This window comes from Taudactylus pleione, unplaced genomic scaffold (genome assembly GCF_031769625.1).
Source record: "Taudactylus pleione unplaced genomic scaffold, aTauple2 ptg000156l, whole genome shotgun sequence".
NCBI lineage: Eukaryota > Metazoa > Chordata > Amphibia > Anura > Myobatrachidae > Taudactylus > Taudactylus pleione.
The window spans coordinates 18,867,826-19,012,004 of record NW_028284558.1 but is presented as its reverse complement, the minus strand read 5'-3'; positions in this window follow the sequence as shown (position 1 = coordinate 19,012,004).

Here is a 144,179-nt window from a genome sequence, read left to right as displayed (position 1 = left end):
TAGCAAGTTCCTGAATATACCTAAAATTTTATGTACCCCGAGCATTCCTAGTGGGATCCAATGCGACTAAAACTTGAAAGCCAGTTGTCTCACTGATTAACTGTGTGGCTTTATGCACGTCACCAGGTATCATATTTCTTTTGCCTCTGTGTTCATATTGTGTGTGAAGATATGGTGACGGTGTGATTTTATGTATACCAAGCATTTCAACATGTGTGAGGGTCATAACTTCTGGGACTACTCTTCCCAGGTAACACAAACCTTCGGAAGTCGGGGAGAGCCATTTATACGCTTTTCTTCCACATATGAAATATACATTATCAGGAAGAACATAAGGAATGGTATGCATCATTATCATTAAGCACATTTCCCTTGCAAACAATCCTATTTCTGGGTCTTCTATTTGGTACATGCAAGTTTCTGGCTGTATTATTTTAGCACAATAACCATTTGGCACCTTACCAATAATTTCTTTGATGGAACTCAATGTATACCTATACCTAAAATGTTTCCCACCAGATTTAATTAAGCGTAACAGATCATGGTTTATGGACATTATCAGCTCTTTGTGCGAAGATCATCGTCTGATTATTCCCCGTCACTTCCCAACTCCCGGGTTTACTGGGGTTGGTTATGTTTAAACACAAAAGTGATCTATCTACTTGGAATTGATAGAGTGTGAAATGAGGTGGTTTGGATGAGAGAAATTTTCCATCCAATGTTTTCCCTTTTTGTAATTCTAAAATTTCCATGATATTCAGTGGAGATGGCACCAACCCTTCATTATGCTGTCCCTGTGGCACATGTGAACACACCCAGCAATCAGTTTGATTTAACACTTTGCCTACCATGCTATGATAATCCTCTAAAGGATACCCACCCCAGTATGGGTTATATTTAGGTTGGCAGCGTTGGATACAGTTCTCATCAACTTATGACCCACATAGCTCACAAATACAGGAATCTTCAGACGATAAACCTCCGTCCTTGAGTATCTAGAATGACAGCTATCTTAACAATAACAGTACTAAGATTGGTCAGATACTCACCTGATTGGCATTGCACCCCTCCTGACTCCACTCCATCAGCATAGCCATCAGCTCCCATTTCCTCGATTGGTCTTCCATCACAGAAACTGCATATTCCCGGACCGACCAAGATGGTGGACACTCTAAAAGAGAATATGCAAATGAACACAGCAGGCCTTTCCATTGTCACAACAAAACCTGCAAGTTTCTTTTAGTTCAGGTATCTCACTACAACCTTTTCAATCCTCCCGGAACAAGCTTGCGAGCGACAGGTCCACACTATCAGCCTTGTCTCTGACTTGTTTCTCCATCGGTTGGTTGATCTTATTGCAGTGAGTGGAATGGACCCAGGTATCTCTCTCGGCCACCTTCAAAGATGTAGTACTTGTCAGCAGTACCTGGTACGGACCTTCCCACCGATCAGTCAAACAACCTGAACACAAGAAATTTCTGATCATTACATATTCTCCTGGTTCAACATCATGACAGTTAGTTTCAGGCATATCATTAGACAACAATTTCAGTTTCTGCTGCAGTTGCTTTATCTGCTTACTCATTGATATAAGATACTTTACAGTTACCTCGTTGTTACCCTTCAGGTCTTCCTGTGGACTTATGATCAAATGAGGTTGTCTACCGAACAATATTTCAAATGGGGACAGATTCAGAGGAGGTCTAGGAGTGGTCCTTATGCTATGTAGGACCAAAGGTAACGTTTCTGGCCACCCTAGTCCAGTCTCTGCCATGATTTTACTTAACTTATTTTTAATAGTCCCGTTAATCCTCTCTACCTTGGCACTGGCTTGCGGTCGGTAGGGGGTATGAAGTAGGCTATTAATACCCATCAGCTTACACATATTTTGAAAAACATCACCTGTGAAATTAGTACCCCTATCACTCTCGATGATTTTAGGGATACCGTACCTGCATACAAATTCCTTAACTATTTTCTTGGCAGTAAACGCAGCAGTATTAGTGGCCGCTGGGTAGGCTTCAACCCAGTTAGAAAATACGTCTGTGCACACTAATACATACTTAAGGTTCCTGCAGGGTGGTAATTGCATGAAATCAATTTGTATCACCTGAAAAGGTCCATCAGTCGGAGGAATGTGGGATGGTTCGGTAGGGATCGCTTTCCCTATGTTCTTCCTCAAGCAGGTCAGACAGGACATTGTTATCTTTTCAGCTTGTGAAGAAAAACCTGGTGTTTACCCAGATGAGTCAAACCGTGTGCTGCCTCAGCCAGGCTGGGGTAATATGCCTTGGGGGCTACTGGCTTACCTTGTCCGTCCCTCCAGAGCCCGGAAGACTCTTGCCCACATCCCTTGGACTTCTAAATGGATTTTTCCTGAATTGAACACAAATTTTGCATCTCAATTAATTTCAGCATATCAATTGTTTGGAAAGACATAATTTTTTCAGTTGGAGAAAACATTTTTAACCCTGCTGCCCAATTGCAGCTTCATTGGCTCTGTTGTTGCCCAGTGACACCGGGTCATCCTCACATGTATGGGCTTTACATTTAATTACTGCCACCGCTTTGGGCAGTTGGATTGCTTCTAAAAGATGTTTTATGTGTCGGGAATGTGCAACTGGTGTGCCTGCTGCTGTCATAAAATTTCTCAGATGCCATAGAGCCCCAAAATCGTGCACCACCCCGAACGCATACCTTGAGTCAGTGTAAATGTTAGCAGATTTGCCTGCTGCCAGTTCACATGCTCTAGTTAGTGCTACTAACTCTGCCACCTGGGCTGAGTGAGGAGGACCAAGAGGCTTAGCTTCTATGATGTCTGTGTCATTTACAACAGCATAACCTGTACATAATTCACCTGTGTCTGTTTGTCTATGACAACTCCCATCCGTATAAAAGGTCACATCCACATTCTCTAAAGGTGTGTCATGTATGTCAGGTCTAGCAGTAAAGGTCTGATTCAGATATGTCATACAATCGTGCATATCATTATGTCTGCTGAAATCACCTCCCGCCAGCAACTCCTCTCCTTTCACCCTTTGTACATCATGTTGTACATATGGTAAATACGTTGCTGGATTCAGCATGCTGCAACGTTTAACAGTAATGTTTGAGGGTGCGATTAGAGCTAGCTCCCATTTGGTAAACCTAGCTGAAGAGACGTGACTAGTTTGAGCTGAGTTCAACAGAGCAGATACAGCATGGGGAGTGTAGACAATCATATCATGAACAAATACTACGTCCTCACTTTTACTCACCAATAGAGCGGTAGCTGCTACACTTCTCAAACAGGTGGGGAGTGATCTTGCCACAGTGTCCAATTGGGCACTGTAGTATGCTACGGGCCTACTGGCATCACCATGTTTTTGTGTAAGGACACCTGCAGCACAACCATTCGGCTTCCGTACAATACAAATCAAAAGGTTTTTCATAATCAGGTATTCCCAATGCAGGAGCTATTGTCAGACTATCCTTAAGATTAAGGAAAGCCTGCTCTGAATCCTCTGTGTGTATGACACGATCGGGCTTTGAGGAAGAGACTAAGGGCTTAATTCAGAGGCGGCCGTACGGTCTACGACCGCACGGCCGCCTCGATGTTTGGCTAGTGTGCATGCGCACGAGGGAGCCGGCTTCCTTGTGCGCATGCGTGAGACCCGCTACAACCGACAGCGCCGGTCGTAGCGGGTCTCTTTCCAAAGGGGGCGAGCTGTCGATGTTGATTGACAGCTCGCCCCGTTTGGAAGGCGGGTCTGGGGGGGTGGCAGCCCAAATGGAGGCATTCCCATGGGAATGCATACCATTTGGGGGAGGCCCCACTGACATCACTAGTGATGTCAGTGGAGAGCTTCCAGCTCTGTCAGAGCCAGAAGCTCTCCGGGGCTTACAACAAGTGAGACCCTACCCTAGGGTCTCGTCGTAAGCCCCGATGGTTCCGATGGTCTCTGACCATCACAACCATCACCCGAGTGGTTGTTAGAGCTGTGGGTGTAAACCTACAGCCTAATGACTGAAACAGAGGCGGGCGGTCAGGATGCAAGCGGCCGCCCAGTTTCTGAGCGACCGCTTGCATCCTCCGACCACCTCTGAATGAGGCCCTAATTCCTGTAAAGATAAGGCCAAAATAGAAAAACCTGGGATCCACATTCTACAGTATCCACACATTCCCAAGAAGGTCCAAATTTGCTGTTGATTCTGTGGCAGTGTCATGTTTTGTATGGCCTGGATTCTATCTGTTGTAATATGTCGTAAACCCTGGGTTAGGCAGTGTCCCAAATATTTTACTCTGGATTGGCATGGCTGTAGTTTGTCCTTAGCCACCTTGTGTCCTGTATGAGAGAGATGAAGTAACAAAAGTTTAGTATCATTTAAACATGACATAAACGAGTCAGAACATAGCAATAAATTGTCTAATATTGAATTAGAACAGATCCATTGGCAGGTTGGAAAGATTGTAAACAGTCATGCAATGCCTGGGAGAAGATACTGGGGCTGTCTATGAAACCTTGGGGTAACCGTGTCCATGTGTATTGTAAACCTCTGTATGTAAATGCGAATAGATACTGACAGTCAGGGTGGAGAGGCACAGAGAAGAAAGCAGAACAGAGGTCAATGACAGTGAAATGGGTTGCGTTTGGTGGGATCTGCATCCGAATGACAGCTGGATTTGGCACTACAGGGAATTGGCTCTCTACCACCTTATTAACATCTCTAAGGTCTTGTACCAGCCTATAACCCCTCCCACCACTCTTTTTCACTGGAAAAATGGGACTGTTGGCTATACTAGCTGTACGAACTAAAATTCCCTGTTGCAATAATCGCTCAATTATTGGAAAAACCCCTAATTCTACCTCCTCTTTTAGTGGGTACTGGGGAATTTTTGGAGCTTGCCTACCACTTTTTAAATTTACCATTACAGGGCTTATGTTTGCCATTAATCCAGTGTCCTGTCCATCTTTAGTCCAAAGGGAATCTGGAATATGGGACAACATTTCATCTACCTGGGATGGATTTTCATTTAAACTTGTAAAGTGATACATTATCCTTTTGGGAGTGTCCAACATATCCCGCACCTCGTGTGCAACTCTCTCTGGGATATCTAAAAATACACCATCAGGGGTGCAGTATATAACACATCCCATCTTACATAACAAGTCTCTTCCCAGCAAGTTAGTAGGAGCCGCAGCAGCCAGGAGGAAAGAATGCCTGGTATGCAACGACCCAATAGTAACGTCTGTGGACTTTGTTAAAGGATAATGTTCCACTTTACCTGTTACACCCATTGTTGGTACTGTCTCGTTGGTCACCTGTAAATTAATGGGAGATTTTATCACTGACCTGGTTGCCCCTGTGTCTACAAGAAAAGGATATTCAGTACCAGCTGCTACATCAACCATCATGACCGGTTCGTCCCTAGTACTTCCCGTTAACCTGACTATCTGTAGACTACAGGTATGACCTGACCCCTAGCGTTGGCTACCTTTCTCCAATAAAGAATTTACGGCCACAATTGGAGCTGGTGCCTGTTGGACATTTGCTGGTCTCTGTGCATATCCCTTATGGGGATATCCAGGTCTTCCCTGACTTGGGGTTCCTACTCTTCTTACTGTACAGTTTCTACTTAAGTGTCCTCTTTGTTTACAGATAAAACATGTTCGTGTATCGGGTGAAGACGTGCTGTTGTGAGGTTTGAGCAGAGGATAAAGGTGGTGGATATGGTAAGGATAGGGAGGGTAAGGGTATTGTAGGGGATAAGAAGTTTGTGAGTAGTATGGGACCTGTGGTTGTGTCGGGTTAGTGGGATAGAGTTGTGTTTGTTGATGCGTGGGGTTAGTGAGGGCACATACTTGTTCAGATGTAAGTGTGTGTGCAAGTGCAAGTGTGTCGGTTTGCTGTGATGTTACCGTCATTCCCTCCAGAGCTTGGATACTGACAGCCATGAGTTTTTCACTCTGGGCTTCTCTCTTCTTTGAGATGTTTTTATCATGTTCGATGGCGGTTTCTATGAGGGTATCTATTGTGAGTCCCCGCCAGCCAGGCTGTGAGATCTGAACCCGGGTTTTTAAACTCTCTTTCAATTCGTCCACGAGTACCGTGACTATCATTCCCCTGTGGTGAGTGCTATCTTTAATATCCTCTATCCCAGTGTACTGGGTGATAGCCTGCAGTGGCCGGTCGCAATAATCTTCTGCAGATTCACTCTCCTTTTGCTTAATGGTGAAAATTTTGTTCCAGTTAACTACTACTGGGATATATATACCAAATTGAGTTACAATGCGGGAAATGTTACCTTGGTTTACTTGGTTGGTTAAGGGAACGTCACCATCCAATACACAATCCGTGATAAATTTTGTCACGTCAGTATTCGTGGTAGACAGGCCCTTAACACCACACGCCAATCTTTATTAGTGGGCTCATGTGAACTACCCAAATTTCTCAAAAATCTTTGACATTTGGCTAGTTCCTTTTTGGGATCAGGGAATCATTTATGATGGAATTTAGTTCTGCTCTTGTCCAAGGACAATGCATTACTACTTCCCCTGTGGGCACTATACCGTTCGCATCTGCATTTCCATTTGAAACGGTTATTGTCCGAATGGGATGCAGACCAGTAGCGCTGCTACCTTTGACCTGGTTACCTGGTTGGGGGTTCAGTCTGCTGCTGCTACGTATGGTATGAACAACTTCCTCTATGGGTGCAGAGGGTGTTAACACTTCCCTTGCTGTTACCGATGGAGATGGCGGCACCACTCGTGATTGTGGTGAGGCAGTATCTATCATCTGCACAGCATGGGAAATGGCAGACATTACAATAGGCTCATCATCCACATAAACATTTTCTTTATGGTTGCTTAAGAGAGGGTACAAATTGCTTGTTACATTTTTATGAGAATTTTTGGTAACTGTACTTGCACCTCCATCCACATAAGGTGTGGGAGGTGAGTGTGAACTGCTGACAATACTCCCCACAACGCTACCTTGCCGCACTACCTTGCCATTTTGCGGCTCGCCCGTATTGCAATTTAGCGTCACGGATGTATTCTCTGGCAATGTGCTTGTGATGCTAGTTTGCGTCGTTTGCACATTTTTAAGCCACGCATCCCCTTCATGCTGCCACAGTTTTAAACATTCATAATATTTAACCTTTTTCTCTCGGGAGCGCATCAGACTGATGTGATCCCGGACATTATCTAATAAATTTTTATCAAAACTACCAATTCTTGGAAACGGTCTAACACTCTTCATCGTCATTTTAAACCATACATCACAATACCTTATCGCATAAGTACCGTACTTAGTATGCATAATACGATGAGCCGATCCGATCGGCGCCTCCATTAGCAGCACATCATTGTCTAACATCTCTTCTGTTTGCGCAGCTCACATTCTGAGACAAAATCCTACGCTTTTCAATGAAGATTTAAACTGGTGAAAGACAATCAAGATACTTTCACTTACCTGTGGACAATTTAAGTCGGCGGCGCCCACACACCTGGATAAGATTTGAAAAAGGCAACTTCCACACCCGGATAAGATTTAGTAAGGCAACTTCCACACCTATGGAAGTTTGTATGTCGGCCACTTCCATGCACCTCTCTACAACAAAGACAACATATACACCTGCTACTGTGTATAGAACGGTAAAGCTGCTTACCGAGCGACTAGCACTTAGCCCTTAAAGGTCATACGGTACCTTTAACTGTAGGGAACAAGTTACCCCTACCAACAAACACTCACTGTTACACACTTTTTTTTCCTGCGCAGAAAAATACACGTTAACCCAGATATTGATAATAATTGAAAAATTTAATCCTCAACGGCTTTATCTAAAACACGTGGCAGCACAACCGGAAGTATGTATACGCTATTGTGCGACCAGTCGCATACACAATAATGTGACTACCACACAACCGTATGACAACCTTTAGCTGCGTACACAAAAGTGCATCTTTGCTGTGCGCAAACCTGTGACTCAGCAGCGTACTCAGTACTGCGGCACCTCTTTAAATGTTAGGTTCTATGAACAGAGGAACACAAATGTTTTCCTCCCTTGTCCCTGGATTCTAGTCAGCTTCCTTGATTCACACGGAGATGGATAGCGATCTTTCAGCACAAAGCGGTTGCAGGTAAACCCTGCATGTGGCCACTCCACCCTTTGCTGAAATATTGATATACGTATGTACCATGTGAGCAGGTAAGTGACTTCACTATGAGCCCCCAACTAATGATACTGGATCAGAACCTCTATACACTCCTTCCTATACCTTCTAATATCTTGCCTATACCTTCTAATATCCTGCCTATACCTTCTAAAGATGACGCTAATTTGTGTACGCAGTCATACAGTAAATAAAGACTTAAGACCTGGAATCTGTGGTTCCAAAGCACAAGTATTATTCAAGTAAAAGTACAGTCAGTTACACGCTATTGATCCAGACACAATTCGGTGCAAAGGAATTATACAGACCCAAGTACAGTATACATATGCAGTGCTTCTGGACCAGATGTTAGGCATCAGCAAGAAACCCCTCATCTATCAGCATTCAGCACGAAGACTAAAGACCCACTGTTTGAGCACACATATTTATACCCCCCCAGAATAGACCGGACAATAGAGAAGTTTGTTGCTGATGCCATTGGTTCCCAGGAAGGAAGCATCTGTTACAGAGAATTTAATAGGCTGGTTCAAATAGACTCACCCAGCCTCTAACAACTGGGGGTCTCTGCCCTCCCGCCACATGCAACATCCTAACAGTTATTTATATCATATACATTTTGTTGCTTGAAGTCTCTGTGGTCCATAACTCGAGAATGCATGATGCAATCTCCCCACCAATATCACCGGAATACTGTGGAAAGAGTACGCATCAGTACAAAACCAAACATGGCTTACTTAGCATGTATAAAACCTTAGTTACCAAACAATCTTTATTTCATAGCATTTATACTAAATGAACAACTTAAATCTTATACCTTAAAGCTTATGAAACCTTGTATGTGAATATGTAATGTGTGAGTATGCGGGGTTTGATATAAAGACTCTAGTTAACTTGGTGCGGGTGCGTGCGCATTTAGCTACTAAACGGTGTTTTCATATTGGAATTTATGCATTCACTAATATGCGACTAGTTAACAGCTCAATTTTGCGTATTACTGTGTATATGAGAAATTCTGAAAGATGCAATCGCATGGTGCTAATAGTAATATCGCCATATGTACTTAAATGTGAGTTTATCTTAAATGGCGCTTGGGCGGCCATTCGCAAAATGGCGTCTTGTGATCTCATTTCCAAGATGGCGTCTTGCGGCCAGTCCAAGATGGCGTCGCCATGATTCAATTTTAAACTGATATTGTCTCAGCCAATTTTCCAGCTTCTACAGGGGATTACTACTGGGGGCACTGTATAGGGGGGACTACTACTGGGGGCAATGCTTTGGGGGAATACTAGTGGGGGCACTATATAAAGGACACTGCATAGGGGGATTACTACTGGGGGCACTGTATAGTGGGGACTACTACAGGGGGCAGAGCATGGAGGGACTACTACTGGGGGCACTGTATAGGGGTGGACTACTACTGTGGGCAATGCATTGGGGGAACTACTGCTGGGGGCACTGTATAGGGGGGCCACTACTGGTGGCATTATATAAGGGGCACTGCATTGGGAAGACCAATACTGGGTGCACTACTACAGGGGGCACTGCATAAGGAGCACTGTATGGGGGGGACCATTACAGTGGGCATTGCAAGAGGGGCATTAAGGTGAATAGAAAGAAAAACAGCAGTGTTAACAGCAGTGTGGGCCTGGGCAAAGCAATGCACAGGGGCCCCTACCCATCAATTCACGGGAAAAAAATGTAAATGGTCATTAAAATTAAACCCTCCTGCATGCCCATCAGACCTCCCACACATGCAGAGAGACTCTGACTGGTCTGAAGCCAGCAGATGAAGTGAAACTGGAACTGAGGTGAGTACTCATCACCAGGGGGGAGGTTAGATCAGAATACAGTGCACCAGTGGACGGCTTATAAAAATATCACAAATTTACCAACTGGACGTGGCCGCCGGGGGGGCGGGTTGGCGGGCCCCTACAAGCTTCAGGTCCTTGGGCAACTGCCCAACAAGCCTAATGAAAGAGATGGTCCTGGGGTCTGGTACTGAGAAAATAGGCAGGGCCCCCTCTGGGGTATAGGGCAGACTTGGGTGGAGCTGTGGATAGTGTGTGTGGAGCTCCTTCGGGAGTGGTGCATCAATTGGTGCATAAACAAGGGATACTAGACATGGTGGAGGGGGGTTACAGTTCAGGGAAGGATGAACATTACTGGGGGGGCACTGGACAGGGAAGGCTAGACAAGTGGGGGCACTGAACTGGCAAGAGTGTACTGGGGTGGCAAAGGGCAGGGAAGGCCGGCTCGACTAGGGGAGAGGCAGGGCAGAGAAGGCAGGCATGCAGGACATGGGGGGGATGCAGGGAAGACTGGCTGGACTGGGGCAGGAAAGACAGGCTGGCTGGCTGGACTAGGAGGGGGGGAGTGCAGAGAAGGCTGGCTGAATTGAGGGAGAGGCAGACTGGCTAAACTAGAGGGCTGGCTGGACTGGGTTGTGGTGGGCAGGAAGGAAGGCTGGCTGGACTGGGAAGAGGAGGGGGCTTAGGGAAGACTGGCTAGACTGGGGGAGGGGCAGGGAAGGCAGGCTGGCTGGACTGGGTATGGGGGGCAGACAGGGATGGCTGGCTGGAATGGGGGGTGCAGGGAAGGCTGGCTGGACTGGGGGCACAGTGCAGGGAAGGTTGGCTAGGCTGGGGAGGCAGATAGGGCAGGCTGGCTGGAATAGGGGGGCACAGCGAAGGCTGTCTGGACTGGGGGCACATTGCAGAGAAGGCTGGCTAGACTGCTAGACTGGGGGGCTGGCTAGACTGGGGGGACAGTGCAGGGAAGGCTGGCTAGACTGGGGGGGCAGTGCTGGGAAGGCTGGCTAGACTGGGGGTGACAGTTCAAGGAAGGCAGGGTGGCTGGACTGGTAGGTGGGCAGGCTGGCTGGACTGGGGGGCAGTGCAGGGAAGGATGGCTAGACTGGGGGACAGTGCAGGGAAAGTAGGATGGCTGGCTGGACTGGAGGGTCAGTGCAGGTAAGGCTGGCTGAAATCGGGGGGGGGGCACAAGGTAGGATCAACATACCTGCTCTTTGCACTGGGCGGCAGGCAGGGAGAGAGAGAGCAACAGCGCTGCGGCATGTGAACTATGGAGCTGGCCGTAAGCCAATCATAACTCGCAGAACGGCAGCCAATCAGAGCTGCCATTCCTGATTGGCTGCCGTTCTGCAAGCTGTAATTGGAGCAGGCTGCGAGCCAATCACAGCTCGTGGAATGGCAGCCAATCAGTAGCGGCTGCTCTGATTGGTTGCCGTACAGCGAGCTATGATTGGCTCATGGCCAGCTCCATAGTTCACATGCCACAGTGCTGCTGATCTTCCGTCTTGCTTGAGCTTGCCGCTGCCACACTGGCCCCCTCTCTCTCCTGGCAGTCCCTCCCTGATGGTGGCCCTGTCCCTTATAGTAGTACTCCTGATAATAGGGTGAAGTAATACAGACACTAAAACGTTGAAGCAAGCTAAGTCACTGTGAATGCTTATTATTAAGGGATCCATGAGTGCCGCACCCCCACATATGTTTTATTTATATATACAGTATATATATATATATATATTGCTGTATATTATTTCACAAAATATGTCCCGTCTCCTTAATGCATGGGATGCCTGAGTACACGCCTCAACGGCTCCCACTACGAGGCAAATGAGACAGACACTACCCAACTGCCAGAGAGGAGGAGGACCCTGCAGCATGAACGGGGAAAGTATGGGATGGGGAAGGGGGGCAGAGGGTGGAATGGGGTGCAGGGAGAGAAACTGAGGACTCAGGGGCACCAATACTTATACTTATTGCATTTATATAGATGTGCATATACAGTATATATATATATATATATATATATATATAGACACATAAACAAAACACCCCACACATAATTTATGCCACACATATAAATTGTATACAGGCACACACATATTTATTTATATATATATAGATATATAGCAGCGGCACTCACAGGAACTTCACGACAAATGAGACAGACAGGTCAGTGATATTCCGACGTTTCAATCTCTTTAATGAGATTTTCCTCATTAAAGAGATTGAAACGTCGGAATATCACTGACCTGTCTGTCTAATTTGTCGTGAAGTTCCTGTGAGTGCCGCTGCTATATATCTATTTTTCGGGCAGAGTGTTCTTCCCGGGGAGAGGGCACCGAGGCAAGTAACTGTTTATCATACTATTTGTGGGAGTGCCGGACGTTGAGAACATTTTTATATATATATATATATATATATATGTATATATATATATATATATACACACGAATATCAGCCCAGCACTCGGTATATCAGAAAATTAATCATACTCGGGTGTCTCCTGAATGCACGGTTGATGCAGGAAATAACCAGCAGCACTCTGAGATTTGAGAAAATGCAAACGTTTCAGTTCCTGAAAGAACTTTTATCAAGATCATCTTGATAAAGGGCCTGATTCAGAGCCGCTCGTAAGCGGCCGCCCGTTCGCTCCGAGCGATGTTTGCCCAACTGCGCATGCATACGGATCATTATACGCATGTGCGAACCAGTCAGTGCGGTCGAAATTCATGTGCTCACAAAATAGCGAATGCCTGATAATTTGAGTGACAGAAAGAGGCGTATGTGGGTGGTAACGGGGGAAGGTGCTTGAAAACGGGGAGTGGAGATCCGATCGCAGGCGTGCTTAAAGGTCAAAACGGGCATTTTATGGGTGTGCATAATTAAAACAGCAGCGTCATTGACCACGCCACTGGGTTATTTTATAGCCAGAACTGCTCGCAAAATTGTGGTAGCAAAAACCAACCACAAGAATAGCGAGCAGCTCATACCCTGGTCGATGTACTCGATTAATCTAATAAATAGCGGACATGACGTAGGATGCTTGCAATGAGACCCTAAGGTTGGGACTCGGCAACCGCAAGCCCCAGGGAGCTTCCTGCTCTGATCGAGCAGGAAGCTCCCCACTGTGACATCACTGCTGATGTCAGTGCGGTCGCCCACAAAACGGCAGGTGTTCCGCGAGGAATACCTCCGTCTCTGTAGCCACCCCCCGCCGCGCCTACAAAACGGGGCGAGCTGTCGATCAAAATCGACAGCCGCCCCTTTTGTAGTGAGCTCCAGAGCGAGAGAATTTCTCTCTCGCTCCGGGGCTTGCGCACGTGCAGTGTGGCTGCTGCGCGTGCCCAGGGCCTTAACATCGACCAGGTTGTGAGCGCTCAGCAAATATAGGAACAGAAGGACTTGTTTGTTGGAGTTAAAGATAAATATGATTTTGAAACATTACACTTTGATAACTCAAAACAATTTATATAACTGGATAACATACTAATACAATTATCTGGGACTGTAGGAAAATATTCTCTCTTTTAAAAGCAATGGAAAAGAAAGTTCAATTGATCTTTATTATCTATAGAAACAATTTGTTTCAGTCAAGATATTCTTACATATGTACAAACAGGAATACCGGAACTAACCGCTATATAAGTTGGATATTATCTGAAAATAAAGAAAATAATACGATTAAAGGTACAACATAGAGGCAATTAATTTGTATATGTTCACTTAATCTTATGAGTATTTTTAATATTTTGCTTAGGGTATTTGACTCTTAAAGCAATATATGTATTTTTAATATTACCAATAATAGTTATATTTTAAGTAATTTTGGTCCAGCTGCACTGCCAGTTAGACTACTTTCTTTTCTTCCTTTTTCTGCTGATAGTGCTATCATACATGAGAGAAAGAGTTTTAAAAGTAGGTGGCAAATATTAAAGAGGTAGTCAGATGAATTCCATTATTAATTAAATACTTATTTTAAATAAAGCCAAGTACAATAGATATTACAGTGACTACCATACAATCCACAGAGCATCCAAGCAGTGATGTGCGGTCAGGTGAGGTAGTTGAGGCAGAGCCTTTCCTGTCATACTTAGGAATACTCCAGAGTTTTAACTAAATATTGTAAGAAAAATGTAAAGAAAATATAATATATATCTTCTTTGTATTATTCTAATAATTTTTATAGTCAGAACTCTGGAGTAAAAAGTGTATGGCAGGTGAGGCACTGCCTCCCCTGTCTACCTTTTCCGCACATCCCTAATGAAAACACACCAAATTTCCAGCACTATATACTGCTGCACCTTTGTATAATGCCCAAATGAACCTCAGGTTCATATACTGTATGTATCTGTAAATCTGGCTCTGATACTAGCCAGTGCCTCCCTAGCCATTAACCTCACTGCACCCATGTTATCACCATACAGTACAAAGAGCATCCCAGTTACCACCATACAGTGCAGAAAGCATTTCAGTGGCTGCCATAAATTACATTTAGGGGCATATACAATTGGGCGCAAGGTTTAGCGAGTTAAAATCCTTGCACCCAATTCCGGAATACCGCGGGTATGCGTGCTCCCGCTACCTGTGGTATTCAATTTAAAAAATAGTGGTCACGAGGTTTTCAGCTCTGAAAACCCCGCGCTGCATAAAATATAAAAAAAACATAAAAACACCTACCTGTCAGGGGGTCTCCACGGCTCCCAGTGGCTTCCCCTCTCTCTTCTTACTGGAGAGGGGGCTGCTGGGAGTCCCGGGGGCTGATGGGAAGGAGCAAGGGCTGCTGGAAGATATAGTTCTCCCAGCACCCATTCAGGGGGGCCACAAACACCGCACCGGGGGTCACACACACACACTCATGCACACACACACACTCATACACACTTACATACACCACACACACTGACATACTTACCCTGCTACAGAAGAGGCGGCTCCCCTACGCTGGATGCAGAAGAAGATGGAGAAGACAGCACTTCGGAAGGTGAGTAATTATGGACTAATTAAGCTAATTCTATACTTCCAATTGTTTAATTAGTTTTCAGGGGGGGGTGCAGCGGTGGTGTCAGAGCAAGTCCCGGTGATTTTTCCTAAACTCATAGATTTTAGGAAAAATCACGCTTGCTCAGGAGGTGCGTGAAAAAAACCTCCCGGTGCATGTTTTTTAAAAAAAACATGCACCTAATAGATTAGCAAAAAACCCGGACCTGCAGGAAAAACCTTGCAGGTGCGGGTTTTTTGCTATTCTCGCACACAATGGAGTATACCCCATAGTATCCTGAAAACCACCATACAGTGCACAGAGCATTCCAGTAACTACCATATAGTACACAGAACATCCCAGAGACTAATGTACAATACAGAGCGCATCACAGGGATTGTCATACAGTACAGAGAGCATCCCAGAGAAGGCCATACAATACACAGACCATCCCAGTGGGTGCCATAAGAGTATTTTTTTGAATGCCACTCAATATTATCCCCTCATGATTACATAACACCATTAATTTAGTCTCTCAGAATTATATTAACACAATTTAACATAATTAACCACATAACTATCTCATAGCTATTACAAATAAAACCCCACATCATCAATTATGTTCATATTAATTAGTCCATTAATTTCTCTCTCAGTAACCTCATTTAAAACATTAATAACTTCATTCTTATAGTTAAACTTAATTATCCTAATTAACCCCTTATTATAAACATTACTTTTATCAACTATACCATTCCCCCTTCCAGACTCACTGACCTTTTTGATCCAGTCTTCCTGTGTGTGTTGCTCCAAAACTTCAGACCTAGGGTAGAAACGATCAGAATTGAGAGTTTTTTTATAAAATAAATTTGGGAATTTACCAAGCTCCCATGTTTGCCTGGATCATGTTTCCTGATGGTGTATGTGATCATTCCTAACCCATGTTTAATCCTCGTGTATCCTGCCTATGTTTCCTTCCCATACAAGCTCCCTGCACATATCACTGAAATACGTACAGGCTGCTTGTGTGTGTTTTATGTAATAGAGGGTTGAAATTTTTTTACGTGCACCCCCCTCCTCCAAAGCATAACCATCTCTGGGCTCCTGACCCAGTCCTGGTTCTAAAAATATGGTGGAAAAATGTGTAGGGTTCCCCTAAATTTTAGGTTCCAGCACTGGGCTCCCAGAGCCAGTCCTGGTTTTAAAAATAGGGCAAAAATGGTGTGGGGTTCCCCTTATTTTTAAAACCAGCACCGGACTGAAATCTAGCTGGGGTGTAATGCCACAGCCAGCGAACACTTTTACTGGGTCTCCTCCAAAGCATTAACACTCCAAGCTAGTCAGCACAAACCAGGGATCTCAGGGGAGGTGGGGAGACCCCCAATAAAGGGCCACCCCCTCTCCTGAGCACCCCAGACTTATGCTGAAGCCTGGGGCTCTTCCCAGCACCACTTGCTTGTTTGATAAATAGAATTATATAATTGTTTTCTACAGTGGAACTACAGGTGCCAGCGTGCCTTTGGCACTTGTGGAACTACAAGTGCCAGCAGGCAGCCAGCACCCGTACCCCCACTGCAAAAAAATGATAAAAAAAGACAGTACACACACACCGTAGAAATTAAAAGTTTATTACATACCTAAGACACTCACACATACTTACCTTCTGCCAGGTGTTCCCATCCCCTTCTCCAGTAGGATTCCAATGATTATTCCAAGTGGATGGCAGTGGCCAGAGAGCAGTGCCACACTCATAGGCATGCGCAGAAGCCTCCACAGGGGGTGCTTCTTCAGCATTTCCCCTTTGCTGGTTCAAAGTCTAGCCCTTGTCCCTCCCACTGGGACATAGACTACTAGTCCAGGTAAGTAGTGGATATCCTGGAGGGAGGGGGATGGGGTATAACATGACCCGGCGGATGGGGAAGTGCCGAAGTGTGTTAGCTTCTGCACTCTCCTATGGTCATATGGGTTAAATTTATACCCAGGCCCCTTTTACTGTGAAAGGAAAGAAAAATCACTCAGATGAGGTGACCGGGGCAGTTATCATTCTGCCCCCCTTGTGGCTGGCCACACCTCTTCAGCTTTGTGCCACTGCACTTCATAGGCCCCTACCATTGAATTCCCCCTGTGGGCCCTACATGCCCCAGTCTGACATTGACTATGGCCTTTAACGACAGCTGTCAGAATGCAGTGAAAGAGACCAGAGATGTCACTAGGGGTGAGGAAGACCTGACATGTTCAGCTCCTGATACTATTATGTGGGTGTAAGACTCGATTGGGGGGAGCACATAGTTCTCATTTAGAATATATTACCCATTTTTTACTTTTAATTGAGTATTAAAATGCAGGGATGTGCATTGAGGTTAATGGCTGGGGAGGCACTGGCTAGTATCAGAGTGATGTTGTGCTGTGTACACATCATGTAGTGTGTACCCAGATTTATACAGATGGTGTTAGTCCCCGTATAGTGATGAGTTGCCAGCTACTGGTGTCTGCAGGGAAACCCCCCATCCTGTTACACAGTGATTTACAAGCTTCCAGACAGTGTCCTGTTGTCCACAACAGACCCTCCTAACCTTTTTCTACTTTGTGTATTTCCTCTGTCTGCATATTCCATTTTTCTTCCCTCACCAGTGCTGATGATCTCCTATGGTTAGGTTTCTGATGCCTGAGTACTTCCTGGACTGGTCGCCTGATAATCAGAGGTGTCCATCAGAGCGCAAGGCCCCTCACAGTGAGGCATGCCTCCATTAGCTCTGTTTTCCTGGGCTTCATTGGCTGCATCATTGCCCAGTCCCCAGTTAAAGACAGTGTCTAAGCTATTAGAAGTGAGGCTGAGCTCTTACTGCCTCATCTCTAAATGTATTTCCAGGTACTGCTACAATTTTTTGTGAGGGTTGCCCATATAAAAGATCAGAATAATAAAATGAAGATATACATATGTTATAAATATATTCTTTGTCATATTCTAATAATTTTTATAGTCAAAACTCTGCAGTCTGACAGGGAGTATGACAGGGGAGACTCTGGGCCTGATTCAGACCCGCTCGCGAGCGCTATGCGCTCGCAAGCGGGTCGATGGTGGCCCAGTGCACATGCACACGACGGAGCCGGCTCCATTATGCTCATGCGCGAGACCCGGATAGCGACGGGCAAACCGTCGCTCCGGGTCTCGTACCAAAGGGGGCGTGCTGTTGATGTTGAGTGACAGCACGCTCCCTTTGGTGGGCAGGCCGGGGGAGTGGCTGCCCAAACGGAGGCGTTCCCATGTGAACGCCTCCGTTTGGGGCCAGCCCCACTGACATCATGAGTAATGTCAGTGGGAGAGCTTTCGGCTATGTTTGAGCCTAAAGCTCTCTTGGGCTTGCGGCAACGAGACCCTACCACAGGGGTCTCGTCGCAAGCCTGATGGTCGTGATGGTCTTGACCATCGTGACCATCTTCCTGACCGCTCACTATAGCTGTGGGTGGTCACCCACAGCTATGCGAGCGGCCAGGAGGCCTTTCTAAAAAAACAGAAGGCCGGCCCTGATTCAGAGCGAGCGCTCTGTGAGAGCATCTGGCTCTGAATCAGGCCCACTGTCCCTGTTAAAATTCATGTTCTTGCTGTTTTGTCTTTCCCTATTGAAAGGATTATTGTACCTATTTTTTAACAATTGCACCGGAGCATACACAGAAATAACCTACACACTGCATAGAGTAGATGCACAGCAACTTTTTTATTTTTCAACTTTTCCAGTCTTTCTAATTCGGAGACATATAAATCTGTAAATGTTCTGTGAGATATTACAGAGGGGACACGTCTGTTTCCATGGCTCTGACAAGTTTCAAGAAGCAACACATTTAATTATTCTTTATCAAAGTGTTGATCGTAGCAATTAAAGAGCAGACAAAGACACAATTTAATATTTATATATGCAAAGGGATGTGTGTTACTAAGTTGAATAACATGAATGACATTACTGGAATCTTTATATTTAACTTAATATGTCCCCATGCCCCCTCTCATGCATCTACAGCTGTGTGCCATGTAATGGAGAGGTGCAAAGAGACTGACAGCTTGACAGACTTGCTCTGCAGATATGCACAGTAGGGTTTAAGTAATTCTTAAACAGGAACAGCACAAACTCAAATAAATGCATCTTCAGTTTATATAAGAAATTTACACCTTCATAATGAAATAAAAATCATGGTGGTTAGCATTGCTACTGTGGTCCCCTGTAAGTGGCGAGTATCACTTTAAGTAGGGCTGTTATTGGTATGTAAGAGGAAGTAGCAAAAGGACCATGGCTACTAAGATACAACAATGCCCGCAGTGCAGTGGGTGAGGAGAGGTCAGCGCATGTATGCAAAGGAGATTGGGTCTTGGAGTCCCAAATGAAAACTGTTGAAAAGAGTGAGACCCATGGAAGAGACACAGCTGTCTAGGATGTGCTGGTGGAAGGAAAGAACCATAAGCAAAAGGGAGACCAACTATCTCTGTAGGCTAAAAGAGAGACTTGTTGGTGACTGAAGAGAAGAGATTACCCCTCTTGGAGAAGTACTGTAGCTAGATCCACAAGTAGAAGCTGAGTGAAAGACACTGAAAACCTGCTCAAGTAGAGACAAACGGCTTATAAAGCATAAGACCAAGCTACTAAAATAAAGTCAGAAATCATTTGCAAGCAGAAAGAGAGAGAGCCTGAGACCTCCTGTCCCACAAATTGGTCCCACTAAGTTACTCAAGTTCCAGTCAAAGTGTTCCAAACTGCACACAAAGATTCATAAGTGATCCAGATTGTCAACATCCATGCCTCCTAAAGAGGGTATCAGTTACAACAGTGTCCTGGACATTCAAGTTAGACTAACCATCAACTAGACATACAGTACAATGTGATAGGTATGTAGGTTTTTCAATGTGATAGCCTAGATATAACCAGCAGTAGACCTGTACAATAATTATCATAATTAGTTAGCCTATTGGATTGTTGCAAAAGACTAATGTTTGTTGTTAGATACTAAGGTAAGAATTAGCATATAGTGTTAATGTGATATTGTATTTACTCCACATTACTGTGTTTTTCATTTGTTCTAGCTATACTTGAGTCATGGGGTATATTTACTAAAGGATGATTTTAATCGATTTCAAAATGATCTATATCTATCAAAATTGATATTGTGTTCTGGTGCTAAATCACACATTTACTAAGAGACAATTTTTGAGTTGTTTTTTTCTTTAAAAACATTAATCTTAAAAATTAAAATTGCTTAAAATCGACCTTTAGAAAATATACCCCCTGGTTTTGATGAAAAGCATAGTTTGTTCTGCCTCATAGTTTATGTGAGGCAGAACAAACTATGATTGTAAGCTCCACTGGAGCGAGGACTGTTGTGAGTGATTACACATAATTCTCTTTACAGGACTCCTTAATATGATTAGGGCTATATAAATAAGCAAAAACAATAATATACATCCTAAAAGGACACTGTCCTAAAGATGAAAGAGGGTATTAACTGTTGCTAAATTGCACTATACCAAGTTACTTCCTCCTGGGGCATTTTTTAAATAAATGTTAACTCAGGAGAAATGGGATGTATTATATGATCCCTATTATATATTTTTATTTACTATTCATATGTTCTATTCTTGTCTGATTGTAACTTCTTTGTAAACATTTGACAGACTACTGATAGTCTTTGTTTTTTATATTTATTATTGATCATATTATAATTGTATTTACTGTCATTTTTATTGTGAATTATTGTCAGCATTTATTGATTTATTATATGTGGACTCATACAGTCAGGTCCATAAATATTGGGACATTGACAGAATTTTCAGATTTTGGCCTCTATTCACCACCACAATGGTTTTGAAATGAAACAAACAAGATGTGCTTTAACTGCAGACTTTCAGATTTAATTTGAGGTTAATTACATCCAAATCGGGTGAATGGTGTAGGAATTACAACAGTTTCAATATGTGCCTCCCACTTTTTAAGGGGCCAAAAGTAATGGGACTATCAACTCAAAAGCTATTTCATGGACAGGTGTGGGCTATTCCCTCATTATTTCATTATCAATTAAGCAGGTAAAAGGTCTGGAGTTGATTCTAGGTGTGACATTTGCATTTGGAATCAGTTGCTGTCAACTCTCAATATGAGATCCAAAGAGCTGTCACTATCAGTGAAGCAAGCCATAATTAGGCTGAAAAATCAAAACAAACCCATCAGAGAGATAGCAAAAACATTAGATGTGGCCAAATCGACTGTTTGGAACATTCTTAAAAAGAAAGAACGCACCGGAGAGCTCAGCAACACCAAAAGACCCGGAAGACCACGGAAAACAACTGTGGGGATGACAAAATAATTATTTCCCTGGTGAAGAAAAACCCCTTCACAACAGTTGGATAAATCAAGAACACTCTCCAGGAAGTAGATGTATATGTGTCAAAGTCAACAATCAAGAGAAGACTTCACAAGAGTGAATATAGAGGGTTCACCATAAGATGCAAACCATTGGTGAGCCACAAAAACAGGAAGACCAGATTAGAGTTTGCCAAACAACATCTAAAAAAGCCATTACAGTTCTGGAACAACATCCTATTGTCAGATGAGACAAAGATCAACTTGTACTTGAACTGCTCATGATCCAAAACATACCACCTCATCAGTGAAGCATGGTGGTGGTAGTGTCATGGCGTGGGCATGTGTGGCTGCCAATGGAACTGGTTCCCTTGTATTTATTGATGATGTGACTGCTGACAAAAGCAGCAGAATGAATTCTGAAGTGTTTCGGGCAATATTATATGCTCATATTCAGTCAAATGCTTCAAAACTCATTGGACAGCGCTTCACAGTGCAGATGGACAATGACCCGAAGCATACTGCAAAAGCAACCAAAGAGTTTTGTAAGGCTAAAAAGTGGAATGTTATGCAATGGCCAAGTCAATCCCCTGACCTGAATCCGATTGAGCATGCATTTCACTTGTTGAAGACAAAACTGAAGGGAAAATGCCCCAAGAACAAGCAGCCACCCAGTGTCTGGTGATGTCTATGTGTTCCAGACTTCTGGCTGTAATTGTCTGCAAAGGATTTGCAACAAAGTATTAAAAAGTCAAAGTTAGATTTAGGATTGTTTAGTTTGTCCCATTACTTTTGGCCCCTTAAAAAGTGGGAGGCACATATAGAAATCATTGTAATTCCTACACCGTTCACCTGATTTGGATGTAATTACCCTCAAATTAAATCTGAAAGTCTGCAGTTAAATATATCTTGTTTGTTTCATTTCAAAGCCATTGTGGTGGTGAATAGAGGCCAAAATATGAAAATTCTGACAATGTCCCAATATTTATGGACCTGACTGTATGTATACATGTGTATGTATATGGATGTTTTTTATATTGATCTAAATTTTGTATTGCATGAAGGTACCCAGTACTATTTTATATTTATAAGGAAGTCTGGTTTATATAATACGTTTATATAATAATTATTAAAATGTGACTGTTTTTGCAGTTTCTGACATTTCAGCGAAGTGGGGGTTAATTTTCTTCACACTTACTAAGGAATCCACCAAGCTGTGATTGATTGACTAATAGAGGACACTATATATTCCCAATCCTGGACATTTACCCACAATCCTCTGATGAACCTTCAGAAGTGAAGGGAAACGCGTTAGGGAAACGCTGTGGGACCCCCCCCTTTACTCTTTTTTGCACTGAGACTCCGGCTACTACCGGCTACTGACCTCCGCCTAATAAGGATTCTAAAACATACGTGGTAAGCCACACTCGACTGCTGGAGACATTACTCCCCGATTGTTATGGTCCTACAGTGCCGTTTGCCTGGATACAATGCCCGTGCTCACTCCCCTTCTGTCTCGGTCTTACAGAGCTGCTTGCCTGGATATATTGCCCATGCTGAGTGAGCCGCAGAAAGGTAAAAACCGTAGTCACTGAGGGCCTCATTCCTTGCCCATCATTGAACTTCAGCGCTATCCGCTAAGACACACTGCAGGTCACGACAGAGAGATCCAGGGTTGAGATTTGCTCCCCCCATTCTTCACTGCTGGTATCTATTGCAGTGATAACTTTGGTGCTGTTATTTAGTTCGGGACTGATTCACCTGTATATGAACGCGGCTGGGCTTGTGCACAGCCAGTTGCTTTGATTCTGGAACTTTACAGTGGGGAAAAGGAAACATACTCCCTTACTAACATCTCCTTAATTCACAACAGTGTGTCTATATATTGTCTGATCTATTGATTTGGCTGCTTTGAATTAATATGCAGCTGCGGATTTGATACATTACTATCAATTGGATGAACATTAGCAGGCACTGTGGAGTATCTGATACTAACAAAATAAGTGTATTTTACACTGATGACATTACGCATTTATGTGGTTACAAATTGTGTTGAGGCTAATGCAACGAGTGTATTTTATATATTTTTTATATATTTAATTGTTTTTTTATATTATATATTTTTGTTTGATAAAAAGTTACTTTTTCTTTGTTTAATACTATGTGAATTAAATTGCTTTTATTGTTAAGAATAAATATTGTCTATGTACAGTATAAACCACACTTCTCCTTTTTAATCAGTAACTTGGTATAGCGCAATTTAGTTTTAAGGTTATCTGTGGTTTATGTTTGGAGGGTGCAGAATTCTCTTCTTTAATTGCTGCAATCTGAGTGTGAATCTGATTAAGCACTTATGTGGAGGACACTGGTTGATCAGCGCCATCAGATTTTACTTGGTTTTGTTATTTACTGTTGCTGACTGTTATGGAGTGGGAAAGTAATATATTACTTTTTAACAGAGCCTAAGAGGAATGCCAAGGTAACCAGGAATAAAGCATTTTACCTTTATGCTTTATATCTGAAAATGTCACTTTTGGTGATTTAAAACTCTTTATCTAGTTTTTAGTATATTATAGCTGAGAGTACCTGTTGTATTTCAAGGCAACACTATTTAGCTTGTTTTTTGTGAGTGAGTCAGGGTGAGATTTTATATCATAAAGGGTCAGTTCTTAATAGAATATGTTTTCATCAAAGAAATCTTTTGGGCTTATCTGATATCCTAGGTTGAGATCCTGCTAATTTCCAGAAGAATTGGATAATATATTCTGGCTAGAGATTCTCTAAAATTACAGCCCAACACCAAATACACCACAAACAGATCTCACAATGTAGTAAAATAGTGTATTATTTTATTTATTATCTTAATAAAAAACACTAATGCAAACAAAAAATAAACAGTGTTAAAGCATATCACAGAATGCTGAACCATTCCATGGAAGTAGAAGAAATTTCCAGGAGTCCACTTTTCTCCTAGTGATCTGGAATTCAAGGTTGTCCAGTAGTATTGCAACCATCAATCCCACTGGTTTCGATGGAGTATCATCTGAGGAAGCTGGCTTCGGATCTATAAAAGAATAGCTGTCCCTCTCTGTTTCTGTGGCTTAGAAGAAGTTGCATTAGGGCTGTTGTGGGATATATGAGCCTGTTGCTCTGACTAAAGGTCAGGCACCAAGTCAGTTTAGCTACCACCGGAAAGTCTGCCCTCTTCACCATTTTGTGTCTGGTTGATCTCTGTGTACATCAAAAGCATAATGAAGCTTAAGAACTGCTGCCTTATTGTCTGTGTGGAAGAGAAGCCTTGGCAACCTAGAACAAATCTCATGATTGGCTAAACACATGGCCCGACACTATTATGCCTTGCTGTTGCTTCCCATACATTATGCATAGAATAGCCTCTGTAATATATGTTCCTGTACCTTTAGAGTGTGGTGTAATACTGTTTTGTAAAGTGCTGTAATCTTGGACCTGTGCTTGTTCCCAACAATAAACTACATTTATATTGTAAATACAATTATTTGCCTGTAAATACAATTATTTACCCCCTATATGGGATATTTCAATATAGGGGGTAGCTAGAGCAGGCTATACTCTAAAGGGTTGACTGGTATCATAAAAGATCTGGCAAAGGAGTAATCACTGGTGAATATTGTGCTGGTCAACCAGGTTTATATGGCTGCAGCTAGCCCCAGTTCCTGGCATGAACATATACAGATTTGATGGCAACTGGCATTTGTGCTCACTTGTGACTTGAGAGGTGGGATGGAGGAGGGAGCGGTCAATGTACAGAAAACACATTTCAAATCCATATCAATTGTGAGTACCTGAGGGCTAGCAGCAATACATCCAAATGAAGATTCAATGCAATTAGAAGCGAAGGGAGCAAGTTGCCACCTTCATGGCCCAATCTCGCCCATGACATGAATCTGAGTCCAGCTGTACCATAAAAGTGGCATATAGCTACACTTACTCGCAGATGCCACCATGTCGTATCTAATCGAATCTAACCCATAATTATTTTTCTTAAACTGCATTTCAATTTATTAGCACATGTGTATTTTGATATCAAGACAAATGTTTTAAACCATGGTTGTAAACAGGGGCTTTCGCTTGGGTGGAGCTGGCAGAGCTCATACTCCTGACGCTGAAATCTGCAGGGCGAGCAAGCCAGTGAGAAGAACTTTTATTTTGCTCCACAAGGCAGTGTCTCTCCTTCAGATGACACTTCCTGGTTCCTGCTATTATGGCGTAGATGTACTGTATCAAGCCTGCAAAAGAGATAAAGTGGAGAAGTTGCCCATAACATTCAATCAGCTTACTGTCATTTTTATGGATAAATGATAACTAGAAGCTGATTGGTTGCTGTGGCCAACTTCTTCACTTTACCTCTCTCAGAGGTTTGATACTGTACATCTCCTCTTATGTCCTGACTGTGATTGTTGCAGTAAAATAGAACAGTGCACACTGACTGATATGCGCATGCGCAGCTCCCTGCCACTTGTGCGCATGCGCTGGTCCCGGCGCCTGTCTGATCTATTATGCAGGTGCCGGGACCCGACTGGGAGGTGAGTATGTCTCAGTTCCCCTCTCCCTCACAGCAGCGGCAACCCCCTCGTCCAAGAGGGTAGGAGCCGCCGCTGGTTACAGCCCAGTTACGCCTCTTCAGCCCCAAATGGAGATGCAACTGAGATACTGTATGCTCTGCGTCACCTGTAGTTGCGTATTTTTGGTTCTGGAACATGCACTGTATGAAAACATACAAGACATGCTCTCAAATTTTGTTTAACTCTCCATAAGCACCTTAGAATATTTTATAGAATTATAGTAGGAATTTAATTTATCCTGTCCATGATTTTTAGACCCAGGGTACTGTAGTTTGGCAGAACTAAAACGTAATTATTTTGTTATGACCCTGTTACTTGTTAAAAGAAAAATATTAACAAAAAAAGGACTTGTGTCAGCGTTATTTGTTTAATTATCCTTTACAACACACATGGCTTGCCCTTCACTTGTAAAAGATAAGTGGGAGCAGGATGTTGGTAGATTGTCTGACAAACAATGCTCCAGAATCCTTGAAAAACCTCCAGCTGTCTCAGTGAATGTTATGTTCAGACTTACGCCTAACAGAAATGATTACAATTTTGTATTATTGCTAAAAGCTGGCATTAAGGCTCTAACACCGCCTGTGTAAAATGTTATGCTCATGATGGAGATTTGTTACACGTGATTTGGAGGTTACCAGGTCCATTCCCTGAAGAAACTTCTGTATGAACTTCTTGTGGTGTTAAAATGAAATTGAAAGAACTGAGTTTAAATCTAACAGTATATTAGATATGTATTTTTGTTCTCCAGTCTCAAATAACTCACAATCACCATAATAAAATTGTGAATAAATTGTCCATTCATTTATTCAATGACAATTTATTTCTATACCATGCAGTTTTCGACTATTTGAAATTGGAGCAATATAAAATAAATCACTTTTCTGATTCATTTTAAAAGGCAACATTTTAACAGGGGTATGCAATGCCCATTGATGTGCATTGCCCATTGAAATGGATGGGCATGCTCTGAAAATCATAACAACGTTTACATGCTTGTTGCTTCTGATTGGATTAGCAGGTTCTCTTTTAGTGATTGCTCAATGAAATTGATCAAAATATTCAGGGCAAAATTAACTAATGCAGAGGTTCTCAAACTCATTCCTCAGGACCCCACACAGTTCACATTTTCCAGGTCACCCAGCAGGTGCACAGGAACATTTTAAAAATTCAGTTGGTGGAACTAATTATTTAACTTGTGATTCTGTGAGGAGACCTGGAAAACATGCACTGTTTGGGGTCCTGAAGACCGAGTTTGAGAACCTGTGAACTAATGCAAATAAAAGAATATATCAGTTGGCAGAATATATAACCCAACTCTCACATAACATTAGCTAACACCAAAATAAAGCCAAACTTTAACACAAGACATAACATTAAACAAAGACCTAGTCCATCCTGTATTTTGCCAATTGATATGAGGGTCCATTAATGTGATCTTTTCTGCTTGGCTTTCTAATATCTAGCTTGTAAAATACAAACTACTAAATTACCAAGTTAGGCTCCAAATCACAATCAAAAAGAGTATTTGGTCCAAGGCAAAAGGTTACAATAGGCAGTATTTGTTTCCCCATGACTTCTCTGTTTCACTTTTATCTTGTGTGTCTAACTGCCTCTCCACCATCTCTACATGGATTTCCCAAAACTGGGATAAATACATTTACTAAGATGTGGATTGTAATTCCCGGTAGTTTTATGGAGGTTTTGCAGAGATTTTGCAATCCACTGATTTACTAAGACTAAAACAGGTGCAAACCCACGAGAAAGCACACTTCAGATTTAAATAGACAGAATTGAATATTAAAGAATCATCAGTTTTATAGACCATAGACCAGAAGTTCCCAAACTGCGCCATTACAGTCCATATTTTAAGGATATCCATTTTTGAGCACAGTTGATTTAATTAGTACCTCAGTCAATTTGATTTAACCATCTGGACTCAAGCAAAGATATCTTTACAACCTGGACTGTAATGGCGAAGTTTGGGAACCTCTTCTATAGACAGAATATAATAGAAACCCCGGATTTATGAAGCAAGGGTTTTGAAATTGCATTCCTGCCCATATTATTGCATTACTGTCCATATTTAATCCCCAATGTTATGGACATTACTATTATTGCATTCCTGTCCATCTGCAATCCCCAGTGTTTTCCGGTACGTTACTGCTATGGAATTCCTGTTCATATGCACACACAAGGGAGTTTTCGTTGGGACACCTGACATTCTCCAAGTGAACTGCCTTGGTATCAATCCTTAACTCTGCTGTCAACTTGACTCAGCATATTGATTTCTGGTATATATCAAACATCACTTCTAGTGATGTAGTAATAAGGGTGAAGTGTGTGTGATACATATAGGCCCAAGGGTTCAGGGTTTCCCCATGCCACACGTCCTACTACCAGGGCTGCCAAGCTTATGTGCTCTTGTAACAGGGTCCTCTGTACAGTACTTGTGTCTAGTTCTGCTCTTTTTACTATAGATAATAAGTCTGATTCTGGGTCACATGTAGCATTGTGGCCGCATCTAGAATTTTAGCAAACTGCTCAGCCACTGTCTCGTACATATGCATGGCATCACTGCGTATCTCTGGGCATTCACAGCTCGGCATCTTATATCATTATGTAAAGTAGGAGTTTTGTGTGTCAACTGGGGATTCAGATGGATGAGATCCATGTTGTGGTAGAGTAATGGGCATGTTACCAGAGTTGTGTCCAATTCTGAGTGGTGCATATGCCAAGGGGACAACTATTTCAGATGGAACCCTTGCACCTTGCATAGGTAGGGTAGGTGTAAACAGGGGCTGGCTGGCAACTTTTAGCCTGGGGGGCAAATGCATGCAGGCGGCCCTGGCAGTGGGGTAGCGTGTAGCCAGGGTGCCCGAAGAACATGCATGCTATGGCGCCCCCCCCTCAAGTGTTCCAGGGAGGAGGCAGGTCCATATGGGATTAATGTAAAGTAAAAATAAAGATTAGGAACACCCCCGTCGTGGTGCCCATTTGCAGTGACCCCTGTGCCCCAGGGGAGGATCCCCTTATGCTGGCCTCCAGTAGTGATCCCCCTATGCAGTGCCCCTTATACAGTGCCCCCAGTAGTGGTCCCCCATTTGCAGTGCCCCTTGTGCCCCCAGAAGTAAGCCCCTTATATAGTGCCCCCATTAGTGGTACCCCTATGCAGTGCTCCTTATATAGTGCCCCCAGTAGCAGTCCACACCCCATGCAGTGCCCACAATAGTGGTAACCCTTATGCAGTGCCCCTTAAATAGTGGCCCCAGTTGTAGTTTCCCCCTAAGCAGTATCCCCAGTATTGCCCTTTTTATAGAGCCCCCAGCAGTGGTCCCTCGATGCAGTGCCCCCAGTGGTAGTCCCCTCCCCCCTATGTAGTGCCCCTAGTAGTAGTCCCCTTCCCCCTATGCAGTGCCCCTAGTAGTTGTCCCCTCCCCTTGTAGTGCCCCTAGTAGTAGCCCCCTCTTGTAATAGTAGTCCCCCCTTGTAGTGTCCCCAGTAGTAGTCCCCCCAGTTGTAGTCCCCCCTTGAAGTGCCCCCAGTTATAATCCCCAGTAGTGGTCCCCCCTTGTAGTGCCCCCCTGTAGTGATCTCACCCTTGTAGTACCCCCAGTAGTGGTCTCCCTCTTGTAGTGCCCCCAGTAGTAGTCCCTCCTTCTTGTAGTGCCCCCAGTCCAGTAGTGGTTCCCCCTTTGTAGTGCCACCAGTAGTCCCCCTCTTGTAGTGCCCCCAGTAGTAGTAGTCCCCCCCTTGTATTGCCCCCATTAGTAGTAGTCCCCCCCTTGCAGTGCCTCCAGTAGTGGTTCCCCCCTTGTGGTGCCCCCAGTAGTGGTCTCCCCCTTGTAGTGCCAGCCTCCCCCCCAGTAGACACACGTAGCAAAAAAAACCAAAAAACACTTAGCTGAATCCCCGCTCCCGCCGTCACCATTCGCTCCTCCGTCTGTCCTTCCCGGGCATTATGGGAGAGAAGTCATATGATGTCATGCCTCTCCCATTGCCCACTGCGGGAGCCGGAAGATGGAGCGGCTTCTGCAGTGGGCGCAGCAGCAGCTAATGAGAGTCTGACAGACTCTCATTGGCTGCTGCTTACAACAAACACACAGCTGTGTGTTTGTCACTTGTGTAGCGCTGACCAAACTCTGTCCGGTCAGCGCTACACACGCGGTGCAGTCTGTGTCACAGTGATACAGACTGCCCACGGCCCGCATGACGCTGCGGCCCAGGGGGCACATGGCACCCTGCCCCCGGCCCAGCCCGCCACTGGGTGTAAAGCTGGCTACACACCTTACTGACCAGGCGACCCAGCTATGTGATGTAATGACATAACACATCGCTGTGCACACATTGCACGATCCGCTGCATGATGGTGCGATATATCGTTACATGTCTAATGTGACTATACCTCATCATCTGTGGCATTGTCCCATTTGATGTCCAGCACATCTGATGGGAAGATTCGACCACCCAAATCAATCCAAATGCAATCAAAATATGGAGCTGTCTCATTATCAGGCCCAATTCTGCAGAAATCCAACTGACCACACAGAAGAAGCGCATACATTTAAGAGGACGCAAAAGATGATGGGTACCAGGGGCCGGCTGGCAACTTTTAGCCTGGGGGGCAAGCACATGGCACTGGCCCATGACAGCCTACCACCCTCAGTGCCCAGATGCAGTGTTATCTGTCACGGCCCTCCCCCCCGTCCACGCTGTGACTTTGTCCACCCCCTACCCACTGCTACACTCACTATCTGTCATGCTGTCAGTCCGAACTTCATCCCCAGACTAAGTGCTGTGCTGGTAATCGGAGAACCGAGAGGCCCAAATTGTGGGTGTACAGTATTTGGCACTATCAGGAACCTTCATAGTAATAGCCTACACATTGAGGTATGCAGGACTACAGGTGGAACATGTTGTTTGGAGGGGAATGTCCCCCATAGTGGTGTGGTGTAGAGTTGGACATAATCAGAACAGCGCAGCTGAGCTCACTGCGCCCGGGAAACCTTTGCACAATACAGGCACCACCAGGCGCTGGCATCTAACGATCGTTCTGCTGCTTTCAGAATAGGTCGCACTGCAGCTGGCTGCAGAAGCCGGCTATCTGCACCCACACTCCAGCACATACAGAAGCCGGCTATCTGCACCCACACTCCAGCCATACAGAAGCCGGCTATCTGCACCCACACTCCAGCCATACAGAAGCCGGCTATCTGCACCCACACTCCAGCTATACAGAAGCCGGCTATCTGCACCCACGCTCTAGACATACAGAAGCTGGAGGTGGGGACACAGGGAAGTGGAGGCAAGGGAAATTTGAAGAAAGGTACAATTCCCGAGTAGTGTGCAGCGGTACTACATGTTGTGCCAGGTTGCCTCCAGCCTGCCTTATTAACTGCATTAGGAGGAGACTCAGGGGAGTGTGTTTTGTTCCTCCCAGACTACCTTCTCCTTACTGACACTCTTTCCGCAGTCCCTTACTGACACTCTTTATACAGTCCTGTCACACCACACACAAACACACAATGACTTTACTGATGCTCTCTTTGCAACCCAGTCACAGCCCCTCCCACACACACACTCACCTTACTGACACTCTTTCTGCAGTCCTGTCACACCACACACACAGTGACTTCACTGACACACTTTTTGCAGCACAGTCTCACACACACACACAGTGACTTTACTGACACTCTCTTTGCAGCCCAGTCACACCACACACACACACTCACCTTACTGACACTCTCTTTGCAGCCCAGTCACACCACACACACACTCACCTTACTGACACTTTCTTTGCAGCCCAGTCACACCTGACCACACACTTACCTGATATTTCAGCAGTCTGTTTTCCCTCACATTTGGGGAGAACAGTCTCCCATTGGTCCAATCTCCTGTGCTCCTGATCTTCGGGTTAAGCAGCTGCTGGGTCCTACCTCCTGCACTGTTTGTTTGGTGATCTACAGCTTCTGCTTGTCTAAGTGCTACAAGCTTCCCTGACAGTGACTGTGGCCACTGATGCCGGCCCAAATCATTCAATGGTGCAACGGCCCGTGGGGCACATGGCCCCCTGCCCCCCGGCCCAGCTCGCCTCTGATGGGTACATACTGTACAGTTCTACTGTGTGCAAAATGAATGTGTCTGTAAATTCTTTGTTTATGACTCCACTCAATGCAACAAAGAAAATGTAACCTATAGTCTCTGTTTTTGAAATATTCAATAAATAAATCAGAAGTTAAAAACAAAACATTATATATAAAATAAGAGAGATGACAGTGTCTCCTTGACGGTCACCTCTGTGACACAAACATTGTCTACCTGGAGAATGACACATTCTGCTTAAAAAAAATAACTCATACTCTGTATAAATAAAAAAAAGCAAATATATTGAAATACAGTTAAACACATTGATTTTGATCATCAAGTCCTGCTGCAAACACTCCCTCCACAAATTAACAAGACAAAACAAAAAAAAAAAAGGTGAGTTGTGAATGAGGAGTAGAACATTTATTGCAAAGTAACTTTGCACTTGGACAAAACCATGTTGCCCTGAACGGGGCGCAAATACATGTATTTATTTTTGCATGCAGTATAAATACTGTCTGCTTTTGTATGTTGCCCACAAATGCTGTACAGCTTTATGTTTACCCTGAAATTCAGATTTCAGTTTGGACAGGGTCATCTTAACAGCATTAGCAAAGCATTGCACTGGGGCACAGGAATAATAATTGTAAATGGTCAATAAAATTAAACCTTTACATGTTTTGGTACTTTCAAGAAAATCAATGTTTAAACATAAAAAACATGATGTAAAGTGAGGATTATGGACTCCAGACACCAGGCTTGGCTTTCCCTGACATGGTCGTATCTGATACGACCAGTCAGAAATGCCCACTAGGCGGCTGTGGGAAGCTAATCTTCCCGCAGCCGCCTACATCAGAGGGACCTTCTGGCCGCTGCTACTCTGTATCCGGGCTGCCAGCAGGAGACCCTTCCACTGCGGCTCTGGCACTACAGTGATCACTAGGTGATCACTGTGTGGTGGAGGAGCAGCAGCAGCGGCTCTGGTAGCCGCCGCTGCTGCTCTGTACCCAGGCCGCCAGCAGGAGACCCACCCGCTGCAGCTCCAGCACTACAGTGATCACTAGGTGATCACTGTGAGGTGGAGGAGCAGCAGCAGTGGCTCTGGTAGCCGCTGCTGCTGCTGCTCTGTATCCGGGCCACCAGCGGGACACGCTCCCGCTGTGGCTCAGGAAGTACAATGTACAGGAAGCAGCAGCCGCGACTCTGGCTGCTGCTTCTATGTACCCAGGCAGCCCACCGCACACTACCACCCCGGCCTCAGCTCCTCCTCCTTGTCCCCCATGATGCCAGTTTTGATAAGGGCCACAATAGTGTGTGTGTATATATATATATATTTATCTATATATATATATATATATATATATATATATATATATATATATATTAGGGGTGTGCACCGGCCACTTTTCATGTTTTGATTTTGGATCTGGATCTTTCTTCGTGTTTTGGATCTGGATTGGTTTTCCCAAAACCACCCTTCCATGTTTTGGGTTCTGGGTTTGTGTTTTGGATCTGTATTTTTTTTTAAAAAAGCATAAAAACAGCTAAAATCACAGAATTTGTGGGTTTTTCTGCTCCTATGCTATTACTAACCTCAATAACCTTAATTTCCACTCATTTCCAGTCTATTCTGAACACCTCACAATATTGTTTTTAGTCCAAAACGTTGCACCAAGGTAGCTGGATGACTATGGAAAGCGACACGAGTGGGCGGCATAAACACGTGGCCCATCTAGGAGTGACACTGTAGTGGCAGACAGGATGGCAGTTTGAAAAACTAGGCCCCAAACAGTACATAATGCAAAGAAAAAAAGAGGTGCAAGATGGAATTGTCCTTGGGCCCTCCCATCCACCCTTATGTTGTATAAACAGGACATGCACACTTTAACAAACCAATAATTTCAGCGCCAGGGTCTGCCACACGACTGTGGTTAGAAATGATTGGTTCGTTTGGGCCCCCACAAAACAAGCTGGCAATTAATCTGTCCCTGCACAAACTGGCTCTACGGAGGCAAGATGTCGTCCTCATCCTCCTCATCCACCGATTCCTCACCCTCTTCAGTGTTGTGTACATCCTCATCCTCACAGAATATTAATTCATCCCCGCTGGAATCCACCACCACAGGTCCCTCTGTACGTTCTGGAGGCTGGTCTCCCTGGAAGAGTTGATAATTCATTTTTATGAATATCATCTTCTCCACATTTTGTGGAAGCAACCTCCTACGCCTTTCACTGACAAGGTTCCCGGCTGCACTAAACACTCTTTCGGAGTACACACTGGAGGGGAGGCAACTCAGGTAAAATAGAGCCAGTTTGTACAGGGGCCTCCAAATTGCTGTCACCAATGTAATCCTCCACCATTCTGTCAGTGGTGACAGTATCATATGCAGTGATAGTAGACATGTCAGAAATTGTTGCAATGTCTTTCAGTCCGGACCAGATGTCCAAACCGGCCCTTGACTTATGACACAGGCGCACACTCGGCGCAGCTACTGTGTTGATGCATGTGCAGCTCCAGCGCACACAAGTCACAAACACAGAAATAAAATAGTTTTTTTATTTTTGGAGCACTTTGGGGGTTACACCACCCTTTAACAGACGTATGGGACACAGGCACACGCTTGGCGCTGCTCCTTTGTTGATGCACGTGCAGCTACAGTGCACACAATTCACAAAGACAGAAAAAAATAATTTTTTATTTTTTGTGGAGCGCACTTTGGGGGTTACACCACCCTTTAACAGACAGATGCACGCTAGGCGCTGCTGCTTTGAGGATGCACGTACAGTGCACACAATTCACAAACACAGAAGAAAATGTTTTATTTTTGTTGGAGTGCACTTTGGGGGTTACACCACCCTTTAACAGACAGATGCACGCTTGGTGCTGCTGCTTTGAGGATGCACGTACAGTGCACACAATTCACAAACACAGAAGAAAATGTTTTATTTTTGTTGGAGTGCACTTTGGGGATTACACCACCCTTTAACAGACAGATGCACGCTTGGTGCTGCTGCTTTGAGGATGCACGTAGAGTGCACACAATTCACAAGACAGAAAAGAAGAATTTTTTATTTTTGTTGGAGTGCACTTTGGGGGTTACACCACCCTCTAACAGACAGATGCATGCTTGGTGCTGCTTCTTTGAGGATGCAAGTACAGTGCACAAAATTCACAAACACAGAAGAAAATGTTTTTTTTTTGTTGGAGTGCACTTTGGGGGTTACACCACCCTTTAACAGACAGACGCATGCTTGGCGCTGCTGCTTTGAGGATGCACATACAGTGCACACAATTCACAACACAGAAAAGAAGAATTTTTTATTTTTGTTGGAGTGCACTTTGGGGGTTATACCACCCTTTAACAGACAGATGCACGCTTGGCGCTGCTGCTTTGAGGATGCATGTACAGCGTACACAATTCACGAACACAGAAAATAATTTTTTATTTTTGTTGGAGTGCACTTTGTGGGCTTACACCACCCTTTAAGAGATGAGCCAGCTGGCCCTTTACTTATGGGACACAGATGTACACTTGGCGCTGCTCCTTTGTTGATGCACGTGCTGCCACAGTGCACACAATTCACAAACACAGAAAATAATTTTTTATTTTGTTTGGAGTGCACTTTGGGGGTTACACCACCCTTTAACAGACAAGCCAGCCGGCCCTTGATTTATGACACAGGCGCACACTTGGCGTTACTTTGTTGATGCTCGTGCGGCTACTTCGCACACTGATTCAGTGTGATTCAGACCCGCTCGCGAGCGCTGAGCACTCGCAAGTGGGTCCATGTTGACCCAGTGCGCATGCGCATGACGGAGCCGGCTCCGTTATGCGCATGCGCAAGACCCGGATAGCGACGGGCAAGCCATCGCTCCGGGTCTTGTACCAAAGGGGCGTGCTGTCAATGGTGAGTGACAGCACGCTCCCTTGGTGGGCATGCCAGAGGCGTGGCTGCCCAGATGGAGGCATTCCTATGGGAACACCTACCGTCTGGGGCCGGCCCCACTGACATCACAAGTGATGTCAGTGGGAGTGCTCTCGGGTCTCTGATAGAGCTGAAAGCACTCCAGGGCTTGCGGCAATGAGACCCTACCACAAGGGTCTCGTTGCAAGCCCGATGGTCGCGATGGTCTTGACCATCGCGACCATCTTCCTGGCCGCTCGCTATAACTGTGGGTAGTCACCCACAGCTATACGAACAGCCAGGAGGCACTCTAAAAATTAAGAAGGACGGCCCTGATTCAGATCGAGCGCTCTGTCAGAGCGTCCGCCTCTGAATCAGGGTCACAATTCACAAACACACACACAAAATTTTTTTATTTTTTTTTTGGAGTGCACCCTTTAACTGAAAAGCAAGCCGGCCCTTGATTTATGACAGAGGTGCACGCTTGGCACTACTTTGTTGATGCACGTGCGGCTACTGCGCACACAATTCACAAAACACAGAAATTTTTTTTTAGTTCTTTTGGAGTGCACTTTGGGGGATCACCCTCTGGACAACACTACAGCACCCCTCTAGGACTACAGCCTTTATGGGACACTGCACAACACAGTCCAGCCAGCCCCTATAGACTTTGGAGTGGACACAGGCCCTGATTCAGAGCCAGACGCTCTGAAAGAGCGCTCGCTCTGAATCAGGGCCGTCCCTCCTCCTTTTTGGAGCGGCCTCCTGGCCGCTCGCATAGCTATGGGTGACCACCCACAGCTATAGCGAGCGGCCAAAATGATGGTCGTGATGGTCAAGACCATCGCGACCATCGGGCTTGCGACGAGACCCTGCGGTAGGGTCTCGCTGCCGCAAGCCCTGGAGTGCTTTTGGCTCTATCAGAGCCAAAAGCACTCCCACTGACATCACTTGTGATGTCAGTAGGGCCGGCCCCAGACGGTGGGCTTTCCCAAGGGAATGCCTCCGTCTGGGCAGCCACATCCCCGGCTCACCCACCAAAGGAGGCGTGCTGTCAATCACCATTGACAGCACGCCCCCTTTGGTGCAAGACCCATAACGACGGCTTGGCCATCGTTATTCGGGTCTCGCGTGTGCGCACGACGGAGCCGCCTCCGTCATGTGCATGCGAACTTGGGCAACATCGACCCGCTTGCGAGCGCTCAGCGCTCGCGAGCGGGCCTGGATCAGGCCCACAGCCCCTATGGACAACTGACTGCACAACACAGCCCAGCCAGCCCCTATGGACAACAGCAGCACAACACAGCCCAGTCAGCCCCTATGGACTGAGTGGACACAGGGCCTGATTCAGAGCCGGACGCTCGCTCGTTCAGAAAAAGGGGCTCGCTCTTTGCGGTCTGTTGACGCCTCTATGTCTGAGCGAGCGAACGAAACATGCGCTCGCTATTTTGTAAAGACGCCCCATGGCCGCTCGCATCCTACGTCATCTCCGTTATTTATTTGATTAATCGAGTACATCGAAAGGCGTCTGAACTGCTCGCAGTGCTTGTGGTTGAATTTTCCTACCGCAATCATGCGAACAGTTCAGGCTAAGAAACAACCAAGTGACGTGGTCGATGATGCTGCTTTGTTAATTATGCACACCCTTAAAACGCCCATTTTGACCGTTTGGCACGCCTGCGTTCGGATCTCCACTCCCCGTTTTCACATACGTATATGTATATATATGTATGTGTCTATATATGTATACATATATATGTACAGTATGTGTATGTATATATGCATGTATATATGTTTGTGTGTGTGTGTATATATATATATATATAGATATATATATATATATATATATATGCGTGTGTGTATATTTATATATATATATATATATATATATATATACATCACAGAGTCTCTGATTAGTGATGGCAACCGACCATCGATGGTTGGCTGCCTGGCTGCTCTGATTGTGTGTAGTTCACAATCAGAGTGGCCAGGGAGCATCTTTCTCTGGCTGCCTCTCAGCCAGCTGCCCTATGCATGGAGCAAGCTGCGTCACACTCCATGTAGATGCCCTCGGTCCAGCCCACACCTGCTCGTAGGCCGCTTGGATTGTGGGGCCCTGGCCAGCTGCCCAGTGGGCCCATACGTAAAAATGTCCCTGAGTCTGGACATGCCTCTGTCACTTCTGCAGTAAATGTCTATGCACATTTTAGTTCCACCACACCTGCATTGCAACATAGTTTTGCCGAGGTGCACAGTTACTTCCTTTTGTTTGCTATAGTCCCAACTCAGAAACAGCTCCAATGTGCTTAACTGCACCTAGTTTAAGTTCTATAAAGAGATTTTATTTTGTGAGTAAAGGGGTGGAGAGGAGGCACAATTATATGGACATTACCTGCTTATGGATCCTTTATACTCCCTGCAAAAGTATTTTAGTTCTTCACTGCCTCTGATACCTTGTGCATTGTTTCTCCTCCCTTTACTTAATCACTTAACTGGCACGGTCCCATGCAACTGCACATTCCCTGTCTCATGCAACTGCTGTGTCCCCACGTATAAAATCAGGTGCATACCTGATTTCCTTCTTCTGGCCCGTCCCCCAGGCAGTGATGTAGCCATTTGTGATGGCTGACATGATTGCCGATTTTGCACCTCAGAATGCCACGCGATTTATTGCCACTGGGGTAGAAGGGAGGTTACTACAAATACCTGAATTTTGACACTAGGTGATTAGAGGGGGAATATCAACAGGGACCTACAGTCACTAAGGTGTTGGGGGCAAAACCATTGGGAAATCTATTACTATTTGGGGAGACAGGGGTTAAAGCTACTGGAGGTTTTGTTGCTACGAGGGAATCTATTGTCGCTCGGGGAGTTCAGGGTTAATGTTTCAATGAGGACCTTTGGACACTGGCAGGACACTAGAATCCCCCAGATGTTTTTAAAATATTTAAATATACTTTAAAAAGAGACTTTCACTTACTTTCATGTAGAAAAAAAGGATTTTGAAATCATCAATTAAGTGGTTAAAGGGATGGATTTTGCATCTCTAGATACCCTTTAACATGAAATGAATTATGGAAACACCAATGTAATAACAATTTTCAAACACACAAGAATCTATACTTATAATAAAGTTGTAATGGTTGTGCCTGTACATAGCATTTTTTTGGGAGAATTGTACTCCTTGGGACTATGAACTATGGAAAAAAAAATTTTACAATTTTTTTCTGTCCGTTCTGGCATCACACAAAAACTAGAGGATGAATTTAGATTGCATTTTCAATATTATATAGCTCATTCACCTAGAAAGAAACTGAGGTATGTATTATCTCAATGTGACATCAGAGAAAGGCGCAATAAAGGAAAAAACAAGTGGCTTGACACTTGGCACATGCAGTGTGCAGGCTCCTCAAGCCAAAAATGACTAGATGTACAGTATATAGATATAATTTTCTGGGAACAAATACACTTTTAGAGACTGTTTATGGAATTTGCACAGGCTCTTCAAGTCCAAAATGACTATATATATATATATATATATATATATATATATATATATATATATATATATATATACACATATATTGCACACCCCAAACACAAACAGTTATATTTGTACAGTATGCAAATAGAAATGCACACACATACACAGACATATATATTTATATATATATATATATATATATATATCTCAAGATCTATTTTACAGGAAAATCCAACTACATATTAAGCACTAAATAGGCAGCTTATCTTAACATTGACAAATACTACATATCAAATATACATCACAATATTAGATGCCACTACTATCTTTGTAAAATTAGTTCCGCCGAGCAATAATAGACATCCACGCGAGCGAAGCTGAGGGCAAACGGTAGTTACTATATAATACTAATTATAGTCAAGACATCATCTCATTTCCATAGTTAAAATAAGTCAAAATGTGTCAAAACCAAGCAACATTTACAATAAAAAATAGTACTTGTTATATATATATGCTGTAATAATTGCTGTATTCCCACTTTACAATGTAAGATCTTGGGCACGGTCATTTTCTTCTTGTTAATTCACCTGCATTTTTGTCTCATTCTCTGCTTCAGTGGTGAATGTCTCTTCTCACCCATACAATGGGTCCAGGATAATTCAGAACTGTTGTGCCTTCCCCTATGACTAGCCACTGCATGCTGATTCAAGCTACAGTGATTGCCCTACCTTTTCCCTTGTACGCGTCACTCCTTGTCTGTGGTTTTATTGCAATACTTGTATATATGCTTTGGACTGTTAACAGTTGTGCATTGTTTTTATTCTTTGTATTACATTTGCTTTTGTTACCTCTCGATGGTGCTGCGTACACCTTGAGGCACAGCTTGGAATTGACCGATAACTCTTCCACAGGTTCTGGAGCTCTAGACAATGTTCAGGGGAACGTACTGTAGTCTATCAGGTTACAGTGGGCTGCCACAATACTGGTTGGCTTGTTTTGCTAATACCAGAGACATCAGTGGGTGGGTTTGCTGGCGCAATATAGTGGGAGCTTGGGCATGCACTGACCTTCTGTGGCATGCACTGTCATTAGCCAGTTGGTGGGAGGGAATTTAATGGCACAGTGTTAAAGCATACATGCCTACTCTCCCGGAAGGTCCGGTAGGCTCCAGATTTTTTGGGCAGTCATTTTGCCATGATGGGAACAGGGCCTAATCACATGAAAGCCCAGCCCCACCAGCCGAAGTAGCCAGTTACATCTACTCTTTGGGCATCTATCGGAGAAGAGATATAAAAAGTAGGCATGCCCAGATATTAAAATGTGTTAAAGTGCCCAGCGTGGAGATTATCTAATGACACTGGCATTGAACATATTGATCACATAAATAATCTTGTCATGTACTGTATACAGCAGGTATATTTGTATAGACAATACTACAGTTCTAAGAATATGAACTTTTATTTCACGTCTCTCCAGCACCTTTTTCTTAGCATAATTACTGTAGGCAGGCCCGTAGAAAGCTGGTCCAGGCCCCGGTACTTTTTGGAGGTGTGGCCTAATGGTGGGAGGTGTGACTAGCAGCAGCCTACCTGTCCCCACTGCAGCTCAGCACACAGCAGCATGTGCTGAACTTGGAAGAGAAGCTGCTGACAGGTAAAATGGACGGAGGGCGACGTCAGACTTGGGCACCGCTGGGCCTCTCCAACAAGTCCGGGCCCACATAATTAGTGCTGCCCCCACCCCCTATTGACACCCCTGATTTTAGGTGCAGATTGATTTTATGTATGTGTTGCATAAAATCAACACATAAGTTGTTCATCATCTGGGCTGACCTCCATTACAAACTCCTGACACCGGGACCTACAGTGTGACCTCCTATTTTGCCTGGTTTATAAAGACCAGGAAATGGGCATGTACCAGAATTGCACATGTACATTAGATAACCTTGGGCACTTTAGGAAACATTGCTGGTCCTAAGATTTTGTGTTTCATAAATCATCTTTACAGAGTACACTAAGAAATTCAGATTTTTTCTTATAATTTTAAAAATATATGATTTGACAATTAACAGAAAAAATTAGAAGAAATCTTGTTGAATTAATTAAAATAGATGCAGTTTTTGCAAACGTAAAGCTTATAGGAAAGCCTGTGGGGAACGAGAAAAACACACATCGGAAACATGTTCCATGACAGAAATTAAGATTGAAAACCCACCAGGCAGATGGTATTTAAGTAAGTGGAACATTTAAAAAAGGTTGATCTTCCAGGTGTGCGAGGGAAAAAAACACCTTTTATTTCATATGAGTATTCATATCTGACATATGCTCTGATTAATCTAAACAATAAGCATCTTTCAATTCCTTTGTGGGTCATGAATGCCTCTAATTTTGTTTACATAAGTAGATGATGTGGTTCATATGAATCCTATTAATATTTTTTATTGCATTAACCCATTTGTGGCATATTTATGGACTGGCAGACTTCCCCTGTACAATTATGGTTAAGATTTAGCTTTGTAATTAATATAATGTGTACCGTATATTGTAATACAGTATATGCTCTGCAGTTGTTGATATGTACAGTAGTTGATCCTATGTATACCCTGCTGTCCTGGCTGGCCAATGAAAATAGATAATTTGTTCAAGGAACATCAATTTCCCACTTTTACCTTACAGAGGTACAGCGATTTCCCAAGTATTAGATCATACTATAGGTTATAATGCTTTAACATGTTTCAAGAGCTTCTGAGCAGGGCTATAAGGACTAGAGTAGGAGATAGGTAACATGAAAGCAACTAAACTTCATAATGGCCTACGAGTTGTTGGTCTGTGCTGTCTCTCCTTTCTTGAACTACCAGAACCTGTACAATGATAGCACGGAGGTGCACTTTGGGGGCTACAGCACCATTTAATGGTCAAGCGAGTCGGCCCTTTACTTATGACACAGGTGCATGCTTGGCGCTGCTCCTTTGTTGATGCATGTGCAACCACAGTGAACACAATTCACAAACACAGAAAATCATTTTTTATTTTGTTTGGAGTGCACTTTGGGGGTTACACTACCCTTTAACAGACAAGCCAGCCGGCCCTTGATTTATGACACAGGCGCACACTTGGCGTTACTTTGTTGATGCTCGTGCGGCTACTTCGCACACCTACGAACTGGCCAGTTGAAATGCTCTACTGCAAATGCGTGGCTGTCTGTGCATCTTCTCTTCTCCGTCCTCCATAGCAGAGGATGTACCTCTGAGCGTCTTCTGTATGAAGACTGTATGTTAGAGCAAAGACCCTGGTTTTACCACTGTGTCACCACTGCTGAGTATATTATATGGGCCACTGCACCACTGGCTGTATACTGTATGTATAGTTGTGTGCTGCACTACACTTCACATCACCTGCATTAACTCCATATGTTCCAGACTGGATCTGTTAAACCTAATGTCTGCCTGCATTGTGTACCTAAAGTACTGCATACCTGCATTAACCCTGTGTCATACTGCAACCTATTTTGCCTGGTTAATAAACTGGAGTTAAGTTGTTCATCATCTGGGCTGACCTCCATTACAAACTCCTGACACCGGGACCTACAGTGTATCAACACCAAAGTTTCTGCCAATACAACTCATCATTAGACATGCACATGTGACACCAATATCTATTTTTAATATAGCATACTAATAATACCAAATGATAATAAATAAAGTGAACAAAACAGATATTAGAGTTAAAAAAATGTGACATTTATATAACGAATTATCAAGGAAAATAAAGAATGGCTGTTAAAAAAAAACCTAACAAATAAACAACCAAAACATTCACTGGTGAACTACTCTCCCTTAGAGACAACCACACAAATATTTGGTGCAGCCGAACCCATAGGGGGCCTTAGCCACCACCAAACTAAAGGAGGACACACCCATATAAATCATAACTAATATTGTCTTACAAGTTACAACACAGCCATTTGAATCACCACAGCAAGTCTTAAGCCGTAGTCACCACCATACACTGACAACAAACCTAAATCCCTTAAAATACTAAATCATAACCAAAAAAACCCTAAAGAAATCCAGAACAAAAACAGCCAAATCCTCCTCAGTGAGGTAGATACCATCAGGACAATATAGGTGGGCATCTATAAATTATATCAGGATGACTACTAAATCACTTAACGAACTTGGCTACAAAGGAAGTGATTTTATGCTTTGCTACATTATTACTAGCACCCTTCCCACTGTCATGCCTGACCCTAAAGAGGTACTATCTATGTCCAGGCAATCCTACAAAAAGGCCAAGCCGCTGTAATCACACCCAAATCTCACATAATGGATATTTATAAATCCAGAGAATTTCTCTTGCCCAAATCATTGCCTCCTTAATGGAATGTCAATATTTGGGAAAGCCCAAACTGGTGAACCACATCAGCTTCCCCATCAATCCACTCCAAAACAGTTCTCGAATTCCTAGCCATCTAATCTCATAAAGAGAAGCACAGTCCTGGCAACAGAGAATCTGGCACCCAATACACAAATGAGTGGTCAACCAGCCAAATCAACCTATCATTTTTATATAAGTTGAGTCTCCCATATCCAAATATTCCAAAATACGGATATACAACATATATATTATTATTATGATTATAATAATTAATATTATTATTTATTTATATGGTGCAACAAGTGTTCCACAGAGCCTTACAAATTACATAAACAAATAAGTAACCAGTAACTTACAATACAATACAAAGCAGGACATGGACATGTATAATAAACATTGCTATATTAGCGACCTTTACGCCCACATAAGTAGCCAAGTGTTAGCTGCCCTGGTGGGGAGTAAGAGATAAATTAAATTACAGTAGGGAGAAGCACAAGAGGGTGGAGGGCCCTGCTTGAAAGAGCTTACATTCTTTAAGGGAGGGGCAGACAAACAGGAGTGACACAGATGGGGTAGGCGGGGATGAAGAAAGATGTAGCAGCAAGTTAGGATGAGAGCTGGAAGGCTTTAATGAAGTAGTGGGTCTTAAGAGCTTGTTTGAAAGATTGTAGAGAGGTGCAGAGTCTGATGGGGAGAGGGAGGGAGTTCCAAAGGTTGGGAGCAGCGTGGGCAAAATCTTGGAGGTGGGAGTGGGAGGAAGTAATCAATTGGCATGAAAGGCGGTGTGTATTAAGTGAACGAAGAGGGCGGATAGAAGAGTGAAGGGAGATGAGATCAGATATGTAAATGGGAGAGGAAAGGGTGAGGGCTTTGTAAGTGAGTGTGCATTGAATTGGGTCCTAAAAGGGAAGGGGAGCCAGTGGAGGGCTTGTAGGAGAGGGGAGGCAGATGTAGAGCATTTGGAGAGGAAGATGAGTTGAGCAGCAGCATTGAGCACAGACTGGAGAGGAGAGAGATGGGATTTGGGGAGGCCAGATAGGAGGAGGTTACAGTAGTCCGATCTGGAGATGACCAGTGAATGTATGATGGTTTTGGTGGCATCCTGTGTGAGAAAGGGTCTGATCTTGGAAATATTCTTGTGATGGAAATGACAGGACTGCGAGAGGTTCTGAATATGTGGTTTGACGGAGAAGGAAGAGTTCAGGATGACTCCAAGACAATGCACTTTGGGACTAGATGAGATAGTTATGCCGTCTATTGATAAAGAAATAGGGGGACATGATGTTATATGGGAAGGTGGGAAGATGATCAGCTCAGTCTTAGACATATTAAGTTTGAGAAATCTCTGGGACATCCAGGAAGAGATAGCAGAGAGACAGTTAGAGATATGAGTCAGTAGAGAGGGGGAAAGATCAGGTTAGGAAAGGTAGATCTGAGTATCATCAGCATGGAGATGATAATGGAGCATTCTTGCCTACTTTTGAAAACTAGTTCCAGGGAGATTGCAAGTGGTAGCAGAAAGTGCCACTGAGGGGGCGTGTCATGTTCCGCCCAAAGGGTGTGTCTAGCTCCACCTATGGGTGTGTCTATCTATTGTCACTCAGGGTATGGAGAAAATTATATATATATATATATATATATATATATATATGACTGTATCTAGGATACATGCCTGTGACGCTCAGCACCCAGCCACCATGGACTATATATTTATATAGATATTTGACTCAGTTACCTTTCCTTTCCTTGATGAATAGGCCCCTGAAAGTGGACTCACTGACAGTGCACTCTCCACAAACTACATGCATGTAAATTCTCAGTGATAGCTTAGTGGGATGTTGTATTAAAACATTACTGGACTTGTTGATGTTGACACACACATCCGGTCACAGGCATACAGAACTGCACTCTGAAAGGGCACTCACTGACAGCCATCCATTTATTGGCTGTCAGAGAGTGCACTTCCAGAGGCAGTTCTGTATGCCTGTGACACTCAGCACCCAGCCACCATGGACAATATATTAAATACATGATGCAGTTGCCTTACTTTGGAGCCGGCCACCATGGGGGAAGTAAAGGTCACCGCATACCACTGACTGCTGCCCAACCCCTGATCACTGCAGTGCAGCTGTTACCTCCGCCGGGGGCCGCCGTTGAAGCTGCGGACAAGCACACTATAGGTATGTGTGTACTCAGGGGTGGATTGGGAACTAAAAGTGGCCCTGGAAAAATTTCTAGAAGTAGCCTCACGTGGGTGGCACCAAATCAATTGTAGGCGGAACCAACACCAAAGTAGGTGGGTTTAGTTACACAAACAAAAGGCGATGCATGTCACAGTAGCTGGACCTAACACACAAAAAGGTTACAAAGTATTGTGCTATAGCAGACGTATTTAAGAAATGAAAACTGGGGTGACATTTGATCCTCTACACTCACTAAATATATTTTTATAGCAATTATAGCGAGTTCCATATATATATTGCTATAGCTACATCATTATCTGGAACATTATAGCTCTAAATAACCAAATGTTCCCCGTCACCTCCACCATGGTAGTTTGACATGAAAGTTGTTTGCTCTCTACTATATAAATATATATGTCAGACCATATTAATTTGGAACTTGTTGCAAGTCCCCACAAGGTATGCAGAGCCGGTCACCACTGCAAAGGTTACTCCAGGGTGTGACGTCAGTGCAGCTCCTGTCACACCTTAAGTACATGTGACATCACACCAGCTGCAGGACTATAAATAGATTAATAAAGTGGAGGAATCATGTTAACCCTTTCTGTGTCGTATACCAGTGGTAAATAGAGGTGGGTGGGTGGGTGGCATATGGACGGGGGCAGCATGCACTGGATAATAGGTCTGTGGACACTACTTAGCCTATTCTAAAACCAATACACAGGCCAAAAGGCTCCTCAAACTAATACACAGGCTATAGAAGTCTGTTAGCAACATCCTCAGGCCCAAGTCTTTTTATACTATGTTATGAGATACGATGTGCAGCAGACTGTGGACAACCTCCCTATAAAAAGCAGCATAACTACAGCAACTCAGAGATCAACTTCCCCAAAAGCACTGTAGTTTGTATTCACAAAGAATTAAGATCACATCATGTAGCTGGACTTGGCCATAATATCCTCTACAAGGCACCCCAGAGCCTGCACTCGGTGCCAGGTGGATCTACTGTGTCATCTCCTGGGCATCACACATCCTTCCTAAGCCTTGAACCTGCATGTGATATCCTGCAACAAAAAACACAATGCCATAACACTGTGGCACCATGCAGAAAACACACAGATCGCATCCTAACAGCCAGGTGTGTGGCACCTAAAGGTATTCCATCCATCATATGTAAGAGGCACTCTGGCCATGCAGAGCAAAGTACCCTCCAGTACATGCTTGTACCCAGGAACATGGGCTATATATTATTCAGAAATGAATAAGGGCAATACAAGCCCTGGCAGCACCACAGCATGCACATCATTATCGTCTCACATATGATATCTGCCATGGTAGTGTTTGGGGTGGAAGTGTACAGACATTAGCACAGCAGCAGTAGATCAAATAATGGGTTCTAATGGTTCTTACCTGGCACATAGGCTGATACAGTACATCTGGGGATCATAGATTTTGCCAAGTATCAGTTTACGGTAATGTCTAAATCCCCTTCACGAAGACAACTCTGATGTCATCAGTTAGTGTCCAGTGTCATTCCCTACCATCCAAGTGGGCATAGAGGGGGTATATAACCTAGTGGCGAGCCCGAAGCATGGCGAGCCTGTAAGGGGACAACTTTCTTCTTTAGTTGGGAACAACTTTCTTCTTTAGGTGGCCTTAATGGGCATGGAACTGCACTTCCGTCCTTACTCACGTCACTTCCAGGTCCCTAGCATGAAGGGGAAATAAGCTCGGTTGGCTGCATTTCCCCTTCGTGCTAGGGACCTGAAAGTGACATCAGTGAGGGCGGAAGTGCAGTTCCTGCCCATTACAGCCAGCTATAGAAGTACTTTGTCTCCACTTAAACAAGTTTGTTGTCCGCTCGCAACGTTTCAGGCACGGTGGCTCGCTACGCTCGCTACATGGTTATATTCCCCCTCTATGCCCACTTGGATGGCAGGGAATGATGCTAGACACTGGCTGATGACGTCAGGGTCCTCTCCGTGAAGGGGATTTAGACATTACCAAATAAGCTCAACCATCAATTTACAGTAAATTAAAACACACGTGGAGACTAGAGAGGCGGGTAGGAGGAAAGCAGAAGTAGCACCATCAATAGGGAGGAGGTGAGAGACAGTATCCAATGGGAAGGGGGAGAGACTTTGACTTGAGGAGTGCAAAAAGACAGCATGCATTTAGTGACTGTATATAAAAGGGTCACACAGTGACTGTATATACCCCGGCCACATTATCATCAACTCACAAGCCAGGATGCAGTTGTTATAATACATTTTCCAAGGAGCAAGCTCCACAAAGCAGCATTTTCACAAACACCTTGGTAATGATAGAGCTTAATAGCCAGCCAGGACCAACATGCACTGTAAACAGCTCAGCTGCCCACACCATTTACTATTACGGTCAGGCTCAGCTGATCCACACATCAGTGCTGTCTCTGTGTCCTGCACAAATCTCCTGGTGAGCTCAGAAGCCGACACACCCGCTGCTGCAGTCACCCGCACTGAAAGCTGATCTCTACAGTAGTGTGACTGGGAGACAAATGGCTCACCACATATTTCCTGTGACCGGCCAGCACCTGTACAGCCACTCCAACAAACCACTCTGTGAAGGCGGCCTGTCAAGAAGTGGGGGAGGGGCCGCATAAGAAAAAAAAAAGTCACCAGTCTGACAGGTGGCCCCAAATGTGCGTCGGCCCATCGGGTATCCGCCTGCTGAGTTTAATGACCAATCCGCCCCTTTGTGCACTGCTGACAAGCCGGCCACCGCTACCCACTACCCCGCAGTGGCCGGCTTCAATAACATGGCGTCACGCGGTGTGACGTCACCCGTAGGTCCTGCCCCGGCATTCCGGACTCGCGCATGCGCAGTCCGGTGTTAAGAAGAAACCGGGAGTTAATGCACACTTTGCGGGGCAGCGAGAGGCTTCACTAAAACTCGGGAGCCTCCCGTTAAAATCGGGAGGGTAGGCAACCACGTAATGGAGGTCAAAAGAGCGGATGAGTTTACCTAGAGAGGATGTACAGAGAGAGAAAGGAGAGGTCCAAGAACAGAACCATATATATATATTTATATATATATAAATAAATATTAAAAGCACTGTTAAGGCATTAAGGCAGGGACACTGTGTACTGTAGCTGGCTGCAGCACTGCGAGACAGAAAAAAAAGCCAGCAGCGGACTGCAGCACTGTGTTTGTTACTAAACTAAAAAAAGCCTACTGATGCACTGATGTGTGTTATAAAACAAAAAAATTATCATAACATCATTGTGGTGCCTCCCTTATACATAGAGCACCATGAGGCAGTTTGTTGTGTGTTCAGGCACTGTTAAAAAAACCTTAATATGAAACTTGTGTGTTAAAAATATAACGTCATTATTAGGTTGCCACCCAGCTCATAATAGGGGTGCTGTGAGGCAGTTTGTTGTACAGGCACAGTTAATACTGTAATTTTTAAAATAACATTTGTGTATTAAAATATATAATGTCATTATTATGATGCCACCCCATACTAGGAGCTCTGTGAAGCAGTTTGTTATGTGTTCAGGGCCTTCAGGCACAGCTAAAAAAACATATAATGGACTCAACGCCACCCTTCTACTAGGAGTGCTGTGAGGCAGTTTATTCTGTGTTCAGGCACAGTTATAAATACAACAAAACTACTGTATAAAAATATTTCAATTAACAAGGAAGAAACAAGTATTCCCAATAAGAGGCACTCATGGATTGATATTTAAATATCTTTGAATAAAAAAAGTGACCCCACTAATTTTAAAACATAACTTTTATTACATCTTTAGAATCAAAACAGCGAAATATAATTTAGAGATTTTTAATTTTATTTAAAATACTGTAGAATGTGATTTAAAACCAGTGTTTTCACACATATATAATTGATATTTAATTCTAAAGTATATCACATCCATTAATTTCTTCATTAGAATCGCGTATAGTAGAGTCAGAGGCCCTGATTCAGAGCCGGACGCTCTGAACAGAGCGCTCGCTCTGAATCAGGGCCGTCCTATTTAAATTTGGAGCGGCCTTTTGGATGCTCGCATAGCTGTGGGTTACCACCCACAGTTTATGCAGTGTCCATGATGATGGTGGCGATGGTCAAGACCATCGCGACCATCGGGCTTGCGACGAGACCCTGCTGTAGGATCTCGCTGCCGCATGCCCTGGAGTGATTTTGGCTCTATCAGAGCCAAAATCACTCCCACTGACATCACCAGTGATGTCAGTGGGGCTGGCCCCAGATGGTAGGCGTTCCCATGGGAACGCCTCCGTCTGGCAGCTACGTCCCCGGCACGCCCACCAAAGGGGGCGTGCTGTCACTCGCCATCGACAGCACGCCCCCTTTGGTGCGAGACCCGGAGCGACAGCTTGGCTCCCTCCGTCGTGCGCATGCGCATTTGGGTACTATCGACCCGACCTGCAGCTGCTGTGTCACTTGTCCTGTCAATTAACTGTGGCTACTAGTGTGTGGTTGTCCTGTCAATCATGCTATGGCTGCAGTCCATAAAGAGGTGCTGTGTTATAAAGGGGGGTGCTCTGTCAATTAGGGGTGCTCTTTCCCATGTAAAAAAAGTTAAGTTTTTCTTTCTGATTTTTTTTTGTGTATGCGTTAACAACTTAGCTGCGCTATTATTGTTCGGTGTCACAGCCGTATTTTAGCATCAACATATTTGTGACTCTGCAGGTGGTCTGTCTGCACTCGGCAGGGGTCCTTTGTTGTCCATAAAAAAGGGGTGCTGTCTGTGTTGTTCATCAAGGGGCTGCTGCCTTATTCTGGGGTGTTCTTCCCCAGTGTCAAAAAGAATATTGTTTGGTGACACTGTCGGTTAGACTGCAGTGTAAGTTTGTTAATATGGAGGATGATCAAATAAGAGGAGAGCAGGAACCACATACCAGTCTTGCAGCTGCTGCCAGCAGTCAAGATGACAATGCAAGGCCGTCAACATCATCTACGAAGACTGATGCTCAAGGGCTTGAATCAAAATCAAACAAGCAAATTAAAAGCTAAGTTAGCTGCAGAGAAACAAAAAATTGGCAATATAACATTTATTACATGAAGTGGCAAGGAAAGGATAAGGCCTTGGCCTTTATTTATGACTGGTGGTTCTGCATCTTATGATGATGTAAGCCCTTCTCCCAGCAGAAGTGTCAAAAAATTTTTAAATCGCTAAGGCACATGAAACAACTGTGTGCTCAGAAAAGTCACAGATCCCCTAGGAGAATTCAAGTGTTTCTGCAGTTGCCATATATAAGCCTGATCTTTCTAATACTGTACTTGAAGAGGATCCTCCTTCCACCATTTGTGTGCCCTCTGCAAATGTAGGGAGCAGCACAAGACAAAATGATGAAGGAGAAAATGAGGATGCTTCTGTGGAATTGCACCAGGAGAATGAGGAGGATATTTCTGTAGTTGGTGTTAACAAGGATGATGAGGATGTTGATGATGAGGATGTTGATGCTGAGGATGTTTTTTGTGTAAATCAGGCAACAGTTGTTGCCCATGGTATGAAAAAACCCATTGCCATGCTGGGGCAAAAGACAAAAAATCCACTTCTCATGTGTGGAATTATTTCCACCCAAATCCGGACAACAGTTGTCAAGCCATCTGTAACATTTGCCAAGCAAGAGTGAGTACAGGTAAGGACCTTAACCATCTTGGAACCTCCTCCCTGTTACGTCACTTGCAGTGCATTAATCAAATTCCAAAGAATTTGCAAAATTCAGAAACTAAAAATGTAACAATCAGTCCATTGTTACCTAGCTGCTCCCTTCTCATTGCTAGATCCAAGTGCCTGCAATCTCCACTACCAACACCTGCATCATCATTAACATACTCATTCGTGATCGGAAGAAGTCCTGCTGCGTCCAATTTCATAAGCATGACTGACTCCTCTTCTATCCGTGATTCCTCAGAAGGATCCTTGAGTGCAATGCCTGTTGCTGCTGCTGTGAGTGGATCTTCATCCCAGAAGTGGACCAGAAAGAAGACTACTTTTAGTAGTTTAACAAAACAATTGACTGTCAAACAATCCTTTGCAAGGGGGAACAAGTATGACGGCAGTCACACAGTTGCACAGTGGATTAGTGACGCCATAACAGATATGCTGGTATTAGATGTGCGTTCAGTATCCACCATTAATGCAGTGGATTTTAAACAGTTAATTGAGGTCCCATGTCCCTGCTACCATGTCCCTTCTAGATTCCACTTTACTAGAACAGCAATTCCCAGTCTGTACAAGGGCATTAAAAAAAACCTTAGTAGTGTCCTCCAAAATGCCATTGTACCCACAGTCCACTTAACCATAGATATGTGGACATGCGGGACAGGGCAAACTAAAGATTGCATGACTGTGACACATCACTGGGTAGGTGTATTGCCTCCAACAGTGCAAACAGCAGCAGCAGCAGCATCTAACAAATGCTAGCTCATTTAGAAGCTGGCTTCTCTGTGTATCACCAGTTTCACTAAGAGGCATACAAATGAGAACCTCTTAGAAAAGCTCCAGGAAATTATTGCAACATGGCTTACCCTGCTTGGACTGTCCTCAGGATTTGTGATTTCTAACAATGCCACCAATATTGTGAGAGCATTACATCTGGGTGAATTCGAATACGACATGGGCATGCAGGAGATTCTCTCCATCTTTGGGACATTTTCAACATTCAGCAACTGCGTGTCGAGGATTGCAGCACCACCTAGTACTGTTGAATTTGCCCTGCCACCCGCTTCAGCGGATGGAGAAGCAGCAAAAGGCCGTCCTAGGCTACACAACGGCCTATGACATAGGGAAAGGATCGGGAATGCACCTTAGTCAAGCACAGAGGATAATAATTTATGTGTTGTGCTAGGTTTTTAAACCCATTAAACTTGCCACATGTGAAGTTAGTTCAGACACTGCCAGCTTGAGTCAGCTCGTTCCCCTAATCAGACTTTTGCAAAAGCAGCTGTAGAAACTGACGGAGGAGCTAAAACAGAGTGATTCCACTAAGGATGTTGGATTTGTAGATCAAGCCCTTCATTTGCTTCGCCAGGATCCAAGGGAAGTTAATCTCTTGAAATCAGATCACTATATATTGGTGACCATACTTGATCCTAGGTTAAGAGATGCAAAGAGCTATTGGTGAAAAAAATGTCAGTTCAAGTGGCACGTGACATGGCAGCATCTCCTCCTTTAGTTTCTGCAGCTGCCAGGAAAAAAAAAATCCTAAGAGACCCACTGCTGATGATGCAGATTAGTCAGTAAAACCTAATGACATCTGCTTGGTTCTGAAAGAACTGCCTACAATTAGTGACATGAAAAAGAGGCAATTTGGAGTTCCTTACACAAACTGGCTTTGCTTTACTTAAGTTGTCCACCCTCCAGTGTGTACTCTGAAAAAATTTTCAGCGCAGCCGTTAACCTTGTCATTGATCCCCATAGGAGATTACTTCCTCAAATTGTGGAAAAGATGATGGTCATCAAAATTAATTACAAATTCCAGGAGGTAGACCTTTACCAGCAATTACCTCAAAAAAATACAGAGGCTCCTATAATGGTGGATTCCAGCAGAGAGAAATTAATTTTGTGTGAAGAAGAAGATGTACACACTGAAGGAGATGATGATGTTGTAAAGCCAGTGTGTTTATGGTATCATTGCCACCAATGTCTACTACGCATTGGCAGCTTGTTTTGTAGGGGTCCAAACAAACCAATAATTTGAGCCACAAGTGGCAGTCCCTATCGCTGAAGTGACTGGTTTGTTAAACTGTGAATGTCCTGTTTCATATATACAACATAAGGGTGGGTGGGAGGGCCCAAGGACAATTCCATCTTGCACCTCTTTTCTTTGTATTATGTGCTGTTTGGGGCATTGCTACCTGACATTTTTCATTTTATGGTTTATGAATGTCCAGAAATTGTAATGGCCACAGACAGCATCTTCTGTATGCCCCTTTTATTTTTTATTTTTGCCCACCCCACCAACAAGTTGATGGGGTGTGCAAATATAAGCAGCAGCAGCACAGAACATCTTCCTGCCAGGATGTGTGCAATAAAGTGCAAATACGTTTAATAGAAAAATGAGTTGTGTATATTGGTCACATACATACATATTTACATGGTACATACAGTGCGTAAAGCAGGCTGAGGTAACCTGAAGCATGCCACCTGTTGTTGACAAATAACTTCCAGTAGGCCCAGCAAACATCACAGATGCTGGGAGTTCTAGATCAGCCGGAAAACTACAGGCTGCTTTCCTCTGATGAAAACAGCAAGTCTTGGTCCCATTATCCCTAACAACCTCCCTGAGTACAAAGTAAATGTCTGTTTACAGTATGTTCTAGCAGCACCTCCACAAGCAAGGCCACCTCATTTCTATTAGATATATAAAAAATTTAAAATCCTCCTCAAGATCAAAGATGTCTTTTAGGAACTGAAGAACTTGATCCTAGATTGATCTTACCTCATACATTTTTTTAAGAATCAAAACATTAAAATAAATAAATTAAAAACTATTCAATCCTTCCGTCCTTTCTCTGTCTTGTCCATAAACATATTTCAGGCCTCTGACCTAGTTAAGGAAAGCATTCTCGGTTTTAAAATTCCTAGGGGTCATATAGTTTATTAAACTGCCATCCTATCTACCACTGCAGTGCCACTCTGTGCCATGTTGGAAGCTGAACAGCCACATGTTACTGCCGCCCACTGCTGTCACTTAGCTTAGTCAGCCAGCTAGCTAGATGCAACCTTTTGGTCCTAAGCTAGACAAAAAAAATCAATATTGTGAGCTTTAGGTGGTCAAAATTGACTGGAAATAAATGTTATTGAGGTTAATAATACTGTAGGAACAAAAACAGGCCCAAATTATGTGATTTTAGCTGTTTTTATGATTTTTTGAAAAAAAAAAACCAGATCTAATAAAAAAACACGCAAGGGGTGGTTTTGGCAATACCAAATCCAGATCCAAAACACAAGGAAATACAGATCCAAAACCAAAAACAAAACACGTGGGTCGGCACATATCCCTAGTCGATATGGATCAGTCGAGCAGGAGCAGCAACCGAAAATTAGTGCTGGAGCAGTCATGATAGTACTTCAACATCTACTAAAGGTGGTCCAGGGGAAATAAAGTTTAAAAAAGGGCAGCTGAAATCTAAACAATATTTCACAAACTTAAAAAAAACATCACCTCTAATAACAAAAGGAAATTTTGTCCTGAAAAATGTAAAATTGCCAACATTCCATACACCACATGCAGTGGCAAGGAAAGTCTCAGACCATGGCCTTTCTTTGCAAGTCATGGTCCTGCTACTGATTTTTCATGCACTATTATTATTATTATCATTTATTTATATGGCGCCACAAAGGTTCCGCAGTGCCTTACACTGTACATAAATGAGCACACAAGAAAAAACAGTAGTAGTTGTACAAAACAATGCAGGACAAGGACATGGTTAATAAACATTGCTATATACTACAAGCAGCAGGGCATAAGCAACCAAGTGTTAGGTGCCAATTGGGGAGTTAGGAGTACATGATACTATAAGTAAGGGAGGAAAAGCACATGAGGGATGAGGGCCCTACTCGTGAGAGCTTACATTCTAAAGGTGGGGGGGAGCAGACAGACTGGGGCAACACAGATGGGGAGATAGTGAGGAAGGAGCATGGAGCAGTGGGTTAGGATATATGCCGCGAAATGTGTATAAGATGACCTTGTGGTACGTCAAAATTAAGTCCTTCATTCATCTATCTCTTTGACAAAAATACATTTTATTTATGTGTTATTTGCATGAGAAATGTACAAAATAAAGTAGTTTGCCCTTTAATTTTTTGTCTGTTACATTTTAGCATCTAAATACATCCAGCTAAAATATGGCTATTATGGGACAACCCGCCATCCTAGTGAGTACTATAGTCCTGGCTGCTGGTTGCTATGCCATGCTCCTGTGAGTGGGTGCATCTTACATGCTAGGCCCACCCACAGAGAGATGCAGCCATCCCCAACATGCAGTGGCCACGCCCCCTCCAGGGGGGACCCCCGGGATGTTGCTATACTCTGGTCCAGGATTTCTCATGGCAGCCCTAGAGGGGACCAGCAGAGATCTTAGGGAATAGGGCTTAGTGGTGGGGTAGCAAGTCCATGGAGGGAGGGAGGTGGTTAAGAGTGGATGAACAGGAAGGGTGGTTGAGAGAAGTAGAGGGTTGTAAGGGAGACTGGTGAGAGAAAAAAGGTGGAACAGCATGTGGAGGAGACTAGAGGGGGAGGATAGGGGTGGAAGAAGTAGGTAAAGCAGAGGATTATGTAGACACTGAATAAGAGGGGTGATTGAAGTAGAGGTGTTCATGCTGTGGTAATAAGTGAGGTGAAAACTGGAGTGGAGGCTGTGTGATGTAAGGACAGTGTGGATAAAAGTGGTTAGATGTTCAAAATACAGGTAAAAGAACAATGCTGCTAATGTATGAGCGCAGCTCCAAAAGTGAAATATAAGAGAAGTAGGCGAGTAATGGGTGCAGGTATTAGTTACTAAAATAAAGAATGTTAAAGTAGATGGTAGTGAAGCAGTGGAAAGAGGCAATACAGTAGAACAGGATTTTCAGTAGCATGAAGGCAAATATTACAATGTACAGAGCCAATCTAGTCAAAGGTGTTTTGAACAACAAGAGCAATCAGTAAGGGCGGCACTTGAAATGTTTAAGCAGGGAGTGCAGTAAAGAGTTCCCTGGATATATTGTACATACAGCAGCTGTTAGTGATGGTGAATTGGCTTATTCCTACAAGTATGTTTGATGTCCTTCAGAAAGTGTTCTAGCGTTCAGGATGTTCATTTTCATTTTTCCTCCAGTTTAACTCCAGCATAACTCTGTCATAGTTATTAAATTGTAAATACACTTATAATCAAACACTTTGAAACAAACACTAACTTTAGCAGCCCTAGAATGCCTATTGTGCCAAACACATACAGGCATTTTCTGAAACCTCACTTGAAACAACTTCTCACTCTAAGGGACGTATTCAATTAGCGGCAAAAAAAAACGGTGACATTTTCACCAAAAAACAGGCAAAAATGGAAACAGGCAGAAAAAAACTGGAGAAAGGTTTTCTCCATCCCAGACCAGGAGAAAAAAATGCAAAATCCCTATTTTTGGCTAAAAATGTGGGGATTTCTTTCAGAATCCTTTGAAAATGTTGATGTTTTTTCAGGCAAATAATGGCCGTTTTCGCCGCTAATTGAATACGGCCCTAAGGGGTAAATTTACTAAGTTTCGTGTTTGTTTTGAGATTGTAATCTCGGGTATGTTTAGGCATTTATTTCAACTTGCAAATTAACTAAAGACAAACGGGTGAGTTTGGGAGAGCTTTCTCTATTTCACTGAAAAACTCGTGTGAAATTGCAAACATGATTAAACACACCATCGGCCAAACTTGAAAGTACTTTTATTGAAAAAGATACAACTTGGGAATTTACCAAGAATTGTGATTACAATAACGGGTGTAATTGTAGCAAACTCGGACCTAAATAGAAGTTTCAAATATACTACCTCCTGAGCTGCGAGTTTGGCAGAAACATACACAGATCAGTGTGATTTGAGTATGTTTCTGCATGTAAACTACCTAATGTGTTAATAAAAAAAAATTGAGGTAGGGTCCTCCCCAAAAAGCATAACCAGCCCAGGGCACCTCAGCCAGTCCTGGTTCATAAAAATACAGGAAAAAATAAGTAGGGTTCCCCCGTATTTTAGGAACCAACACTGGGCTGATGAGCCAGTCCTGGTTTTAAAATTAGGGGGGAAAAATCACCCCAAGCCGGTCAGCCCAAGCTAGTGATCTCAGGGGAAAAGGGGTCCCACCCCATAAAGGGGTCCCCCCTCTCCTGAACACTCTAGGCTTAAGATGAAGCCTGGGGCTCTTCCCGCACCCCTGGGTGGTGGGTGCAAGGGTTATAGTGTTGAAAATAGAATTAAACTACTGTTTTTATAGTGGAACTACAGATGCCAGCATGCCTGCCCTTTGGCACTTGTGGAACTACAAGTACAAGCAGGTGGCCAGCACCCTTACCCCCGCTGACAAAGAAATAGTTTAAAAAACACAAGACACACTGTAGTAAGTAAGATTTCATACCTACCACACTCATACATACTTACCTGCTGGCAGATGTTCTTTCCACTTGTCCAGTAGAAATCCATGGGTGTACCTGATAAAAAAAATCTTATACTCACTTAAGTCTTTGCGCTGGTCTCCGTAGCATCCAGGGGTCTTCTCATAGTAACAAAACAACGCCCAGACCTATCCCTAAGGAGAATCTAAATGTGTCCACAAGTGCTATGTGTGAGTCTAACATTTCTGACACTGGGCCTGATGCAGACCTGGACGCTAAGCAACGATCGCTCGCTATGGGTGATTGTCACCTGTCTGCACATGCGTATGCAGCAAAATATGCATGCGTCTACCAGTCACTGTGTCCGGGAATCGTGCACTCGAAATACACAGACTGGACGCTACTTTGAGTGACAGTGCCGTTTGTGGATGGTAACAGAGGAAGGTGCTTGTGAATGGGGGAGTGGCACTGCAAACACATCCGTGTCTGGGCACAAAAACGGAGTTTAATGGGCATCTATAATTAGCATGGAAGTGTCATTGCACACGTCACTTGGTTGTATTTCAACCAGCAGTGATCGCAATGCTTGTGGCCCGGGTAGGGTCTACCTCAAGCACTGCATGCAACTCTGATGGCTCTCAATGTTACATACACTTCCTGGAGATGACGTGTGCTAAGAAAGAAAAGTGGGCATCATTACACCGGTGTGCACTCACTCTGCCATTGCTCTCTAAAACATAGAGGGCATACTTAAGCCAGACAGTGTGATAGTGGAATTTGCATACCCGGCCCCTGACTGCTGCGAGAGAGTGCAGCTTAGTGTCTGGGTCTGAATCGCCCTCACTGTACTCTTAGAGAAGCCTCTGACCACCATTTCCATACCCTCTGCAAATGTGGGGGTGAGCAGCAGTAAAAGTAAAGACTTAGAAATTGAGGATGCTACTGTGGAAGTGCAAAAGGATGAGAGGGATATTTGTGCATATAACATTAATGAAGAAGTTGATGATGAGGAAGTTGTTTGTGTAAAAGTAAGTCAGCCACTGGAAGCAGCAGTTCTTGCCTGTAATAAGAAGAACATTGTCATGCCTAGACATAATACCAAAATAGCAACCTATTTCCTGTTGATTTATTTTTACCCACAACACTTGTCAAACCATCTGTACCATTTGTGAAGCTAAAGTAAGTAGAGGTAGGGAAGTTAATCATCTAGGAACCTCCTCCCTGTTACATAATTTGTAGTAAGTTCATGACAATTATTTGGGAAAATCTCAAAAAACCTGTAAAATAATAACAACTCCAAGCAGTCTAGCACCAGCTGCTAGCTGCATGGATTGATCACAGCACATACAATCATCATCAATCTCCTCATTAATGATCGGAGATAAGTCCTCTTGCATTCAGTTTGTGGAAGCTGACTGATTTGGATTTAGACAGTTAATTGAGTTCCTGTGTCCCCACAGTATGTAGTTGGTGTACAGGCATGCGGGATGCCGCCGATCTGAATACTGGTGCCGAAATACCGACAGGTTGGGATCTCGGCACCAGTGTCCTGACCGCCAGCATCTGGAAGGTAAGTATCAGGGGTGTTAGGGGGAGGTTAGGGTTAGGTAGCAGGGTTTGGATTAGGCATTAGGGCGAAGGTTAGGGTTAGGCACCGGGTAGGAGTGTTAGGGTGTGGGGAGGTTAGGTTTAGGCACTAGGGGGGAGGGTTAGGTTTAGGCATCAGGGAGGGGGTGTTAGGTTTAGGCACTGGGAGGAGGTTAAAGTTAGGCACCGGGGAGGGGGGGCTAAGGTAGGGGTTAGAAAAATACTCGCTGTTACTTCCTATGGGTGTTGGGATTCTGGCTGTCGGGATTCCGCTGTCTGTATTCTGACCAGCGGCATCCCGACAGCCAGGATTTCATACCCAACCCTTCCCCACTAACAAATTCCATCTCAATTTCATTTTACAAGTACAGCAATTTCCCCTCTGTACTGGGACATTAATAAAAATCAGCTAGTTCTTGGCCTAGAGAATGCCATTGTATCTACTATCCACTTAACCACATATTTTTGGACAACTGGTATTGGTCAAACAAAAGATTACATGACTGTGAAAGCCCATTATGTGGATGTAATAGTTTTAGCAGCATTATCTAATACACAATGCCAGCTAAATCACAGGCAGCCAACTCTCAGTATCACCGACTTCACTAAGAGGCATACCAATGTCAACCTGTTAAAAAAAAGAGATGTCATAGCAAAATGGCTTACCCCACTAGGACTCTCCTCAGATTTGGATTTCCAATAATATATGTCACATTGTGAGAGCATTACAACTGGGTGAATTTGAACATGTCCCATGTTTTGTCCATACAATAAACTTGGTGGTTCAAATTTTTTTTTAAAAATGAAAGGGTCATGCAGGACATGCTGTCTGTGGTCAGAAAAATTTCTGGATATTTCTAGCATTCAGCAACCGCATGCAAAAAATTGCAGCAGCTGCAAGAACAGTTCAATTTGCCATGCCACCAATTGAAGAGGTAGTGACCAGGTAGAATTCCACTTTTTATATGCTTCAGCGAATGGAAGAACAGCAACAAATCCATTCAAACCTACAAAACAAGCTATGACATAGGGAGAGGAGGGGTACCTTAGAAGAGCAGCTAGAGAAAATTAAGGAGGAAATGAAGCAAAGTGATTCTGCTAAGTATGTTGGACCAAAGGTTTGTCAAGATCTTGCAATTGGATCACTACATTTTGGCAACCATACTTGAGCCTAGGTTTAAGCCATACAAGTCGTCAGCTCAAAGGGCACATAACATGACAATGTCTCCTGCTTCAGTTTCTCCTGCAAATACTGCTACCAGGAAAAACTGACCTTCCAAGAGACCCACAGGGGGTGAGGATGACGAGTCCACTCAGTGCACCAAAGGTAAACACCATTTTGACATCAAGTCAGGCTTGAAAGGATTGCCTACAATTATAAAAATTGATTACAAATTCTATGAGGAATACCTTTGCTGCCAAATGTAACAAAGTACAGAGACTTCTGAAATGGTGGATAAGCTAATATTGTGTGATGATGATAATGTTAACACTGATGAGGGTGAGGAGGATGAGAATGATAATAACATTTTTCCAGTGTGTGCAGTTAGCCACCTTAAGCCCATTGGTAGCTTGTTTTGTGGGTGCCTAAACTAATCTAGCACTTCAGCAACAAAAATGGCAGTCCCTGTCACTGAACTGCTTGTCTTGTTAAACTGTGCATGACCTTTTTAATATACAACATAAGGTTGGGAGGAAGGGTCCATGGACAATTTCATCTTGCACCACTTTTCTTTTCAATATGGTCTTTTTTGCATAAGCAAACATTTTATTGGTTATTGCTCTAACACATTACTAATTTGCAACACATTTTTAACCAGAAATAATTTGGTGCCTCACAATATATAAAACATTTAACAGAATTATGGAGCATATATACTATTATTTGGTAATATCTCAATTTAATTTGTTTTAATTAATGATTCAATCAATCATTCTTTTTTACCTACCTTTCGCTACATACCCCACCTTAATTTCCCTGTACTGCCCTTGGGCCTCTGAGCTAGTTCCTCTTATACTCATAATCTCTGGTGCACCTTATAAATGTACAATGGGGGTATTGTTACCCAATTAGGAAGGATGGAGTAGATGGGTAGTATGGCCAGCTTCTATTGCAACTCTTATCAGGAATCCTTGGCTATTAACATGTTGTATTCTTTTATGGCATTTTCTCTTCTCAGTTTCTGCAAAACAGCTCTCATAAGGCCACGTCTCAATTTTAATTTTTTTAAATGAATGAATCAATCAATTACTTCTCTTCCACTACATACATACTCAACCTCCATTTCCCTGCCTCTAATCTAGTTCTTGATTAATGAACACATTCTTTCGATGGGTCATATAGTTTATTAAACTTCCATCCTGTCTGCCACTGCTGTGCCATAATGTTTCACAGTTGGTTATATTATTTTAAATCAATCTGTGTCTATGCTGCTGCTCTGTTGCTTAGTTTAGCCATCCAGCCTTTGGCCAATGTTGGTGAACAATATTGTGAGCTGTGTGGTGGTCAAAATTGAATGCAAATTACTGGAAATTAATGTTATTGAGGTTAATAATACTGTATGAACAAAAATAGGTCCAAATGATATGAACTTAGCTGTTTTTTAAAATTTGTAAAAAATATCCAGAACCAAAACCTGTGACGCTAGTTTTGGCAAAACCAAAACACAACAATGAGTTATAATCAAAACATGGGCTACACGCACATCTCTAATCATCTTCATCATCATAAAGAAAGCACTTCCATCCTAGGTTGTGGAGGCATTTGAAAAGGCTGCTGAGCTGCAGGCCAGTGTCCCCTTTTGGCGGCCCTGTATGTAACTAAAATGTGTTTTGCTTTATGCAAGCACAAGACTTTGGCTAACACATCTTTATACACAATGCATGTTTCAGAAACATATTGGTGAATATATGTCAAATACAAAAAACTCTTCAGGAGATGGCAAAGTTCATGGGCTGTAATCAACAGAGGAAGCTTGATCTATGACAATATTCGAAGTTTGTAAAGGCTTCATACTGGTTTAGTTTTTAAATAATATTGCTTTATTGAACCTCAAATCTATGTCTAGAGAAGCATTAAGTAAGTAATGCTTAATTAAGAAATAAGATTATACTTTGTCTTTCAGAATGGTGAGTTTGTCACACACACTATCCCCTTTGGCTCTCTTACATTCTCATCTGCTGCCTTTCTTTCTTTATCTGTTTCCTGAAAAGTTTAATGAAGACAATGGTTTTATTAACCTGGCAATCAAAGGCTGGTTCATCTTATAAATTAACCCAGACTTAGATGTGTGCCCTGTTCTCATCATAAAGCTGTCTACAGAATGTTCTGGAAATCCAAAGTGATTGAAAAAACATCTGAACTACAGATCTTTAATCATCCTACGCACTTTCTTAATACCTAAATATGTTGCATGGTGTAATCCCAATTTAATGAATGAGACAGGAAGATAGATAGATAGATAGATAGATAGATAGATAGATAGATAGATAGATTCTTTAAAGTATTCTTTACAGTTGATTTTTTATTTGTATTTTCTGGCTGAGGTGCCTAGCTTGGGAGTAGTTTTCACTATAGCAGAATCTCTCGTTCGGGATGCCAGCTGTCAGGATTTCGTTGTTGGGCTAAAGATAGGCGTCAGGATTTTGATGCCTATCTTTAGTCCCGGATCGGGATTCTGACATCGGGATTCTGACGGCTAGCATCCCAGATGCCAGGAAAATTAACTACAGTACATCCTCCCATTTATTACACAGGTCTGCGAAATTTAAGGTATTGAAAGCTTTTTAATAATACTTCTATATTCTCAATTATATTCCTGTGTACATCAATAAATAGTATATTAAAAAAAATGACTACATCGAATTTACCTATAAGGGGGTTACATACATTTTTAAGAAAAAACAAGAAGTTTTATTGTTTTTTTAAATATTTATTGTGAAATACAAAAAAGTGTAGAGGAAATCACTGTGTTTTTGTCTTAATTACATAATAAAATAACAATAAAATCAAACAATAATAGAAACAAAACCATAATTATTGAAAAAATCGTTAATATCTTGTTTTTTTGTCTTCAAACTTCATTTTGTTGCATTTCGCTTATAAGCTTTTTCTGTGTCGTCTCTGTGTATCATCCAGTAGCAGTAGTCAGCCATCATGCTGACATCCCAACAACCCTGGTATCTTCTTTATACATCTTTAACGTCTTGGTGGAACTGTTCACCCTGTTCTTTACTGTAGTTTCCAAGATTATTCGGGAAATGCTCAATATGGAAATTAAAAAATGTACATTTAAACTCATATTGCAGCCAAAGTTTCTGTAACTATTAAGCATTTCCCTGACAATTTCTTCGTAGTTTGTTTCCTTGACATTGCCTAAAACTTTTGTAATCACTTGTACTGTATGAGTGGGGTGTACTGCATATGTACTGTGGGCCTGATTCAGACCCGGACGCTATGCTGCGCTCGCATTGAGCGATTTTTCGCAATCCATGCATGCGTCACAATGTGCGTTCGCAAACCAGTCATTGCGACGGGAAAGTGCTCGCCCGTAGCCCGCAGTCGGGCCACTATTTTGAGTGACAGATAGTGCCGTTTGTGGCTGGTAACAGGGGAAGGTGCTTGAAAACGGGGGTGTGGATGTGCGAACACAGGTGTGCCCGACCATCAGAACGGCAGTTAATGGGTGTGCATAATTAGCAAAGTTGCATCATTACACACGTGACTGTATTTTAGCCAGAACTGCTCACAATGTTGTGGTGGGAAAAGGCTACCACAAGCACTGCGAGCAGCTCCGATGGCCCTCGATGTTCCCGATTAATTCTACAACTGCCGGAGATGACGTGTATTGCGAGTGGCTAAGGGGCGTCTTTATACAGGTGCGAGATCACAGTGCGCCCGCTCGCTATTACTTAGTGGGTGGCTTTACGCGACGCAGTGCGAGCACATGATTTTAGCCAGTGAGCAGACGCAAATAGCGTCCGTGTCTGAATCAGGCCCACTGTGTGTGTAGTGTGTACTGTGTGTGTATGTGGTGGTAGGCAGGGGTTAAAATGATCCAGCACAGGGAAAAACTGTGTTGTATCTGTTGTATTTGGTTCCACCTTCGCCAGCTCACCTTGTAGTTGTAGTTGTAGTTGTGTGCAATGTTCCTTTAGACAGTATGGGGTTTTGGCCATTTGTAAATTTCAGCTCCAGGCCAATGTGGACCTTAATCTGGCACTGGGCGGGCGGAAGTTTTATGACTAGAACTGAATTGCAACGTTCTATACTACTGACTTAAGACAATGTATTATAATAAATATACGCAGAATTCAAACTTTTACTTTAAAGAATATGAAAAAAATTACTTATTCATAAATACACGTTTTGCAGAAAAACGTGATGTGATATGCAAAATAGGGAGTCATTTTCGTGTTCAGAAGCCAAAAATCTGTAGTATCACATAAATTCGTTAAAAAAGCTTTTTCATCATAGACCTGTGTTATTTTATACTGTATGTTTACGCATTTATTGTGATTTCCACTGTCTGCTTTTGCACAACAGCTCAAATCATTGTTTTTCCTGCTCTTCTATTGAGCTAATACATTTTATGTCATCTTCCATGCACTTTTTTATCATGGTGTTTTCCCTTAAACTAAATGACACTATATATGTTCATATATAAAATTTTTTGCATGTATTTCACTCACAAGAGACCAGCTTGATTTAAGGGAAGTATTCATATATATATTATTTACCTCCTCTCCTATGTCCTTCTCCCCTTAGCCCCAGAAGCATAAAGGGATCGATACTACCATTAAATTTTAACCTGATTTTGTTCTAGTTTATTTCAACAAGGTTTATACATGTAGTGGGAGCACTGGAAATACCATTGAAAAATGTGTCAATTTTTGATGAATGTGAGAAGTTCCCTATAAAAATAAAATTATTTTTTTGTTTTTATCCTATTGGTTTTGAAGCAATATTGAGTGTCTCAATCCAATGAAAACATTCTAGTGATTTCCACATTGTTAAATTGACCCCACCCCCCATTTTATATTTAACACTGAAAAGTGTGTGGTTGCATTCTGGCAATTTTGGGGGGGAGCTTTGGAAAAACTGGTGATTCATGAATAGTTTTGTCATTGAAAGACTTGGTGATCAGCGAATTAACCTGTAAATCCCCCCAAACTTGTGATTTTAAATAGCCATTTCTATAAATTAACCTTTAGAAGATCCCCCCTTGCTGCCTATTGTCTTCAAACATCTGTATATGATTCAGTCTTGTTTATCTCTCCAAACATTATGCTTAACTGTCAGTATCATTAACAATTATGAAACCATTCTTCCATGGACTCTTTATCATTCTGTGTGACAGTTGATATTTTACTCAATAATAAACTCCCATGGCGATCTTTTCATGTCCGCATAGTGCAACACTGCCACAAAGAGCTTGCCAAGTTATACTGTGTGGTGACAATGAGTCTACCAAACATGTATGCAGTCATTTGTCATTATATATTATCAGCTACTCATATTTTATTTGGATGTCAAATATTTTTTCCCTACAGAAAAGTATTTGTATAAAAGTTGTACATTGTTTACTTATGGTTGTCCTTTCTGTAAGAATGGTTATATTTTGATATATTTAGCAACAAAAACATTGTGGCAGCACATTATATATATATATATATATATAAATATATATATATATATATATATTTTTTTTTAAGTATTTGTTAATACTGTATACTGATTCACCCATATAAACTGTATGCTCAATTTTTAAAAACTGAGATGATAAAGAGCCCAAATCCCATTATTACAATGACATGACTTAAAAAGGAGTTGGGTATTGGATGCCAGCACTCGGGATCCCGGCTGTCAGAATCCCGACACCGGTATACAGACAGGGCTAGCATACTGATTCTTGTTGTTCGGTATGCTAACCCTCCCCCTCTCTCTACCCCTAACCCTTCCTCCCTGGTACCTGACCCTAACCTCCCCCCTTAGTGCCTAACCCCAACCTCTCCCTCCATGGTGCCTAACCCTAACACTCCCCCCTTAGTGCCTAACCCTAACCCACCCCCTAGTTCCTAACCCCTAATCCTAAACCTAACCCCCCCTAACCTCCCGATACTTACCTTCAGCATGTCGGCGGTCGGTATTCTGGAGCTGGGTTCCCGACTGCTGTCTGGATTTCCGGTGCTGGGATACAGGGCCTGATTCAGAGCTGGACGCTCTGACCAGAGCGCTCGCTCTGAATCAGGGCCCTCCTACCTAAAAATGGAGCGGCCTTCTGGCCGCTCGCATAGCTGTGGGTGACCACACACAGCTTATGCGAGTGGCCAAAAAGATGGTCGCGATGGTCATGACCATCGCGACCATCGGGCTTGCGACGAGACCCTGCGGTAGGGTCTCGCTGCCGTAAGCCCAGGAGTGCTTTTGGCTCTATCAGAGCCAAAAGCACTCCCACTGACATCACTAGTGATGTCAGGGGGCCGGACCCAGACGGTAGGCGTTCCCATGGGAACGCCTCCGTCTGGGCAGCAACGCCCCCGGCATGCCCACCAAAGGGGGCGTGCTGTCAGTCACCATCGACAGCACGCCCCCTTTGGTGCGAGATCCATAGCGACAGCTTGGCTGTCGCTATGCGGGTCTCGCGCATGCGCACGATGGAGCTCCCTCTGTCGTGCGCATGCACATTAGGGCACCATCGACCCGCTTGCGAGCGCACAGCACTCGCGAGCGGGTCTGAATTAGGCCCACAGTCCGTCAGCATGCCGTGCAGAGGCATGCTGACTACATCCACTTAAATAGAGTATTTCAGATTACATTGTATTTACAGATATGATTAGAACCTACCATGGAAATGTTAGCTTGTGAATATTGCAGTATGTGCACATTTTCAATTGTACATTTTTATACATTTGTTAAAGGGTTCTAACATTCTCATTTGGCATTTAATCATGTCCTCCAACCAGGATAGTAACACGCTAATGCATAATACTTTACAGTAGCAAACTTTTCAGGTTCCTGTTCTGAGCATATGTGCATGTGCTGAGAAGGTGTGGAACTAAGAACCCAAATGAGGTGTCAGTGTGCATGTTCCGGTTCGCTCACATGGATTTCTGTAACGAATGGGTCATCATTGTCAGGCCCCACTCAGCCTCCATACTTCCTGCAATTGCTATCATTTCACTTCTGCCTCCAACTACAGTTATTATTATTATATTTTATTTATATGGCGCCACAAGGGTTCCGCAGCGCCTTACAAAGTACATAAACAAAGTACAGAAACAGTACAGAAACAGTTGAACAAAACAAGAAAACAGTGACATACAGTACAAGACATTGCAGGACAAGTACATGGTATATAAACATTTGGAGAATAGAGTAGATAACGATCTAAGTAAAGGAAGGAAATACACATGAGGGAAGAGGGCCCTGCTTGTGAGAGCTTACATTCTAAAGGGGAGGGGCAGACAGACAGGGGTGACACATGTGGGGTAGACAATGAACATGGGACAGAGGGTTAGGATGACAGATGGGTGGATTCCTATTTTAAAGTATGTGAAGAAGTAATTTATAATCATAATTGTATTTATATAGCACTTTTCTCCCATAGGGCTCAAAGTCGCTTTACAGACATCACAAAAAAAAAAATTATTGTTCAAGGATTAGGTATTGCAGAAAATAGAAAACCACACGGAGATAATTAAAAACAAACAGAACCTAAAGAGCACAAAAAACATATTGCAGGGTTGGTGCAGACATTTTGTTAAAGAACTTCCACAGGTTACATATATCACCAACAAAAGGTAACAGATGAGGCAGCCATCTTGGGCGCACTACGTAGGATTACCCTGGGTGGAATATTTTATGCCTAGAAGAGATGATACAAAATGAGTGGTTGCAACACTAGGAGTAGGGTCCCACCATAATCGTCAGGTCCATGTATTGTTCATCCCATCCACGAGTGTACCAGGTGAGGCAGCCATGTTGTGCGAGTTTGCATTTACATGTGACAAGCTGATTTAAATATTAGGATATGCCCAAGGTTATCTTACGACTATTCTACATAGTTTACTGCTACTGTTAATTACTCCTGAAACTTATCTAAATACATTTAAGTGGTTGTTACATACTATGTACACCCCCCATCCCCTCCCCTGCCAATGCAGTTGCGAAGTAGCACTGCGCCTGTTCTATTGCATATGTGCAGGTCTCTGGGAACATGGCACTCTCAGCATGTTCCCGGTGAGTTCTACAGTGCCGGACACCAGAGAAGTAAGTATAATATATGGGTGTAGGGTGTGCGGTGTGGGCTCCGCTGGACACCATGCCACCCATTATAGATATGGCCCAGGTTACATATTTATCTATGTGAACATGACTATTAGTTTAGCAAATGCAAATAATTCATGTTTATTTTAAAATTAGCTGTCATGCAAGCAGCATACCTGCAACAAATAATAATTATGCATTTGTCATTGACCTGATCTGACAGCCTAGTGGACACATTGATGTTTTCACTGGCAATAATAAGGTTTTTTTTTGTTTCATCCTACAGTATATCAAAACTTTACCACTGGCAATAACACTACTATCCTTGGCAATAACCCTGCTTTTTCACTAGAAACCCTGTTTAGCAAGTATTATGGTTAATTGTACTGGTACAATGGGCCTGATCCTGAGTCTGACAAAGACGTGGCTGCACCTCTTGCTGCATTCACATCTGCATCTTTATGCTAATGCTGCTACAAAGCCCTACCCTAGTTTACAGCCTTGCATCCGAAAGTACAAGGACTGAGATGCCCACTATCAGCTTCTTGGCACATCTTTAGACTCACCATTAGTCGAAACTTGCACCTGCTGTATGTAAAGACAAATAAACATTGGCTGTTTGTGTGAATATTGGAATAGCATCCAATGGCCGAATCTCTGCTCTGTTATGGCCACTTCACAATGGCAAAAACAGACACAAACCATAAAAATACTTAGATTCAATGCATAAAGGATTTACAATAGTTTATTATATACATATAGGTAGTAATGTAGGTGTGGCTGACTGGTGTGACAAATGTGGATATCGTGAGTATGTAACAAGTGGGTACATTTTTTTTTAAATTATTAAATAAAAGAAATAAAAAATAAAAACTAGAAAAAATTAAAATGTAAAATCTAAAAAGTACAGTATAATAATAAAAATAAAAAACAAAATGTTAATATAATGTACATAAAATGTTATTAGTAGAAAATAATGGATGATAATATGAAAACAAAAAATATACTAATATAAGTAGTATGATGAGATTGTGTAAAACTGATGAGTTGGAGATACGGAAAAAAAGGGGGGATATATTTAATTTACTTTTAAAGTTTTGTTTTTTTTATTTATAACTAAGTGGAACTTAAATACTTAATATGGGCTTTCATCTAAGCACAACTACTGGCATAAAGGGGAAAGGGTTAAGTTTATCCTTACCCCTTAAGGACAGTGTCTTTAACTTTTTGTTGGCTGCTATTGTTGCACTGTACTATCCAATCAAAGATCTTTCCATAATTTATATTATAACAATCTAATCTGCCAAAATACAGATTTACTGTACAACTGCTTTTACAAAGCTGGCCACACACTAGACCAACTTACATCCAACCAGCCAACTTGTTGATTGGTTGGAATGAAAATCTGGTAACGTATGGGAGTAAATGATGATCAGCAATTTGCTCCTAAATGCCAGAAAACAGATGAAAATGGTCGTTCAGACAAGTTTGTTAAATGTTTGATCTAAACTATTTGTTCAAACAACAGGTTTGGTCCATTTTCCAGCGTTTGGGAGCAAATTGCTGATTGTATTCCTTACCAGATTTTCATTCCAACCAATCAACTAGTTGGCTGGTTGGACAGATAATCTTAGGTGTGTGGCCAGCTTAACTGTGCACCTGTTGGTGTGTTTCTAATTATTTGCACCTTTTGCTATGTTCCTTGATTACTGTGCAGTTGTTGCTATATTCCTGATTACTGTGCACCTGTTGCTGTATTCCTGATTACTGTGCACCTGTTGCTGCATTTCTGATTACTGTGAACATGTTGCTGTGTTCTTGTTTTCTGTACACCTGTTGCTATGGTCCTGATTGTATACACCTGTTGCTTTATTCCCTAATTACTGTGCACCTGTTGATTTACTCCCAGAATCAGTGGAGTATCTACAATGGGTGCAGTGTGTGCGGGGCACATGGGCCCCCAGGTCGAGGGGGGCCCAGCACCGCACACCCTGCACCCATACTATTTTAAACTTACCTGTCCATGGTCCCACGGCGGGTCTCAGCGTTGCTTAGAACACCGGAAAATGGCCGCCACAGCCATTTTCTCTGCGTTCTGCGCATGCGCAGTAAACTCCGAGCACACTCTATTACCCGGAGTCTACTAACGCTCTGGTGGCTGGTCAGCTGCATCAGTCGGCTGCCAGCCACCACGGAAAGAGGAGGGGGCCCCGCACAGGAAGTGCACACGGGCCCCCTCCTCTGTTAAGACGCCCCTGCCCAGAATACTCTACATATGTTGCTCTATTCCTGATCACAGTGCATGTGTTGCTGTATTCCTTATGAATGTGTACCTGATGACTGTGCACCTGTTGCTGCTGTGTTCCACTACATTTTACATATAAAAACGATACAAATTTAACACTCTGGTTGTATTTGATACAACATGGTACAGAGAATATATACTAGGCTATAAACATGCAAGATGGGTTTCCTCTATATACTTGGTATGGTTTCCTCACTTCCAGTGCTGAGTCTTATTTTTAAATGTTTTATAGCCAGAACAAGCAACTACATGTCAATCACACCTGCTGCCATCACTAGTCACTGGACTTAAACCTATTCCCAGAACACATATTGTTATACTCTGTATGTGCTTGTCTGATTACCCATTACTGACCTTATTTGATCCTAACCATCTCTGGCTTTTATTATGATGTAGAACCTCTGCTGCCCCATATTCTTATCTACATCTGTGACTTATCCCATTGCTTTTTTGTTTGCATATTATTAGCTGTTGCTGAGAGGAGATAGCCTGGGGGCTCTGTTATGTTAGTGGTTTGCAGCAATGTCCATTTCTTCCTTGAGGGCAGCCCTGCTAAAGATCATGAACTATTAGACACAGCTCTCCAGGTGCACCAGCACAAAAGTGGTCACTTTCTTAAAATACAGCTCTAACTGGACCCTCAGGCTGGGAATGCAAAAATGATAGAAAAAAACAGATGCTTCTGTTCGAAACCAAAGTCTTTTTTGATTACACATTAGAAGTAGATGTTGTATAACAATATGTCCACACAGTCTGAGTTACCAGCATTGAATTGAGAACATCACTTGCCATGCTGACTTATTGCAATGAAACCTTTTTATTGTTAATGCTTATAAAGGCTTTGAAATATTTTTATTTCCTCTGGATCAGTTGTTATCTTGCATAAAACTAATGTTCATATCGGTAATTGCCATTACATCTCTGTAAAAGCTAATTGTCACATTTATGGTTTCCATGGGGACAAGAATAAAAATGCTCCAAGTATTACTTGTCAAGGGCAGAATGAAGCATCATCTTGACATAGCGTAACTTGAAAGTAAAAGAAAAAAAAACTTTCAGGCACATCATCAAATGGAAACATACTGTAACATGTATTAATCACTCTGTCAAATAACAGGCAATAGGGGAATATAGTTTCATTTGATTGCATAGGGCAGAAAGCTGATTCATAGCAAAATAAACTGCACTTCACTGAGAGAAAAGATAATCACGCATGGAGAAAATGGAATAATTTTTGTAATGCTTCAGTTCAGTCATTAAAACAAGTTCAGTATCATAGAGAATGGCAGATCTTTCAGATTCTGTTCCTGCTCACTCAAGTGCTGATTTAATGTGAGCATTTCATCTAATGGAAAGGTGTCCACAATTGCAATAACTTCTCACAAGAGAGAGGAATATAAATGTAAAACTATTGGCCAATCTCTGTGGATTGTGTCATAAATACAAACCTCAATTTGTGAATATGCACTACTGAATAAATTGCATATATTGAGCCATTAAGCTACATTGTGATATCTGGCTCTGGATGTTGATAATTCCCGAGCTACAAAGCTCTGCTTTGTAATAGGTGCTAACAGAGCCTTAACTAGACATTTTGGTGCCCTCTGCCAGAGAGAGCATTGCCCCCCCCTCTCCCTTTAATTTTTTAAATAGGGACATAAGATAGTGCACCTGAAAAAGGGCCATGGCCTCATGGGGAAGGGCCAGGGAAGAGATAGGGGAGGCCAGGAGATGCTGGGGATAAAAAAAGAGGAAGCTACAAGTGAGAATGATCATAAACAGGAAAAATTGACAGGCCCAAACAGCGCTCCCTGCCCTGCAGTGCCCTGTATCATGGCACAGGTCGCACTACCCTAGTTACGGCCCTTGGTGCTAAATAAAAGATTGATTTATGTCAACACAATGAGTTGTAACTGTTGGTGCTCCAATTTGATTATGGCAAACCAAAAAATTACCAACTGCTAAGTTTGTTTAGAAATGCCAATTTATAGGTAGTCTATATTTTCTTTAACCTGCGTCATAAGTTGGAAAGGAGGAAGCCACTAGTTTTATTTTTTGAATTACCTAAGTGCATTCCCTTATTCGCACTGCAAAAGTATAAAACTGCTGCAGATACTATATACCCTTCTGCGCCTCCTCTGGCGCAATTGCACCTTGTTTTATAAGGAAGTCATACATTTGTGATCAAAGCATTATATTTAAATTTAGAAACAGGAATTCATTTTGCCAGAGGGATTGTTTTTTGCATTCACTGCATTTTTTGAAATATAAATTGGGGTGCAGTAAGAATATCACTATATCTGGAGCAGCCAGGAGCCCCTTTCACCACTTCTTGGACCCCTCAGCTTCCTTCTGCATGATGTCGTGGCTGCTTCCGGCCAGTCATCATGATAACTCCAGGCAGCTTCAATGCAGTAATTAAAAGGAAGATGGCATTCAGTATTTGCAGCACATTGTTTTTGGGATTTGTAAATAGCCCTTCTGTCTTCACTCTAGAGCCAGTTATGTTACATGGAACTGGCTGCACCTGCTTTTTTCCAGTGATTTACCTGTTGCTGACCTCACTGCTTTCTCTTACCTTTGACCTTAGTTTGTTTCTGGACACCTTTTTGTCTTATGTTTGTCCTGAACATCGACTGTGTACAGTATCAACCAACTTTTGTCTGCCGCTTGGATTATTCTGAATTGACCAAGCTTGACTGCTGCCAGTCCAGTGCCAGGATCATTTATGGTTTCCTTTTATGCCAAATGCCTTGATAGTCTGATTGTCTGTGGTTTCCTCTTCCGTATTCTTCACCTGTAATCTTAAGGTTGGTGCACATTCTCGTATATATCCATATATCAATCAACAAGACCAATCCTTGGTGTGCTAATAAACGCAGTGTACAAGTATATACAAATGGCAGCAGCTCTTCCTGCAGGATCCTTGCCAGCACTCGATTTACAAATCACAACAGAGAAAAATAGAGCCGGAAGGCACTAGAGATGTGCGGGTCCGGTTTTCAGAGAACTGACAACAAAAGAATTTATGGGTTCTGAGTTGAACCGAGTCCGAGTTTGGAATCACTTTGGGTTACCAAGTCAAACAGAGTTCCAGTTTGGATCATCCTGTGGAACTCAGATTTATAAACTGAACTAGGGGTTATGTATTGCATGCTAACAGGTCATATTGACAATTTTAGATGTTTTTTTAAAAAAAAAATACAGATCCAAAACCAAAACACAAAGATGAATCCTGAACCAAAAACCAAAACCAAATAACTGGGGTCGGCACACATCTCTAATATTGTAGTAATTAAAATAAAAAAGCAGGATGACAGTAACGTTCATATATTGTACTTTTAAACTAATTGAAATAGGCGTATCTGATAATGCTCCAAATGATTGTGTTAGTCACAGCAATGGAATCAATTACATCACAGCAACAAATAGCATATATGTAACCTCCAACAGTTTAAGCAGCTGCAGCAAGTCTTCAACAAATCCCAGCACCAACAACACCACTAAATAGCATAGTGTAGTCCTTAAAAAATAATAAATAAATAAATATATCTATATATCTATATATCTATATGATAGGATCACTGGTAAAGTGGTCTGTGGCAGGTACATTTGTCCCAGATTCCTGTCTTATGTGTTTTAAACCCCCAGGAGAAAGTCTGCAGTGTAGCAGGCTTGAGTCTCGGCTTTTTGAAAAGCCGGTTTGGGACCTGGGAGTTGTGGGTGAGAGGAGAGGGAGGGCTCCACCCACGCCACTCCAGGTTTTGGGCCTTGCAGTCTGGTAACAGGCTTGTTAGGGTTTCCACCTGAGAGTGGCCAATATAAGCCTAGTTTGTTTAGGGCTGAGTGTCTCACCTGGGAGAGCAGGCAGGGAGTTTGCTCTGAGACACTTGAAAAACCTGTCTGTAAGTGCTGTGCTGTGCCTTTGTTGCTGGTGAGGGCATTAGCCCCTGCCAGGTTCTTGTAGTGAGGGAACCACCTGTAAAGTTAGAGCCCAGCCAGGGCTAGGATTTATGTTTATGGTTTCTTTATGTTGTTTCTGTTTTGCACAATAAAGACTGGCGCCGACCAGCTTGTACTCGAATCCAGACTGGCGTACTGTTTCCCAGCTGCTGTGTGTGTAAGGAAGGAGTCCTCTACCCAGGAGAGGGACCCCTAATCTGACTGTGTCACAATATGGTGGAGAATGCGGGCACCCACACACACTGAAGTTGCAGCGAGAGGAAAACTTTCCGTTTAAAAATTAAAGGGACAGACTCCCAATTTGTGAGTGTGGAAATAACGCTGTGTCCTTGGAGTCACATAGAGGAGACGTCAGCCAATGCTCAGAGAGGCAGGGTTCAGCTTCCAACCTACACCCCAGGACAAAATAGAGGACATTATTAAGGCCTTGCTCCAAGCTACAGCAGCTCAGCAGGAGACAAACAAACTTCAGCAGGAATCTACCAGGGCTCAGCAGGAATCTACCAGGGCTCAGCAGGAATCCACCAGGGTGCAACTGCTGGCCTTGGAGACAGCCCAGAGGCAACAACAGATTGCCATCGAGGAAACCCGCTAGGCCTTAGCGGAAAACAGCCAGGCCATAAATGAGGTGGTAAAGCACCTGGTCGCCTGGCCCAGAGATGTTACTACTGGTCCTCCCACCACCACTCACTCCATACGAGCCAGTCACTTCCTCCAAAAGATGACTTCGGGTGATGATGTGGAGGCCTATCTCACCGCATTTGAAAGAATGGCCGAAAGGGAGAGTTGGCCCAAGGAGCAGTGGGCAAGTCTGGTGGCACCTTTTCTGTCTGGGGAGCCACAAAAGGCCTATTATGACTTATGCCTGGTTGATGCCAAGGACTATAAAAAACTAAAATAGGAGATCCTAACTCGCTTGGGAGTCACCACCTTTGTTCGTGCCCAACGGGTCCACCGCTGGGAGTTCCATATGGACAAGCCTCCACATTCACAGATGCATGACCTTGTCCATCTGTCCTCAAAATGGCTACAGCCAGAGACGCTGACAGGACCACAGATCGTGGAAAGGGTCGTGATGGACCGGTACCTGCGATCGTTACCTGTGACTCTGCGCAAGTGGGTGAGCCATGCAGACCCTAAGTCCGCAGACCAGTTGGTCGAGCTGGTGGAGAGGTACGTGGTGGCTGAGGAGCTGATGAGTATGCCCCACCGAGCCCCGATGGCGCACCGGCGAACTCCCACAGACACTGGTAAGACTGTTCCAGGGGAGAAGGGTGATGGGCGGTGGAATGTATCTAAGACTGAGGGTGTAGAACCTGGAGACAGGCCTGCCAGGCCGGGAAGGTTCTTGCCCCGTAAACGACTAGACATTAATATGACTCAGTGTTTCCAGTGTGGTGGCTTCGGCCATATTGCCGCTAATTGTTCACTTACAACTGAACCTATGAAATGTGATACTGCTCATGTCTACCGCAGAGGGTCTTTCTTTGCACAGACAGCCTGTATGGCTGACCGGCAGGCTGAGACTGATAAGCACATGTGTGTACTCACTGTAGATGGCAACCGAGTAGAGGCACTGCTAGACTCTGGTAGCTTGGTGACACTTATGAAAGCTGAGCTGGTGAACCCCTTGAGGCGTAAGGGGAAAACTGTTGGTGTGACCTGCAAACATGGGGATACTCAATATTATGTTACTGCCGAGGTGAACATCGAGACACCATGTGGTTCTGCTATAGTTTCTGTGGGTTTGGTGCCTGGTCTGATGTACGATGCAATATTGGGGAGAGACTTTGCTCACTTCTGGAAGTTGGGGGAAAGCCTTTTTGTTCCAGAAGTGAACAACCCCGATCCATTTGAGAAGGTTGTCGATGTAGTGGAGGAGGGAGTTTCTTCTGAGTCAGAGTTATTCCCTTTTTCTACTATGATTGGTGAACTAGAGAATGCGGAGTGTGACGGTGGTCCGCCAACTGATGTGCTTCCCACTGAGGTGGGAAGTGTTGTTGGGCCAGTTGATCGCCTGCCTGATTTAGAGTTCAGAAGAGAGGTCTTTGCTGTGGAGTAGTTGAATGACCCTACTTTGGTAAAATCCAGGGAGAATATAAAAGTAGTTGATGGTAAACCCGTAGACCCTGATAGTCCTTTGTCCTATCCCCACATGGCAATGTGTCAGGATTTGTTATATCAGGTGACTAAGAAGGGGGAAGATATTGTGGAACAACTAATAGTTCCCAAAGCCTACTGAAGAACAGTGTTGGTTCTGGCCCATGGTCATATAACGGCAGGCCATCTAGGGGTAGAGAAAATCACTGAGCGAATAATGCAGAGGTTTTTCTGGCCCGGGCTCCATAAAGAGGTATCTGACTTTTGTGCATCCTGCCCTGAGTGTCAGTATCATGCTCCCAGACCACATTTTAAGGGTCCACTAGTTCCATTGCCTATTATAGAGGTGCCGTTTGAAAGAATAGCGATGGATTTGGTTGGACCCTTAATGAAGTCTGCCAGGGGACACCAGTGTATTCTGGTCATAATGGATTACGCTACCAGGTACCCGGAAGCGATCCCGTTGTGCAATATGTCAACCAAGACCATTGCCAGATAGATAGTTCATGTCTTTAGCAGGCTGGGTATACCTAAGGAGATACTAACTGCCCAAGGTACACCGTTTATGTCAAAAGTCATGAAAGAGTTATGCAGCCTGTTCAAAATTGAACAGTTAAGAACTTCGGTTTATCACCCCCAAACCGATGGGCTGGTCGAGAGGTTTAACAAGACGTTAAAACACATGCTTAGGAAAGTGGTCAACAAGGATGGTAGGGATTGGGATTACTTATTGCCGTATTTATTGTTGGCCATAAGGGAGGTTCCCCAGTCCTCCACCGGGTTTTCACCCTTCGACTTGATGTATGGGAGACACCCAAGGGGGTTACTAGACATTGCCAAAGAGACATGGGAGGGGCAGTCTAGGCCTTACAAAACGGTGATTGAGCATGTTTCTCAAATGCAGGAAAGAATTGCTGCGGTAGTGCCGATAGTGCGAGAGCACCTGGAACAGGCTCAACAGGCACAGCAGAGGGTATACAACCGCAATGCTCAGTTACGCAGCTTTGCTCCTGGGGACAGAGTGTTAGTGTTGGTTCCCACTGTGGAAAATAAACTTTTGGCTAAATGGCAAGGGTCCTTTGAAATCTTAGAGAGAGTGGGACAGGTCAATTACAAAGTTTACCAGCCGGGGTAAAGAAAGCCGGAACAGATATACCATATAAATCTGTTAAAGCCCTGGAAAGATAGAACGGTACTGTCGGCCGTCCGAGCCCCTCCAGTAAATCCAGGGCCCTTAGTTCCCGAAGTGACAGTGGCAAAAACCCTGTCGGCAATTCAACAACAAGAGGTCAAGGAGTTTCTGATCAGAAATAGGGTGCTGTTCTCTGACGTACCTGGGAAAACCTCGGTCATTAAACATGACATAATCACTGACCCAGGGGTTAAAGTTAATCTAAAGCCCTATAGGTTACCAGAAGCACAAAGAGAATCGGTGTCGAAAGAAGTTAAAAATATTCTAGAGTTAGGGGTTATTGAAGAATCACATAGTGAATGGTCAAGTCCCATTGTGTTTCATTCCAAAGCCCGATGGGAGTGTGCATTTCTGCAATGACTTCCGAAAGTTGAACAGTGTTTCAAAATTCGATGCCTACCCGATGCCAAGAGTGGATGAACTGATTGAGAGACTAGGGACGGCAAGGTATTTAACCACTCTTGACCTAACCAAAGGGTATTGGCAAGTACCGTTAACCGAGAGCGCCAAACAAAAGACAGCTTTTTCAGCGCCAGAGGGCTTGTTTCAGTACAAGATGTTGCCCTTCGGGCTACATGGGGCACCTGCTACCTTCCAAAGAATGATGGACAGGATTCTAAGGACCCATAGACAGTATGCGGCTGCTTATCTGGATGACGTGGTCATTCATAGTCCTGATTGGCAGTCTCACTCACCCAGGGTACAAGCAGTGTTGGACTCCATATATAAGGCAGGTTTGACAGCCAACCCAAAAAAGTGTTGTCTAGGCATGGAGGAAGTAAAATATCTGGCAGAGGCCTGATAAAGCCTCTGCTCAATAAGGTTGATGTCATACAAAACTGGCCACGGCCTCTGAATAAGAAGCAGGTGAGAGCCTTCTTGGGAATTACGGGGTACTACAGGAGGTTTATACCCAACTTTGCCACCATGGCAGTCCCACTGACTGACCTGACCAAAGGCAAACAAAAAGTCATGGTAGAATGGAGTCCTGAGGCAGAAAAAGCTTTTCAGGAGTTGAAAGTAGCATTGTGTTCCCAACCAGACCTGATGACTCCTAATTTTGACTGGGAATTCATAGTACAAACCGATGCATCAGAAGTAGGTATAGGAGCGGTCCTGTCCCAGAACAAGGAGGGTGAGGAACACCCTATTTTTTATCTAAGCAGAAAGTTGAATGTACATGAGAGAAACTATGCCACAGTGGAGACGGACGCGTTGGCCATAAAGTGGGCGTTAGAGGCTCTCAGGTACTACTTGGTTGGAAGAAAGTTCAAATTGATCACTGACCATGCCCCTTTGAAGTGGATGTCCGAAAATAAGGACAGTAATGCGAGAATTACGAGATGGTTCTTGGCGTTACAAACTTTAAAATTTTCAGTGGAACACAGGCCAGGAAGCCAGCTGGCCAATGCAGACGCGTTGTCACGCATTCATTGTTTGGGGGCTTCAGTTGTTCCGCCCCACAGGTCGAAACAAAGGGGGGGATATGTGATAGGATCACTGGTAAAGTGGTCTGTGGCAGGTATATTTGTCCCAGATTCCTGTCTTATGTGTTTTAAACCCCCAGGATAAAGTCTGCAGTGTAGCAGGCTTGAGTCTCGGCTTTTTGAAAAGCCGGTTTGGGACCTGGGGGTTGTGGGTGAGAGGAGAGGGAGGGCTCCACCCATGGCCACTCCAGGTTTTGGGCCTTGCAGCCTGGTAACATGCTTGTTAGGGTTTCCACCTGAGAGTGGCCAATATAAGCCTAGTTTGTTTAGGGCTGAGTGTCTCACCTGGGAGAGCAGGCAGGGAGTTTGCTCAGAGACACTTGAAAAACCTGTCTGTAAGTGGTGCTGTGCTGTGCCTTTGTTGCTGGTGAGGGCATTAGGCCCTGCCAGGTTCTTGTAGTGAGGGAACCACCTGTAAAGTTAGAGTCCAGCCAGGGCTAGGATTTATGTTTATGGTTTCTTTATGTTGTTTCTGTTTTGCACAATAAAGACTGGCGCCGACCAGCTTGTACTCGAATCCAGACTGGCGTACTGTTTCCCAGCTGCTGTGTGTGTAAGGAAGGAGTCCTCTAATCTGACTGTGTCACAATATATATATATATATATATATATTTAATAGAAAAGAGGGAGAGATGGAGTACACATCATAATAACACACAGAGAGTGGGACTTCCAGTCCTGGTGAAACTTCCAAATTGGGTGATGGCAGGATACCAGCAGAAAACAGCCTGCTATTACACTTCTTTAGGCATGTGGTTCAGTTTAATTTCTGACACCTAAGCTCCATATACATATAAAAACAAAAACAAAAAATAGAAAATAATCTCAAAACAATAAAAGCAATATTGAGAAGGAAACAATAGATGATACCAGTATGCAGTGCCTATGTCTTATTCCAGTGTGTTTATATATATATATATATATATATATATGAATACAATTGTTTTATTGTATACAGTATATTATTTTATTAAAGTAAATGGAACATTATAGCATAGTTTCTTATGGTTTTCACTTTTCAAATAATCATCGATCCAAATTATATTTTCAATCACTCTAAATACCAATGGACATTGGGTTAATAAATGTCCATGGTAAATATACATCTAATTGATGGTCAGTACATTACATATCATCAGTAAAGTATAATATTTTGGTTCCAAACTTATCTGCACCTTGGCATCGCCATATTGTGTCTCCTACAAAATCGTTATATAATAAGAAAATTACTTGACTGCAGAGAAAGTAACATTGCTTGAGCAACCAGCTTAGATCAACAGTGTAATTTCTGTCCCATGCTTGTTTACCACCAATCAAGGGTTGAGCTTATGTTATCCAAATAACATCATGGTACACACAATTGTCAAACCTTTTTTCCCCACATATCCCAGGATACCCATTTGGAAATATTCTTAATCATTCATAGGAAAGAGAGAGCCCTGGAACAACACCCCCCCTACTTCATTGACTATTTAAGGAGTCCAGATGAAAGGCCCCAGCTGTTCCCTAAGAAGTATTTGGTACCAGCCACTCACATTCCCATGTTTAGTCTAATGCCTAATTTAGCCCATTCAGATGGAGTGTATCCATTTTAAATATCCATGTGGATTCCCCAATACATACTTTTTAAAATCTATTTTCCCCTTTTAGTTCCCTCAAATTGCTCTACAACTGTGAGTTTTAGGCCTTAATCCCTTCATAGTACTGATAAAAGTCTAACTAAACACTATGATTTTTTACTTGAAAAAATGTCTTCAATGCTCCCGGAATATGCCCTTTATTGATCTTGTTGCCTGGCCGATGTATTGCAAATTACAAGGACATTCCAGGACATTTTCGTAATACGTTAATTCACAGTTCAAAAATGTTCTTTTTTATTATAACTAGATTTAATACTTATACTCCTATTTTTTAATAAATTTGCAAATTGAACAAGTTAGTTTATTACATTGAAAACACCCTACTATGTTAGGAGGTATCCATATGTTTTCAGGGTGTTACTAATATTTTAATTCAATGCCCTTGGTAGTAATAAGGTTTTGATTTCTTTTAAAGATAATATCAGGAATCTTTTGGACGCAGTTGGAAAAAATGGGATCTTGTTATAATTAGGGATGTGTGCCGACCCCCGAGTTTGGTTTTGGTTTTGGATCTGTATCTCCTTGTGTTTTGGATCTGGATTTGGTTTTGTCAAAACCACCCTTTGCATGTTTTGGTTTTGGTTCTGTATTTTAATTTATTTAAAAAAAACAAAAAAAAAACAGCTAAAATCACATAATTATTTTTTTTTGTTCCTACAGTATTATTAACCCGAACAAGATTAATTTCCAATCGTTTCCAGTCAATTTTGACCACATCACAGCTCACAATATTGTTTTAATTTGGTTTAGGCACAAAATTTGCACCAGGCTAGCTGGCTGATTAAGCTAAGCGGCAGCAGTGGGCAGCACATACACATGGCAGTTCAACTTCCAACATGGCACATCAGTAAAGAAATGTTTTTATTATTCAAGAGGCCTGAAGGAGTTGGAGTATGTATGTAGTTAAAGGCAGGGAAAGGAAGATTTGATTAGTTGTAAATTTAATTACATTTTTTGATTCTGAATCAAATTTATGAGGGAGGAGGGGAGGCATTTACAAAAAAAAGTTACTCATTCACATCAGTCCTTGCCCCAGAAGAATCCTTGAGTGCTTTGCCTGCTGCTGCTGCTGGGAGTGGATTTTCATCCCAGAAGGGGACCAGAAAGACTACTAGTAGTAGTTTAAAAAACAATTGACTGTTAAACAATCCTTTGCAAGGGGGAGCAAGTATAACAGCAGTCACTCAATTGCATAGTGGTTCACTGACACCATAACATCTATGCTAGTATTAGATGTGCATACAATATCTGCCAATAATTCAGTGGGCTTTAGACAGTTAATTGAGGTCCTGTGTGCCCACTACAAAATCTGGGTAGATATAATTCCACACATAAGAAGTGGATTTTTTTGTCTTGTGTCCACGCATGACAATGGGTTTTTCCTTATCATAAGAGGCAGAACCACCAGTCTTAACTAAAGGCCAAGGCCTTAGCATTTCCTTGCCACTTCATGTGGTGAAAGGCATATTGCCAATTTTATGTCTTTCTGCAGCTAACTTTCCCTTTGATGTTTTTTTCTTTACCACTGCAAGATATTGGTTCTTGACTTTAGATGCCCTGACTTAAGCCCTGTATGCCCTTAGGCATCAGCTTTAGTAGATGATGTAGATATATTAGTATCGTCATGATTGGTGGCACTTGCAGCAGCTCCAGCACTAGTATGTGGTTCCTGCTCTCCTCTCAACTGATCATTCTCCAAATCAACAAAACACAAATGAAGTTGGGTACAGCACACACATCAATTTGTACCAGTTTTAAATATTACACTGCGGTATTAATGACATACAGTGTCACAAGATTATTTATGAATACGAATAACACACTGAGCTGCCACTTACAGTGATGTCATTATGTTTTATATATAACGCATGTTATTTAGCACTTTGTTGTGGTCTTGTAGTCGGCATGTAGACTAATCATTTATTCACGATTCAGGAAAGGAGTGAAAAGTTGAATAATAGACCAGTGGTTCCCAAACTGTTTTGAATCACGGCACCCTAGAGTGTCAGCATTGTTTTCAAGGCACCCCAAAGTTTGTTATTGAGAAATTCAGAAAAAAGCAGTGTATTACATGCAGTGGATTATCTTACATTGTAGAATGGCAAGGTGCGCCACAGTACAGCCATCATGCAACATTCTAAGGCGTGACTCAGAAGCCTGAATGTCGCACTATGAGCAACAAACCAGCTGGGCCCATCTGTAGTGAAGTAGTAAAGTGAAGTAACTTGTGCTTCCCTGTCATCCTTAGGCTCAGTTATGTGGTGGTGGTGGACATCTGTTTGTCCACAAATTTACATTACATTAGCAATAAATAATTTGATTTGGTGCTAGACCACCAACCTGAGGCACCCCTACAAGTGTCCCGAGGCACCCCAGGGTGCCACGGCGCACAGTTTGGGAACCACTGTATTAGACTATGCTACCGCCTACAGTGTCACAAGATTTTTTATGCATAAGAAAAGAATAACACACTGTGCTCCCACTTACAGTGATGTCATTATGTTTTATATATAACGCATGTTATTTAGCACTCTGTTGTGGTCTTGTAGTCGGCGTGTAGACTAATAAATTATTCATGATTGAGGAAGTATGTGAAAAGTTGAATATTAGACTGCACTACCACTTATAATGTCACAAAAAGTTTTATGAGTAAAACACTGCGCTACCACTGACAGTGTCACAATATTTTTTATGAATAAGAATAACACTGCGCTACAACTTATAGTGTCACAATACGTGAACAATAAACTAGGTCTGGCTGGCAGTGTCACCAAACAATAATAGCGCAGCTATATTGCTAATGCAAACACACACAAAACAAGCACTTTTATTTTATTGGACACTTGGGAAAAGCACCCCTGATTGAGGCAGCAGCCCCTTGATGAACTACACAGACAGCACCCCTTTTATGTACAACAAAGCACCCCTGCCGAGTGCGTACAGACCACCTGCAGAGTCAAAAATACGTGGATGATAAACTGTGGCAGTGTCACCAAACAATAATAGCGCAGCTAAGTTGCTAATGCATACACACACAAAAAAAATATACATATATATATATTTTTCATTGATTGATATTAATTTAATATCACTTTTATTTTTTTACCCTGGGTAAGAGCACCCCTGAACGAGGCAGCAGCCCTTTGATGAACAACACAGACAGCACCCCTTTTTTATGTACAACAAAGCACCCCTGCTGAGTGCGGACAGACCACCTGCAGAGTCACAAATATGTGGACGATAAACTACGGTAGAGTCACCGAACAAGCTAAGTTTCTAACGAACACACGCACAAAAAAACTCTTATATTTTTTTGGACACTGGGGAAGAGCACCCCTAATTGACAGAGCACCTTCCCCTGGACAACACAGCACCCCTTAATGGACTGCAACCCTAGCCTGATGGGCAGGACATCAACACAGCAGCAGCCACAGTTAATTGACAGGACAAGTGACTCTGAAGAAAGCCCCCCTTTATATACTGCAGCCTAAACCCTTTTATGGACAACACAGCAGTAACATTCATGCCAAGACCCCGACTGGAAACACACACTGAGTGACTGACAGTGACAGACTACACGTCTGCTAGCTTCTCTCTCCACAACGGGAGTGAAAATGGCGCCCATTGCGGGGACCTTTAAATAATCCAAAACCCGCGGGAATCCGACAGCGGGAGGATGGTGCGTTTTGCCTTATTTTCGGATCTGAGTCAGGCGGGGAAACTCGAGCCGGACTCGGATCTCGCCTCAGAACACGAAGTTCGGGTGGGGCTGGTTCTCGAAGAACCGGACCCGCTCATTTCTAGTTTTAATTAGAGATGAGCGGTTTGGTTTTGCTGAAAACCACTCATGGTGAAAATTGTATATAACACTTGTAACTTTGACAAGGAAGATGGGCCCAACTCAGCTTTATGGCCCATAGCAGCTGCACCCCTTGCACCGACTGTATGGTAGTTATGCCCATGAATATAGCGCCAGGATCTGAGGTTCTCTAGTGATAACATCAGACTATTTTCATTTCTCTCTCCCATAAGGTGCGCACAGAAATCAGCAATGTAGATTGTACTCTTTATGACATACACAGTATACAGTATGTGCAGCTGCAATAGTGCTTTACCAGTGCTTGCCTTGACAGCTATGTGCAGATATGACTCAACCTATTTGTAAATAGAATATCAATAATAGTGATATCATTCTGATTTAATACAAGTTTAGATGACTTTAGAGACTGACCAGATGGGGAAGTCTTTTGTGTCATCATTACAAATTCTTAATATAGAATGCATAATATAAGTATTTATAATCGCATCAAAACACATCCTAGTGTTATTTTATATATGGCTAAAGTCTACTTAAATGAGAAAAAGTGATTAATAGGGCAACCTTCCTTCATTATTTTTTTCAGTACGGTTTATGGACACTCCAGTGTGAAGTCTGCAGCTACGTTAGACTAATTCCAGCCCCCAAGTAGTACTTGTAGAACGGTTGGGTTAACTTTGTGTTTTCACGCTCAGTGTAATATTTGTATATGTGACCCAATGTTGGAAGTTAGGACTATTTTATTAGTGAAAGCACAATGCAAGGGGTGGATATATTTTAAATTGGGTATATTTAGCTGTCAGATGAGCAGATGAGTCTGCTACTTAACGCGAGATCTGCCTGATAATATCAAAGCATCTAACAAGGTGATCTTCAAACTTCCAGTGTATTTATCACCATTGTTGTGATGTTTAGTAGAACAACAAAGTAAAAGTTCTGCATTAACGTTTTGGAAACAGACAGGTATTCGGTTTAGAATCTATAAGTCACCCATAGTTTTATTATTTTACATAACACTCTTAAGCTATAACTTAACTAATAAATAATACACAGACAACTGTATAGAATTGGTAAAAGAGGTCACAGCCAAATTTATTATATGAAATTAGAATTGTTAATTAGAATTGTTAATTAGTCCTGGTGGCAAAAACGCAGTGCTACCTCGGACCACAGCTCATAATTAATTGATTGCGTTACCAAAATGGGGTGGAGTTTTCTCCACCCCCTGCACAAGCTATCCTGGGTAGAACCACCCCCCCCCTTAACTGGCATAGTGCTGGCCCCTTCCTAGGATGAAGACCTGGTTCTCCCTTAAGGTAGCAACCGACTCGCCTTTCTCAAAGGGGGAATGCTAGCCAAGCACTGCTGTGCTAAATTGAGCCACCGAGGAGCACTGCTTTCCGCCAACAACGTGGACAAAAGGAATGGCCATGTAACGCCATCAAAGAAAAAACACAGCCCTTACTAACTATTCCAATGAGGCTTGGATATCAGAGACAAAAAACCCTAAACCTTCCTCAGTGAGGTGCACTCCATCTGGCCTATATAAATGTGCCTCCTCGTAATGAAGACGAGGGTGCTTGATAGAACGCCTGCCCAAGCCAACCATAAACCTAGACACTGCAGCATTCAGCTTCCTTCTTACTCTGTCTAGGGCTGCCCCACCTTGTGTACCTCGCCAGAACCTCCTTGGAATCATCTCAGACAAGCAAGGTTTAGCCAGTGGCCATTGTTCTGCTACTAATTTCAAATCTCCCTTAATGGCAATGATCAATTCAACTCCTTTACACGTGCCAAGGTCATTACCACCCAACTGCAAGACCAGACAGTCAGGGGTCCCCCACTTGTTCTCTGACTGCCATAGCAGGTCCAAAAGGCCAATCCACCTAAAACTTCTCAACCCTATCCAACAGACCTTAAAAGGGGCTAAGCTGGCCCCATTATGCCTGCTAGCCCAGTAAACAAAAGAATGCCCAACAATCCACACCTGGCAATCTTTCTTCAAAAAGATTGGATGGGAAAAAGCTGTATAATATAATATTAATAATTTTGAATTAACCATTAAACAAAAACTTGAACCCAGAATAAAAACATGGAAGGGGAAAACTGAGTTGTTTAGGTGACCCAGATGGAGGTGAACAACACCAAACCTCTTTCTTTGAGGGCAAAAGTGAAAAGAACTCCAATCCCCCCTAGCTACGGGTAGCATAAGGAACTGGGTTTCTTAAATAACAAACTCGCCAGGGGCTCCACTACTTCTGTAACTTATCGCCCCTTATATAACCCTTGTAAGCTGAAGACTTCCATCTACCCAAGTGCTTGATTTCCTCCATGGAAGAACCTGATGCTGCAGCGCAAGTTGCCATCCCAATCCTAAATGAATGGGTGCTGTACTCTTCAGTCAGCACATCCAAAGCTATCAGGCATCTATCGAAAATGCTTGCAAACTGGAACTTAGATAGAGGGGAGAGATCTTCATGAATAAGCCATTGAACTCCCCCTTTTGGACTCTGCTGATTATATTTGTTGGCTAGAGTGACCGGGCAGATGCTCAGCTCAGGGTGCGAGGGAACAGAAATCCAATGTCCCCGACCCATCTGATCAATTTTTTTGATTTCTGTATTTTTAACAGTATGGCACTTTCTTTAACTAAAACATTACACAGAAGCAACCCAGAGTTGACTAATGCTTTATTTTTTTGCCACTAACTCCCCAACTCCCCAACCTGTAATGCACCAAAAAATGCCAGCACAATAGCCAAACTAAACAAATTTGCCTCAAATTCACCTTTAGCTACTCCTGAGACAGCCAAAACTAAATCCCTCAACATACCCACATCTATTGGCCTACGGAATCGGCCAGAGTCGCCTGTTCCCTCGCCCAGCCTCTCATCGCTTTAGTAATGATGAATGACTTCATAGGATCATTCAAACCATACAATCACAAGAAGTATGAAATGCCAGCTAAAGCACCAGACATAGAAGCTTTTGAACGTCCACTTTCATGCCCCTGCCACACAAATTCAGACATACTGACATGCAGATCCTTATCCTCCTCGGAATTTGCGTAAAAAACTTGCCATTCATTCCAAGCTGTGGAATAATATCTCAAAGTACCCGGCGCGAGTGCCCTCAAAGCGAGTCCTTCCATGCCAGATTCATGATCTGCCAGACAAAATCAGGACAAGGCAAACCATGAATCCTGGCAGCCAGGGCCAATGACCTAAACCTCACCCACTGGAAACGAGACAAGGCATCAGCTATCTCATTCTCCACACCAGGAACGTGCCTGGCCTTAAAATCAATGGTCCTCAGCAGACAGACAAAAACTAAATGTCTAAGCATCCTGAGCACTTGGGGTCAGACCGACCTCTGATTGTTAATGGCTTAGACCACCCCCAAGTTATCGCACCAAAATACTATTCTCCGATTGCTAAACTTTGAAGCCCAGAGCTCCACCGCTACCACAATCAGAAATAGCCTTCACAGGAGTAAATTATGTGTCATACCCTCCAAATGCCATGACGCGGGCCAAGCCTCAGCACACCACTCCCTGCCAAAAAATGCTCCAAAACCTAATGCCCCTGATGCGTCTGTGAACAATTGAAGTTAGTGATTGGCTACAGACGAAGTGAGCCAAATGCGAACCCCATTGAACTCTCGTAGGAATCTTAACCATACCTTAAAGTCTTCCTTCATGTCCGCCGAAAGGCGGACCATGTGGCAAGCCTTTTTGACGCATGCAGAGGCACGCTCCAGTCTGCGACAAAAAACCCTACCCATGGGAATGACACGACAAGCAAAATTTAGCAAGCCTAGTAGCAACTGCAGTTGCTTCAAAGTTATTTTCTTAACTGATGTAAAATGCAATAACAACTCGCTGATCTTCTGCACCTTTTCTCAGGGGAGCCTGCATAAACCCAAATCAGTGTCGATTTCAATAGCCAGGTAAGATAAACTAGTAATGGGGCCCTCAGTTTTTTTGTGTGCAATGGGAACCCCCATTGAACCAAAAAGCGCCTTGACCAAAAATAGCAGGTCACTACAGACTGCGCTATCGGCCGGCCATACTAATAGGAAATCATCAAGATAATGAATGGCCAGTGCCTGGCCTGAATGGCCAGTGCCTGCTTGCAGACACCACTGTAAAAAGGTGCTAAAACACTCAAAAAAACAGCCTATAGGTAGACACTTATCTATGTAAATGGAATCGCCTATCCGAAAACCCATGTACTTAAATGATTCGGGCTGCAAAGGGAGCAACCTGAAGGCCGATTCAACATCAATCTTTGCTAACAAAGCCCCTTTTCCAAAATCCCGCACAATAAAAAGTGCATCCTCAAATGACTGGTATGAGACACTGCAATCGACCGGATCTAAAGCATCATTAACTGACCCTCCTTCCGGGTAAGACGTGCTGTATTAACCTGAACTTTCCCTGTTCCTTTTTTGGTACCCCGCCCAGTGGGGAAATGCAAAGATTTTCCACAGGCGGTGAGGTAAAAGGGCCAAACATATGCCCCAAACTCAGCTCCACCTCTATTTTTTCCGCCACAACCTCTGTAAAATCCCTAGCTGACTTAAGATTTCTTCTAGCTACAACTATAACTGGATGAACCAAGGGTAAACTAAAACCTTCTTTAAAACCCTGTAATAGGAATGCCACTTCCTCCTTAAGAGAATAATGCCTCGACCAATGCTCTAATACCTCCAACTTAATTGGAGACAAATCTTATTTAGCACCTGTACGCTGATCCCCTTTTCCTGCTGTGGAACCCCCAGGGCGATTGCATTCCTTTGCTGTGTGACTTCCCCCACAAAGTAGGTAGCGGCAGCTGGCCCCTCTGCTACACTGGGCATTATTAAACGCGTTTAGCTGTCAGATGAGCAGATGAGTCTGCTACTTAATGCGAGATCTGCCTGATAATATCAAAGCATCTAACAAGATGATCTTCAAACTTCCAGTGTATTTATCACCATTGTTGTGTTGTTTAGTAGAACCACAAAGTAATAGTTCTGCATTAACGTTTTGGAAACAGACAGGTATTCGGTTTAGAATCTATTAGAATCTCTTTACAAATAAATGTCTTGAAGAACGACAAAATAGAATCACCCACTGAACAGAGTAGTAGAGTTTACAATCTCCGAAGAGTACTTTCCCCATACACAATCTATTATCGTCCATGCACCTTCAATATACAGTACAGCAGAAATTTTATATCCTTCACTCACAAATGTTAAATAATCAATATGAATGTAAACTAAAAACAATAACTCACTTTATAGTTGACAAACAAGAAATACCTTACTGAGTAGTTTAGTAACAAAATGTCCTCTAGTTTAGAAACAAACATACCTCCCAATGGGATGCGGTCTTAATCCTGGTGTGTGGGATGCCGGTGCTCAGAATGCCGGCACCAGAATTCCAACACCAGTCAGAATCCCGATGCCGGCATCCTGACCGCTGGCATCCTGACAGTAAGGAGTAGGATTAGGGGGTGGTTTAGGGTTAGGCACTAGGGCAGTGATTCCCAACCTCGGTCCTCAAGGTACACTAACAGTCCTGGTTTTAGTGATATCCATGGTTAAGCACAGATGGTTAAATCAAAATACCTAAGGTACTAATTAAGTCACCTGTGCTCAACTATGGCTATCCTTAAAACCTGTTAGTGTGCCTTGAGAACCGTGGTTGGGAACCCCTGCACTAGGGGGAGGGTTAGGGTAAGACAGTAGGGAAAGGGTAGGGACTAGGCACTAGGGGGGGTGATTAGGGTAATGCACTAGGGTGGAGGGTTAGGTTTAGGTACTATATATGGAGGTTAGGTTTAGGCCACAGGGAGGGAGGGTTAGGGGTAGGGTTAGAATACCTACCAGTGTCTGTATCCTAACCCTGTTGGGATGCCGGCATCAGGATTGTGACCACTGGGATCCAGAGCGCCGGCATCCCATACTCAACCTCTCCCAACTGTCACAATTTTGACGGACAGTCTCATTTTTGAGGACTGTCTCGCAATAAAAGCAATCAACCCAATTTGCAGTAGATTGGGGGCTTTGCAATGCAGCACATTGTGGAGGCAGAGGTATCCGCATCATGGAGCATAAAAATTAAATTTTTAGAAATTAAATACCCACAGAGGCACAAACAGAGGCTTGGCCAAGGCACCAGTGATCACCAGTGGTAACGCTGCCACATTTCACATCTCACCGATGAGACCTCAAATGTTGGGAGATATGAACACATTATTTAACAATGGTACAGGCAGTGACAAACTCTTCTCACAAATAATTTATAAGGAATGGAAGAATACTTTTTATGCCTCACTTACAGCCCTCTCACCATGGCTGCCAGCAAGGCCAGCCGAACTTGGTAGGCCTGGTAAGTGCAGCAGGAGAGTGATGTGCTTTCTTTGTGCTATGACAACCCATCTATACCAGGTTGCACTACCCTAGTTACGGCACTGACCTATACCGTAAATATAATTATACAGCAAAGGTGGTTTGAAGTGTGTAGTTCTGCGGTGGGGTATTAGACTAAGGCAGAAATTTACTAAAGTTACATTGCCAGAAATCAGACTCAGCTGTTTTTGGGGGATCCCCAGGAATTATCAAGGATGGACCACAGCAGAAATTTCCGCAGCCCCTCCATTTCTGATCACAGAAGTAACCCCCATAGGTTTCTATGGTGCTGATAAATGGTCGGATTTACCCATGGGCTCGCTACTCTGTTTCCAGCTCTTCATCAGGGCAGGCTCTTATTGGAGCCCATGTCCCAGAAAAATAAGATTGTCACAAATTTAGCCATATTATCATATACCATCCACACTTGTGAAGAATAGGGCCCTAGATACGGTGGTTGTCCTGTAAGTGGGAGGCCTATTAGTAATGCCTCTTATGCACATGAGGCTTGATACATGTTCCAAGCCCAAACCAGGGGAGCTGAAAAACTGGCTGCCAACTAACTGTTTTCTTCTGTTACCCCTTCTGCATTCTTCCATTTCTTAAGGCTTTTTCTTTACACTGTTGAATAACTTTCCACTCTTCTCTCTCCATACTGCTTGTTCTGACGATCTCTCCTTTCCCACATATGTTCCTTTCAATGTCGGATTCTTCTCTCTGTTCCTGTCCAGTGCTGTCCAGTGCTCTGCTGGCTCCATCCTATCTCATTGCCTGCTATTCATGATAGAATCAGTTTACATACACCTCCATCATATTTCTAGCGGCTGATCTGATTTATTCCAAAAAATTAGGAACTGTGAAGAAACCACAGTTACTGTAACTGTTAATTGATAAATGGCACAAAGCTGGGACTCAGGCCCTGATTCATAGCCGGATGCTCTTTGTGAGTGCTTGCTCTGAATCTGGGTGGGCTGGTTTTTTTTGTGGCTGGCCTCCAGGCCGCTCGCTAAGCTGTAGGGGTCCACCCACAGCTTTTGCAAGTGGCCAGGTGATGGTCGCAATGGTCGCGACCATCGGGCTTGCGACGAGACCCTCGTGGTAGGGTCTCATTCCTGAAAGCCCCAGTGAGCTTCCTGCTCTAATAGAGCAGGAAGCTCACTACTGACATCGTGAGTGATGTCAGTAGGGCCGCCCTCAAACAGCAGGCGTTCCTTTGGGAACGCCTCCTCTTGGCCAGCCATCCCCCCCTCCCCGCCTACAAAACGGGGTGAGCTGTCGATCAACATCGACAGCCACCCCATTTTGTTGCAAGCCCCGGAGCGAGTGATTTCTTGCTCACTCCGGGGCTCGCGTACGCCACATGCGCACTTCCTGGCCATCGATGCGCTTGCGAGAGGGTCTGAATCAGACCCCGTGTCTCTAGGACCTATTTAAGCCTGCACATGATACTAGCACCTTGATGGAGCAATGTGGTTCTTCACTTCTCAGTCACTATGAGTAAGTACTAGTACTACCTCTGATCCACTGCCTGAAGCTATCCTGTTGACTATTGGATTCCTGCAAGCTGCTGCCTGCTGCCTCTGTGTCTGCTCCATCCACTCTGCAGAATTTGGCTGTATCTTGCTTTCAGCCTGTACCTAACCAGCCTGTGTTCAAGCACAGGTTCTAGCTCATCTGAAGCCTGCAGTCCCAATCTTGCTGGCTGCTATGCTACTCTGACTGGGCTCAGGAGCTCATTCAGACCCACTCACTAGATGCTTTCGCTCGCTCCCAGCATATGCAAATCTAGCGCATGCCCAGCAAGACAGGCGGTCGTACAGCAAGGTATTAGCATGCCCACTATGTCTTGGCGTGCGTTCACTTTCTGTATGCAGACGCCCACCAGCCATTCATAAAACACTCACTTGCGCACGTCATCTCCAGGAAGTGCATGAAAACATCGTTATATCGAGCACCATCTGATTTGCTCGCAGCGCTTGAGGTTGACTATACCTTGAGGTTGACGATGCGCAGATTGCAAATATTGGGCAGCTACGAGCGATCGCATCCTAGTGAGCGGGTCTGAATCAGCTCCTCAGTCCGGTTCAAACCTGTGGTTCCATTCCAGCTGGCTGCTACTCTCTCCGGTCCCATAAACCTGCAGTTCCACACTGGATGGCTGCTGCTCTCTCGGTCCCAGTCTGGTTGAAGCCTGTGGTTTCACTCTGACTGACTGTTGCTGCTCTCTCAGGTGCCATTATGGTTCTAGCCTGTGGTTCCACTCCAGATGACTGCTGCTCTCTCTTGTCCCATTCTGGTTCAAGCCTGCGGTTCCACTCTGGTTGGCTGCTACTTTCTTCAGTCCCAGTTCAGTTCAAGCCTGTGGTTCCACTTTGGTTGCCTGCTGTTGCTCTCTCAGGTGCCATTCCAGTTCAAGCCTGCGGTTCCACTCCAGTTGGCTGCTGATCTCTCTGGTTCCATTCCGGTTCAAACCTGTGGTTGCACTCTAGCTAAGCTGCTGTTACCTCTGGTCCCATTCCAGTTTAAGAGTGTGGTTCCACTATAGCCAAGTTGCTGTTACCTCTGGTCCTAGCTGGTTCAAGTCTCCGGTTTCAGTCTGGTTCCACATCTGTTATCTCCAGTCCTATTCCAATTGATTTAAGATCCAAGCCTGTGATTTTTCCTTATTTCCTGCAGCATAGTAGTCTGAAGTCTCCCGGACATCCTATATGCTTTTCCTAGTGCTTCCAGCACTAAGTCTACTGCCTACAGTGATCCTGACAACAAGCAAGTACACTGAGTACAACTCTCCTGCTCATTGTGGGTTCAAGTGGAGTATACTTACATTGTACTTCAGATTTCCTTCCTGCTCTGCAATTACATTGCTTACTCTCAGCATCACAGCTCCTGACCTACTCTGAGTCCCTCTACTCACTTTACCATCGGTACCTGTATCAATTGTGTTTGTTGCCCTGAGGGTCCTCTCTTAGAGTGTTATGGTTCATGGCCAAGCTCTGGTAATCTGTTTGCAGCATCTGTGAGCATTTTCCAGACTGGCTACCACTTACCTTTATTACTCTCTGCTCTGTTCCCTGAGTTCTAAAACACTGGTTCTGATTGATTATGCCTATTTTCAGGGTAAAGGGTTGAGTTCCACTCACTTACTTCCAGGGACAGATTGGGTGCATTCCAGGTGTCACTAACCTCCCTGAAGGCACGAGGAATTTACCACATGGATCTCACCCCATGAGTAGACATATGATTCAACCACTGCTATTCCGCTAGGACCCATCAGACCAGTCCATGGGACCTGACTCGCATATTAAAACCCCAAGTGTGACAATAAAATATTTAAGAACTATTGTCTGTTAATGTCAACTCTCATCTAAATGTGAAGGTGGTATGAATGGATTTCTTGTGCTCTTTATTACTTTCTCGCAATATATTTCTTAGAAACTTTAAATAGAAAGGTGTAAAATAACAGGGTGTTGGAATCATCATCTGAGCAGTGGCCATTTGTGTGTATGCACAGTCTATACTTCCGTTCCTCACACTAATTAAGTCATACCACTGCCATTGTCTGCATTTGTTTCAGATAAATGATATTGAATTTATTTTATTAAGACCTCAAAAGGACAATCAGTTACCAGAGAAGCATTGCAGCAGTGGTTAGAATTATTACAGATATCATCAGGACACTACACAGTTTTTACATTTCAACTTTAATTGGAGTACAACTCTGATTTTCTGAAACCTTGTTGCTAAACCTGCATTTTTTAATTGCTTCTGCTTGTAATCTGGCATTGGCTGCTTTGTAAAGAATTTATTCTCATTAAAAATACTTCTGTTGATGATGGTTATTATTTAAAAGGTATAGCTGTAAAATACATTGGTCCTAAATGGAATAAACATGCTCAATATACAGTATATATACAAAATGCTGAAATGGCAGAACCTTAAATGATGAGAAAGCATGACATCTATCATATGTAGAGATGAGCAGTTTGGTTTTCTCAGAAACCGAACATACCTGAACTTAGAGGATCCGACTGTATCCGAATCCTGACTCCGGTCTTCCCGCCAAGCTCAGATTCCCGAAAAAGGCAAAACGTCAATTTCCTGACATCAGATCTCATGTGTTTTGGATTGCATATAGAAGTCCCTCCCTCGTGATCGGTCGTCATTTCACACAGAAAAATGGAGGGAAAGTGTCTACTAAAAATGCCAAAAGGATGCGAATTTACACAGGCAAGTGGAGGGAGAGAGTGTGGCACTGTGGGCTGTGTAGTGTGTACTAAATCTTAAATGCCAGTAGAAGGCAATCAGGGCAGAAAGAGTTGTAGTTGCTGGTGCGGGAGCAGGGGCGTTTCTAGAGAGGAGGGAGCCCTGGTGCAGTCTCCGACACGGGCCCCCTCTTCTCCACCCGGCGGCCAGCAACGCACTCAGCTGTGCGCGGCCAGCGCCGGAGTTACAGGTACTTAGTTTTTGTTGTTGTATTTAATTTGCATGATTTGCATGAATCTCAGTAAAAGAAACCTGGTGTGAGTTTGCCACCCTTCAAAGTTGTCTGGATGGTCTTTGTCCCTTTTATGTGGCTATGGACTAGTTTTTGTTTCAAGTTAGGGGCTCTTTTATACACTATCTTAGGTTTTGCTGGGAGTAGGTCATTTAAGACCTCATCCTCCAGCAATATGTGCCAATGTTTCCTCAGAATTTTGTTAATACATCTATGGTCTGTATTCTGTTATGAATAGTGGGCCTAGTTTGTTTTGTGTTTCTTCCTTGTTCTTGTATTCTAGGAGGGAATCCCTGTCTAGGGGATCTATGTACTAAGGGGAGAAAAGGGGAAAAAATGCTAAAGGCAAAGAAAATACCGCTTCTCAGCATGTACTGAAGGGATTTTCTCTGCCTGCAGCCTGCCAGTGCTAAGTGCGGGCTACAATATCACACTGGACCTGGGGCACTTAGCACTGCCATAAACACCTATGGCAGCGCTAAGTGTCCCAGATATTACTAAGAGGAGATGTCACTTACCGTCGGGTGTCTTCTCCAGCACTGATATCGCCCCCATAGCTGCCGTTATCTGCTTCTCCTCACTGGAGAAGCAGGACTTCAGCTGTGTCAGGTTGCCCGTTTTTAAATAAAGTTTGTTGAAAAAAAAAAAGTTGCTGTTGCTGTTGCCGGACGGAGCCTGGAGATGGTGAGTAACACACAGGGCTGTCAGGGGAAGGGAGTGTTAGCTGTTACCACCAAGGGGGTGACTTAATGTTCACCCTCCTCGGCTGGTCTATTTTTAGTAAGTGCTGCGATAGCCAGCTCCTTCTTCGCAGCGGTAGCAGACGAAGCAGGAGTGGCATTAACGCAGCGTCTTAGTAAATAGACCCCTAGATCTTTTACTGTTGTGAATGCATTATGGACCCTCTCTTCCTCATAACCTTTCTCCTGGAACAGTTGTTTCATGTGAAGTCCGGACCAACGCCAGAAGAAGGACCGAAGATTCAAGACACTGGATATAGGTGAGGCCTCGCCGAAGTAGTGACATTTACTTAAAGTGACTTTAACTTCAACCCAAGGACCTAAGACTATATCTAGGGTTAGGGATGCCTACGCCTAGGCTATTTAACCATTTACCCTCTCCCTACCCACCCATAAGGGGTAACCAACACATCACCCTCTGTCATCCCTAATTTCCTCCAATAGTGAGGATCCAAAATACTTATACCAACACACAGGCGCGGTTCTAGAGTGTATGTAATACATACAATTCTTTGCTACAGACTAAAATAGGGAGAGAATAGGGGATTCTCTCTGCTAGAATTTTCTCTGCCCCACCACTATTTAAAGTAGCATCTAAGTGAGCGCCAGGCAACAAAAACCCTTTTCATCATTCCTTCAGTCTACCTAGATGAACAATTATTTGTTTTACCTCTCCTGGTGTGTCTACCCTGTTGCATACCTTTGTGTCATCTGCAAGAGGCATACTTTGCTTTTAATACCATGTGCAATGTCACAATAAAGATATTCAAAAGCACTGGTCCAAGTACAGATCCCTGGGGTACTCTACTGGTAACCTTTGCCTCCTGTGAATGAACTCCATTTACTACAACTATCTGTTTTCTATCCTGCAACCAAGATCTTATCCATTTAACCAACTTAGAATCCAAACAAAGGCCCCAATTTATCAATGAAGCATAACCACTTTAGCGCTTGCTAAAGGGGATATGCCACCCTTTCTAGATTTAACAAACAGTGGTAATCTAAGATTACAGTTGTTTGTCAAGTATCGCTATCGCCATCTTTTAGAAGGCGAAAGCAATGCGGTCCCCATTGCTGGCAATGGAGACCCGGCGGCGAAGCCTTCCAGGCACTGCAGGTCCCCGTGTCATGCACATGCATAGACGGACTGTCACTCATGCGCATAAGACTAGAGCCCAGTCACTGGCCTGCAGCCCAGAGGAGGAAAATTTTGCTGGACTCGCCGGAGGGGTAAGTATTGGTAAATACTAAATACCAGTATATTTTTCATTTGTATCACAATGATACTAAACGAAAAATTGCACTGATGTTTACCATTGTTGATAAATGGGGGCCCGAGCTTGCAAGTTAATTTAACAGTCTGCGGTGTGGGACAATGTCATAAGCCATACTAATGTCTAGATAAGCTGCACCTATGGTATCCTCTTGATCTATTACTTTAGTCACCCAGTCAAAAAAGTCATTAAGATTTGTTTGAACTGATCTCCCCCAGTAAATCCATGCTGTTTGGGATCCTGTAAATTGCTGGGCATATATTTCAGAGTGTTTCCATCAATTTCCCTACTACTGATGTAAGGCTCACTGGTCTGTAGTTACTTGCATCTGCCTTGGGACTACTGTACATTCCAGTCCTCTGGAATTACTCCTGTAGCCAGTGAGCAGTTTAATTATTCTGTTAATGGTGTTACCAGCACCCCTTTAAGCTCTTTTAATATCCTTGGATGTATCCAATCTGGCCCCATGGATTTATATGACTTCAGTTTTGATAGTTACATTATGACCTTCTCCTCTGTAAATGTACTTGTACGTACAGTATCTACCTCATTTTTATGACTATACTTGCAACTTAACTGTGGCCCCTTCCCCTCTCTTTCTGTAGTGAATAATGAGCAAAAACAATTATTAAGTTGATTTTCTACTACCACGTCTCCCTCAGCAAGAGTCTCACTCTCTGGGTCTTACTCAGCAAGGATTGCAGTTGCTAATATACACACAATCGGATGATTGTAGAGTACTGCGCATGCGTATGTATCGCAGGGTGGTCATCAAAACAAAGATATGCTAGTGAGTTTCAACGACGTTGCTTGGGCGGGCATAAATTAGACACTGCGATGACGTATGCACCCTAAGGCCTCATACCGTGCAATGAAGTTAGCAATTCCTGAGCAAGGTCAGATCTTGTGCAAGTGTGCGTGAGGCTTCTCTTTGTCTTCATTATTTTGCTTAGATTTCCATCTTTTTTGCTTTCACAATACTTGCTACTTATTTTGGAAACTACACTGGCTTCCTTTACCATGTGCTTTTCCTAATTCTTTTGATACAAAGGTCTGTTGCTTTTAGTATTGCACTCCTGCACTCCTTGCAAGTTCCTCCAATCTGTCAAAGAATCACTTACACATTTTACCATCTCTACAAAGTTAGCAGTCCCAAAATATAACACCTTTGTTTCTTTATGTGGTATGAGTCTTTACACTAAACCTAAAGGTGCATACACACGGTCAGATGTTTCCTTCAGATCTGATCGATTACGATTTAAAAATCGTTCAGTCGTTCATATCTGAAGGAAAATCTGACATATCTGACATGCCTGAATGATGGACGATGAACGATGTGCGTTCCCGTTTGTCAGATAACGATATCTGACATCTGATGTGTTTGCAGTCAGACTTGGACGATTACATTCATTTTAATGCAGTCAAAAATCGTTCAATCATTCAAATCGTTCAAAACTTTGGTAAAATTGTTCAAATCGTTCAATCATTCATCTGACAAATCTAACAAATCTGACCGTGTTCCATTACTGCTTGATGGTCACTGGATCCTAGATTCTCACAAACAGTTACATCAGATATTCTTTCGCCATTTGTAAGTTACCACTGGGTCACATTTCTTCATAATTATGGAAATATCTGTTTGGTTTAAGTGACAAGATGATTATTCAATTCTAGACGAGGTCTGGCGGTAAAAAAAATTATTTTTACTTTTGTATGTTAATGTCTTCAGTAAAGATGCTTATTTTAAACTATCTTTTGCACCCGCTAGTGGCCTCATGTTTTTTCTAGCTCTACCTTCTATCTACTTCTATCTACTCTTTCCTACATGGTTTCTCTCTCTCTTTTTTACTTTCTTCCCCTAGTCTGTCTCTCACCTCCCTCACCCCCCTCCCCTTTCACCCCTCTGTACTGACTAATTGCTCTTCTCACTCTTTCTATCCACTTTATATTATAGGTGTGCACCGTCCACTTTTCGTGTTTTGTGTTTTGGTTTTGGATCTGGATCTTTCTTCGTGTTTTGGATCTGGATTGGCTTTGCCAAAACCACCCTTCCATGTTTTGCGTTCTGGGTTTTGTGTTTTGGATCTGTATTTTTCTGAAAAAAAGTATAAAAACAGCTAAAATCACAGAATTTGTGGGTTTTTCTGCTCCTATGCTATTATTAACCTCAATAACCTTAATTTCCACTCATTTCCAGTCTATTCTGAACACCTCACACCTCACAATAGTGTTTTTATGTCCAAAAGGTTGCACCGAGGTAGCTGGATGACTATGCTAAGCGACATGAGTGGGCGGCACAAACACGTGGCCCATCTAGGAGTGACACTGCAGTGGCAGACAGGATGGCAGTTTGAAAAACTAGGCCCCCAAACAGTACAGAATGCAAAGAAAAAAAAGAGGTGCAAGATGAAATTGTCCTTGGGCCCTCCCACCCACCCTTATGTTGTATAAACAGGACATGCACACTTTAAAAAACCAATCATTTCAGCGCCAGGGTCTGCCACACGACTGTGGCTGAAATGATTGGTTCGTTTGGGCCCCCACAAAACAAGCTGTCAATTAATCTGTCCCTGCACAAACTGGCTCTACAGAGGCAAGATGTCGTCCTCATCCTCCTCATTCACCGATTCCTCACCCTCTTCAGTGTTGTGTACATCCTCATCCTCACAGAGTATTAATTCGTCCCCGATGGAATCCACAACCACAGATCCCTCTGTACGTACTGGAGGCTGGTCTCCCTGGAAGAGCTGATAATTAATTTTTATGAACATCATCTTCTCCACATTTTGTGGAAGCAACCTCCTACGCCTTTCGCTGACAAGGTTCCCGGCTGCACTAAACACTCTTTCTGAGTACACACTGGAGGGGGGGCAACTCAGGTAAAGTAGAGCCAGTTTGTACAGGGGCCTCCAAATTGCCTCTTTTTCCTGCCAGTACAGGTACGGACTGTCTGACATGCCTACTTGGATGCTGTCACCGATGTAATCCTTTAACAGACAGACGCACGCTTGTCGCTGCTGCTTTGAGGATGCAGGTGCGGCTACAGCCCACACAATTCACAAAGCCAGAAAACAAAGAAGAATTTTTAATTTTTTGTGGAGCGCACTTTGAGGGTTACACCACCCTTTCACAGACAGACGCATGCTTGTCGCTGCTGCTTTGAGGATGCAGGTGCGGCTACAGCCCACACAATTCACAAAGACAGAAAAAAAAAGAAGAATTTTTTATTTTTTGTGGAGCGCACTTTGAGGGTTACACCACCCTTTACCGGACAAGCCAGCCGGCCCTTTACTTATGACACAGGCGCACGCTTGGCGCTGCTCCTTTGTTGATGCAAGTGCAGCCACAGTGCACACAATTCACAAACACAGAAAATAATTCCTCCACCATTCTGTCAGTGGTGACAGTATCATATTCAGTGACAGTAGACATGTCAGAAATTGTTGGCACGTCCTTCAGACCGGACCAGATGTCCAAACCGGCCCTTGACTTATGACACAGGTGCACGCTTGGCACTGCTGCTGTGTTGATGCACGTGCGGCTACTGCGCATACATTTCGCACACAAACACAGAAAAAAAAGAATTGTTTATTTTTTGTGGAGTGCACTTTGGGGGTTACACCACCCTTTAACAGACTACAGGGGGGCATTGCATAATGGGCACTGCTACATGGGGTGTTGAATAAGGGGCACTGCTACAGGGGGCATTGCATAAGGGATGTATGAATACCTTAAAATCGCTAGAGAGAAATAATCGCTGTCCAGACAATAATTGTGTTTCCAACGCACAAAAGTTCTTATTGTAATAAAAGAAAGTTACACACTTTCATCTAGCACAATGAGCGCAAAGGCAATGAAATACATAATACGATACAGCCCAATACATACGCGTGCGCACCGGTCCCAGCAAACAGTCATCAGGCCAAAAGTCTGTGGTCATCCAAGAAAGAATGCCTGTAGACTAGGACCAGCATGCAAGCTACATACCCTCCCAGAACAAAGAAACTAGATAACAAATTTCCATTGGATCTTGCTCTTGGACAGCCTGGTATGATGCAGGTCATTGGACAGTTCATATAGCATCACTAGGGGCATGTCCCAGTTCTTCAGTGTTGCTTTGTATGGTCTTCCCGCTGAAGAACTGGTTTAAACTAGTAGAAAAACGCTACATATATTTTCACCACTCTAACCACTATTTTCATATTGTTCATATCTTGCGAACACATGATGCGATTTCCTTGCGGGTCGAACCGGATATCTGCAAACAAACAGTGCTTTAGAATGGTACCAAACATGATATGTTTACTAGCTTATGTACCTTAAATATCGTATACATTACATTTCACAACATGATTATTCGCTAATATAACCTCTAATATTAAGCCTTTAATATGGGGAACATTTTTATAAGTTTTGGTATGTGTAAGTGTAAGGATATTGCGTGTAGTCACTAATATGCGTGGTGCATTTTATGTGTAGAGTGCTTTGCTAAACAGCGCAACTGTGCGCTGTGCGAATTGTATATTATATGCATGATTTAATGTGCGCATGGGGTATGGTAGGACTTTTAACAGTATGCGGAAGCAATGCGGTCGCACAATGCTAATAATAGCATATTAGCATCGCACACAATGGTTTCATGCTGATGACGCAAAATGGCATTGTCAGGGGCAACCTAAGATGGTCGCTCGATATTAATTTTAAGATCTGGTTCAGCCAATCATCCGGCTTCGACAGATGCTGCTACAGGGGGCATTGCTTAAGGGGACCTGCTACAGGGGGCACTGCATAAGGGGCACTGCTACAGGGGGCCTGAAAAATGGGCACTGCTCCAGGGGAAATGCATAAGGGGCACTGCTACAGGGGCATTGAATAAGGGGCGCTGCTACAGAGGGCATTTCGTAAGGGGCATTCCATAAGGAGCACTGCTACAGGTGGCATTTCATAAGGGGCATTGCATAAGGAGCACTGCTATAGGGGACCCTGCATAAGGGGCACAACTACATGGGGACTACTACAGAGGGCACTGTATAAGGGGCACAAACTTGATACACACAGTTTACAGGTTATACACTTTGTTACCAATAATCTGGTTCTATACAGACATAAAAACTGTGCAACCTGTCTTGAGCTAAGACAGCCTGGCAAAAGTGGAGAGGAGGGTTGGTGAAGTAGATCTTACAGGGTGGGATGTAATGGGTGCTATTAGGGGTATTACTTAATGTGACAAAATGTGTTATAAAGGGCATTACTGTGTGGCATGTTTTGTAAGGAGTATTATGATGTTGCATAATGTGTTATTGGGGCATTACGGCGTGGCATAATTTAAAATCAAAATCACAAATCACAAATCCCAGAGGAGAGTGCAAGTGTGTCCGCGGTTGCTATGTGTGAGCCAGACCTAAATACTAGTGTACTGGAGGATCCTCCAAGTTCCAACATTTGTGTTCCCTCTGTAAATGTGGGGAAGGGCAGTCAACATCTTGCAGACGTAGTCAGTGAGGATGCTTCGGGGGAATTGCACATGGAGGAGGAGGATATTTTGGTAGTTGAAGGCGCTAAAAATGATGAGGATGTTGATGATGAAGATGTGGCATTATTGTGTGGGATTATGTGTAAGGGGCATTACTGTGCAGCATAATGTGTAAGGGGCATTACTGTGTGGCATAATGTGTTATATGGGCATTAAGGTCTGGCATCATTTGTTTTATAAGGACAGTACTTAGTGTGTCATAATGTGTGAGGGACATTACTGTATCAAGAAACCACACACCTTAGGGTGTGTTTGTTTTATAGGGAGGGAGGCGCCTGAAACTTTTTTGGCAGGGGGGAGAAAAATATATAGTTACGCCACTATGTAGAAAGCTGCATCTTCTGCTGTCAAACCCCTGACAATGAGCATGAAACCCCTGGCAATGAACATGAGACCCCTGATAACAAGCATGAGACCCCTGGCAACAAGCATGAGATTTTTTTATTTCCACAATACTGTTATTGGCATAATGTTAAACCACCTTTGTATGGGCTGCTGCTCATGGGCCAGTGCTGCGGGCTTGCCCCCCAGTCTTAAGTCTGCCAGCCAGCCCCTGCAGATGGGCAACTGCCAATAAACTCTGCTGCGTGCGCTTTTGTGTGCGACTTAGAATCAGGCCTGAGTCTAAAGTGACTCTTAAAACAATTTAAATTGTACTGTATGTTCTTTACTATTCTTTAAATATTTTATTTTGATTTACTATAATACAAAAATTATCCAAAGTTTACTATGAGCTGCATAATTGTTATTATTGCTGATAGGAATCCAAGTATACATTGGTAAAGGACATCTTTGCTGTATATTTAAGGCCTATTTTATTAATCAGGAAATTTGGTCCTAGTCAAAATGCACTACTGAGTTGTTCCAATCTGTCATTTCCTATTGGGCATTCGGCCACGTTTCATGGTGCAGAACTGAACAATGAAGGTTTTGGTCTATGAGTGAAATGATCGAAAGGTGAGTGACATGTTGCGATTATTGAATCAATTCTTTTGTTGATTGATGAACAAGAAATGCATAATAATTAGCATCTGTAAAGAATAAATTATACTTTAGGGCTTTGGTTAAAAGGGATTAAAAAAAGAACAGGCAAACAAAACAATACAATTGTTTGTTTTTTTAGCTATTTAAGGCATTCATTTTCCATTAGTAGTGATTGACTTATGAATATTCAGTAATTACATTTTTCTATAATTTATTACAAAAATAAGTGTTATAATAATCTAAAACAATAGATTTAATAATGTGGTATTAACATGTACATTTTAAAAAGTGATGAAGTGAAGAGAAAATGGTATTAGTCAAGGTTAAGTGCAAAATGATCCATGTCTGCAAGGGTGCAAAAGTTTGCATTCGCTGATGGAAAGAGTGGGGAGGACTGAAGGCAATCTTTACTGAGTATCAAATTAGGCTAATAAATGCACCTATTCTAGCATCTGATTTATGGAACAATATTATATATATGAAATAGAGGGCCTGATTCAGACCCGGTCGCGAGCGCTGAACGTTCACAACCGGGTCGATGTTTGCCCACTGGGCATGTGCACGATGGAGCCGGCTCCATCGTGCGCATGCGCGAGACCCGGCTAGCGATGGGTGCTCCGTTACTCCGGGTCTCGCACCAAAGGGGGCGAGCTGTCGATGGTGATTGACAGCTCGCACCGTTTGGTAGGCGGGCAGGGGGGGTGGCTGGCCAAATGGAGGCGTTCCACTGACATCACCAGGGTCTCGTTGCAAGCCCGATGGTCGCGATGGTCTTGACCATCGTGATCATCAACCAGGCTGCTCGCAATAGCTGTGGGTGGTTATCCACAGCTATGCGAGCGGCCAGGAGGCCGACAAAAACAAAACAAAACAAAAAACACCCTGATTCAGAGCGAGCGCTCATTCAGAGCACCCATCTCTGAATCAGGCCCAGAGTGTGGTGAATAAGTAGTAGGTTTGCATTTACTGTTTGTGGGGGGGGGCTCCACAAAATTACCCCCTACCCCTTCTGAAATTACGTAGACAGAGCATCATCCTAAATTTCAGCAGCATACATTTTTGCAGCGTCCAGTTATACATTTGTAGAAAAGTGTATTGTTAAGAGCATTTCAACCATTAATTAAAATATTTAAACATACACGCACATCGGACAAATGTTATAAAGACAGTCCCAATGTCCCTTCACTCTCATATTTGAAGTTGTCATATTTCAAGAAAAAAACTTAATCAAGAGAAAGACCTACAGTAGTAATTAGAGATGTGTGCCGGCCATTTTTGCTGGTTTTGGTTTTGGTTCTAGTTCGTAGTCCGATTTTGGTATTGGTGTTTTTTACAAAAATTGACAAAAAAAGCACATAATTTGGGCCTTTTTTGTTCCTAGAGTATTATTAACTTCAATAACAGTAACTTCCAGTCATTTCCACTCAATGTTGACCACTTCACAGCTCACAATATTGTTCACCAATATAAGCCAAAGGCTGGCTGGTTAAACTAAGAAACAGAGCAGCGGCACAAATACACAACAGTTATTTCTGTTTAAAAATGTTTTGCAAATTAGCAGACATTTTGGTGCCCTGTGCGAGAGAGAGCATTGGCGCCCCCCCCCTCACCCCTACCCCAACTGACTACCAAGAAAAAAAATTACTAGCAAAAACACCATCCACTCTTTCTCTTCTGGGATGCCTTCTCATGAGAATTAGCCTCTGCTACCCTCTCCCACCCCCTCCCCTGCACCTCGCTGCCTACTTCCCTCTAACACGCCCTGCACCTGACACTACCTTCTTTCCTCTCACCCACTACACCTCACAGTGCTCACACTACCTTGCCCCCAGTACCTCTCAGTCCATGTTGTCTGCTGCTTCTCCTCTTCCCTGTCCCCCTGGCTGGCAGTGGGCTCTCCGTGGGCAGCTGAGCACAAGCAGTGGCCCATCTTCTATCGGTGCAGGCAGAGACCAGCTTCTTCTTCTCCTCCCCGTTCTGCTGGCAGTGGGCTCTCTGCAGCAGGGATTTGATCGGCTCTGTGATGGAGGATTGGGTCCCATCGCTGGGACATGAAGATAGATGCGTCCGGGTCGGCAGTTTAAATTTTGCACCGGACGTGAACCAATCGCGGTGCGGACCGGCTAGCGGCCGATACCAAATTTAAAAGGCCACCACTTGTTTTTGAGTGTCCGCCGGTCCGTGATTGTCTTGCGGCCGGCGACAAGTATAAACAGTGGCTCCCTTCCCATTAGATATGAGGAGGCGGAGTAATGTGCAGGGGGGAGGCTGCTGTCATTTCTGATTGCAGTGGGAAGCCGGTCCACCCTCAGAGGGGTTGCGCTCTGTGCGGTGGCACCGGCTGCACCACCCTAGCTACGGCCCTGCAAATTAGTAATGTGATCAATCAGCCTTTTTGTTGAGCAGTTCCCCCAAATTTCCCCAACCACAAAAACAGCGTTTTGTACCATGCGGGTTAGAAACAGTGCAAATTACAGTGTGGGTTGGATACAGTGCGGGTCGCATACAGTGTCGGATACAGTTTGGGTTGGACACAGGGCCTGATTCAGACCCGTGCGCTAGATGCGGACGCTCGCTCCCTGCATATGTAAATTCATCTAAGTGACATCAAGGCAGGAGCTCGCACGGCAAGGCATAAGCACGCCCACTATGTCTTGGCGAGCGATCACTTTGTGTTTACAGACGCCCACCGTCTTTAACCGCCCACTAGCGTAAGTCATCTCCAGAAAGTATATACAATAATCGATACATCGGGTTCAATCAGATCTGACCGCAGATCTTGCGGTTGACTGTACCCTACCGCAAGCACTGTGAGCAGTTCAGTGTAAAATTCAACCAGGTGACGTGTACAATGATGCTGCCTGTTAATTATGCACGCCTATGAAACGGTGTTAAAAACACTCTGGCACGTCTGCGTCCGCAACTCCACTCCCCTGTTATTACTGCCCTACCCCTGTTACCACCCACAAATGGCCTCTCCTGTTACTCATTCCACTGGGCTGTCTTTGCAGGGCGAGCGAGCACATTCCGATCGCTCGTACTAGTCTGCGCACATTAGCGAACATCATCAGCAATGAGCAACTGCTTGCTAGCAAGCAGGTCTGAATCAGGTCCACAGTGCGGGATACAGTGTAGGTCGGGTCACATACAATGTGGGTTAGATTCAATGCGGGTCGGACACAGAGTGGGTCACAATCAGTCCTGGTTACATACAGTGTGGGATAAAGTGTGGGTTGGATACAGTGTGGGTCGGATACAGTCTCGGTTGGATACATTGGGGGTCACAAACATTCCTGGTCACATACAGTGTGGAATACAATGTAGGTCGGATACAGTGCTGGTCACATACAGTGTGGGATACAGTGTGGGCTGAATATAGTGCGGGTCAGATACTGTACAGTGTGGGTCAGATACAGGGTGGGTCAGATACAGGGTGGGTCAGATACAGGGTGGGTCGGATACAGAGTGAGTCGGATACAGAATGGGTCGGATACACCAAGGATGTACTTACTCTGACAGAGGGTGCTGGCATTGTCCTCAATGTGGGGGTGATGGCGGTGTCGGCCGTGCGGTGTGCCGGTGGTGTCGGCTGTGCGGGGGTGGCCGTGGTGTCCTCAGTGTGGGGGTGCTGTTGGTGTCGGCAGTTTGGGGGTGCTGGCGGTGTTGGCATTTCATGGGTGGTGACGTTGTCATCAGTGCAGGAATGCTGGCAGTGTCGGTAATGCAGGAGTGCCAGCAGTTTCTCTGTGCGGGGTTGTCAGCAGTGTTTGTAAGAAGAATGAAGAATACAGCAAAACTAATAGGAGTATATGTGCCCCCAATATCGCACTTTTTTCATATTTTTAAATAACAAGAAATTGTAGTAATCCTTTACTCAATGTGGCTTGCTTTAAAAGTCAGATATTCATACTGGTTTTCTGCATAGTGCTGGCTATTTAACCCCATGAGACCATTTACTAGGTGTGTTATCCATATTTTAAGGATGTGGTTTCACAGAAACAAATATTTCAACCCCGTAATACCAAGTAATGCTACCCAGCTGGAGCCCAAGGATTACCTGTGAATAAATGTTGCATTATGTGGCTTTGGTTTGTACTAGAGTGCTGAGTTATACATTCTTGCCTTTCTGCGAGGAGGTTCTGACTAATATTTGTTTAGAGCCTAGAAAGGCAATAGGTAACACAAGAACCTTTTTTTACCATAGAGGGTAATATGCTCACTGGTACCCTCTTGCCACCATTGCACAAATATAGAATATAATTTAAGTGTTTATCCAGATACAGGGTAAAGGCAGGTGGCCAACAAATAAATATTGTCCCTATACAAGCACAATGACAGGCAGCACAAAAATAAAGTTTTCTTTATCTAAGCACAAGGGCAGGCAGCAAACACAGTTGTCTGTATCCAGGTACAAGGGCATGTGACAGAAAAAGAGAGTGGTCCACACCTAGGCACAGGGGCAGGTGGCACACATAGAGTGGCCTATGGCAAAGAGTGTGGTCTGTATCCATGTACTTGGGCAGGTGACAAGGGAGGTGGCAAATAGTGTTGTCTGTATCTAGGCACAAGGGCAGGTGACAGAAAAAGAGAGCGGTCCATACACAGGCATAAGGGCAGATGGCATATGGAGATGTATCAAACCTAGCAGAGAGATATACTGTAGTGTAGAGAGATAAAATACCGACATATCAGCTTCTAACTGTTATTTTTCAAACACAGTCTGCAAAATTGCAGTTAGAAGTTAATTGGTTGGTATTTTATCTCTCTCCACTTTATCTCTCTCCAAGTTTTGATACATCTCCCCCAAAGAGAGTGTTGAGTATCTAAAGACAAAGGAGCTGGCAGAAAAAGCAATTGTTCTGTATTCAGGCACAAGGACAGATAGCAGACAGACTGAGTGGTCCATATCCAAGCACAGATTCAGGGTAGGCAACAGATAAAAGGATGAGAGTCAGAGTTGAATGCAAGTCCTTTTGCTGAGCATATCTTGTGCGTTTTTGTACACAACTAAGGGTGATGCAGTTATATGCACCCTGAATGCATTTCCACTTGCTACTGAAGAAGTGTAACTGGGCTATAACAGGACACTATTCACATGTTCAGTAAGAGCATGTTTACAGAATTGTGAGATATGCAAAATTGTCCTTGAAGTGTCCTTGAATCTTTTGTAAAAAGTATAGGCTGGTGAAATTGTGCACCGATGATCATGATTATCAAACCAAGGATATGGATAGTGAACGTGAATGCACCAATATATGCATACAGCTCAGCAATTGGTGCATAAAGTGGTCCACTTCTGAATACAAGGTCAAGGCAGGCAGCAGACAGAGAGTATGAGTGATCCGAATCTATGATTAGCAACAAAGTCAGACAGTCAAAACAGTAGAAATCAGGAGCTCAAAGTATAGCACATACTGCATCTGGCGATGTATGGACCTAACTTCCTGCTATTTAAATGTTAGGTAACCAATCAACACAGTCAAAAAGATATGTGCAGTGAAATCATGTGATTAACATTAGAGTAGATCCAGCTTCACAGCAGTTTCCCTGGCAACCGAACTGCGATTCTGGAATTGCAGTGGAGTATACTTGTGCCCTCCATTCCTTTCAATGAGATAATTGTGTTGTGCCTGTGCCACCTCTGAATAAAACTGTATATGGTTACTTGCACAAAATCTGCTGGCTAGTGACTCATTTCAGTTATGCCTAATGCTGTGTACCATCCTTACCTCCAAGAGATGGTGATCATTACATTGTCCATAATTCTGTAATGCACATATGTTAACTCTCTGTAAAATTAAATATATATCTCTGTTCTGTTGATATTAACCTATATACTGTACATAACGGGGCTAACACACAGTTGAACGCAAGTTGGCTGTTATAGCCCCTGCAATGCATTCACAGAAATAAATACTTATATTTGTCCTTATACAGGGTTGTACACATCTCTGCAGTATTACTACCCCTATGGGGCATATTCAATTGGACACGAGGTTTAGCAAGTTAAAAAACCTTGCGTCCAATTTTGGATTACCGCGGATATGCGCGCTCCTGATACCCACGGTGTCCAATTTAAAAAAAGTGATCGCAGGGTTATCAGTTCTGAAAACCCTGCTCTGCGTAAAAAAAAAAAGAATTCTGCAATTACCTGCCCGGGGTCTCTGGTGGTCTTCGCGGCTCCCGGTAGCCTCCTTTCTATCTTCTCACTGGAGAGGGGGCTGCTGGGAGTCCCGGGGGCTGCTGGGAGGTTCCAGGAGCAAGCGCTGCTGTGAGATGTAGTTCTCCCAGCGCCCATTTGGGGGGGGGCACACAAACTGGGGGTCACACACACTCATGCACACACACATTCACTCATACACACACAAACAGTAACAAACACACACACGCTAACATACTCACCCTGCTGCAGAAGACCCAGCTTCCAACGCTGGTTGAAGAAGACAGAGCTGCAGTAGGTAAGTAATTAAGGACTAATTAAGCTAATTGGAAACTTCCAATTGCTTAATTAGTCCTCAAGGGGGGGGGTACCGCTGGGGTGAAAGAGCAAGTCCCGCTGATTTTTCCTAAAATTAACAATTTTAGGAAAAATCACACTTGCTCTGTAGGTGCGTGAATAAATATCTCCCGGTGCGTAAAAAAATTAAAAATCTGTACCTATTTGAATAGCAAAAAACCCGCACCTGCAAGGAAAACCTCGCAGGTGCGGGTTTTTTGCTATTCTCGCACCCAATTGAATATGCCCCTATGTGTACGTTTGGTTTGATATTCATCATCATCAATGTGCACTTGCATCAGCCCTATCTCAGGTGCAGAAGGTGGACCTGAAAACAGGAAAAACCATGCAGATGCACAATTATACATAGCCCATAATTACATCTACACACCCACTGTGAATATTGCCTATGTGAGAACACCCCATTACAGCCCAGTTGCGAACCACACACAAGTTCATCATGACTCTCATCGCCTGTAGACTTGCTCAACATAGACTTGAAATTATTGCAACTGTGCATAAGCTGCAAACTGCAATGTGTTTGAGGCACTGTATGCTTTGAAACACGCTGTTCATGTAGGTAGCACTTTCCATTTTCCACTACACTAAATATTGTCTGCACTCCATACTGTGACAAAATGTTCTGAAGCATAAATAATTGATACCTTCTTTCAGCTTAAGAGATCATATCACTTTTAGTTTGCACTTTGTCCTATGCATTTATAAAGAGTAGAGCCAGTATGAATTATGCTTTCTAAAATAATTTAAACAAAGGCATGAAGCCTCCACTGAATAAAATAGCGAGGAAAAATCAGGACACTAAAGAAAAGGTATTAGAAAGTCTGTTTTACCTGGATATGAACCCTTTTATTGTACAATTCAAGTTCAACACAATTTATGCCAGCTTTAAGGAAGGTCGTCCATGCTGAAACCTAGGGCAACAGAAGCTGGGAGGCTGGGGGATGACAGAGACCACATGTAATGAGTAATGACTATGAGAATACAGTACCTAAGACGGTCGGGGATTGATTTTTAGCTCCTTTCTCTGTGATTCAAATTTTTTAAATAGACAGGTTTGTTAGAGTTTACAAACAGCACACACTCACACATATACAAACATAATAAATAATATAATAATCTTTATTTCAATGTATTAGTGTGAAAAAAGAGATGCACATTAGTTAATAAATATTAAAACTTGCATGGTGAGAAATATTAGCCAAAAGAGTGTAAATATCTCTAAATCATTTATTTAAACATTTAAAGAAACAAAGGGGCCAATTTATCATTTATCTGGGACTTTTCCCTGATAAATAACAATGCATTATGCATTATTTAGCTCAGATTTATTGGAGCTGTCTAGCAATGCTTACTTGCCAGGACAGTGGTTACAAAGATAGGCTGTCCCGGCCAAGCATAATCCTCATTGTGACGTCTTTCACCCTAGATTCTTCTCCAGCTTCTGATTCTTATGTAGCTGGAAAGACTGCAATACCTAACATCTATATGAAGATTGCATTAGCAAACAGAGACAAAATACAAAATGCTAAGCTTTTCTGAGCTTGGTGAATAGGGACAGCTTGTAGTCTCCATTGAATAAAATGGCAACTGGTGGTCTGCAGCGTGTTTTTTGCCTAACACAGATTTCTCTGGTATTCCCTATGTTCAGGCTTTGCTAAATAGGCTAGTTACATTAGACATACAGAAATGGCAAGTTTTCCATAGAGTTTTCGGGTGAAATTTGAACAGTACATAGGACATTAAGGAGGTGATGAACACTTACTTTTCATTAGGTGCACTTCGGTTTTAAATTTCAATTCCTGCACAAGTTTTAAAATAATTTAATACCAGTATAGATATAAAACTTGTATCTGATCTCACTATCCTATTGTAGGTGAGGGAAGGAGCTGGTATGCAGGGCCATAACGACCCTTGCCAGGGCCTGGTAATTTTGTGGTGCATGGCCTAATGTCAGTAAATTAGTTTTGCAGCGCGCTCCATAGGAGGGTGCCGTGTGCCTGCAGCCAGAGGCAAATACGGGGGCGTGATCAGTGTGATTGCTCCTACGGTGTGATTTTCTACAGACAACTCCTGCTGCATTTGCATTTTAGTAGCATGGTATTGCACATCCACTTCCCTGCAGCTGTGCAACACTGTCCACATTGGAACCAGGCCCTTAAATTGAGCTATGTTAGTTAATGACTCTCTAGGTCAAAATAAAAATTAAAAATGCCCTCTATCTCCCTACAAAGAATTGCACCGCTTGCAGATGGTAAAAAATGCAGCTGCCTGGCTCTTAATCAGCCCCGTACCAGAAACAAAACACATTCTCTATTCACTGGCTGCCTGTAAGATGGAGAATCTAATTCAAGATTGCCTTACTGACTTTCAAAGTCCCACATGACCAGGGCCCAAGGTACCTGAAGCAGCTTCTAATCCCTTATTGCCCTACTCGATTACTGCGATCCATTGATGAAGGGCTATTAACAGTACCTAGAATTTCCTGGAATTCATCTGGGGGTCCAGCTTTCAGCTTTGTGGCTCCTACTCTATGGAATTTGCTTCCCCGCACAGTTTAAGAAGCCTCCACTCTAGAATCCTTCAAAAATAAACTCAAGACTCACCTGTTCACCCTAGCATTTCACTAATGTCCCTTGTTAAGGTTGTTCTGTATTTTGTGCTGTAAAGGCAAATGTAAAGCATTTTGAGCCCTTTAACCTTCAGATGCCCAAAATATTTTCTTGTGTACTTTAGCCCGAGATGGGGTCAAAGTTGACCCCAGTTTAAAATGAAGTTAAAATGAGTTATTCTGCACTTAAATGTATGGTGAGGAAGTCTCATACCTACTATATTCAATAATACACAACTTCAGTAATCTAATTAACAAAATGTAATGAAAATTAAATACAATTCATACATTGCACAGACAATTAAATCAAAATGTATTTTTAATAGTTCGTTAGTGAGTGTGGTTGACAATACACTAAATTCACTCATTGCAGTCACGACATTGCTCATGAATCTCTATTTTTATATGGTTCTTACAGAAAAAAAAGTCTCATTCCTCACATCTGTTGGAATATTTTCAGTTTTTCTCCTCATCCTCATTTCACATCTTATCTAGGTTGAGCTACTTTACTGACTTCTTCGACATTGATAACTGCATGAGAGGACATATCAATTGAAGGCCCAGTTCTTTCAGGAATAATCGTTTTGAACCTGTTCTCTTCTGTTGATAATTGGGATTCTTGATGTCAATGCAATTCATGAAAATCATGAAAGGCCTTCTTCTAGTGCTTCTGTTGCATGCATATTCCTTTACCATTGTGTTGAGTGTGTCAACAGCATCTTTTTGATGATTATAATCGAGGATGAAGGTAGGCTTGAATGCTTCTATGTCACGGCTGCCGACACTTGAGACTCCTGGGAGGAGGCAAGCCTACTAGGCACAATAAACTGGGGTGGCTATAGGAATGACCTTTTCATGAAATCTCGATAGCACGGAATAAAAGTAAATAGAATTTACTCACAGGAGAAATATAATATCAACGTCTCACATAAAGTCTCAACAACACTGAGGTTCACATAAGCAATAATGAGTATAGGAGAAAAACCCCCATGTAGTCTTTAACACAGAAAATTTATTATAGTAAGGAACCCAGAGTCCAGTATGAGGCTAACACCTCAGGATGATATAGAGGAGCTTCACCTGGGTGGAACCCTGTAGTGATGGAGATCCAGAGCAGAGTGATCCCTGTGATGCGGTGAAAGACGGAGCAGGGTTGAGCCCTGTGATGCGGTGAGGTCGGAGCAGGGTTGAGCCCTGTGATGCGATGAGGTCGGAGCAGGGTTGAGCCCTGTGATGCAGTGAGGTCGGAGCAGGGTAGAGCCCTGTGATGTGATGAGTTTGAAGCAGGGGTGAGCCCTGTGAAGCGGTGTGGTTCTGGAACAGGGTTGAGTTCTGCAGTGTGACTAGAATCCCGAACGGGGTTGACCCCTGCGATGCGGTGATGATAACTGTAATGGTGCAGTTGACAAATGTAACAAAGATGGATTCAATGTCCACATGAGTGAGAGGCAACAGACAAAGTAAATAGTGCAGCAAAAGGTGAAACCACAGCAGTGGAGCAAAAAGCAATACTTAGGCAATGGCTATGCTGAGCTCTGTAGTGCGGCTGGTAACTGGCATCAGAAGTTTAGCTGGAACATGAGCGGAGATATAGCAAAGTCCACAGCAACCCATAGGCACAGCAGGGATCTGGCAGGAGTCCAAGAAAGAACTGAAAGTAATGTTGCACAGACACTGAGAAACAGTTAGTAACAGGCTTTATACTAGAGGTCTGTGATCCATAGGAAGTTCAGAACATGTGACCCAAATGGAATCAGGTTTGAAATAATGAGTGATCTAGGAATCCCACAACCTGAAAACACCTTGGAAACAGATGATCACTTTAACTCTCTATTCCCTGTATGTGAAGAACGCCAGCAAGCAGGATGGCTCCTCCAACGACCACAAAGGAACTTTGGAAAAAGTAATCTATCTGTATGTACTGAAATAGTCGCAGTCCTGACATTCTACTTCACTTGAGTGCAACAAAACTACACTTCCTTCTTCGGTATGTAAGATACTAAGGTGGCATCTTTCATAAATAGGAATTTACTTGAATTTAATGTACAGCCTTTGTCTTGTTTGGTAGCATTTCTAGAGGTATTTTCCGATGATTTTGCCTCACTGTTCCGAAGAGTGTTTTTTTTTGTTCAAGTAGATCCTTTGCAAGTTGTAAAGAAGTTGTCGGTGGTGATGCCATACCCATCACCAAGATGTTGTACAAGACCTTTGACAATTCTCTTTCCTTGTTCTTTTTCAGGAATATTATTGATCATCCCGGCATAAAATTCTAAATTGATTTTATGTAGACTCAGAATGGACACCTGCCCCAAAATGGTACCATTTGTTTGTCAATACACAAGTCAAGTATTGGACTGTAACATTGCTTACAGTTTTCAATGAAAATGTTGAACACATTGAGAATAGTTGCTAGTTTACTTTCTATCCTCCGTTCCTCTCTAGTTTCAAAATTGCCAAATCTAATGAATTGCGTGATTTATTGGAATCTCATTTGTGGCATACTGGCAGAAAAGACTGGTCTTTGAAATGCCAAATTATCCATCTCCCATAATGCTCCCTTCTGCCTCCTTTTCCGTGCTGCACTAACTGAAAAACCTAGAGAAATAAATAATATTCGCACCGATGCAAGTCATCCCAAAATGGGGTCAGTTTTGACCCAACTACACAAATTAATATTTACAATGCAGGGCCGTATTCAATTAGAAGCGAAAAGCCGAGATCCGTGAAAAAGTATCGCCGATTGTGACTTTCGCTAGTCGGAAACTTATCTCCGTATTCAATTCCATCTGCTTTTCGCGTACACGGAAAGTCAATGCAATGTAATAGGCAAAAAAAGATTTGCCTCTGAATAGCAGGAGAAAAGAAGTTAAATTTTTTTTATTTAGGGGTGCAAAGTTGGGGAAACCACTCAGAACCCTTGGGACAGCCCCCCAAAGGATAACTGCATCAAAAAATCCTCCCAAAAAGTGGGGAACACCCCAAAAAAGTATTTTTAATTTGGGACTGAAAAAGCACAAAGTGGGGGGACAAGTTTGCAAACTAGCGAAATAAGGTTCTGGGGGTGCTCTTAGAAGGGGTCCAGTGTTTTTTGGGATGTCGTGCTTTTATGAGGGAGGAATTTCACTTCTATTAAAACTACACTTTAGAGACATTTAAAGATTCTTGCACCCATTTTCAGGTACCCCAAATTTGACAGGACTGTTTTATTTTCTCCAAAAAATAGTGCTTTATGCCATTCTTCACCACTTGTGCAAAGACACTAATTCGAGGCAACTGTGCACACTTAAGTACCCCAAACAGTTTTATTAGGGCTAATCGGGCACTACTACATTGATCCCCAATGTTTCTGTATCTTTTTGGGGAGTTCAGGCTGATTTCTCGATTCAGACACCACTTTTTGCCTGTTAACGTGTTGCCGTTTTTGCGTCTTTTGGAATTGAATACGGCGAATAGCGGGTACGCGCACGAGAAGTTTCCACGGCTAAAATATGCAATGTAGCCAAAAAGTCCGGCATGCGAAACTTTATTGCGTACGCAAAACTACTTGAATACGGCCCTAAGTGGGTTATTATTTTTTAGATCTAAATTCACAACAGCATTACTAATTGACTAAAAGTAAAATACAAAAATTAGCAATGATTATCTATAAATATAATTTTGTATGCATATAAAAATCTATTTTTAGGGTATTTTTTGACCCCATTTTGGGTATCCAAAGGTTAAGGAGAAAGTGCTATATAAATAACTATTATTATTATTACTACAATTATTTAAAAAAAAGCTCTGTTGCTGCAAGACTTGCTTCACAGTTCTTCAAAATTCACAAATCTACTTTCAGCTCTTCCAGAGACTTTTGAAAAATATAAATAAAATATGGTGTTTTGTCTACAGCTGCCTAAGTAAAGTGAAAGCAAACCATTTTTACATTCATATTCTCACTTTTTTTACTTGTTGGAACTACAGTATTACATATATAATGAGGAGGAAGTGAGGTGTGGCGTTAGCAGCAGCTGTACACATTTGGAGGCATTGTTAGAGGTTTCACACTTCAGCGGCTAACACGAGAATGTCCTCTCTATAATTTCACACCACAGAGGAAAGACTCAAATTGCTACTCTAATGGAGATTGACAATCCTGAGAAGATTTCGCAGCTCAATGAGCAGACGTTACAGTATGTCATTTTCTTTCAAACGCGAGCAGTCAAAGGACACCATCGGAAGGGAGGGCAGGGATTGATTCAGGACAAGATTGAAAAGGGGGGTATGGAATAAATCAGTGCCAGGAATATACTGATACACTGATTTGGTATTTTGACCACCCCTATCATAGAGAGTAGTGAGTGTGAGTGGAAGCTACAATTAGGAGTCAAGAATGTGTTGAGTATTCTAATTATGCAAATGCCCAACACATATATGGTGCCTGTACTGTATAGTGCCAGGAAACAGATGTAAATGAAATGAAATAACAGTTGTTCATTCAGTAACTAAACAGACGTATTTAATGTTACATTACTGTATGTTTGAAAAAGTATCAGGTTAATCACAACACTACAAGTATACAGCCGTGGCCAAAAGTAAAGCATCCTGAGACCATTCATTTTTTGTGGGGTTGCTTCTCAGCTAAGGGAGTGGGCTCACTCACAATTTTGCCTAAGAACATGGCCATGAATAAAGAATGGTACCAAAACATCCTCCAAGAGCAACTTCTCCCAACCATCCAAGAACAGTTTGGTGATGAACAATGCCATTTCCAGCATGATGGACCATGCCATAAAGCAAAAGTGATAACTAAGTGGCTCAGGGAACAAAACATCTAAATTTTGAGTACATGGCCAGGAAACTACCCCAGACCTTAATCCCATTGAGAATTTGTGGATAATCCTGAAGACATACAAAAACCCACAAATTCTGACAAACTCCAAGCATTGATTAGGTAAGAATGGGCGGCCATCAGTCAGTATGTGGCCCAGATATTGATTGACAGCATGCCAGGGCGAATTGCAGTGGTCTTGAAAAAGAAGGGTCAACACTGCAAATATTGACTCTTTGCATAAACTTAATGTAATTGTCAATAAAAGCCTTTGGCACTGATGAAATGCTTGTAATTTTACTACAGTATACCATAGTAACATCTGACAAATAGGTCTAAAAACACTGAAGCAGCAAACTTTGTGAAAACCAATACTTGTGTCATTCTGAAATCTTTTGGCCACGGCTGTACTGTATATTACTTGAGACAAGTACACTATTTGGAGGAGATCTTAGATGACACATACAGAGCTACAATACAGTACGTGCTAGATACATTAAATCTGAGCCAGTGCTTTTATTTGGTAAATTTTCAGGGTACGGTTTTAAAATTTAAAGAACTTTTGAGACAGACTGTGCCAAACTTTCACTATTGAAATCCTCTGCGCTTTGCTCTATAGGCATAACTTTTGTATTTTTAAATAGCCCACATGCCTTTACTGTTCCTTTATTTGGACAATGTAAAACCAGTTTTACAAACAAGGACAGGCACAGTTTCATTGACAGAGGGTATTAGGATCAGACAATAAAAATGTATTCCATCATAATTCCAGCACACAAAGTAACTAACATAATCAAAAACATCACAAACATAAAATGCCAAATGCTTATTAGTTATGCTTGACAGACAATTGGTCACAAAGCTCCATAATAGGCCAAAATGTGCAGGCCATCCAACAGTCATTTAGGTGCGTAGTTGGCACCTTCCTCATGGGCTACTGACAACTAGTTCCAGCAAGAACCTTGAACTAATTATGTAGGTGCACAGAGGGCCTAATTCAGAGCTATTACGATGATCACACAGTTGAGCGATTATCGATTGTGCACGTTCTGCAAATGAATTGCAATTGCACGCACTGTGAGGATTCACTCGCAATTGATTGACAGGAAGAGTGGGGTATGTTGCTGGTTACTGGGAGTTCCGGCCAAACAGGAGTGTCGAGGCCGTGACCTGGATGTGTACTAGTCAGCGTCTGCGATCGTGCATGCACAGAATGAACCTCCAGCGTCTCAATTACTACAGCTATTCTGAGTGACCGTAGACTTACTCCAGCTGTCGATGTTTTGAAGATCTGTGTACAATGCTGTATTTGTGTACGATGTTGCTGGCAACTACGAAGGCTCTGGTGGGCGTCTCAATACAAAACCAACCATCTATTGTATTAGCATATTTTAGCTACAGCGATCCGTGAGAGTATGCGTATGCATTACCGTCCGTCTCTGAATCAGGCCCAGAGTTCCCAAATAGATTATTAAACAACCAAGACTGTGGGCTCTATCTATCAATCAATCATCTTTTTACTAAAATAATTTGAAAACATTATTTTATTTTCACCTACTGTACATTTTTTGAAATGGCAATTGGAGTAGTTTTTGTTAAAAAATACTCCAAGCCCTTAAATTTGCACATTTTTAGTATTCCCATGCTTGTAAAGGGAAATGTGATATGCTTCAAATGTACTAAAGAGAATTGTGAAAAAATACTGGGGGGAAACCCTGTGTTAATAACGCCACTTGGAGATCGCATTAAGCAGGGTCCCCCCCCCCACCCCATCCCCTTCTCACCTACTCTAACTCAACTGAAAAGCAGAGCCCGGAGAAGGCTTTAGTGATCAGCCTGCATGTCTGATAGACGAGTACACAGCCGGTTCCATTAGGCTGAGAATCTAGTCAGGATGTCACCGCCTTCACTTTGATGCACCTAGGAATCATATGCTCAGCACCACTGCGGTCATTTCAGATCCACACGGAGCAGCTACAGAGCAGAGCCTGTTGTTACCACGCAGACTTAGGGCCTGATACAGAGCTGAACGCTCTGACCAGAGCACTCGCTCTGAATCAGGGCCCTCCATGAAAATGGAGCGGCCTTCTGGCCGCTCGTATAGCTGTGGGTGACCACCCACAGCATATGCGAGCAGCCAAAAAGATGGTCGTGATGGTCTTGACCATCGCGACCATTGGACTTGCGATGGAGACCCTGCGGTAGGGTCTCGCTGCCACAAGCCCTGGAGTGATTTTGGCTCTATCAGAGCCAAAATCACTCCCACTGACATCACTAGTGATGTCAGTGGGGCCGGTTTCAGACGGTAGGCGTTCCCATGGGAACGCCTCCGTCTGGCAGGCACGCCCCCGGCATGCCCACCAAAGGGGACGTGCTGTCAATCAACATCGACAGCACGCCCCCTTTGGTGCAAGACCCAGAGCGATGGAAAGCCCGTCGCTCCCCGGGTCTCGCGCATGCGCACGACGGAGCTCCCTCCATCGTGCGCATGCGCAGTGGGGGACATCGACTCGCTTGCGAGCGTACTGCCACTCGCGAGTGGGTCTGAATGACCCCCTTAGTGTCTTACAGCTGACTTTTCTGTTCACTGAACTGTCCGTACTTCACTGCAGATCAGTGATCCTGCCACTCATGTGCACAACCAACGGCATTTGTCAGACATCACGGATCCCATCGGAGGTATATGTAGGAGAGGCCTCTCCACTTTCAGTGCTGGTTTAGCACAATCACGGCAGGATTGTTTTGCATTTTTCTCACGAGAGACTTCTGAGACACGGACACACTTGGAGATCACAGGTACACATCCACCAATGTGGATTATTAATTGTGTTACCTACTAATTGTTTCCTGCTTGCAGGATATTCACTATGCATTCATCTGTCATACTAAAAATGTATTCTAATTAAGTTACAAGTACTACAACTGTATCCATCCCTGCACTGCTGGATCATTACTCCAATTGGATTTTACCTGTGCTCTTTATTACATGACTTTTGCTGTTGTACTAAAGGAGCTAACTTCTCGATCCTCATCGGTTCTGTGTGGTCTATTTTTCATATACTTATTTAGTTATTCCAGTGCTATCAGCAACGCATGTTCACCTAGGTCCGTTAGGTCAGACATTTACTATTGTTATATTGTACCTATGGGATTTGTTTTTCAATTCTGTGCTTACATTGATATTTTATATTTTGTATTTTAGACATTCAATACATTTATACTGGTACCACAGCACTCCCAATATTTGTTTTCTTATGTCTGATAGACCACAGCACTGATCACAATGAAAAATAAAATTAGAATTTACCTGCACCCAGACTGGGGATCGGTTGTCCTGTGAGCTGCTCGGTGACCCGGTCATCTGATCATTGTGACCTGGTCATGTGATCTATAAACCGAGATGCTGTGCTGCACAGTTTACTGCATCAAATGACTGGGGACACAGCAGCCATCAGTTGACCGGATCACCAAGGATCTCACTGGGTCACAGATCATCTGAAGAAGATAAGTGCAAGCTTCCAGGGGGTGGGGGAGCCGGGTGCATTGCAGAACTACTCTCAGAGTATTTGGGGGGAAAAATACCCTTAAAAGTGCAAGGAGGACTTGCAGGGACAGACCTTTCTCGCAAGCACTGTCCCTGCATGCAATATTTAATACATCCTTGCGATGTATTCAAATATCGCATTGCGAATATTGGCGCTTTTATCACATCCAATCCCCAGATGAGATGCGGATTGTGATAAATACAGCCCCATATGCACTCATCTTAAACAGAATAAAGAACTGCCTCCAGGAGTCATTATACACATGCATCTCCACTGTAATATCGATACCATCATAAATACAATCAGCATTCTACTGAACCAGAAGTAGTCACCTATAACCAGAAGTGCCGTTTTCCAGTATTCAGAGTGCCAGACTGTACTGACCTTCAATGCTACTAACAACTGATTACCGTGTCTGAAGATTACACAGCCCAGTCTGTGCACACCCAAAGAATCAACACTGTCTGGATCAGGGAAAGCTACACACATCATTCAGAAACCAAAAGTCGGTTATTATTAATTGTAACACAGTTGCCATGGTAACAAGTTAACAACCCAAGTAAATATACTGTAAAATCAATAATAATTTGATTTAGGATAACCTGGGAGGAGAAGCTTTGGATTCTGACAGTCTAGCTCCTGAAGAAACACTTTTAAAACTTTTATTGTGCAACTGTCAGGAATTCCTCATCTTCATTCCTTTGATAACATCTCCATCAGAAGAAACCTGTAGATAATATACCCCAGTGTGGATGCTGGGGCAGAGAGCAGTTAGCTGAGCAAATGAGATCCTAAATAAACTTAATCATAATCCAAGTAATTCATCGGCTATCACTTGGCTTCTTCCTACAAATCAGACTCATGTCTACATCATGTAAAGTAGACCCACTTGGAGTCTGTGCTGTTAGCACAAAGGAGATACATGAACTGTTCGGTGGGGAAGGGTGCTCTGAAGGAACTTATAGAATACCTGGCTATTGTGTACCATTTGTGTATACAGTTCCTGTTACTGAATTTACACTATTTTGCACAATGTGTATACATATTACATACCTCCCAACATGACCCTCTCCAGAAGGGACACAGGACCTCATTCAGAGGCGGTCGCACGGAGTGATTGGTCGTAGCGAGCGATGTTTCTTTCAACTGTGCATGCGTGTACATGGCAGTGCATGTGCGCAAGCCTGTCTCTCCGACCGCAATCCTCTTGCTCGTTAGTCACTACGAGGTCGTAGCTGAGATTGACATTTCGTGCCGTTTGTGGGTGGTTACAGGGGAAGGTGCTTGTGAACGGGGGTGTGGTGGTGCGGACGCAGGCGTGGTTGACCTTAAAAAGGGCGTTTTAAGGTCGAGCATATATTACTGAGCGAGTCATCACACACGTCATCTTGTTGCAATAACGATGCTACTTCTCGTAGTGCTAAAGGTAGCCCAGGGTCTACCTTCAGCATTGCGAGTGCAGGCGATGGTTTCTGCCTCAACCTATGTTCGTAGGCAATTAACACTGTAACAGGTGTTAATCGTGCTGACGTAGGTTGCCGCCTGTGATCGACTCTAAATTAGGCCGTAGAGATAGGAGGTGTGCTTTCATTGTTGTGGGTGTTTCCGTGCTTACGATGTGCATTGCGACTGAGCACTCGTTTTGCATATTCTCAATCACTTTGAGTGCTACCGATCACTCCCGAGCAACTGCCTCTGAATGAGGTCCACAATGCTCTGGTACTGGACTTCCCAGGTAAGTTATGATTGGTTATAAGGATGGGTTTTGTCAAGTGAGCAAAACAAAAAAGAAACAACTATTTTTGGGGGCACTCTTATGTAGTTCCAATTTAAAATGATTATTTATTAGGTATGCATTAAAAAATTATTAATGTAGACACATAGAAAATACACATAAGACAAAAACATGAAAAAAGAGCATAAAGAAAAAGGACTTTTATAAAATGTCTTTCTCAAATACACAGTAATATAACTATATATAGTGATAATGGGAAGATATCTCAAGAAATTAGTCCTTAATGGTTGGGCGAAAATATTAGTTAAATAACACCTCTGCTCAAAATGCAGGTGCTAATGCTAACACAATATTAATAAAGGCACATATGATTAGGTAAATAGAATGTATATTACAACTTGATTTCCAGAGGTAACCAGAATGAGAAAAATCATACATAGCCAAAAGAAGCCTGGGTAACAAATTGAATGACCTCAGTCTGATAGTATTATAGTGTCAGGTGTTGCTCTGCCCATAGACATGCAGTACATAGAACATGACAATTACAATATTAGACCAATACCAAAATATATATAAGCAACATGCAGGTTCAGAGTAATAATGATGTAAATCTGCCTACATGCATTTATATAATAAATGCAGTGATCTCCACCATAAATCTTTGTCTGGAGAGGGTCATGTTGGGAGGTATGTGTATATATATATACAGTACATGTAAGTCCTATAAATACCCCATATACTGTCACCCTTGGCAGACTTAAATGGAAGTTCAACTAGATCCATGGTTATTTATTCATACAATAGGTTACAGGACCAAATAACTCTGAAAATGTGGCCTTTGAGCATTGTACTGGCACTCAGGACAGGGCACACAAAATTTGGATAGATCTTTATAACCTGAAAAACCAGTATAAAGTTTTCTCCAAGATTGTCTTTACCCCAGAGTGTCCTGACATTATAGGGTAAATTTACTAAGCTTGAATGAATTTGAATGTGGATAAATCGCACGTTAAATGCATATTCACAATTTAGTAAATGCTAAAATCGACCGAGTTTGTCCCATTCTAAAGGGAAAAATCGGTTGAGAACACCTGAAACTCGGACAGTAACATGTTTTCGGAAAAATAGACCATCGATCCAACTCGGCAGCCTTTTGCCATAGACATCAATAGGACCTGGAAATTTACTAAGGATTTGAATATGTCATCGCGGCCGAAATACAGTGCAAATCAGCCGCAAAGATGCTAAAACTAACCCAAATAGAAATCTCAAATAGAACACCTTTTTCAATTCGAGTTTGACATCTGAACATACTTAACTATCACTGACAACTCATATCTGTGGCCACTAAAATGGGGTTAAGCATATGGATAAACTTCTCTTCTGTTACAAAGAGAAACAAAGCATGGCAGAGTTTTCTGTGTTGGATGGAGATCTTGTGGGGGCTGTGAGATACCGGAGGCTCTGCCACCAGGCTGGAAGAAACCAGGGCCATGAAACTGAGCATGGTCAGCACTGGCCAAAGGTGAAGTCATACATGCCGTGGTGTGACTCGGCAGCGCCAAGCGTCTTTTTGAGGAACTTTTTACCTTCAATTCATAATAGTTAGCACAAGCAGCTTCTGCTGATTAAATATGATATGCAGCGACACAGAACATAGGCATGCTGCATATCATTTGAAAAGGTTGCTTGTGTCACCTATTTGTATCACAGTGTGAAAAAGACACATTTGAAGGAAAAAAATGTCACACGAAAAGACGTTCGGTGCAACCGAGACACACAGAGCTCCCGCTTTATGTGTAGCGTGACTTGTAGCGCAGAGGATATATGTATGTAGACACATCTGTAAGTACCCAGAGTTTTTAATTTAAAAACAAAACCTTACATTACACAATAGCAAGCTAACACCATACATTAATGTGTGCCACCCACACATATGACACTTTAAACCAATCACTCTTTCGGAACTTGCAAAAACGGCTGAGTTAGAGTGATTGCATACACTTTGGCACAACACAAACGGAGGCAAAATCCTGCCATGTTTGGCCAAGATGATCAAAATTGAATGCAAAATGCAAATTACAAATGGTTACGCATTAATTCACAAATAACAACAAATCAGCAGCTTAGTAAATTCAGTAACCTGTTTGAAAAATGAAACACATGAATACAGACAATGTCATCCGAGATTAATCTCGGATGACCTATAATAGAAATTGGCACCTTAGTAAATGTACTCCTATGTGTCCACAATCCAGGTCTCACACTCTTCTCTGATATCAATCACAACATGCCAGAACCCGGTGCTCACTTACCGGATCTGGTGCCGCTGGTCTCCAGGGGCTGAGGTGGTGTTGTTGCCGACTGGTGTCAGCCAGCACTCGCTGTTTTATAGGTGTTCTCATTGATAGAGGTCCTCTCTTCCTGGCTTCTACAGGGGCCCGTGGCATCTTCAGGTGTTTCAGACTACAGCATGGGCAGCTCTCCTTGCTGGCTGCTGCAGGGCAGCTGTGACTCCTAGTGGCCGTGGCTTCCATAAGGGCGCCAAAGTATTAGGCTCCAAATCTGTACTCCAGCGTCTGGTTAGTTTTGACACCCAGTGTGATTCCTAGTCTTCTGATCCTGTTTGTTTGAAACTTCTCCTTGCCTGCTCCCTTCGTACTGTCTCTATTGATCTCCTGGTTCTGACTTAGACTATTTCTCTAACTAAATTCTGCCTATTCCCAGGTACAGCACCTGTCTGACTCTGACCCATTCCTATCAGGTACGCTCCAGTTCTCCCTGCGGTGACCAGTCTCATGTCCTTTATTCCACCAGCCTGTACATTGGAACTCAGAGGGCTGAGACCTGCATGTCAGAGAAGCCCAAACCCCCTTGTGAGTTTCAGTGAAAGTGAGTTTTTCGATGGTGAAGCAGATCAAGTTTTTTCCTCCAAATTGCAAGTTTAGAGGAGAGTTTAGAGGAGAATTTAAGGAGAGTTTAAGGAGAGTTTAGATGAGATTACTCTCTTCCAAACTCACCCGATCAAGCAGCCTGCACATATAAGTGAGATATGTGTAAGCTGCTTGTGTGTTAAGACTTGTAAAATACGGGTTAAATAATATAAAAAAAAATTACATAGGGTCACCCCCCCTAAAACTTAACCAGCTCCGGACTTGCCAGCCTGTCCTGGTACCTATAATTATGGGAAACAAAATGAGTAGGGTTCCACCGTAAATAAGGTACCAGCACCAGGCTGCAGGGCCAGTCCAGGTTTTAATTATAGGGGGTAAAAATTTGCGTAGGGGTACCCCTATAATTAAAACCACCACTAGACCCTTTCTAGCGGGGGGACTGATGCCACAGCCAGGGGAGCCCTTTCACCGGACCCCCCAGCTGCAGCATCAGCTCTGACCATGGATCCCTGGGGAGTTGGGGACCCCTCCAATAAAGGGGTCCCCCTCTCCAGAGCACCCCTGGCCTAGGCTGATAGCTTGGGGCTATCCCTGGCACCCTAAGGTGGTGAGTGCCGGGTTGATAGTGATAGTGTGTAGTGTAAAATCAATGGTTAAATATTTTCTTTAGTTGTGGAACTACACATACCAGTAAGCCTCCCCAGCATGCTGGTATTTGGAGAACCACAAATACCAGCATGCAGGGCATTACGGGCCCGCTGGCACTTGTAGTTCTACAACCAAAGCAATACTGAAATAAACACAACATACACTGTGAAAGTATAATTTTATTATAACATAGATGCACACTCACACTCACTATCACACATACTCACCTAGTATCCGAAGTAATCCAGAGGGGTACCTATAAATAAAATCCATACTCACCTCTTCTATGCGTTGTTCGCATCCTCTTCTCCAAGTAGGCATCCAAAGGGTTAAATAAAAACAGGAGTGTACCCGTATCCAAGTGGACTGAGTAAAGGTATGTGTGTGTACACATGCCTTTACTCCACGCAAATGACCGAGGCACACATGTGCCCCACCATTGAAGGAGCCGCCAGCCAATCAGCGGGCATCTCCGTTGGAGAAGCTCGTTGATTGGCTGTATGCGGTCAGTGTGTCTCCCCATAGACTTCTATGGAGAGAAATCTCCATTGAAGTCTATGCAGGGACCCGCTACATTGTGTCCTTGATGTAACCACAAGGTTAAGTATGTATAACCTTGTGGTGAGTGTGAGTGTGCATGTATGTTATACTAAAATTATACTTTCACGGTGTATGTTGTGTTTATTTATGTATTGCTTTGGTTGTGGAACTACAAGTGCCAGTGAGCCCGTAATGCCAATGGTATTTGTGGTTCTCAAAATTCCAGCATGCGGGGTAGGGTTGCTGGTATGTGTAGTTCCACAACTAAAGACAATATTTAACCATTGCTTTTACACTACACATTAACACTATCAACCCGGCATCCACCACCCTAGGGTGCCGGGGATAGCCCCGGGCTATCAGCCTAGGCCAGGGGTGCCCTGGAGAGGGGGACCCCTTTATTGGAGGGGTCCTCAACTCCCCAGGGATCCCTGGCCTGGGCTGACTAGCGGTCAGGGCTGATGCTGCAGCTGGGGGGCCCGGTGAAAGGGCTTCCCTGGCTGTGGCATCAGTCCCCTGCTAGAAAGAGTCTGGAGCTGGTTTTAAAAATACGCGGGACCTCATGCCATTTTTTTTCTCCATATATTTAAAACCAGGTCTGGCCCTGATGCTGGTTCTTAAATTACAGTGGAACCCTATTAATTTTTTTCCCCATAATTTTAGGAGCCAGGACTAGCTGGCAAGTCTGGTGCTGGTTATGCTTTTGGGGGGGACCCTATGTAATTTTTTTTTTTTAATGAAAACACTTTATATTAGGTATACAGTCAGAAACATACTCAAATCACACTGATCTGTGTATGTTTCTGCCAAACTCGCCGCTCAGGAGGTGGTCTATTTGAAACTTCTGTTTCACAGTGAGTTTGCTACAATCTCACATGAGAATGGAAACTCGATTCTTAGTAAATTTGTGAGTTGCTTCTTTTTCATCTAAAGTACTTCCTATTTTGACAGATGGTGAGTTTTTTACAGTTTGCAAACTAACATGAGTTTTAACAGTGAAAAAAGAGAACTCACTTCCAAACTCAATCGAGTTTGTCTTTAGTAAATTTGCGAGATGAAAAAAAATGCCAAAACTCACACAAACTCAATTTTTAGTAAATTTACCCCCATGCCTGTGTTTTGAGTATTTGGTATTGTCTTCTGGGTCTGACTTCAGCTATTCCTCTGACCAGATTCTGCCTGTTCCCTGGTATAGCAACACCTGTCTGGTTCCTACCCATTCCTGATGACTACACTCCAGTTTGCCCCATGGAGACCAGTCTCACTGCCTGTCTCAGTTCCTTTATTCCACCAACCTGTACATTGGAATCCAGTCAGAGAACCACAACCTGCGTGTTGGGTGCAGAGAAGACCAAACCGCCTTGCATGGGTCCCGGGTTAAAACCCTTTGTTTTCCATAAACAACATCATATTGAATATATAACAGCAATATATTCTAAAACAGTGGTCCTTAACCTCAACCCTCAGGTTTTCCCAGCAGGTCATGTTGAGGATTTCTGCATGTGGAAGCAGGTGGGATAATTACTGACCCAGCAAAATACATAATTCACCTGTGGATGATTAAATAAATCCCCAAAACATAACCTGTTGGTGATACTTGAAGACTGGAGTTGAAAACTACTGTTCTTCTAACAAACACATGTGAAACATCTTATATAATTACCAAGTTCATTATGAGTCAGGATGTATGGCTTTCCAAACTCTCTGAGCTTGATTCAGCAGAGGACAAAATTGCAAAGCCACCTTCTTACTGCAGCTGCGATCCCAGCAATGTGATCGAGGTGCAGCCTGGGATCACCATAGTGACAATTGGTCATGATAGTTGTCCCTTTGGTCAGGCTGCAGTACCTGAAGCTTACCTGGCCGGGTTCTGTCAGCCTGCAAGGCCAGAAAGTCTTCGTCCATGGACGAAAATGGGAGTGACATGCCCCCATTTCCTGGAGCGCAGGCCATTCATGCCCCCGTCAAACACCTCTGTCTGTCAATCAGGCAGAGACACTGCAGGTCTTGCGTGCGATTTCGCAAGACCCATTCTGCAAATGTGAAGAACAGGTCCTGCACATGCGCAGATTCACAATATATCAGGAATCTGCGATCAGCTGTGCACAATAATCAGGCCCTCTACTTTCATGTCCATTATCTCAGCACCCTTTTACCAGTTTTATGAAACATTACTAGTCCCTGTTCCTTGCTTTGCTACAGTCTTGTGACCTCCTTCAGAGCTTTTGTAACTGTTTTTGCAAGGCCTTAATCACAGCTTTCTTTTTGAACACTACATAATTGTCTTTTTCAAAGAAGAAATAAATAGGCATCTGGCCCTTTTTTTCAGACATCTTGCACTACTGCCAGTTGTTCATTTTTGCTTACATTCTTTACCAAATTGTAACATCGATGGAGAAAGTGCATTCTTAGTAACACAGCATCCAGTAAACTTGATGAAATCCAGGAGTCTTACACAAATACAGTAGCTCGTAGATACTTTTATTGGGTATCAAATGGCCCTGCATATGAAACAAAGCAGTATAAATCATAGATGTCAGGCTGTAACTGACATAAACTCCCTGCATATTAGGGACATAGTAGTATCCAGACTAGAGATGAGCAGTTCAGATTCCTTGGAATCCGAACACACCCAAACTTCCGGGATCCGAGATGCAGCTTGGATGTCCCTGTCTGCCTCGCAGAGGTGTCACAGGGACTGGTGACACCCGTGCGCACTCTGGATACCTCCATGCGCTGGCGGCATGCCCGTCTGGAAAGGAGTGTGGCCTAAATAAAAGGTGTGGCCTCGCTGGGAATCCCAATAACATCACTCCAGGGGCAGCCCAGCATCACCGGAGATGCTGGGCTACACCTGGAAACTGGGCAGTCTGCACTGTCGGCTCCTCTTCTATGACAGGACTCGGGTGCTGCAGGATAATGTCACACTGCAGCACTTTGCTCCTGTCACTGCAGAGGAGCCAGCATTTTGGTGTCACCCTCTCTGAGGGTGACACCCAGGTGCAGCTTGCACCTCCCGCACCCCCGTCCAAATCCAAGCCAAAACCTTGAGATCCCTATGTTTAATCTCGCGGCTTTGGCTTGGGCGCCAATTTAAAAGTCCCATTAAAATCAATGGGCTGCATGCTGATTGGCTGAGAGAGTTGTAACGCACCGAGGGGACCAGCAACCGCAGTGCCGACAACACCGGCACCCCTCGCAGGACTGCACTGCTGCACCCCAGCACTGCCAACACTGCCAGCAACCCCGCACTCAGGACACTGCCGGCACCCACGCACTGCCGACAATGCCGGCACTTCCGTACTCAGAACACTGCCGGCACTCCTGCACTGCTGACACTGCTGGCACTCCCACACTAAGAACACTGCTGCAAGCCCTGCTCTGCTGACACCCCTGGCACCCCTGAACTGCCAGCACCGCCAACACCCCTGTACTCAAAACACTGCTGGCACTCCTGCTCTGCTGACACTCATGGCACTCCTGAACTGCCAGCACCGCTGGCAACCCCGCACTCAAAACACTGCCAGCACTCCTGCCGCAGCTGACACCACTGGCACCCCCGAACTGCAGACACCACCAGCACTCCAGCAGTGAGGACACCGCCGCCACCCCGCACTGCTGAAGCCACCGGCACCCCCACACTGAGGACACCTTTTGTCACACTGCACTGTATTTGACCTGCACTGTAACCCACACTGTATTCGACACACATTTTATCTAACCCACACTGTACCTGTCCAGCACTGTATCTGACCCGTACTGTATCCAACCCACACTGTATCTTGCACTGTAACCCACACTGTATCCGAGTCACGCTGTATCTGACCCACACTGTATCCAACCAACACTGTATCCGACCCACACTGTATCCGACCCACACTGTATCCCGCACTGTATTCAACCTGCTCTGTATCCAATCTGCACTGTATTTGACCCGCACTGTATCTGACCCACACTGTATCCGACCCACACTTTATCTGACCCACACTGTATCCCACACTGTATGCAACCTGCACTGTATCCGACCTGCACTGTATACATCCCGCACTGTATGTAACCTGCACTGTATCCGAACCGCACTATATCTGACCCACACTGTATGCAACCTGCGCTGTATCTGACTCATGATGTATCTAACCCATGCTGAATCTGACCTGCTCTGTATCCGATCCCCACTGAATCCCACACTGTATATGACCAGGACTGTATACAACCCGCCCTGTATCTGACCCTCACTGTATCTGACCTGAACTATATCTAGCCCACACTGTATCCTGCACTGTAACTGGACCGCACTGTATCCGACCCACACTATATTCAACTCACACTGTGTCTGACCCACACTCACTTTATCCCGCACTACAGTAAATGCGACCTGATCAGTATACAACCCACACTGTATTCTGCACTTTATGTGACTCGCACTGTATCCAACCCACACTGTGTCCTGCACTGTAACCCACACTTTATCCAACTCATGCTGTATCCGACCCACACTATAGCCGACCAACACTGTATCTGACCCACATTGTATCCGACCCACACTTTATCCAATATATTTATTAAAATAGACAGGACCATGTGTTAAAACCATTAGATTAAAGTAATCTGTAGGTGGAAAACCCTGTTAAAAACATTTAGAAAATCCTAAATATGTACAGTATAAAATATGTTGCAACCACTTTAACCTCTGGCAGGGTAACCAACCAGTAATATTGTTCTAGTAATGAGACACAGATTATTGTTCTGGAAATTTCTCTTTGTATGGAAATCTGTTGTTCCTCTGTCAATTTAATCACAGGCTATTTGGATATTATAATAGAAAGTAAAACTAATAGCCCCTTTTAGCAAAGATTGAAAACACTTTGATGTTAAATATACAGGCAATGAACTACCTTCTCCGATTCCATTTTCTCTATGGAAAGCATAATATTTTTCGACTAAATTAAATGTTTAATGAAATCCACATTCTTAAGCACCTACTTTCTTCCCTCTGTTTCGCCTATCACATTTGCATTGTGGATTCCTTAGAAGTCGCAGTGTTTAACACTCGTTACTTTGATACTGCAAGTAGCATATGGTGCTTTGCTACAATAGATAATTAGATTCTTCCTTGTTTTGTTTCTAAAGTTACATTTTGTTAATGTACTTTAATGCAGTTTCCAAACAGCAAAAGGGGAAACTAAAGATATGGGCGCTAGAACAACATATTTTATTTTTTAGAATTCAAAGAGATGTGTATTTAGTGCATTTGTACTGGAATATCCATCAAAATTCTTTTAGTGATTATAGTGGATTTTCATATTATCGTCGACGCCAGTAAACATGGCTCAATTTGCACAGTAGCCCTTTGCTAAAACATATATATTTTTTAAAGGATTAAAATATATATAGATTTAAGTTTAGGGTAGACAATCCTTGATAAATCCCTGTCCCAAAGAATTCCCCACCAGGGATACAGAATTCGCATGATGCAAGTGGGCCTCAAAGGTATGGCATGTGCATAGCCATTTAAGTTCCTGCTGCCAGTGTGGTCCCTGAAAATAAAATGGGTCTAAAGGGGCGAAATGCGTCAGCCATGTCACCACTCATCTTGCTTCTCCAATTTAGTCATATTTTTATACAAATACTCCACCCATGACTGCTGGATAGTATGGGAACAAAGTGAGCAGCTGATGCAGGATTTCAAGATTGTGTGAACTTCAATCCCCAACTATGTAATCCTGTGGGACATGTTTTCTATCCAATATTAAATATTCTGTGTTTGGTGGAATTATGCTTTAAATATTTGCAGCTGATCAAGCATAAATAAGACCGAAACAGTACTGCCATTCCTGAGAATTATATGACAATGAAAAGCACTCTAACCTCAAATAATATATTTGCTTGATTATGCCAATAATATTCAATTTCCATAGATTAAACATAGTGTTATGTTATTCTTTAGTCATAGCAGGCTTTGAGTAAACTCAGTAAGTTGTTCTGTCATATATTTGTAATTTTCTAGGCACAGCCATGCCTTCAATGATTTCCATCATATCACTTGCCATTAGTCGATGTTCCATAAAAGGTTTAATATTTTAAAGGGCAAGAGGGGCTCTATGGTCTAAGATTGTAAACATAGGGCCACTGTCCTGGATGCATGGCTTGTGTCTGCCTTTGCATTTGCATACACCTCATCACATTAGGCGCTATGAAAACAAACTGGATCCATTTGGAAAATTGAGCTGCTTAGAGCTCCCTCCCAATCCATCTCAGCCTTGCCCCTAAAATGAATAAAACTGAACAGAGTACATGTGTCCCCTGTGCTCACCCCTTAATCCATCTCTGTCATGCCACCAAACAGTACAAGACTGACTAGAGGGAAGTTCACCCAGTGCTCTCATCTTAATCTGTCCCTGTCAGGATGAATAAAACTGACAAGAGAGCATGTGCCCCCTGCCTTTCCCCCTTAATCCATCTCTGCCATGCTGTCAAGATGATTAAAACTAACATGAGTTCATTTGTTTGCTGTGCCCCCCTCTTTATCCATCTATGCGATATCCTAAAAGTAAATAAGACTAACAAGGCCATTATTGGTAAAGATAAGGATATCATGTTAAAGAACAAAGAGCAACAATGACAGTTCTATGGGATGGTGATCTGTGAAAGTAGCCTTATTATACCCAATATAGAAACTAGGAAAACTATAATAAAAATAATTGTATGCATTAAAATTTACATTACACAATAAAAAAAACACATATTAGGGATAGTGTGCCTTTAATTGACAGGCAAGCCTTAACTTTGTAAGATTATTATGCTGGAGAAAAGAGGGGGCTGAGTTGCACATCCTAATTAAACATAATAAGAGGTGCTACCATTCTGAGACCTGTAGTTCCAATGCAGAAAAGGGGGGGGGGGGGGGTGCAGATGCACACTCTAAGCACTAAGAATACTAAATATAAAAATATATATAATAAACTATCAGTTAACATGGTTTTCTATTGAGGTTCTTAGTACAGTATATGTTTGGCCAAAGATGTTTGCCCACCTACTCTACTACATCATGGTGACCTCATCAGGTGGGTCCCTGACATCCGTAATACTGACACATTGTATACATTTATCTAAGACTTACCTATAATAGTGCCCATTTCTTTTGACGGCATTGGAACATATTGTGTGCAAACTCACCCTAACTATACTTTAGCCCTTCTTACATGCTCGCTCCAACCTCTAGTCTTCTCTATGTGCAAGGAATTGTAACTGGAAAATGCAGTTTTAATCGCCATAAGGACATATTATTATTATTTTTGTACACGTGCAGTAAAAGATTAATGCAATTTGCAGAGAAACAGAAAAAAACAAAAACAACAATTTTGCAATTCATCAACAACTTAATATATCTTACTTTAGTATGTTTTATTGCCCTAATAATCCCATATGCTAAGTTTCCGTGGTCATTGCAGTGTTCAGCTTTATACCTTCCTTTCAAGAACATTTATTCAAAAGTTGCAGAAAATATTTTCAATCTTTACTAAGTTGGAGGTACCACTATGTCCAAGCCGTAGGCAAAACTCTGTTCCCTACACATGGCCAGTTTCTCATGGGATTTGAAACATGTTACTGGTCATATATTAACAAAGCACAATATATTATTTGTAACAAATGCTTGGGGCATAGTCAAAAAGATAAAACTCTCATTGCAGGCTTGACCCAATAGAGGTCACTTTTCATTCAGAGAAATTTTGCATCAATCTAAACTAGTTCTATTCCCATAGGTCTGGTAGTGGCCACATTTTACCATTTATATAGTTATTAATGTTCAATAAAAGCCAAGCAGTCATCATCCTTTACAGGAACTGGCACTGTTTAGTTCTTACCCAACATCAATATTTAACATTTTGGGACTGATTCAGAGTTGGGAGCAAACCATAAAAGAAGGAACATTGCATCATAGGCAAACTCATGTTGCACTGCAAGTGGGGTAGATCTAAAATATGCAGAAAGTTTTAGGTTTAAACAAGACATGTCAAAACCCAAATCTGAATTGTTAAAATTGTTACAATTGCTAAATTGTAATAATCTGTTTGGGAACCTGCGCTTCCTCTTGTGTATGTACTTGCTAGCCGCTGACACCAAGAAATGATCCAACACTCTTATAATATCAATTAAATAGTTATAATGTGTCTACGCTTAGCCTAAGTGTTAATCCCTTGTTGACACTATGGTAATAATTAGGCAAGAGTGGGTTTGGATTTTAGAAATCCGAACCCCCATGAGCACCCCTCGATTCGAGCCGGGAACCGAGTCCGGCGCGGGATTTCCCTGCCAGACTCGGTTCCCGGGACGAGGCAAAACGTCATCCTTGCGCTGTCGAATTCTCGCTGGTTTTGGATTCTATAAAAGGTCCCCGCGTCGGTTCCATTTTTCACTCCGGCTGTGGACAGTGAAGAGGGAGGGTGGAGGTTGCTGTGCTGGTGCTGCTGTTGTCTATAGGGGCTGTGTCCAAAGTCCATAGGGGCTGACTGGGCTGTGTTGTGCAGTGCTTTTGTCCCATAAAGGCTGTGTGCAGACAGAAGGGGGGGGGGGCTTCAGTGGCTCCAGCGTCACTGTAGTCCTAAAGGGGTGCTGTAGTGTTGTCCAGGGTATGCTATGTCCATCAGGGGTGCTCCCCCCAAGTGCCCCCCCCAAAAAAAATTTTTTTCTGTGTTTGTGTGTGCATTAGCCGCACATGCATCAACAAAGTAGCAGCGCCAAGCGTGCGCCTGTGTCATAAGTCAAGGGCCGGCTGGTCTGTTGAACAGTGGTTAACCCCCAAAGTGCCCCAAAAAATTAAAAATTTAAAAAGCGTTTATTTTTCTGTGTTTGTGTGCGCACTAGCTGCACGTGCATCAACAAAGGATGAAGATGACACCTTGCCTCCGTAGAGCCAGTTTGTGCAGGGACAGATTAATTGCCAGCTTGTTTTGTGGGGGCCCAAACGCACCAATCATTTCAGCCACAGTCGTGTGGCAGACCCTGGTGCTGAAATTATTGGTTTGTGAAAGTGTGCATGTGCTGTTTATACAACATAAGGGTGAGTGGGAGGGCCCAAGGACAATTCTATTTTGCACCACTTTTTTCTCTTTGCAGTATGTACTCTTTGGGGCCTAGATTTCAAAATGACATCCTGTCTGCCACTGCAGTGCCACTCCTAGATGGGCCACGTGTTTGTGCCGCCTACTCGTGTCGCTTAGCATAGTCATCCAGCTACCTCGGTGCAACCTTTTGGCCTAAAAACAATATTGTGAGGTGTGAGCTATTCAGAATAGACTGGAAATGAGTGGAAATGAATGTTATTGAGGTTAATAATAGCGTAGGAACAAAAAAATAAAAAATTCTGTGATTTTAGCAGTTTTTATGTTTTTGTTCCAAAAAAATACAGATCCAAAACATAAAACCCAGAACCCAAAACACGGAAGGGTGGTTTTGGCAAAACCAGTCCAGATCCAAAACACGAAGAAAGATCCAGATCCAAAACCAATACACAAATCACGAAAAGTGGCCGGTGCACACCCCTAGTAATAATTCAATCACTGAGGTGATGTAACCATATAATGATCTCACACGAGTAATAAGTAGGAAATGTGTTTTTATTGACTTTAAAATGTAATCTAGTCACAGTTCTCCTGTAGATGAGTAGTAATGCTCAATCTATTGGTGCATACACACGGTCAGATTTTTCTTCAGATCTGAAAGATAACAATTTAAAAAATCATTCAATCGTTCATATCTGAAAGAAAAATCTGACATGTGTGCAACAATGAACGATGAATGATGCGCGTTCCCGTTTGTCAGATAACGATATCTGACATCTGATGTGTTTGCAGTCAGTTTTGTATGATTTCCATTCATTTTAATACAGGCTGAAATCGTTCAATCGTTTGCAAATCGTTTGCAGATCTTTTGCAAATCGTCCAATCGTTCAATCGTTCATCTGACATATCTGACCGTGTGTATGCACCTTTAATGTTTGTAACCTTCTTAATACTGTCAGTACATGTAAGGGTATCTCACCAGTAGTCTTTGTCCCATACTAAAGAAGAAAAGGAATGAAAACAATAGAAAAAATGTAAATGAAAATATTAGAGATATGCTGTTCGGTTCTCCAGAGATCCGAATCCACCTGAATTTTGTGAATCCGGGTAAAACTAAGTCGCGGTCCTAATCTCCTGAGGGGATCAGGGTAAATCCAGGTCGTGGTTCTGATCTTTTTGCGTTTCGGGTTTTGGATTGCATAAATTACATGATTTTGCTGTTTTTAAAACTTTTTATCTATTTTTTATTTTAAAAATCCAGATCCAAAACCAAAACACTTGAGGGTGGTTTGCAAAACCAAATCCAGATCCAAAACCTTGAAGGAGATACAGATCCAAAACCAAAACACGGTAGTCGGCGCACATCCCTAGTAAATATGTGTACAATAATAGTCCAGAAAAAAATTTAAATCCAGAGAAAATTAGAAAAGGGTGTAACGCTCTGGAGGGGCAGTGTCCTGTGCCCTTCAGTCCGTTAACTTACCCTGGTGTGTCCTCTGGAGCTTGTGTCGTGGTCTCCGTGTGCTGCTCGATCTCTTTTTGTAGCTGGTTCCTCTCTCTGCCGGTGAGTGTGAGCCTAGTTACATTTATGTATGTGCCTTTATCATGAGGCCTTACATTTGGCAAAATATAAATGTGCCTTTATCATGAGGTCTTATAATTGGTATATATTACATTTGGTGTGAGCATTTGGGCGTAGGGCCCCCGAGGCTACTCTGGCTGGGCCTCCTCAGGGCATATCCACTTAATACACATAGTTACTTTTCACATCACCTTTTATGTTTATTTTATATTCATGTAATTTTTCACATATATTTTAACCCCTTTTTCAACACTTATTAACTACTCACACACATCTATACTTTACACTGCGCTGTCACCCTTTTTCCATTTTTCGTGTGATGCCCTGGGGGGGTCCTGGGCTGGACTTTTTTTGGGGTACCCTGCATCCCGGACATGAACCCCTTAGTGTTAGGGACTGCTAGTGACAGAGAAGCCGTAATGTGGCCTAGCAGCTTCCCATGTATTTGCAAATGCAGGCAACTAATATCTCTGAATTTCTATTACCATATAGTCTTCATATATTGTTGCAAGTATAATTCAGTGTGCTGTGGATCAATAGGTGGTTAAACCCCCCTTTTCTACTTGGTATGATCCCTCTCTTTCATACACCTGAAAATTACTGCCAGATTGATTGAGCAGCTGCCATTTTTTATTTGATGCCCAGGCATGACAATGTTCTTCTGCTTCTTATCACTGGCAAGAACTGCTGTCATTGGTGGCTGACTTACAAACAACAACCTTCTCCTGAATTTCATCATCTTCTTGTCTAATACATTCATAATCAACATTGTCATTAGCATCAGATACATAAATATTCCCCTCATCCTGTTGCAGTTCCACAGTAGAATCCTCAATTTCTATATCACCATCATTATCCTTACTATTATTCATCTACTGTTCTGCATAGGGTGAAAAAATGGTGGAAGAAGGCTTGTCTACAATTACAGTGTCAGAAATGTCAGACTCAAACTTAGCACTCGTGGACACCCTTAGGAGTAAATTTACTAAAGATTAATTTGAATCGATTAAAGTTTGATCTAAAGATTGAAGTTGTGTTTCAGGGGCTATATCGCACATTTTTACGAACACATGATTTTTTTATATAGCTTTTTAATTAATTAAAATCGATCTTTAGTAAATATTTACTTGAGACTCTCCACAGGTATCTGTGAAGTTTGTGAACACACCATTTGTTTTTCAGCCAGTGTTATTTTTGTGCCCTAATTTGCCTGTTTTAAATGTGACACTTCTAGACTCTGAGCAAGAAGGTGCTGCCATGGTCTGGGCCTTTCCTTGCCATTGCATGTGGTGTATGGCATGTTGCTAATTTTACATTTTTCAGCAAAAACTTTTCCCTTCATATGTAGTAAGAGGTTATGTTTACATAAAATGGGGATACAACCACACCCTTTTGGTACAGTAATATATGTTGTCTCTACAAAACACACACTCTTGAAATATGATTTAAATTGAATTATAGACTTGAGATGTTTATTATACAGAAAAATAGTTCTTATTTGGGGTGCAGTTTACTCAGACACAGCACATTATGTTTTGGACCGCAAAGCTTAAAATCAAATTGTATCTGTGCCCTCATACACAAATGACTATATATACTGCTGTGTAGATAGATATATTTGTGAAAAACAATTGTAAATGCAGTTAACTTCAAGTTCATTTTTAAATAACAATACACAAGAGCTGGTTTGCACTAGATTGCAGGTGCTACTAATGTATCTGACAAACACACAGTGACAGTAGCCTGTTTGAAATTTTCACTGGATTGCAGTTGATAGCTAACAAACACATACACAGTGACAAAGATGCCTGCAGTCTTTTTATACACTTTCCACCAACTCCATCTACCTACAACTCTCTAATGGTGTCTCTAATGGCACTTATTAAAACAGAACTACAGCCTACTCCATACACTCTCCTGTGTGAAATGGCACCTGATCACGAGGGAGTGACTCTTATATTTAATTCAAAACATGTGAGATCCGAGATATCTTAGGAAAATTATGTATTGCCTTGTTTTCAGATCCGCACTTGGCGGGAAGGCCCTAGCTTGATCCTCCAGGAAACACAAAGTTTGGGTGTTTTGGGATTTTTGTAAAACTGAATTGCTCATCTCTAGCCTATTTAATTTGAATCTTTTGGAGCAAAGGTTGCTTATTTATGCACTCATCATACTACACCAGATGGTGCTATCTCTCACCATTTCTTAGATTTCCTATTTCAACAGACTGAACAACAGCCATATCTGGAGAGTAAGCTAGCATCCACACAAAGGATAATGTTGAACATCTGAATATTGAAAAAAAAAGACTTTGGGGCTGATTCAAAGTTGGGAGCACAGCAAAACCATGTTGCTCTACAGGTGGGGCAGATTTAAAATGTGCAGATTTACATTTGAGAGAGGCATATATTAACCCCAATCTAAATTTCAGTGTAAAAATTAAGCTGTCCAGTATTTATTTGCTACATGCAAAAGCAGCCAGTATTTACCCTGCATGAAAATAAATAAATAAATAAATAAATGTATCTGTACGCCTAATTCAATGTGTATCCAGGTGCAGTTACTTGCTTTGCTTTCAATTCCAAATCAGCCACTTTGTTAACAACTAGGGATGTGCGCCGATCCCCGTGTTTTGGTTTTGGATCTGTATCTTCTCGTGTTTTGGATTTGGTTTTGCCAAAATCACCCCTTGTGTGTTTTGGTTTTGGATCTGTATTTTTTTTTTAAATTGATAAAAAACTGCTAAAATCACATCATTTGTTTTTTTTTGTTCCTACAGTATTATTAACCTCAATAACATTAATTTACAATCTTTTCCAGTCAATTTTAACTATCTCACAGCTCACAATATTAATTTCATCCGGTTTAGGCCCAAAATGTGCACCAAGCTAGCTGGCTGACTAAGCAGTGGGCGGCACAAACATGTGGCAGTGCAACTTCCAACATGGCACATAAGGAAACATGTTTTCATTAATCAAGAGGCCTGAGGGAGTTGGAGAATGTATGTAGTTGAAGGCAGACACAGGAAAGGTTGATTGGTAGTAAATTGTATAAAAAAATGTGATTCCAAAGCAAATTTATGAGGGAGGAGGGGAGAGCATGGGTGAATAATATGTCCCATGTTTTGTTCACAAAATCAACTTGGTGGTTCAGAATATTTTTTTTAAATACAAGTGGCATGTTGTCTGTGGTCATAAACATTTCTGGATATTTTTGGCATTCAGCAAATGCATGTCAAAGATTGCAGAAGCAGTGGCAGTTCAATTTCCAACATGGCACATCAGTAAACAAATATTTTTACTATTGAAGAGGCCTAAGGGAGTTGGAGTATATATGTAGTTGAAGGCAGAGAAAGGAAGATTTGATTAGTAGTAAATTCAATTTGTTTTTTGTTTCCATAGCAAATTTATGAGGGAGGAGGAAAGGCATTTACAAAAAATATTTTACTCACATCAGTCATTGCCCCAGAACAATCCTTGAGTGCTATGCCTGCTGCTACTGGGAGTGGATTTTCATTCTAGAAGGGGGCCAGGAAGACTACTAGTAGTACTTTAAAAAAAATGACTGTTAAATACTCCTTTGCAAGGGGGAGCAAGTATGACAGTAGTCACCCAGTTGCATAGTGGATCACTGATGCCATAACATCTTTGTTGGTATTAGATGTGCATCCAATATCCACCAATAATGCAGTGGGTTTTAGACAGTTAATTGAGGTCCTGTGTCCCCGCTACTAAATCCTATCAAGATTCCTCTTCAATAGAAAAGCAATTCTCAACCCTTACAGGGCCATTAAAAATGAATTAGTGGCCTCCAAAATAACGTTGTACCCACTGTCCACTTAACCACAGATATGTGGACAAGCCGAACAGAGAAAATGCAAGATTTATGATATAAAGTTTAAGTCATACGTTGTGTTCTTCTTCCCAATGGACACAGATTTGAAGAGATGCAAAGAGCTGTTGGTAAGCAAATTGTCAGCTCAAGTGGCACATGATATAGTGATGGCTTCTCCTTCAATTTCTCCAGCAAGTCCATCTGCCAAGAAAAACTAAACTTTCCCAAATGACCCACTTGTGATGCAGATGAGTCAACACAAAACACAAAAACTTTTTGGATGGATGCGCTGCAGATGATGTTGGAGGGAAGAGATTCCTAGATGGTTTAGGTTAGTACCTCTACTTACTCTGGCCTAACAAAGGGTACAGATGACTTAACAATTGTCCTGATTTGGGTAGAAATAATTCCACACAGGATTTTTTGTGTTGTGCCCAGGCAAGACAATGGGCTTTTCCTTATCATGGGCAATAACTGTTTCTTCCACTGGTGCCTGATTTACACAAACATCCTCATCAACAACATCATCCTTATTAGCATCAGCTACACAAATATCCAGCTCATCCTGGTGCACTTCCACAGAAGCATCCTCAATTTCTAAGTCAGCATGTTCACTTGTGCTTACATCATCATAAGAGGCAGAACCACCAGTCATAAATAAAGGCCAAGGCCTTAGCCTTTTCTTGCCACTTCATGTGGTGAAAGGCATATTGCCAATGTTATTTCTTTCAACATTTTTTTTCCCTTTGATGTTTTTTTCTTTACCGCTGTAAAAGATTGGTTCTTGATTTTAGATGCCCTGACTTACTAAATGATGTAGATGGACTAGTATCATCATGACTGGTGGCACTGGCAGCAGCTCCAGCACTAGTATGTGGTTCCTGCTCTCCTCTCAACTGATTGTTCTCCATATCAACAAAAACAAATTAAGTGGAGTACAGCACACACATCAATTTGTACCAATTTTAAATATTACACTGTAGTATCAATGACCTACAGTGTCACAAGATTTTTTATGAATAAGAAAAGTATAACATACTGCGCTGCCACTTAGTGTCACAAGATTATTTATGAATAAGAATAGCATACTGTGATACCACTTACAGTGTCACATGATTTTTTATGAATAAGAAAAGAATAACACACTGCGCTGCCACTTAGTGTCACAATATTATTTATGAATAAGAAAAGTATAACACACTGCACTACAACTTAGTGTTACAAATTTTTTTTATGAATATGAAAAGAATAACATATCTGTGCTGCCACTTACAGTGATGTAATTATGTTTTATATATAACACATGTTATTTAGCACTTTGTTGTGGTCTTGTAGTCAACGTGTAGACTAATCACTTATTCACGATTGAGGAAAGAAGTTAAAAGTTGAATATTAGACTGAGCTACCACTTACAGTGTCACAAGATTGTTTATGAGTAAAACACAGAGCCACCACTTACAGTGTCACAATGGGGGCAATTCAATTCAATGCAAATTGAATAGCATCGTCGGGAGCGAGCTCCTGGGGCTATTCAATTCAGTGCGCTGTTTGGACGGGCTAAGGATCTTTTCTCACACGCCTCTGGGGATGCGAGAAGAAATCCGACCAAAGTGCCGGGCACGCAG